General features: G+C 41.9%; 1 protein-coding gene and 1 long non-coding RNA gene across 15 annotated transcripts; one reads left to right on the forward strand and one right to left on the reverse strand.

The window, feature by feature from the left end:
* Positions 1 to 3,536: 3,536 nt before the first annotated feature.
* On the reverse strand, positions 3,537 to 23,383 carry LOC100912031 (uncharacterized). 5 transcript variants are annotated; one of them, XR_005499309.2, is made up of 5 exons: positions 23,276 to 23,383; positions 22,713 to 22,917; positions 21,954 to 22,424; positions 14,592 to 14,837; positions 3,537 to 14,493 (listed from the first exon to the last, which is right to left on the reverse strand). It is a non-coding gene; the product is annotated as an uncharacterized LOC100912031 (long non-coding RNA). The 5 variants fall into 5 exon arrangements; XR_010063106.1 differs by having other exon boundaries at positions 14,592 to 22,424; positions 23,276 to 23,369; XR_010063105.1 differs by having other exon boundaries at positions 14,592 to 22,917; positions 23,276 to 23,379.
* A 230-nt stretch (positions 23,384 to 23,613) lies between these two features.
* Positions 23,614 to 118,255, forward strand: Rab30 (RAB30, member RAS oncogene family). Of its 10 annotated transcripts, none has more exon segments than NM_001399387.1 (6): positions 23,614 to 23,750; positions 85,192 to 85,374; positions 96,517 to 96,617; positions 99,891 to 99,974; positions 105,031 to 105,214; positions 109,343 to 118,255. In NM_001399387.1, coding segments are annotated over 4 exon segments (612 nt in total). In that variant the 5' UTR covers positions 23,614 to 23,750; positions 85,192 to 85,374; positions 96,517 to 96,524; the 3' UTR covers positions 109,594 to 118,255.
* Positions 118,256 to 125,760: the final 7,505 nt, after the last annotated feature.

Below are 125,760 nucleotides of genomic sequence, written 5' to 3' on the forward strand. Positions count from 1 at the left end.
GGAGTGAAGCATTCGAATTTTGGTCATCCGTCTTGAGTTTCATTTGTTCTAGGCATCTAGGGCAATTCAAGCATTTGGGCTAATAGCCACTTATCAATGAGTGCATACCATGTGTGTTCCTCTGTGATTGGGTTACCTCACTCAGGATGATATTTTCCAGATCCATCCATTTGCCTATGAATTTCATAAAGTCATTGTTTTTGATAGCTGAGTAATATCCCATTGTGTAGATGTACCACATTTTCTGTATCCATTCCTTTGTTGAAGGGCATCTGGGTTCTTTCCAGCTTCTGGCTATTATAAATAAGGCTGTTATGAACATTGTGGAGCATATGTCTTTTTTATATGTTGGGGCATCTTTTGGGTATATGCCTAAGAGAGGTATAGCTGGGTCTTCAGGTAGTTCAATGTCCAATTTTCTGAGGAACCCAACTTGGACAGTCTTTAAGGCAAGATCTGATTATCAATGAAGAACCAGAGTCCCTACTAGTAGTAAGAGGACAATAGGCATTTGTCTTGATGCATTAAGTTCCACGAATGAAACCTCAATATTCCTTATAAGATCTTTTCTCCCTGAGTAGCCTGGCCATATCCTGAGGGAAAAGAGCACATGTAGCAGTAGTCCACCTGCACTAAATGGGCTTCTTTTGATGGGCTGGCTTGAAATGGGTGGTTATGGACCATTAAAGGTGGCTTGACTTTGAGACTGAGTAAGTAGTGCGTGAAATAATGAGAGCTGCATGGGAAGAGGAGTGGGAAGGTGGCATCCAGATACATTATGTTTTTCTCCAACTTGTCTACTATTTTTATTACCATTACTCTATGTATTAAAGCAAATTTTACATTAGAGTAAGACCAAATTATAAGGGGGCAGAGGACAGAAGTTATAAAAGAGAAAGGTGTACTTGGAGTGAAGTTGTAGAGATGGAAGGCTATGGCACTTTCCTGGAAGAAGCACTACAGGCCAGACACTTACAGGATCTTAGTGAATCTCAAATAGCTGTACATGAGAGATGTACATGTGACGTGAGCATTCCTGGCTGCTCTTCCAACACCTCCAGCTCTATGGGACCTATTGTCTTCTTCTGACATCTCAGGAACACACACACACACACACACACACACACACACACACACAGAGAGAGAGAGAGAGAGAGAGAGAGAGAGAGAGAGAGAGAGAGAGGATACATGACACATGCAGGCAAACCAACCATACATTTAGACATAAACGTTTAGACATAGTATAAACAAAAGAGATACTATACAAACAGTGGCCTTTCTTGTGATTCCCATGCTACGAACCAAAATGCCTCATTCCTAGAGTGGGGTATTTCTGTTCTCAAAAGTTCTACAGGAATAGCATTATCATTGAGAATAACTACAAATGCCCCAGAAAAGGAGGACCATGATCAGTTTGGCATTATGCCTCCCTGCCCATTCCTGGGGGCTTGGATTTTATTGCCTGTAGGATTATCCTTTGGTGATATAATCTATTAATAGCAATGCCTAGCATTTATCGATCACATAATAGGCATTGTACTGAAGCCTTTCTATTCTATTCATTTAATCTTCCAAGATCTGACAGAAAAATGGATTATTTCAGCTTCACAGGTAAAGGAGAGGTTGTATGTGTCTAAAATAACTGCCAATATGTGAGGCAAATACTTTAAAATTCATTTTCTACCTTTTTTTTTTTTGCCTTACCTTCTTTGCTTAAGATGTGAAAATACAATCCCCAAAGAAACTCAATTATTTGGGAATAGAAAAAAGGTTGCACAGCTCTCCCATACTCCTAAAGTCACAAGACATTGTACTTGGCCTGATGTCTACAATAGAACAGAGCTTTGTCATAAACAAGACTTTAAAAATCAATTTTAAAAAATGATGTCTGTATGAGTTTGTGCATTGGGTGACTCTGGAGACAGATCCCTTTCAGCTGCAGTGACAGGCAGCTGTGAGCTGTCTGATGAGAGGGCTGGGACCTGAATTCAGGTCCTCTGCAAAGCAGTAAGCACTCTTAATTGCTCTCTCTCCAGCTGTCTAAAACATACTTTTATGTGGGAGAAAGTATTGACTTTCATATGAAAATCAGAAAAAGCTTAGCATTGGCTCCTGCTCTATGGTTGACTATGCATTTATCTGGTATCAGCCTTAAAGAACTTTAGCTTCGTCAAGTATGTAAGGGTAATGATACAAACTCTTTCTCAGTGAGGCTGTCCTAAGGATCAAATCTGGATAGAAAAAAACCTGTCTTCAAATGCTCTTTTGCAAAGGGGTAGACAACTCTCAACTGCCTGACATAACAGACAACTCCCCCACCTCACTGATTTCACCCAAGAGTTAATATCTGTAGCTTAATGTGTCCCGGTAGTCTCAACACTAGGAAGTTGGAAACAGGAGCATTTGAGTTTTAATCCAAGTGGGTTACACCACGAGAAACTATCTAAGAAAAAAAAAAGGCACAGGACAGTGCAGAGCATGCTGGAGTTAAGCAGAGGAGACAGGATACACTCAAGGGTTCTGTTGAATTCCATGACAGAAGGAGGTGTGAGTATGGAGCAGAGGCTGGTCCATGCCTGAGCCAGGCCTGGAGGTGCTACTGATCACTGCTACTACCATGCTAGTGATAGAACCAGTAATGTGGCTGGGGCTGGTCTACCTGCAAGAGAAGCTCGTCTTTCTGTGTGGTCAGGTTGAAAAGGAAACTGTTTTGACTAACTAGTCAGCCTCTGCTCACTGGTGGTGTAACCACACAATGTTTGCTTGGCTGCCACTCAGTCTCAGCAACAAGAGGCAGAGTGAAGAGAAAGAGCTTTATTAGCAACGAAACTGCCTGCTGGAGAGGGTATGCTCCCTCCTTCCAGCAATTATCCTTGACTTTAGGGAGATTCTTTATGTGTATTCCTGACAGGTGGGATCTTTTAAAAAGAAACTGTTTCTAGGTTGTGGGCTGTGTACTTCTAATCTAATTCACAGAAGGTGGAGAGAGGTGCTGTCTACTGGATCTAAAGGAGACATAAATGATCAAAGTTTCGGTGCTCATTAAAGTGACTTGTATTTGGCTTTTGCTGTGGTGAGGATTTCTAGCAAGTGCCCCTGCAGGTGTGATTTCCTATAACTTGAAACTAGGCTGTGTTCAGGAAGGGGTTTCTGTATTCCTAGTTAACTTTAGTGTACAGTTAATCTATAAAAAGACAGACTTCACTGAGTAGCTAATCCTTAAGAGACAGAGTAGGCATGAGGTGGAGCGACACCTGAGAACTGAGTCAGTGTGGGGGGTGACGAGCACCTGCAATATATTGAAGATTAAATGGATGCTTTCAAAAGTTTGGCTCAGGGGTTGGGGATTTTAGCTCAGTGGTAGAGTGCTTGCCTAGCAAGCGCAAGGCCCTGGGTTCAGTTCCCAGCTCCGGGGGGAAAAAAAGTTTGGCTCAGCATCTTTGTACCTGGAGCAAGGCTTTAGTTTTTATCATGTTATACTCCCCAGTGAGCCAGTGAGCTAGTTATAGTACCAATTATTTTCATTACACACACACACACACACACACACACACACACACACACACACACACACACACACACACAGCAAACCATATGCCAAAAGGTTGCTACTTTCCCAGAGTTGCATGTGTAGTAAATAGCAGAATGAACGTTAAATCTAGTATTTCTTTGAAATTACTGACCAATCCAGGTTTTTCTATTTTAAGCTCAGTCACATTTCTTTTGATTTCCTCATAAATCTTACTATGCCCTTATTATTTGCCAGTAATAAAAGAATCTGAACCAGTGTTTGCTAAGGATGTTATTCCTACTATATAACTGCAGGTCCTGTGACTTGGACAACTGATTTCTAAGTGGAGTGTACAAGATAAGGCAGTAAGGTATGGTACGAGGGTAACTTCTACTTATGTCTCCTATTTAAGTACTAACCAACAAATTTTCCACTCATTTGGATTGAGGTTGGCATACTCTGTAGGAGCTTTGCTTTTCTGCTCTTTTGCAGTGCTGGGCAGTTGAACTTAGAACCTTATGCATGCTAGGCACGCACTCTGCCTTGAGCTACATTGCCAGTGTCCTTTCACAAACTAACTTTTTTATTTTGAGATGGCCATGCTAAGTTGCCACACTGGTCTGAAGCTTTTTTTAGCCTCCTGCCTCAGCCTCCCAAATAGCTGGGGTTACAGACCTAATTGACGATCTCACTGAAGTCCTCACTCAATTCCAGGCATCCTTGAACTCACAGTGAGCCTCTTCTTGTTGGGTGCATGGTACACACACCTATTCCAACTTTATTCTACCTATTTAAAATGTTTTTGCCTACATTTTATAACATGTTACCTACAAAAGTACCTATAATTTGAGATGAGATGTATCTTACACATATTGTGGGTATATGTTAAAATTAATTTGACATTATTGATTTAAATACTGTCTACCTTTTACCAGCTAAGTGTCTAGTATATGAATGCAGTGTTATTCAGGAATAGTAACCACGAACAGTAAGAGTCCCATGCTAACCTGGTGGTGGTGGTGGTGGTGCAAACCTTTAATCCCAGGCCTTGGGAAGTAGAGCCATGCTGATCTCTAATTCGATGAGACCAGCCTGATCTACAGTGTGAGTTTCAGGAAAGTCCCCAAGGATACATAACGAAACCCTATCTTGAAGCTTCCCCTACCAAAAAAATTAAAATTGTGAGACTCTATATCAATATCAGGTTTAGTTCTTAAGCCCGAGGAAGTAGAGGTGATTTTGATGCAGATATATACATATCTCATGACTTCCACTATTTTACCTCAAATAAACAACATAATTTGATCTCTTTGGAGACATTTTCTTGGTCTGGAATTAGAGAATTTGCTGCAATTATACTAATGCTGGATCTACAAACTGTTCTGTGAGAAGTCCTAGAAAGAACTCCCTCTGATCTTTTCCTTTACTGTTGGGCAGACCCAGTGAGATGGTTCTGGGGGGTAAAGGCACTTCTCCCTAACCCTAACAACCTGAGTTTGACTACTGGGCCAAACTGCATAGTGGAAGAACAAAACTGATTCCTGCACATTTTCTTCTAACCTCCACATATGTGCAGTGGAACCCCCCCCCCCCCACCACCACCAAAAAGCCATAAAACCACCACCAGCACAAGAACAAAACAATCCAAAACAAATGTAACTTTAAAAAGTTTTAAACCGGAGTTGGGGATTAAAGTTTTAAACCACATAATGGGACTTCCCACCCAAAGTCTACTGTGAGCACTGATTCCTGGGCTGAGATCCCCATCACTCTACCTGTAGGGTTCACGTTTTCTGCCCTGTGCACCTAAAAGTGCAGCATAAAACTGCAACAATATATCTGAAAGCATTTTCTTTTTTTGTTTGTTTGTTTTTCCAGAGCTGAGGACCGAACCCAGGGCCTTGTGCTTGCTAGGCAAGCGCTCTACCACTGAGCTAAATCCCCGACCCCCTGAAAGCAATTTCTTGACTGTGTCTGCCTGCCTGCTAAATAACAAGCTCTGCTGGAGATAAGCCTGCTTAATTCATAGACTTTGGGAGTGGAGAGATGGCTCAGTGGTTAAGAGCACTAACTGCTCTTCCAGAGGTCCTGAGTTCAATTCCCAACAACCACATGGTGGCTCACAACCATCTGTAATGAGATCTGATGCCCTCTTCTGGTGTGTCTGAAGACAACAATATATATCTTAAGAAAAATCCATAGACTGTAGTACAGACTGACCTTAGCTATGTTACTAAGTCTCTCTTAGGCTACTATGCCATCTGAAAAACACTTCCTAACCAAATGACAGGCCCTGAAATAAAGTACATAGTTCATTTTTAGGTGCTCAGTAGAGGTTATTTTCATAATTTTTCTTACCTAAAACACTACATCCCGCTTTGGATGTTTGTTCAGTAAAAGAATGATTTACTTTTTAAAGCTGTAAGATTCTCTTGCCAAATATGACTTTCCATTGAATAAAGTCTGTTTACTGTGTCAGATACCCTACTTAGCAAGTTCTACTCATTTTTCTTTAATATTCACAACCATATGAGGGACTGATAAAAGGTCAATTTCAGCCAGGCACATGTGGGGTATACTATAATCTTAGCACAAACATAGGAAGATCATTCCAAATCTAAAGCCAGTTTGTTCTACGGTTTATTCATGTCAGCCAGCTATCTAGCAAGATCTGCCTCAAAAAATAAAAATTTGAATGTCACACATAAGAAAACTGAGTTCTAGTAATTATGTACAATCGAATGCTAAAACAACTAGAACCCAGGACTTTCTGACTCTGGAACTCACAAACTTGTTGCCTGCAGATTAAGGGTTTAAATAATCAAGTTTCATCCCCGCTTAGAGCTGGCCTTGTGGTTCTTATTGGCCAGCCCCAAATAAGCCTTATACATTTGAAATCAGAGCAAACACTGCCTAGGGCGTTTACAAATACCTCCTAGAGACTCTAGCATTACCTCCCCCAAAAGGCTGTGCCCTCTAGAAAGCAATGTGCACAGCAGTGCCAGGAATGAGATCCTTTGAAGTATACAGCCTTGAAATCATCCTGCCCAGGCACTGGCCCATCTGCCTTCTCTGAGTCAGCTGGCCGGCAAGAGGGCCAGAGGCTCAGATGTAATCAGTTCCTAAACTGGTCTGACTACACCACCTCTGCCTTCCTTAGCCTGCCATATCCTTCCAATCTGATCTTACCACAAGGATTCTTCTGAGATGGAAGGCATCAAGTCTCAAAGGGCACACTGATTCCCCTGAGTGCTTCCCAGACAACAGAAGTGACAGCCACACTTACTTTACAAATGATGATGACAATTCTGAATGTTTCAAGGATAATACTGAGGTTGATTATAGACTCTGGAGTCAAATCAGCCAGGGGTCAAAGTCCCACCTTTGCATTATTGTTGTGCAAATTGAATAACTTTACATTTTAGTTTTCTTATTATCAAGTTGGGGGTGACAATATTAAGCCTCTTACTGAGCTGTTTAGAACGATCAAGTGAGAAAAACAAATAGGAAATGCATTAAAGGCCCTTGGGACAGTGACTTTAGCCACAGTAAGCATTGTTTTGCTGTGCTGTGCAGCCCAGAGCGTGTGAATGAGATCCTAGCATTCTCCACATACAGGTGGTGTGAAAATTAAAAAGGTCCTGGCACATATCAAGTGCTTAGAGCTTGAGTCCCTTTGGTCAGCAGACTCCCTGTTCCATACTTTATGAACAGTAAACAAATTGGATTCTTCCACCATAGATGTACTTGAGCTACAGTCTTGTTCTCATAGGCAAATGCTTCTCCAGCTTCAGTAAGCAGATAGCTGCTCTGGTTAAACTGCAGTAAGTATTCCGTGGCAAGGGGAGGGAGGTTGTAGCTGGTCTTCGCTATTTTGTGGGTTCTTTTCCCCATCCTTTATACCCTTCAGTTTCACCCCTTAACAGTAGATAGGAGAGAAACATGGAGAGAGGAGAAAGGTGAGGAGGAGGAAGAAAGATGAAGAGAGGTGTGTGTGGGAGGAGACGTGAATTTAACTTTTGTTTCCTCTTTGACCAAGGCTACTAACAACTGAAACCAACCTCCCTAAATGACCAACAACCACTAACCCTGTCTCTTGGGGCTCTTGCATTTATGTATCTTCTCTAAAGTTCCCAGAATTCCTAATGTCACACCATTGCAGAAATTATCTGCAACCGGCAAAACCTAGATCTGCTTGTGCTAAATCATGAGGCAAATCATGGACAGTAGCTGCAAACAGTCTGAAGCAGCCCCACATCCCTAACCTAGGATTAAAACAAAAGCACGTTTTTCCTTTTTTTTTTTTCAAAGAAACCAAAAGTTCCAGAATCTCCAAAAATGTTACTACAGGACGGCCAAACGGGTCATGAGAAAGCATGCACCTCGTAGTACCACTCACTGTTTTCTTTTAATCAGATTAATCCTCACAACTTAATGGGGCATGCCATATTCAAAGTAGAGTATTTGCTTTACCTGCCATTTTTATCCACTATAAAGCAAGATAATTGTTTTTTTGTCACCATTGTTCATCCAAATAAAATGTCAGAGGGGCAGATCTAAAGGATTCCAACTGGATTTCAGAAGGTAGAAAACAAGAGTGATCACTTATTACAAAGCCCAAAATATGCTGTCTATGTGTGGGCAGTCTTCATTTCTTTATCTGTAAAACTGTATACTTCAAAGGTACATGATATCTTGTCTCCAACAAAACAGAGATGTTTAGGAGATCATGAGGGTGGATCTTAAGTGGAAGAATAGAATATTTGACATGATATAAAATACATGAAATATGAAAACAGAAGGGGGAACTATTTTAGGAGTATCAGCCTGAGGGGGAATAGGGAGAATGGAGGTGGGCAAGATAGAGGGATAAAATAGAATGAGGGATAATCACACACACACACACACACACACACACACACACACACACACACACACACACACACGTGCAGAAATGCTGATAGTGAAATCCATTAGTTTGTACGCATAAATTTCTTTAAAAAATATCTAGAACCCTAGAAAATCCTGACTTTTTCAACACTATGTAGTGGCACCACACTGTCTTTGTCCTTAAAGTGGAGGTCAGTAGAAATAAATATTCTGAACTGGTCTAGTGACTGAGCTGGGTCTGGTGGCACAGGCCAGTAATCTTAGCCTCTCAAGAGTCTTAAGCAGTAGGGCTACAAGTTCAAGATCTGTCTGAGGAAATTTCTGACCTATGACCAACTGAGTGAAGAACTGTCTAAAGATAAAAAGTGGAGAGAGTATCTACCTCGCCTTGTTTCCACCTCTAGTACAGGACAAGACATTTAAGAGATTTATAGTATGTTTGTTTTTTAAAGTTATGTTGTTTCTAATATAATGCAGGGTTCTTTTGTGAAATCTGTTTATCTCAATGAGTGAAGGTATGTACCATGTACCCTGGGGCAAAACAGTCTTTAATCCCAGCACTCACTGAGGCAAAGGCAGGTGGATTCCTTAAACTTAAGGCCAACTTGGGTTTGAGAGAGCTGCCTATCTTAAAACAGTAACAACACAAAAGTATTCCATGTATAAAGTATCTAACACATGGTAAGCTTCAAATGTTACTTTCATTTATCATGTCACATGCATCCTCCCATAACAAGTCATAAATGAGCCTTTGCTGTGAGAATATGTTATCCCGGATAGGAAAGAATGCATGGTATCATTTCTCCATGTTTGTACACCCATGGCAAACTATAAAAATCCTTAAATAATGTGGGCTAAAGGCCCAACATTTGGCACATAAAAGGTACTAAATTTGTCAGGTAGTAGTGGTACGAATGTTTAATTCTAGCACTTGAGAGGGAGGAGGAGAGATCTCTCTAAATTCAAGGCCAGCCTGGTCTACCGAGCTAGTTCCAGGACAGCCAAAGCTACACAAAGAAACCTGTCTGAATAAAAAAAAAAAAATCAGAAAAACAGAACCTTTAGACATAAGAATATAAAAAGAATGTCAGTAGCTGTAGATCCAACAGAACTCAGATTATGGAAACGTGACTGAGAGTCAGTTGAGCTGCCTCTACTAACTTCAAGTTAGATCTGTTATTTAGATCCAATCACATGTAATTTAAAGAGATTATGTTAGAATTTCATTGATTTTTATCTCTAGTTAAATTTAGAAGACAAGCCAGTCTTGGCGGCACATACCTACAACAGCACATTTGGGAACAGAGACAGAAGAATCATGAGTTTGAAACCAATATAAGTGAGACCTTGCATCAAAAGCAAACCAAATTGGACCTTTTCAAGACATTTTAAAAGAGGCAGGAAAATTAACCAACACAAAAAAAGAAGTTACCGGCAGTTAAGAATATGGCTGTGTAAAGATTTAGAGGCTACTCTTCTTCAGGACTTATCTCTTTCATTCCTCTGAGAATCTGGTTTTACTCAAAACATCACACACACACACACACACACACACACACACAGAGAGAGAGAGAGAGAGAGAGAGAGAGAGAGAGAGAGAGAGAGAGCGAGCTATGCCATGGCCAGACACTATTTTCTTTCCAAATTCTGATTTCCATTCTGTATCTAATGGTTAAATTATAACCCAATAAATATATCCTTTGCCTTTCACAGATCTTACTTCCCCCTTACACCCAGAAGCTTAAATTAGGAGTTAACAATGGGTAGCAAAAATATGCTGTTCTCTTTCCTTATCTGTATGCTACAGAAGTCATTGTCTTAACTCCAAAAGACATGAGGAATGTTGGGCATGGTGACACATGCCTTTAATCCAGTCAGGAGGCAGGTCAATCACTGAGTTTGAGGTCAATCTGGTCTACATAGTGTTATCTAGATTACTAGGGACAGAGGGCTGAAGTACTGTGGTCTGGAGGTACTGTCATGGTGAATTTGCTAAAGATTACTGACCTGATGGGATTGGGTATGGGGATGTGCCACATAATACTGTACAGAAAGATGCTTGATGTTCTTAAGCAGCCCCCCCCACCCCCCGGAGCTGGGAACCGAACCCAGGGCCTTGTGCTTGCTCTACCACTGAGCTAAATCACCAACCCTTAAGCAGTTTCCTTAAAATACACCTTATGGAAAATACACAGAGAACAGAATAGCAATGAGAACCTGATGTTAAAAAGTTAAGACATGTTTCAGGATGGTCAAACACAAATGGTGATGCTTCAGGCTGAAAATGAACAAAGTCTGGCAAAAACCAAATCCAACACACACACACACACACCACAAACCAAACCAAACCAAACCACCAATCAAGAAAACCAAAAAACCAAAAAGGTGCAGTGGAAGCCATGGGAACTATTAGTGGGAATGGACAATTGGCAAATATGATCATTGATCCAATGTCTAATAGTTGATAGGAAACTGGTATAATTGAATGTTATGTTAAAAAATACAAATAAAGGATCATTCAAATATGGCTTTCTGGAAAATGACTTTAAACCACAAAAGTTTTGGGGTGACATGAGACTTCTGTGTGATGAAGCTGCTCTGGACCTTGAGTGTGGTGGCACTTTTATGACTTGTTTTTATGAAAATTTATAGGACCATGTAGCAAGAGGGTGAAACTGAATGTCAATTTAAAAAAAATAAGATTTTAAAAGAAACAGAAAAAGGAGCTCTATAGACTGTCCTCCATTTGCTCAGGATAGCCAGCGTGGCATTGCTGTGTAACTTTGCAGTGGTAGAGATTTCATCCCTGATGGGAGCGCTTACTGGGAAGATGTCTTTAGAAATTCATTTTACTTCTCTGGAAGCAGGATATCTATCTATTCCACCCAAGGTTAAAGCTGGCACCAACAAGGGAATGGAAATGGACAAATTAGTAGGAAGGCCTAGGATAGATGAGAATGAAGATCAATGCTAAAAATTTAAGATAGGGTACAAGTGCCCAAGGAGGCAAAATGAAAACCAGACTGAGTAAGGAAAAAGTGATGGGCTTCAATTGATATTTACTCCCAGAATCCTCCATGGAAGCTTACCTTGAGCTTATTATCTCCAGCCTCCTATTCATAGCACTGTCTTGCCACTTGACTTATCTAATATTTACCATTTATACATAGCTTAGGCCAGCATGTATTTGGATTGATATTGAATTATCATAGTATAAAATTAATACTTCCATTAGAATGACAGGATAGTACTTATACAACTTTTGGTTTGCAGATCTATTTCTGTTAAACTCTTTGTAAGATTGCTAGGCTCTCATGGAAACTGTTTATCTTGGTGTCTCAAGAATATCTACCTTTGAATTATCTGACACCTAGTGGATATCCGATGAATATTTCCTGAAGAAACAAACATCTTGAGTATAGAAGGGAATGTGAAATGGTCTAATTTTTAAAAGAACTGTACAACTTATTAGTATTTTTTTTTGTCTTTTAAAAAAAGTTTCCTATAGCCTAAGCTGTAGCTTACTCTGAGCTCACTATGTAGGCGAGGAATACTTGAACTTCTGATCTTCCTGTCTTATTTCTTGAGTGCTGCAGGCAAATACAGGGCTTCATGCAAACACTATCAACTGAGCTGCAGCCCTGACTCAGTAGTTTATTTCACAAATATGTCAACAAATAAGAGGGCAGAGCTTTTAATTATGTAGAATTTGATCACAGAGCCCATTACTTACATGTTGTTTTAATGTTAAAATGTGTAAATGCAGATCCCTTAATATCCTTTCATGAATTGCTACAGCTATAATTAAGCAAGTAGATCTTTGTAAGTTAAAAGCCAGTCAATATATGTAGCCATCTGAAGACTAAAATTAGTGCCTTGTATATACAAACATGGCATGATTATACTACTCTCCCAGATCTCATTAAAATTTGAAATTGTGTATTAGGAGGTTAAGAGCCCATTCCAGCACTTACCTTGGAACTCACAGCCACCCAGAGAATCTACGTCTTTTGTTGGCACACACACACAACCTAGGCACTTTAGATTGAGTCTAAAAATATATTAAACTGAGGGCAGGTCTGTCTTTCATCCATTCACTTTGGAGATATTTTGTAGGCACATCTTTACAAGATACACTTAACTATGTTTTTAGGTCATGGCACTCAATGAATTATGACACAAACCTTAACATATATTGAGCATACGTGCAGCACATTCATGCAGATGCACATGGAGGCAAGAGGGTGTCAGATCTCCTGCAACTTTTGCAAAATTTGTGAGACATCAAATTTAGGTACTGGGACTTCTATAAGAGCAAGGTCTCTTAAGTGATCTGCCATCTTTCCCATCCCTAAGAGATTTTACTTCTAAATACATGGGCCGTTCTATGTGTCCCTGTTGTAAACTAGTCTATTACATCCAATGCTAGGTCAAATTTTGAAGGACTAAGCAATCCACCAGTTGTATATTTAACAAGATATTCATTTACCAACTATGCTACAACTACTGTGTACATGCGAAGCAGAAGAAAAGGCCCAATTCATGTAACACCGTCTGGCTGCTAGCTGTAGCTTGCTGGTGTGTGAACAAGTCTTTTGCTGCAGGAAAGAGGAGTTAGAAAGTAGATGATTTTGTACTTAGCTTTTGGAGAGAGGGCATTATAAATCTTGAAGATTTTCCTACCTCTATTGGTTGACTACCATTTTCTAGTCAAGTGATAAAAGGGTACATTCATTCCTAATTATCTTAAAAAATTGGCTGAGGGAGGTGGCTGTGAGCGCTCAGTGGGCAGAGGCAGGCCAGAACATGAGGTCAGCCTGGCTACAGAGCAGATTCTTTGACAGACCAAAATTAGTGCCTTGTATATACAAACATGGCATGATTATACTATGGGGTTACAGAAATCCCGTCTTAAAAACACAACTGGTTGAGTTTATATAGGCCAGGCTGTCCTGGAAACTCTACACCAAGCTGACCTTGAATATCCTCCTACCTTCATGTCCCCAGTGCCAGGACTTAAAAGCACGTACCACCACACCCAGTTATTTATTTTTTTAAACAAAAACAGAAGCCAGAAGCTGGTTAGAGAAGCCAGCAATCGCAGCTTTTGGAAGGCAACCAGAGTTCTAAATTACAGGCTAATCCAATCCATCTCAAGACCTGGTGGTGGTGAGTGCGGGAAAATAGGACCAGGAAGACGGAGTGGATGTAGCTCTCAAGGAATTGGTGATGCCTACTGGTTAACTGTGAATGTTGTTCTATCATCCGGCTGAAGTTTGGGTCCCAACAACTAAGTTGGGTACCTCATAGTTACTTAGTTAACTAGGTACAGGGAGATCTGGCACCTCTGGCCTCCTCTGACATCAGCACTCACCTATACCTACAACCCACAGAAAGTAACCCCTTAAATAATACTAGCACTCAGGAGGCAAAAGCAGATGGATTGCCAAATTTGGGGCCAACCTAGTCTATAAGGTAAAACCCTGTCTTAAAAAGACAGTATTAGGGTTGGGGATTTAGCTCAGTGGTAGAGCGCTTGCCTAGCAAGTGCAAGGCCCTGGGTTCGGTCCCCAGCTCCAAAGGAAAAGAAAAAGACAGCATTGTTTTTAAAACTGTGATAGATCTGCTGTACTTCAGTAACACATGGCCCAGGCATATTAACTGTTCTGGAAGGGAAAGCCCTTTATCCTATATGCTTAGGATCAACGAGGCAGTATTTAGCTCCTGGAACTTAGCAGTGGTCTATGTGTGTATTGTAACAAGTCCAGGTCCCGCTAGGTTGACATTAGGAATCACTGAGCTCAGTACCTGTTACTAAGGACCACTCACAGTTAAGTAGTATCAGTACTGATAGGGTCAGATTCTGATCTAAGGTTCCTATGCGGAGCAGAGGGCCTTGGGAATCATTCTTCACTTATACTATTGTGTTTGTTCAAAGAGAATTTTTTGTCTACATTGCTTTTCATTCTGGACAAGTATGTGAAAATCTCTCTGTATGTGTATAAGGATTAAGAACTGTTGAATTGTGAGCTATGAACTCCAAAAATCTTGGTATTATTTTTCGCGGAGAGTGGAGTTCATCAACGGTTACACTGTAAAGACAAAATAGAGATAATTACTATAGCATAAATATATACATTTAAGGCCTTAAAAATGTATGCAATTCTAAGCTAGGAATGGTGGTACATACCTTTAATCCCAGCATCCAGGATGTTTTCTGAGATATGATCTTGGAATGCCCAAGCCAGTTCTTAACTCAAACTTCCCAAGTCCTGGTATGTTTAATGAAATCATGCACAGATGGTGTGCTTTAAACAGAACTTTTGTCACCAGGTCTGTATGACAATGGTTGCTGCACTTCTTTGGGATATGTGCAGAAAACATACTCAAAAATGTAATTTTTCTTTTTGCTTTTTCTTGATCCAAGTAGCGGTTCCTGTGCAGTGGATTTAAGGTTAAACAAACCTGTTATATTTTCAGCTCCTTTCCTTGTTAAAGGACACTGTCAGGCGCCCTTGTTCTTAAGGTTTACATTGTGTTAGTGTATAATGTATATGTGAGTTTAGGCTGGCAGACATAAGGTCAGAGAACAACTTTACAGAGGTTTTCCTTGTAAGGTGGGTTCTGGGGGTTGAAACAAGTCAGGTTTACCTGCTAAGTTACCTGGACTTGTGCTAAAATTTCAAAACTGGTACCTCCTATAGCAAGCAATGAAAATGATAGCTAAACATGAACTGTCACTATTTGTTCTCTGTTGAGATTATAACCGTATAATGCTGATATTCTTATATTAGAAACCACCTCTTCAGTGTCTACTTATTGAGCAGCGTAATCCCAGGTATTGCTTCCATGAAGCTCCTTGAATTTACTATTCTCCAACACTGTACTTGTGTTACTAAGCCCTCACTAAACATATACCAGATGTACTAGACATAGCCAGGCCCACATTTTCAGTACACCTGTACTGGAGCTGTGAGAAACAAATGGATGATTCTAAAATGGATGTTTCACCATTGAAGAAAGATTTCTTTTTTTTTTTTTTTTTGGAGCTGGGGACCGAACCCAGGGCCTTGCGCTTCCTAGGTAAGCGCTCTACCACTGAGCTAAATCCCCAGCCCCGAAGAAAGATTTCTTAAATTCATGTATTCTTTTTTTTTTTTTTTCCCGGAGCTGGGGACCGAATCAGGGCCTTGCGCTTGCTAGGCAAGCGCTCTACCACTGAACTAAATCCCCAACCCCCACCTCTTTTTTTAAAAAAGATTTTGTTTGAGACAGGGTTTTGCTGTATAGTCTTAGCTTTCATGGAACTTGCTCTGTAGACCAGGTTGGTCTCAAACTCAGATCCATCTAAAGGTGTGTGCACCACCATCCAGCTCAATAATTTTTTTACAACGTGCACTTATGTCTGTGCATTGTGTGCTTGATACCCAGAGGCCAAAAGAATTAGATCGCCTGAAAAAGGACTGATAGCCCATAGTGAGCCACCTCTCCAGCCCCTTAAATTTATTTCATATGTATTTTGAATTAAACGGGACGAGGTCCATGTTTTCAATGTTGAGATAAGGTTTATATTGTACAGGCTGGTATCTATCCTACTCCCCTAGCCTCCTCTGTGCTAGGTACCACTAAATTTGCCTTAATTGGCCTTAGGTACAGTAATGAGAATAGTTAATAGAATTAAGGTCCCCCCTGCTCCCAACAGACTTTCTCTGTGTAGTCCTGGCTGTCCTAGAACTTAGTCAGTAGATCAGGATAGCCTGGAACTCAGAGATCCACCTGCCTGACACTAAACCCTAACAAGTGCTGGGATTAAAGGCACGGATCACCACCACCCAGCTTAGAATTAAGTTTTTAAGCATAGAATTATCAATGAACATAAGGTATTCCAGGCTTATAGACAGCACCCCAAAACTAGGTATAAGTTAATTCTTTACTTTTAGTGACTTTTATTAAAATCTGAATGTAATCTGGGAAGAGGAAAGGATGATCAAAATGAATTAAAAAAATCTCAAAGAAAAATATTACAATTTGGTAAATTTCAGTGTGTGCTTTGTGTTTTTCTATTTGTACTTTTTATAATAAAGAAAAAAATCTGGGCTGGAGAGATAGCTTAGCGGTTACGGTTAAGAGTTCAATTCCTAGCAAACATCTGTGGGTTCACAGCCATCTGTAATAGGATCCAGTGCCTTCTGATGTGTCTGTCCACAGCAACAGTGTACTCACAAACATAAAATAAATAAATTTTTTTAAAAATAAAGAAAAATGCTTAATGTAAACAAATTACAGTATTAGCAGTAAATGTCTTGAAGTACATTTTCTTATAACATTCCTGCAGGCACTTTGAAATATGTCTGCTGGACACTACTTGATAACCTAGAGTTTAAAAAAAAATGTAGTTCTCTGTAACAATTAAAAATTTAAGATTTATTACTCTCTTCCTTTTTTTTTTTCTTTTTTTTCCGGAGCTGGGGACCAAACCCAGGGCCTTGCGCTCACTAGGCAAGCGCTCTACCGCTGAGCTAAATCCCCAACCCCTATTACTCTCTTCCTTAATTAACCCACTGTACTTTATACACTTAAAGAAAGGGGAGGGGGGATCCATGATACTGAAACAGGGTATGTCATGACTTGGAGGGGCACAGGTATCATTGTATCTCCAGGCCCTTAAGCTCAGTACACAATTGTTATTGAATAAAAAATTTACAATTGGTTCAAACTGTGGTTCAAATATTGACACTATTAAGTATATTATAGAGCAGTTTCTTATTCAATACCTTTGTTTTAATAACACATTAATAATCCCCAATTTACAATTTCCCTAAAGTAATTATATTATTTACCCACTGAATCTAAACAACACTTACTTACATGGTTGGACAATATGCTTCACTGAGTATCTAATGCTCTAGTATCTGTCTTGGAATTGTAACAAGGATGAGACACACTGGGAACTAGGCTTACAATTAAGAGTTAGGACTGGGGGTTCGGGATTTATCTCAGTGGTAGAGCGCTTGCCTAGCGAGCGCAAGGCCCTGGGTTCGGTCCCCAGCTCCGAAAAAAAGAAAAAAGGAAAAAAAAAAGTTAGGACTGGACATATCACTCAGTGGCAAAACAAGCATTTGTAAACACAAAGCCATAGGGTCAATATAGGTGTCTAGTAGGGGCAGGGGACTCAAGTGAATTAGGACCATCTATATGGAGAAATCTGACTTTGGTGGTAAATTATTCATGTTGGTGTTTTCGGTTATTTTGTACGACAGGATCTCATTATGTAGTTCCTGTTGGCCTTGAATTCAAGAGATCTGTCTGCCTGTCTCCGAACTTAGTAATGTGCTAAGATCATTTTAAAATTCAGGACTGATTCAGACCTCACTCCTCTAAACTGACATCATAGTCAGTGCAGGAATGGAGGGTCTAGACACTAACAGTCTTCTTTGCACTTTGGATTGTGGAGTTCCCATATACCTGTCAGTCTTTAAGCAGGCCATCCAACCCGTCTGACTTTAGGGATCTGCATATCACATCTCCCAAATGGGTAGTTATTACTCAGATGCTCTCATTATTTCCATCTTTAATGGGAAGTTTTCTGGTTAACTGTAAATTGTATATGCAGAGATTTTATATATTATATAGGGTATTACTAAATATAGTATTGATGACAGTTAAAACTGAAAGAACATGGATTTATAATACAGAAAGTCAACTTTTAATGCTTAAAAGTGGTAACTTTTAGTTTAGTGGATCTTAGTGCATAAAGTTGTTTTTCCCTCAGATTCTGTCCTAAGATCATACACAATACTGCCGTTGGGAATATTAAGTACTTTTCTTCATATACTTCCTTAATTCTTTGGACAATTCAATGAAGTAGGCAAATAATTTTTATACCAGTAAAAGCCCAGAATTAATATGCCAACATCATATGAAAGTGAGACTCATCCTTCTATTGCTAAAGCCTACACTAGATGACAAAACCAACTTTCTGCTGATCTATTGTGACCATAGGTATCTACTTACCTACCATGATGTATAGTAGCTGAAATGGCTTGACAAATACTTTAGTTTTACATCAATCAAACAGTCTTATTTGCACTTTGGATTTTGGAGTTCCCATACACTTGTTATTCCTTAAGCCGGCCATCTGACCCATCTGACTTTAGGGATCTGCGTATCACATCTCCCAAATGGATGGGACATACATATTCTATCATGCATGATAGAATTACTTCCCATGTCAAATACTTTTTAAGCCACTTCTGTCACAGTACTGAAGTATCTATCCTCTAAAAATTTACTTACCTCAGCCATGACAGGCTATAAGAAACTCATTTTTTTGTCAGCATGGTGGTACATGCCTGTAACCCTGGCCCTAGGGAGGCAGAGGCAGTAGGATCTCTGTGGGTTCAAAGCCAGCCTGGTCTACACAGTGAGTTCTAGAGCAGCCAGGTAAGGCTATGTAGAAAAACCCTGTCTCAAAGAAACACCAACTTATTTCTACTTAACTTGAAACTTATTCTGGAACACCTCACAGTTATTAGTTACCTAATTAGCTTAGTAGAAAAGAAAGGGTGGCGAGGTGTATCTCTGTCAGTTTCAGGCCAGCTTGGTTTTCACAGATAGCCCCAGGATAGCCAGAGCTATAAAGAAAATCTGTCTCTGGAAAAAAAAGGTGGTGGTGGTGGGGAAGGTATGTGTGTATGTTCGGGGCAAGTGAACCTTGATTTCTAGTTTTTCATTCTATGGTACTCTTACTGTCTTTGCTGTTATTCCCCCCCCCCCCCCACTTATCTTTCTAGTTATCTCTCTAGAGAAAACAGGTAAGTAATGAGATAACTCCAGGCAATGTAAAGTTGTAATTTTTAACTGTTAGAATTGGATTGATGACATGTACAGAGGGCTAACATCGCCTTCAGTTGCTTCTCTCCTTTTGCATCTTTCATATCTACACAATCACAGATTGTCAGTAACAGAGACCAGTCACATTCACTGAACATTTAATACTCTCTCCAATAATGGTTTTAAAGATCCCATTTGGGTTTGATGTGCATTAATGAAGTGTAAATACCATACTTTAGGATGACATTACTCAGTAGGTAAGGTTCATGGTCACTGCTTACAACATTTTTTTTTTTTTGAGTAGTGTCATATAAAATGCACAAAACACAAGTTTGGTTATATGGGCAGCGAAGACTTGAAAATGGCAATTATGAAAAGAAAAAGAATTCAATGAAAAAATTTCCTGGTTTGACAGGAATTCCCCACACAGTCTAGGCTGGGCTCCAAGTCACAGTTTTCCCTCTTTCTACCTCCAGTGCTGGGTTTTAGAAAGAAACCCAAACCACTGAGTATTATGCAAGAAAATTACTGCAAAAGTATTTCAGAGATCCTTTTCTTTGCCTTTTTGGCTGGGTTTCCCCAGTAAGTTTAAATGTCCTCAGATTGCTTTAGGGCGTGATCACTGTACACGACTTAGGACTAGACTTTACTTTCTAAGAGGGGATTAAGAAACTAAAGTCTGGGGGCTGGGGATTTAGCTCAGTGGTAGAGCGCTTACCTAGGAAGCGCAAGGCCCTGGGTTCGGTCCCCAGCTCCGAAAAAAAAAGAACCAAAAAAGAAACTAAAGTCTGAGGATATATCCTCTTGTGAGAGGACAGAGTTGGTTCACTTGTTGCTTTTCAAAAGATCAAGTTCAGTTACCAACACCCACATGGTGGCTCAAAACCACCTATAACTCTAGTTCCACGGCAATCTGACACTCTCTTCTGATGGCAAAATACTCAAGTATATAAATATTTAAAAGTAAATATTTAAATAAGTAGGTTGTTGCTTCTAACACTTAAAATAAACCTTTTAATTCTACCTGCCCCTACCAAGATTTATCTTTTAGAGATTCAAACCGCTTATCTTCATTTGATACCTGCTTTGCTCTATTCCATTCATTCATTCCTTAAACCCTGAAATCTGGTGACTCTTCACTATATTGTTAACTCAGAGTTTACATGAAACATAACAAAATTTAGTCTTCATGGGGAAACAATGCTAGCTTGGAAAAAAATGCTCAGGAGTCATCTCTAAAGCAAAGATAAAGTCAAGTTTTAGAAAGACACAAACATAAACACTGGACATGGAACAGACTCAGGGACTAAAATTCAATTAAGGCATACCTAATGCCCAGCATGATAATCACACAGAAAAAGAAAGCAATCAATTTAAGTATGCGTCACCCTTAAAGAATTCTCAACTGTGACAGTGTTATATCATGTAACTGCCAGTAATCTATGCTACACAATAATCTGTTGCTAGTAAAGGTCACTTATTACATACAAGGAACATACTATTTACTTGCAGTATTGCAACTATAATTGAAGGACTCTAAGACATTACCCACAGTAAGCTTTATATAGTACCACTTTAGAAGAACATCATTCTAAATTATTTTCTTATACTTACAAGAACGGTTTTGCATAGTTTTTTTTTTTTTTTGTATAACTGTGTTGATAGCTCAAACTCTGAGCAAACTAAAACCCATTGGATTGCACTCTTTATATAGGTGAAGTGTATAAGTGAATTTCATTTCAATAAAGCTGTGTATAAAAAAATACAAATCAGAAGATTCCAGTTTATAGCAAATTCTTGCAGACAGCATCATCAAAAATTCTCAAAGACCTATGAATGTATACCCACTTACCAAACTGGTTGCAGATGAGCATTTCTGCATATCTGAATTTCTGGAAATGGTTATATTTATTAACACATATAGTTTATCAGCATATATTCTTGCAAAGACATGTTTTCTAGTGCCCCTTTAATTATCCAAGCCTGTTAAAATCTGAGAAATGTGATCTTAAGATAAGGAAAGCTTGCTTTTCTAGGTAGTCATTAATTTAAATCTGATGTCATTTAGATTTCAAATTTTGAGAGACATTTGTTCCATTTACCTTACTTAAACCATGTAGGAAATCCAGCAGCAAAAATCTATGTGAAAGAATATCTAAAATATGAAAAATTTTAGTTCTCTTATTAGGTAAAATGAAGATTTACTCCAAGGGAAAAAGATAAAAAACCCCCAAACCGTACTTGCTAAATGATGTGCCTATCTGTATCAATGTAAGGAAATGGGGAGTGGCATTTACCATAATCAAAGAGGTCTGAAAGATACATTTTTTTTCCTGGTAAAATGTTTTCCCATAAGTTTCTAAAGAATATGGAATTTTTTTCCTATGAAAGTTAAGACTTAATTTGTAGTGTTTATAAAAGACACTGATATTTTTTCCACACATTTTGGTTGACTATCCATTATATAGAAGGCTAGAATACTTCAAATACATGACAAATTTATAGAACCCATCACATTATATCGGCCCCATTTTTCACACTATTTTCATCCAACCTGTTATTTTCTTTCAATACATCAGTCTTCCACATAACTCAAGCTAAGGTTATTACTCATATAAATATCTTATTAAAACAAAGACTCATTAGTCTGAACCATTTCTACATTTCAATCAAAGGGCAGAAGAGAAACGGTAAATACTGTTTCCTTTTTGGTACTTACCATCATTACAGGTAGAAGAATCGTCATATTTCTGAGGTTTTTAGGTTGCTGAAGTCACAAGAATGGCTTTTGCCACTTCTGGGGCTGCTTCTCACAACATAAGCCAAGTCTTTGAAAACTGCCTATTAACTACCATCATCTCCATATATCTTTGAGGGTTCCTATTGTGTTTTGGCAATTTTAAAAGCAGCCTGCCTAGCTTTTTGAAAGGAAGATCTACATGTCAGCTGAATTTTATTAACTTCTAACAAAGGCACAGTGTGTATTTTCACTGATACAAACAAACCAGTGCCAGGGATCCAATCCAGGGTCTTGACCGTGCTGTGTGAATCCTCACCACCAAGCTATGCATCTCCTTCGAAAAGCTCAGGAGGGAAAAATAAAATACACAAATTATGCATATCAGCATTTTTAACTTCTCAGAGACCCTCAGCAGGTCTTCTAGTATCTTTCTCTAGTGAACCTCAGAACCTGAAAAACAAACACACAGTACTGTTTTAGTTACTGGGGAAAAGGTGTAATTTGAGATGCAGAGCAAATAGGCTCCAAAGTCCTTTAAGTAATCTGAATGCATTTTCATTGGTGGGTAAGGGAAGGGGTTGATGAACGTGTTAACTAACATTACTTGCATGAAGATGTCACAACGAAACACATTATTTTGCACAATTAATATAGAGGTAACAAAAAAGTTTTCCATGGTTATCAACTTTGAATACAAGCATTAGTTCATTCAGCATCAGTCCGAGTAAGATTGCTTACTTGTAGTCCCTTTTCAATGTCGTTTACATTCGCTGGTGGGGTAAGAAAGATTAAGTGCTAACTTCTTCTGGTAGATACTTCCTTTGTCATTATCAGGGCAAAGCTATAATCCTTCGTGATCATGTTATCTACCAAAGATTGCTCTGAGGTCCTTTGCAATCCAGGACGTAACGAAAATTCAGTGGTTGGGGCAGGGGTCAGACACCTGAGGAAAGACCACGGGGAATGGAGAAAAATGACAAGTCAAAAAAAAAAAAATTAACCTAGGCTCCACTTTCACGGTGCGAGCTGGCTTTTCGTCCTACAGGGGCGAAGCCCGCCGTCCCGAGTTCCCACACCACAACAAAGACACCTTTTGCCCAGATAGTGCCCAAGAAGTCTAAGGGGGTCCTACACGCTCAGAGGTAAAACGACGCCCTGTGTCCCCGGGTAGCGAGGCCTTGTGCAATCCCTGCGATGCCATTTCTGGCACGACAGCCCTGCCGGTCCCCAGTGTAGCCTCCGTCTAGTCCTAGCCGATGCGCGAGGCTATAAGTTCTATATCCTCGCCTCACCATTCTCACCATGCCACCTCTCAGCTCCACGAGCCCCACGAAGCCTTGGCCCGCCGCAGCTCCAGGGCTCCAATATGGCGGCCGGCCCGGTCCCTTTCTAGGCGCTCTGACCAGAGCATCCTGGGTATTGTAGTTCCAGCTGTAACCTCTGCGTCTCTCCCGGACTTCAAAGGACTACAAATCCCAGAGTGCACAGTTCTGGAGCATGGCTATTGGGGCCGCTCGGACAGAGGGATGATGTCATTGCAAAACCCTACTGCATTCATTGTGCTACGGTCTATCCACCCCCCGCTCCCCCCCGCTGCTGCTGCTGGGCTCGCTATTGCCGCTCGCTCCAGCTGAGCCCTGAGTAGCAGCAGGACCAGGGCAGGGACTGACTCCAGTCCTTGGACTTAGGACACCGCAGCACCTTCTCTTGCGTGCGTGACTCATTCGTATATCATTTCTGTTTATGCCTGGGGTGGGGAGAAAAATCCCAAACCAGGTGAGTTGAAGTGATTTATTTCAAATCGTTCTCCCAAGTTATTCCTCCAGCTTAGTTCTCAAGGCTTTCTTTTGAGAAGATGGGGCCGGGAATGGGGGTATGAATTCGGTAGGTTCGCACTAGCGCTGCTAAGAGCTAAATCGCTCTGTGCAATTTGGGTCACTGCAAAGAACAACTCCTGCAACCTGCCCCCGCTAGAGCACTGGTGCTTGCCAATTTCCTCGCCTCAACTCCCTTAACCTTTTTGAGGCTGTTGAGAGGGGGCTGGGCTGGGAAGGATGTTGGGAAGTGCACTTGGAAAACACGAGGAGGGCAAAGGTGGGGAGCTGCAGTACTGTCATTCCACGGCCCCACTGCTGAGGTTTGAGTGGGAAAGGGTGATATGTGGGGAGAAATGGAGACAGTGATTTAATGTGGCCGTACTTCTTGGGAACATTTGTGTCGCTTGGACTAGCACACACTATTTTTAAGATGAGCATGTTTCTCTTGAGTCGCTTAAGTTTCGTGGGGCTTTATTTTATGTGTGCATGTCTGTGTCGTTTGTCTCGCCTTTTTCTGCTGATTTGAGGTGACAGTGTCCTTTAATGGTGCACTCCGTGCCAGTCAGAAATATTTCACGTGTCTAGGGAAGGTTCTCTTCGGCTGCTAGAAGCTGCATTTTTGTTAAGCGTTTTTATTTTTTGTGTTCTCCCGACTGCGGGATTCGGGATGGTTTGGAAGTGGAATTTGTGCTTGTATGAGTGTTTTAAATTACATCGCAATAGGATCTTGCCATTGACAATGGTACTGTAACAAGCTGCTGTTCCCGAGGCTTGTCTCCACTCCGAAATAACGGTTTGCAGACTGCAGACGGAATCGATTAGGGAACCTGGGTACTATTTTTTTTTAACACTTTAGGGAAAGGAAAAGTTGGATGTGGTATCACCCTTTATTGGGCTTTACTGAAAGGTATCCAAGAACAGTGAACCTGACCAGGGAAACCAGGGAGCATGGTAGTGTGTTATTCGAATTTTGTTTTTCAACGAGCTGGCACATTTAATAAAGCAGGCACCATTCTGGCTCGTATGATGCTGGCTCTCCTCATAAGAGTTACAGGGATGAACACTGCAATAAATATGCTCCTTTGAGATAAACAGCTGGTTGGCTCCAGAACAGATGGGGCCAGTCTTAGCTGAGAGATGTACAACCTTGGAAATGAATGGACTTTGGGTCAACCACACCCCCTTTAGGAATGTCAAAAGAAGGAGAAATGCCAGAGTATTTGCTCAACTCCAAAAGGCTAAAGCTTTTTCACAGCCTCTGCCAGCGCTGGAGGAAAAGTCATTACTGTCTGCCTTTAGCTTCTGTGAACCAATTTTATTCATTTTTAATTTAGATGCCCAGGTCTCCAAAGTTGGGGCTGCCGGGTGACACGTTGTTAAATGCTTGATGTTTCAGAATGCAAAGGACAGTCCATCCTATGGGCTTTGTGAGTGGAGGGATTTATCGGGGTGCAGTGAGTAGTGGTTAGATGTGGGAAAGGATCAGCACACTGGATTTGCTTCTTCCCACACTTTTGTGATGACACTCTGCCCTTCTTTTCTGTGCCTTTCCTTCTCTCCCTACCCCATTCACATCTCTCCAGATTCCATTTTCTTCCTTGTCCATTTGTAGTAAATACTGCTTTTTCTCTCTGAGGATTTCCCCTGTGTCAGGAGAGGATCACGTCTCCTTTCCTAAGTCACTTTCCAAGCTCTGTACACCACCCTCCACGCCTTCATCCTCCCCTCCTGGAAGGAACGCTGGAGTTAGAGGATGCAGTTCATGTGTGGCTCTTTATTCAGAGGCCTCTTTGAAGAGGCATTTTTTCCCCCCTGGAGTCTGTGCTTGGCAGGGTGACTCCGGCGAGCCTGATCCCAGGGCTGGGACTGTGCTTTCCATGGCAAACATAACCTGGGCCCAGGAGCATAGGGACAATGAAATGCGGCCCTGGAACCCTGGCGTCTTCCTTTCCACAGCACTGCTAAGTCCCCGAGGTTTAGCCAAAATGTCTTAGTGCTTTACACAAGATGCTCCCATTGTTCCCAAAGTAGTCTTAAGTAGCTTCTGCTTCGTTCAGGACTTGCGTTTCTTATCCCCATGCCAGGGAGCGGTGGCAAAACAGTGTACCCTGTTAGTGAGATGCTGAGTGGCTGTACAGGCACTACTGCCTGTTGGTGTTTTGGAAGGCAGTTGGACTTCCTGCCATTTTGTCTTCTTTGTGGAAGAAAGAAGTTTGTTGTTCTACGTTGCTCTCCCCAGGACCTGGGTGTGGTGGCAGCTGTATCTCTTCTTTACTTAACCTGGAATTTAAAGGCCATTGCCCATTTGAAGTCTGCCAGTGTGACAGTGATGAGACTTCTTTTGTACCACCTTGCTGTCCTAACCCCCCCTTTCCTGCAATACTCCCTCGCTCCCCGGGGGGGTTTTCAGTGAGGAAGAGGAATGAGATGAAGGTCAGATTAGCTGTCCTTATGACTTTTAAGAGCTGCAAGTTTCTTTCCGCCTCAGTTTGCACATCTTCAAAGGGACACCAACCCTTGCTTCTTGGTTTCCTTGTTTTTTTTTTTTTTTTTTTTTTTTTTTTGCTATAATCCTCCATGTCCAGAAACTTCTTCTAACAGCAAGTGTCAGTTGAGCTGGTACTGTGTGATAAGAACTGTGGTGCATCCAGGAAGAGAAACGTTACCCCTGCATTGAAGTACTCCAAGTGTCATGTATGCTTCTTCCCAGGAGTTTGCAAGATGGGATGAAAGTACTCACTCTGACTCTGTTCCCTTTTCTGGTGTAACCAGGGAAGGTTTCTTGTAGGAAGTGGCGTTTGAAGGGACTTGAGTGGTCAGACTTAATTTGAAGTGGCAATGGGAGTTGCTTTGAGTACAGCAGTTAGGCTTTGTAGGCAGAGGCACATTCAGCATACAAAGAGCGGTGAGTAGGGAGCGGGAGCTGGAAGAGCGGGGAGAGCCGGGAGCCTGGGCAATTTTGAATGACAAGGTGATTTTGGTCTTCATCCTCAGGGTAGTGGCAACTTGGGAAGTACTTTAATTAGCTAGATGAAGATCACATGTGGAATTACATTACCCCCACCCCAACCCCCACGGTTAGGGAGAAGGCTCCGTGGGTAAGCACACTTGCCTTGTAAGCCTGAGGACCTGAGTTCAGTTCCTAGAACCCATGGTGGAAGGAGAAGATTGACTCCTAAGAGTTGTCCTCTGACTTCCATATGTGCTGATGTATAGGACACACACACACACACACACCCCAATAATAAATGACAGATATTTTTTAAAAGCTAGAGGCGAAATTGGGAGGTGTTTGGCCAAGTTGAGTTGGTGGAGACATAGTAGCAGGTCATTTCTGGAGTTTTGGCAACAGGTGATGACACTTGACTCTTGGAGGAGACTGGAGAGAGGCTAGGTCTAAAAATTATAATTGTGTAAGTGTATTATTGATTGATTAGATGTGAGAATAGGAAGAAAAAGTAGACTATGGCTTGTGTATTTCCTTTTTAAGCTATCCAGATGACTTTTACAGAGAAAGAGACAGCTGACAGGGCACCCGAGTTTGTTCAAGAAGAGGTGGGGTAGGACTCTGGGTTATGCTGAATTTGAGGCCTCTGGAACCATCTAGGTCATATGGTTGTGTAGGCTGTGGCATGGTAGTCTAAGGAAGAGAGATATAATGAGGCTAGGATAGGGTACTGGTTATTTGTCGATGTATAATATTGGGAATGGCATATTCATTTTCAGGGTTTAGTTTTCTCATCTATAAAATGGGTTTATCCCATGACAGTAAACCAATATCAGATGTAGGTGCATCATGCTAGGAATGCAGCATCTTTCAAGACATTTCTCTGAAGGGAGAGAGACACGTGAACAAATGGAGGGGTGAATAGCAGTTCTAGAACAGCACAGCCCCTCAGGAGGCATTCATTCTTGGAGGGTGGGAATTTAAGGATGTGGCCCACAGCTTTCAGCTCTAGAAATGAAGACAAGGAACAGACTCAGGGAGGGACTTTGTGTGTTTAACTGATGGACTAACCTAGATCACTAAGGAGACCCTTCCTTCCTTCCTTCCTTCCTTCCTTCCTTCCTTCCTTCCTTCCTTCCTTCCTTCATTCCTCCCTCCCTCCCTCCCTCCCTCCCTCCCTCCCTCCCTCCCTCCCTTCCTTCCTTCCTTCCTTCCTTCCTTCCAAGATTTATTATGTACATAGTGTTCTGCCTGCATGTCTGCCTGCTCACCAGAAGAGGGCGCCAGATCTCATTCTAGATGGTTGTGAGCCACCATGCGGTTGCTAGGAATTGAACTCAGGGTCCCTGGAAGAGTAGTCAGTATTCTCAACCTCTGAGCCATCTCTCCAGTCCCTCTAAGGATACTTTCCAAATAAAGAAAATTTTCAACATATCGAAAGATGTAATTTGTAATAATGAAATGTCAAGTGTAAATGCTACTACCAGATCATTTTCTGAGACCTATATAGTTTTTGAGGTGTTTTGCGGATAGGTTTTAGGGAAATTGAGAAGGATTTCACTTCTGGTTTCTTTTAGGGCCCAACTTCCTAAATTCAAGTTAGTTTCTCAAAAATGATTCTAATGGCCCATAATATCCCCTCAATCAATGGGCTTTTGCATTTACAGATAAACAATGTCACACCAGATAAATACAACTGGGTGAACTATTTACAGTATTTTTCTGTAGTAAAGAAAGAATTTTTCTGTAGTATGAAAAATTCTCTAATCATCTTTCCTCCCCCCTTATTTTCTTGCACAGGAAGGGTTAAAAGTCAACAGTCTACAATGTTATCATTACTTAGGATATCATTGCTATATTTTCTTGGCTGTAGTGAAAAATGTGGCCAGTCTTTAAATGAACGTTTCAAGTAAAGGGGAATTTTGTGTGACCCACAGACAACTTATTCTCAGGTTCATTCCCATAGGAATCTAACCTTTGAAAACTAGAAGCCTCAACATTAGCCTATCATAAAGGTTCTTGGGATTTTATTTTTCTTCCAATGCTGTGAACCAAACCTGTAACATAAGGGTCCTTTGAAGGTGTACCAGGAAGACAGGACCCATGAGATCACGTGTTAATTTGTATGTGTTTTTGTGTTATAATTCGTTTGTGTAATCCTGCATTTTCTCTTATCCTTGTCCATGCTCCTGACACATACCTTAACTTCTTTAAACCTGTTTGGTAGTAGGATCGTTGTGGAGATTAAATGAGAATATATTTTCAGATTTATTTGTATATGTATAAGTGTGTATAGTCTCTCTGTGTGTGTTTAGTGCCCTCAGAGGCCAGCAAGGGATATCAGGGGATCATTACAGATGATTGTGAACCACCAGGTGGGTACAGGGAACTGAACCTGGGTCTTCTGTAAGAATAGCAATATTCTTTTTTTTTTTTTAAAAAAGATTTATTTAGGGGCTGGGGATTTAGCTCAGTGGTAGAGCGCTTACCTAGGAAGCGCAAGGCCCTGGGTTCAGTCCCCAGCTCCAAAAAAAAGAACCAAAAAAAAAAAAGATTTATTTATTTACTATATATAAATACACTGTAGCTGTCTTCACATACACTAGAAGAGGGCTTCAGACCTCATTACAGATGGTTGTGAGACACCATGTGGTTGCTAGGATTTGAACTTAGGACCTCTGGAAGAGCAGTCGGTGCTCTTAACCTCTGGAGATGTCTCCAGCCTGAGTAGCAATACACTTAACCACCAAGCCCTCTCTCTAGGCCTGAGAATATATTTTAAGCACCGGGCACTAAGACTGATGTATAACTGGTGTTCATGGTGGTTTTAATTTTTTTTTAAGATTTTTTTTATTTGTATGAATGTTTGACAGTATGTATGTACCACATGTACCTGGTGTATGCAAAGGTTGGGAAAGAATGTCAAGTCCCCAAAACTGAAGTTACTGATGGTTATGTGGGTGCTGGGAACTGAATTCAGGATCCCTACAATGGCAAAAGTGTTCTTAACTACTGAGCCCTCTGCTCAGCCCCATGGCAGCTATTTTAAATATTACCTTTATTGATAACTTTCAAAGTTTTATTTATTGGGTGATGTCTATTTAGTACTCACAGTGACAAAGGAGAAATGCGGTAACGAGCCTAGCTAGAATTTACATTGTCAGTGCTGAGTTGCTGGAGTAGAAACTGACGTTTGCCAGATATGTTTAACTTGCATCTAATCATGAGGAAATGATTAAACACATCCCAGTTGTGGAATGCGCTATACACAGGAGCTGGCTTGTGATCTTCACAACATCATGAATGATTCATGGAATAGAATGAAGGGTAAACATTAAAGAAGGTTAAAGAGATAAGACAATATAAGTGGCCTGTAATCTTTGATTGAAGCCCTAAAAACAAAAGAAAACAAAACTTATTGTGAGGATGTTTGGGGAAATTTGAATGGGAGCAGGACATTAGGTGGCCATTAAGATCCTTCTTGAAGCTCATGGGTGAGGTCTGAGTTCAAGGTCAGCCTGGTCTACAAGAGCTCCAGATAGCCAGGGCTAAACAGAGAAATCCTGTCTGGAAAACCAAAACCAAATAGCAAGCAAACAAACAAAAATAAATCCTTACTGGTGGTCCTTTGTTTAGTCCAGTGTGTGCTGCTCTTAAATGTTGTTTTTAAGAGTGTCACAGCAGAACAAAAAGGCATGTTTGTGAGGCACTTCTTGATTGATTAATGTAGGAGGGTCCAGCCCACTGTGGGTGGCATCATCCCTAGGCAAGTGGTTCTGGCAGGTATAAGAAAGGTACCTGAAACTGAGCCTGGAAGCCGGCAAGCTGCCCTCCTCCTTTCTTCAGCTTCACATCCTAACTGTATGTTTTCTGCCTCAGTTCCTACCTTGGCTTTCTTCTCCTAAGTTGGGTTTAGTCAGCGTCTTATCACAGCAATGGAAACCTAACTAGGACATGTGTGTAAAATAGCTCTGACAAATTTGCATGTGCATAAGCACATAAATATGTGCTGTCTGTGAGGTGCTGGCACCTCTGACTAAACTAGTTCATAGCATTCGTTCCTGTGATTCCAACGGCGTTTTTAGGAATCTCATAAAGTCTTCTTTTTGGTCAACCAGAACTTATGTGCATAAGTTAAACACAAGGTCCTGCACTGGGTGTTCTGATAGATCTTTCCTTACACCCCACTTTATTCTGTGAGACTCCAATCTTTTAGTAAGGTCTTCAAAGGGAGAAACACTAGGAAGGTATATACTGAATGCGCTCTCTTTCTTTCAGTCCTATGGAGATTAAATATGTTTAAATTACATTGCTTGATTGTGTGTGTGTGTGTGTGTGTGTGTGTGTGTGTGTGTGTGTGTGTGAAGTCCAGAGGTTAAGACATGTCTGATGTAATCCCTCTCCTCCTTATTTTGATGCTAGGTGTCAATAAATTTGAAGCTTATCTAGGTTGTCTGGCAGATGAGTTCCAAGGATCCTCTTGTTTCCCCTCATTAGTGCTAAGATTCCTAAATGTGCCTCTGAGTGTGGCTTTCAAGTCATTGTTTGTCTGTTTGTTTGTTTATTTTAAGACAGGTTCTTTGTGTAGCTCTGGCTGTCATGGAGTTGCTCTGTAGACCAGCCTAGCCTGCCCCTGCCTCCTGAGTGCTGGGATTAAAGGTGTTGTGGCTAGCATGTCGGGCTAGGCTCAGCTTTTTAAAAACATGTGTACTTGGGGCTAGAGAGCTGGCTCAGTGCCTGAGAGCACTGACTGCTCTTCTAAAGGTCCTGAGTTCAATTCCCAGCAACCACATGGTGGCTCACAACCATCTGTAATGGAATCGGATGCCCTCTTCTGGTGTGTCCAAAGATAGCTACAGTGTACTCATAAAATCTCTCTCTATATCTATTATATATATGGATGTCAGGGATTTGAACTCATGTCCTCAGGCTTCTAAAGCAAGCACCTTACCAGCTTAACCATGTCCTTTAATAACCCTTTCTTTAAAAAAAAAAAAAAAAGACGCTTGATCCCAAATCTAGTCAGGTAATTCATACAAGATAATTGTGTCTTTTAGTTGTTTATTTTTAGTATAGGGTAATATCTGTCTTCTCACCTTGGTGTTAAGATCTTTGAATGTCTTAAGTCTGTTGTTCTGTAGACTGAAATTAGAATTTTCTGATCATTTTCTTATTATTAAACTTGGGTTAAGGATTTTGATTGGAATTTTCAGCTTCACCCTGGCCCCTCGCATCTTAGGGAGGGATGTGTAGGCTCAGTTTGTCAGATCCCTGGTGATGTGAGGTCTGAGCCAGTGGTTAAAGTGGAAAGTCAGGCCTTCTCGTGGGAAGGGCATCATATTGAAATGAGGTTTCTCAACAGCTTTCATCTAATATTTTCTAAATCCCTTCATCCTACATTTATCGTATGACCAGTTAGCTTCTGGCTCCTCCTTGCCACTTCAAACACCTACTGCTATCCTCGGAATGTTTGACCTCCAATGTATTATACTCATTATCTGGCTTCTTCCCTTTGTGCTTTCTGATATTCAAATTGTCTCAGCAGTAACCTACGAGGCCTACCTTATAGTTATTCTTAAAAGCGTGTGATAAAGTAGGCAGGATGCTCATGAAAATAAGGACATTAAGTCTGAGGAACCACAAGTAACGCACAGTGTGGTTAGTCACATAGCCACTTAACAGGAGAGACCAGTTGCGAATACGGTACTAACTCCGGAACGCTTCCTGCTACTCCACACGTTATCCTGGTTGTCTGGAAACAGAGCGTCACTTGTCGAAACCAAATTAAAGGATAGGGAGCAATCCTTGCAGCATCTTGCTGATAGAAAACGATTGGAAGTGTGCAGCAGCAGGGGACTGGATACGTTTACACAAGGGAAAATCTTTAAAGCTACAAACAAGAGTCCGGGTATTCCCCGAGGATATATATAGAGTAAGGATAGAATAAGTGTGAAGTATATTTTGTGAGGGATAATGATATTTTGAATTTGCACAAAGAAACCTGGAAGGCATGACAACATACTATGGTTTCTGGTAGAAAGTAGATAGTGGACAATGTGTGGATTATGGGTTGCGTATGTGTATACATATGTATTGATATTTTGATATACATATATACTGTTTGTGACAGGTTCTTACTCTGTAGTGCAGGTTAGTCTGGAACTCATTTTGAAGCCCAGAGTTGCTTCAGACTTAAAGCAGTTCTTACGTGTAGCATTCTGAGTGCTGGGATTCTATAGGTTGGAGCTACCATAACAAGTATAGAGTATTGACTTAGAGTAGCTCTATTCATGTGTGGTTAACATGTATCACATAAGTTGCCCCTTTAAAATATACAATTTAAGGTGTTGATCAAGTTGTATAGTCAACTTTAGGACTTTTTGCTCGCCACAATCAAGTTTAAGATTTTTTTAAGTCACCACCAAAAGAAACTTCATGCCCCTTAGCAGATATTCGCTATTTTCCTTCCCTACCTGCCCAGCTCAGGGCAACCTCTATTAAACTGTCTATCTGGATAAGTTTTCCTATTTCAGTCATTTACTATGCCTGGGATAATATCCTGTGTGGTCTTGTGTGAATGACTTCTTTCATTAACATAATATTCTCAAAGTACACCCATCATGCACTCAGTATCAGTGCTGCATAACTTGTTACTATCAAATAATATTCCATTTTTTGACCATTCTGCATTTTATGGGTCCATTTATCATATTATGCATAATTCAAGTTGCTTATATGTTTTGACCATTTCAATATTTTATATTTTTGCGTGGATATATGTTTTGGTAATTATTGTTCAGGATAAGGGATAGAGATGGGTCAATGGTTAGGAATACCCGCTGCTCTTCCAGGGACTCTGGGTTTGATTCCCAGCACCTACAAGGAGGCTCCCAACTGTCTGCAACTGCTGTGCCAGGAAGTCTGACACTATCCTCACGTCTCTTTGGAGACCAGTGAAGTGTGTGGTGCATATGCACACAAACCACTCATAGACATAAAATAAAGTAAGAAGCTATTTAAAAAGAGTTCCAGTTTTTTTCTACCTCTATGCCAATATCGTTAAACAATCATTATATCTATTCTAGTGAGTATATAGCATATTGATTTTTTTTAACTGTGTCAATACATACAGCTTTCTAAAACTAAAATTAAAAAACAGGGAAAGAGACTAGAGGGATGGCTCAGCAGTTAAGGGACTGTCCTTCCAAAGGGGCCTGGGTCAACTCCCAGTACTCACATGGTGACTCATCAACTGTGTAACTCTAGTTCCAGGGGATCTGAAGCTCTCTTCCGGCTTCTGTGGGTGCCAGGCATGCATGCAGTGTACACACTTACATGCAAGCAAGACACTTGTCCTTAAAAATTTTTTTAAAAAGATGAGAGAGAGAGAGAGAGAGACAGAGACAGAGACAGAGACAGAGACAGAGAGAGAGACAGAGAGAGAATAGGAACTCAGAAGAAGAGCTTCAGCCAGCTAGTTGAAGGGTCAGGGTGTGACAGATGGTTCAAGGCAGAGAGGCAGGGGAGTTCCCAGGTTTCCCCTTTGAGCTGCGTATCCAAATGTACACAGAGTTTCCTGTTAGGCTTCTTAGTGCCCCCTGGCTTTCCTTCCACTAGCACAATCACATGCATTGCCCAGAGTGTAGAGGCTTCCTTCCGGTGTTAAGGGCTGCCCTCAGGATGCCTTCTGTCCGGTCTAAAGGGTTGCTGCCCTCAGGATGCCTTAGAGTTTAGTAGAAAGATCACTAGAGACAGACAGAATGATCACTTGAACTAGACTTTTAGTGTCTATCTGTCCTTCCACCTCCTTTAATTTAGAAGTGTTCCAGTCTTTTCCATTCCAACTTATTTTTATCCTAGATAGGATTCTGTGGACCATGAGGTTGTTTTGTGAGCTTCCTCTGCACAGGGTTAGGATGTTAGATGGGGCTACTTTAACCGTGGTGGCTGGTGTGGGAAGCAGAGGCCTTTATGAGAAACCTCAATATGGGAAATTACCTATGACTTTCCATTTATATTTTGGTATCTTTAAGCTTTATGCCATTGGATAAGTCCCATTTTCTCCAGAGTTCTCATTGTCTGTAGCAGGGGATGCTTGCCTTAGCATCTCCTCACAGATAGGTACTCATTAGTTGTAAGGGGGTGAGGGGGAGGCAAGCAAAACTTTAATGTCAAGAAAGATGGCAGAAGTTACTTTTCCTACGTGACCAAAATTAATATCAATGATGAAGCAAATAGACTTCTGAGAAAAACACTTTGTAGAATCCCTCCCTCAAATATATAACAGGAATGTAACCACGAGGCTAGGGAGATGGCTCAGTAGGTAAGAGGTCTTGCTGGGCAAGCACTGGGATCTGAATTTAGAGCTTCAGCATCCACTTAAAAGTGGGGTGTGGTCAAGGATTGGTGTCATCCCAAGCAGTGGAGGGGCAGAGACAAGTGGATCTTTGGGCCTTGATGGCCTGCTAGCAAAGCAGAACCAGGCTTCGGGTTCTCTGAAAGACCAGTCTCGCAAAATAAGATGAGTTGTGCCTGCTTCCAAATTAGAGGAGGCTGAAGGACAAATATAGACTAATGCAACACACGATCCTGGACTCGTTCTTGGATCAAAGACATTTTTCTCTTTGTCTGCTGATGTAATTTATATTGCCATAATGAATGCTCTTTGGACAGTGGGTAAAAAATAAGGGTTGAAACATGATTAGCTTTAGGGTCAATATTAATTTCCTGATTTTGATAATCATTGTGAAAACAGGAGGGACTATTCCTGACTTTTAAGGAAATACTGCATATTTAGAGATAAGGCGGTTTCTATAGTCGAGAAAATGAAGGGAAGGTGGGGTATGGCATTATTAACATTTGAATCATTTGGGTAAAGGCACACACCTTTAATCCCATCACTCTGGAGGTATAGACTGGAGAATCTCTGTGAGTTTAAGGAAATAAATTCTTAGTAACTGACTTGAAATTTTTTAGGTAAGACTGAAAAAAATTTGAGGTAAAAGAAGACAGTTGGAGGGGAGGTACCACTCCTTAGAGTAGAATATGGTTATAAGGATTAAACCCCACTCTGATCTCAGGATGTGCCTGACCTGGTTGATCCTGGTTGATGCCTGACTGGACATCCTCCAGTGAGCAAGGCAAGTGGACATGATATGGGAGTTGAAATGACTTGCGTTTAGGACTGGGGAGATGGGTCAGCAGTTAAGAAAGAGAAGGATTCACACACACACACACACACACACACACACACACACACACACACATCGTTTCTGTATATACATAAAATAATAATAATAAACATTTAAATAATTTTACCTATGGTATATGGTGACAGTATTGCTTTGAATCAAAACTGGGACTCATCCAGGAATGTTGGTGTACACCTTTAATTTTAGCACTCTGGAGGCAGAGGCAGCCTGGGCTTTGTGAGTTTGAGGCCAGCATGTTCAGCGTATCAAGGTTCAGGCTAGTTAGGGCTATAGAGGAAGACCCAGTGTAAAATTCATTTATTAAAAATAGTTAAATAGGCTGGGTGGTGGTGACACACACCTTTAATCCCAGCACTCTGGAACTCTGGAGGCAGATCTCTGTGAGTTCAAGGGAAGCCTGATTATATATCCATATATATATATACACGTATATATATATATATGTATATATATATATATGGAGGGAGGGATGGAGGGAGGGAGTGATGGGAGAGTGGGGGGAGAGGGGAGAGGGAAAGGGGAGGGGAAGAGGGGAGATGGGAGGGGAGAAGAGAGAGGGAGAGAGGGGAGAGGAGAGAAGAGAGGAGAGGGAAAAGGAGAGAGAAGAGAGGGGAGAGAGGAGAGGAGAGGGGGAGAGGGGAGGAGAGGAGAGGAGAGGACAGGAGAGAGAGAGAGAGAGAGAGAGAGAGAGAGAGAGAGAGAGAGAGAGAGAGAGTGAGTTAGTTAATTCCAGGACAGTCAGGGCTATACAGAGAAACCCTGTCTCAAAAATCAATCAAACAAACAGAAAAATTGGGACTCATGGTCCGACAGAAATGTCTCCCTTATTTGTAAGTCCATTGACTTGAAAAGCTGTATAAAGTACACACACCAAATCACTCGGCCACTGTAGGAAGAAATCATCCTAATCCACTGTTTGTTTTTTGTGGATCTCTGATTGTCTCAGAAAGATTGTGTGACCACCTTTGCTATTTGGGGAACTTTTGGGCCAGTACTAGCACATGTTTCTTCTTTTTCTCATTCCCACCCTCACACAGGTTCTTGATTTTGTCTTAGAGAGCAATTTTAATTAGCCATGCCAAGTTTTAATTGTTTTTGGCAGACAAGAGAAAGTTGAATAAGCTTTTCTGGTCAAGATTCAATAATTTTGCTTTCTAAGAGTTAATTTTTGGAGCCGGGCAGTGGTGATGCACGCCTTTAATTCCGGCACTTAGGAGGCAGAGGCAGGTGAATCTCTAAGAGTTAACTTTGGGAAGAATGACACTAGTCTGGAAAATTCAGGTTAACCTCAGAAGAAATTGTGAGTGGGCTAGGGAACTAAGCTTTGGAGAAAGACTGAAAGCAATATGTCTATCTGAAATAATTATTTCTGTCTTGTCTTTTCTTCAAGTCTCTCTATATGAGTGACTCAGTTTTGCTGAGATGACTGAGGGTAGGGGCACTTGCTGTCTACTTGCCATCCATCCCTGGGACCAACGTGGTAGAAAGAGAGACCCTACTCCTGCAGATGACCTACTCTCTAAATGTGCACCATGGCTTATGTGTTTGCACTCCTCTCCCATGCTCACATACACATACACATACATGCCATACAAACAAGTAAGTATATTTAATAAATGCATGTGATGACTTTAAAACAGACTTAGTTCATGCACCAAAATGAAACAAGGACTCTCAAATAATCCTGATTAAAAGTATTTATGATGGGGTGGAGAGATGGCTCACTGGTTAAGAGTTCTGGAGGACCTTGGTTCGAGTCTCAGCACCCACATGGTAACTCACAGCCATCTGTCACTGCCGTTTCAGAGTCTCTGATGTCCATTGTAGTCTCTGCAGGCACCAGCCATGCTCACAGTGTACAAATAAAGATAGAGGTAAGACCCCCAGACATATAAAATAAAAGTTAAAATGAGAAAATTTAAAAAATAAGAGATTTTTTTGGACAGGCTAGGTGCTAAGACAATCTTTAGTGTAGTTCTTAAGTGCTTCTCTTTGAGGTGAGGAAGTCTCCATCTCCTGAAGCTGCAGGTTTTGTTTTTGAGACGGGGTCTCATGATGTAGCTAGCCTTTCTTGGCTTGCCTGGAACTTATGTAGAGCAGGCTAGCCTTGAACTTATAGAGCTTCACCTGCCTCTGCCTCCACCATGCCTGGATGGATTATTTCTGCAGGACTTAATTCTCTTTTGAATGTTACCTACAAAAAGTTTGTCTACTCTTTGCTTTTAGAGTTATGGCTAAGACATGGTTGTATATACAATAAACAGTATTTATTATGACTTTATAATGTTGAACACATTAAAAATTTTTATGCTATTCTAGCCCCTGTGCTGACTAGATAAATTATGTCATTTAATTATGACAAAAATCTAAAGAGGATGCTTGATGTCAGTAGACTTATTTGACAGTCTTGATTTCTGCTACTAGATCTGTTTCGAACTAGTCAAAGGATTGGTGATACGTATTGTTAAGGTGATACATTTTAGATTGGTTGTACCTTCCTATGATTAAAACCAACCAACCCATCAAGCAACAAACAGATAACACTCCTTGTCTTAGTACAGTTGACCTGATTTAACAAACTGACTGAAGCTGGGGAATTTATAAACAATAAAAATAAATTTCTTTAATGTGATCCTTTAAAAAACGTTATCGTTGTGCCAAGTGACGATGCAATGTCTTTAATCCCAGCACTTGGGAGGCAGAGGCAGGCAGGCAGATCTGTGAATCTGAGTCTAGCCTGGTCTACAGATGAAGTTTCAGGATTGCCAGGCTGCATAGAGAAAACCTACCTGAAAAATATTATTTTTATTACTTGCTTTTTAAGATAGGGTCCTGCTATATAGCTCAAGTTGGCCCAGAACTAACTATGGAGCCTAAGTTGGTCATGAACTTGTGCCATTCCTTCTGACACAGCCACTGAAGTGCTGGGCTTACATATGTGTGTCACTGCACCTGGTGACACAGATTTATTTCTAAGGCACTGCAGGTTGGGAGGTTAAGGTAAATTACCGGCAGGATCTGCTGGGGGCAGGCATCTGCTGGGGGCTGCTTTCTGCCCCCAGGATGATGTGTATTTCTGTGCCTTCCTATGCCAGGTGGGGTGAACTTGCCCTTCAGGTACTTCTGAAAAGATTTATTTATTCTTATTTTTAAAATTATTTATGTGCATGCATGCTTGTTGTGAGTCCTGTTGGCCCAAGGATAGATACCAGGAGACATTGTTAGATCCCGTGGAACTGGACTTACATGTGATTGCGAGTTGCCTAGAGTGGGTATTAAAGCCTGAACTCAGGTCCTCTTGCAAGTACAATTAAGTGCTCTTAATTACTGAGCCATCTCTCCAGCCCCTTTATGTACATTCTAGGTCACTAATGCACTTATGAGAGCACTAGGCTTCATGGTTGAATCAGTCATTAACACTTTTAACACTGTCTGCAGTTTCAATGTAAACTGCAGTTTCAATGTAAAATTTGGAGGGGACATAACCATTCAGACTGTAGGACTACGATTCACTGTGTAGTGGAAAGTGACCATTGAGACGAGGAGGGACTGGTGAGGGCACATGGATTAGAGATGCCCTCCTCCCTCTATGTATTAGTCACTTTCTGTTATGGTGCTAGAACACTGTAACCGAGGTAACTGTAGAAGAAAGAGTTCATGTTGGCTTAGGGTTCCAGAGGTCCAGACTCCCAGGGGCAGGGACAGCATATCAGAAGGTAGCAGGCGTGGCAGCTGAACAAATGCTGAGGGCACACATCCTCTACTGCAAGCATGTGGCAGAGAGAGATCCCGCATGGGGCTTTAACCTTATAGCCCACCCCCAGTGATGCATTCCTGCCCACAAGACCACACACCCTAAACCTCTCCCAAAAGTACCTCCAACTGGGGGACCTAGTGTTCAAATATCTGAGCCCGCAGGGGGGCATTTCTCATTCAAATCATTGTGTCCCATGACAGAGCAAGTCTGGCTAGGTAAAATAGAGGCTGGGTGGTTTGTGTGACACAGGGCAGTTGGAAGGGCAACTCAGAGGAAGGGAACAGCGAGCAGGGTTGTTAGAGTTGACGTTGAAGAGCACCTTAATTAAGTTCTAATTCTACCAAGGAAGCGGTCTCCATTATGACTTTATAATCATAGGTAACCTTGCCACCTTTCAGGTCGGCAGAGAGTTAAAAGCAAAGTCTAAACCAGGTTTGTGATGTTGTGCTACGTTGGACAGGGACTCACTCATGATTCATCCAGTAAACGTTTGTTTAGCACATAGTGCTGATACTTTGCTAGGCTCTTTATGTATGTTGGCAGATTTAATAGCCCCAAACAACTTGGGAGCTATTAATAGCCCAGTTAACAGATGCAGAAATTATGACTCAGATGAAGTAACTTTGCTGGAGGTCACATGACTGGCAGGTGGCAGGAACAAGATAATACCTGGATCCCATGTATCCAGTAAACCACGTGGCCTCTCTCTGGGCTAAGCGTGGGTTGATGGCTGCCTTTGAACTCAGTCACAATGGCAGGTGACTGCCATCACTTGTGATCTTCTTGCTACTGTTGAGGGTACCTTGGATGAGTTTTCTGACACCTTTGAGACTCAGTTTCCACATCAATGAACAGATGATCCGTATTAGATTAGATTGTTTCTAGTTTTTCTTGGTCTTACTGACCACTTTTTGCCATATGGTAAAGGTTACTATGGTTTGAATGTTGATGTACCATCACCTATAATTCATCCACCAAACATTAATATCTGCTATACTACCAGCTACTGTAGATATAGCAATTGAGATTGGTAGGACCTTGCCCATAGGCAGTTTGAGTCTAGCAGAAGAGACCCTTTGGTCATAGGACCAACATTGGTGTACACAAAGTACCTAGTACCTGGGAACACGGAGGATGGGCACCAGACTCTTTTTTGAATAGGAGGATGTTTTGAAGAAATGACCCTGCAGACCAGGAGGATGACCTGGGAGACCATAGATCTCACCCTTCTTGTTCTCATAGTACATATTTAATAAGCTTTGGGAAACTCTGAGCTCCCTTTTATCTTGTGTTAAGTCTACTTGAATTTGGTAGTTGAATGTAAGTATTGGGGTTGCAGAGATGGGTAAGAGAACTCAGGGTGGAGACAGGCAGCGCCCAGCAGCTTCAGGTTCAACGAGAGACCCTGTCTCAGAAAGATAAGGTGGCAGGTGAGAGAGGACAGCTGTCACTTTCCCTTGGGAGGCATGTGTAGGGTAGACCTGAAGATACACGTGCACACATGCCACACAGATACAAAGGGTAGGTGTCTACAAAGTGCTTCTCTTGTATTGGAGAAGGCTTATAAAATTGGAGAGAGATCTGGTAGTTAAATAATTCTAAAAGGATTTAGGAAGCATGGAGCAGATTGGTACAGGCCCAAAGGGCTCAGAGTTACTTGAGATGTTCACAACTAACGTCACAGTTGGTTGTGTTTCCTAGGAGTTAATGAGATGGCCCAGATCCTGGGTGGAGTGCATGATCCTGTCCTACTGAGGACTGGTGAAGTGCTAAGAGTTACTGAATGTTGGAATTCTGATGTGGAAGGAGTAATGTGGAAACTGGAGAATAGCCAGTTTCTAACATTTACTAAGTAGCTACTAAGCTACTAAAAACCTACTTACTTAAATTTTAAAGAGCTTTATTTTTATTTTTTGTGTATGAGTGCTTTGTCTGAATATATGCTAGTATACCCCATGTATGACCTGTGCCCAGAGAGGCCAGAAGAGGGCTCTGATCCTCTGGGACTGGAGTTCCAGATAGTTATAAGCTCCGTGGGAAAGCTGAAAAGGGACCTCAGGTCCTCTGAAAGAGCAGCATGTGTTCTTAATTGCTGTGTGTGTGTGTGTGTGTGTGTGTGTGTAAGTTCATGTAAGCAAGTTTGTACTAGAGCCAAACTTGGGATTGGAGTTACAGGCTGTTGTGAGCTGCCTGATGCGGGGAACTGAACCTGGGTCAAGAGCGAGTGCTCTTTAAACACTGAACCGGGGTTGGGGATTTAGCTCAGTGGTAGAGCACTTGCCTAGCAAACGCAAGGCCCTGGGTTCGGTCCCCAGCTCCGGAAAAAAAGAAAAAACAAACAAACAAAAAAACCAAATAAACACTGAACCATCTCTCAGCCCCCGGGCTATACTCCTCCTTCACATTTTATTTTATTTTCCCCAAAGTTCTGTAAAGCACATGCCTTTTCCTCCCCCTTTCCAGGTACAGAACCAGGGCCTGATAAAGGGCATAGCTGACAAGAGACACATTGGTAGCTCAGGGCCAAAGTTTGTTCAAATCTTTGTTCTTTTACTTTGTGCTTCCTCAGGGACTTAAACTTTGTGTTTCTCAAGGAAGTGAGCCAAAGCATGATCTCCCCCCCACCCACCCCATCCCCACCCCTTCCCCCCACCCCCGGCTCCTGGAGCCTAAGAGAGCAGTGATTATTATGTGGTATCAGTTCTTGAAGTTGGGATGAACTGAAGGGCTTGCTCCTCCTGTTTTCTGTGTTACCTTCTGAAGTGGCAGGTCATTAGCTCCCATGGGTCAATGCTCTCACTAAATCATTAATAGCTTTTATTTTTTTTCTCCCAGTTAGTATTTGCTAGTTAGTGTCTTAGAATTGGTTCCTTAAAATCATCTGAGAGAATGCTGAGGCCAGATAGGTATAATGATTTGATCCTGACTCTTTAAGAGTAATTTCCATGTATTCTCCATATTTTATCTTTTAGTCCCTGAGAGACCTTGTCTCCTTGTCCTCAGAGACCTTGAACAAGGTTCTGCCTGAACCACACAGAGGTGTCAGGACTTCCAGTCCTTGGATCCTTCTTGCCTCTCAGGATCCTTGGTGGGGCCTACAATCTGGTTAGGGAACGTTTTCCCAGCAGGCTTTGGAGGCAAGCCACACTTCTATCATAGGCCTTTTAAACCATCTAGAAAGTTCTGACATGCACCTTTATGAGACACTGAAAACCAACTGCCAACGTTCGGGAGGTTGGAGCCAAAACTTGGCTCAAGTCATTAATTCTAGGGCTGTGGGCATCAACCTGTCTGTGCCTGCTTTCCTAGCTGATGACAACCCCAGCTTCGTTTGGTTGTTCTGGAAGTCAGAAAAGTCACCATGTAGTGTCAAAGGGCTTAATAACAAGCTTGCAGAATGTATTCTGCCGTGTTATAGTACTTTTTTGTTGCAGACCAAATTTGTCTCCTTGAGAGACTGTTCTGGGGCCTGCCTCACATGCTCCCTTTATCAGCACTGACCCAAGTGCTGTCATTGGCCGGAATGACTTTTCTGGCATCACTCTCCAGTTTATTTGTAACCTTCTCGTTAATGGGCATATACATGCTGCCAAGCTCTGGTGACTCTTTACAAACAGTGCTTGGGCTTTACACTCACACCCCGGACTGTTTACCTCAGCCTCATGACTCAAATTCTCGGAGTTGCGTCTGGATGCCTTTCCTGGTAAGTTCTGGGACAGCAGCGGAGGCTTCTTATCATCAGTGAGCTTTACCATGCTTGCCGGAATTCTGGATGACAGCTCCTGAGGGGACTAAAAGGAGGAAATGCCAAGGCAGGGCTGTTACAACTTCACGCACATGCCTAAAATAAAGAGGATGGGGAAAGGGGCAGCTTGCAATGGTGAGCTTAAAGCTAGGAGGCCCTGGAAACACGAAAGGGCCTTTGTGTGTCAGCGTCATCTTCAGTTGGAATTGTCACCTTTTTCCGAGGAAATGCTTAGGTGTCTCCAAGACATTTGGGGATTGTTGTGTATTTCTGTCTCCTTGGCATTTCAGATGCTTGCTATGTATCTTGTCTGACTGTTAGAATGCTCAACGCTGTAAGTGAAAGAAAACTAACTCTTACTTGAGCAAAGAGGGAACCCCTCCCCCACCCCCACCCCCAAGAAAGGACACTGAGGTATTATATATCTGTCAGAAGAATTGGCTGAAACTAGGATGTGTTAGAGAAGTTAATTGTGAAACCGAGTTGCTCTGATTAGTCTGCCTTCAAAGATCCAGGAGGCCAGGCTCCTTTCTTGTGTCCTTTCCAAATTCTGAGCTTTCCCCTCTGATTGTGAAGTTGGAGAAGATCCCCGTGGAAAGTTTTGATGAGCAAGGGGTGGAAATGTTATCTTTCTCGTGTTCTCGTTCCACTAACTACAGTCAGTGTGTCTCTGACTAAAGAGTGCTAAAAATATGTCTTAGAAGGAGGAAAATGGGTTGGCTGGGCAACTAAACTACACTGGACTCTCCAAACTGTCAAGATTCTGTTCCTTGTCTTTTTTTCTCTATTGTGTGGCAAGAGTCACAGCCATCGAGTTCCCCTCTATATTTCTAGTTTTGCAGAAACTTGAGTGCAATATAAGTAATATTCCAGTTCCTTTCAATCTCACTATTGTTATAAGCAAAGGACTGACCTTTACTCTGATTGTGTCTTGGTAGAATATCTCAAAAAGTAATGATTCGTCTAGTTTGGATCATGTGACCACACTTAGCCAATCACTGGCTACTAGACAGTCAAAGTGATTTAGCATGAATATACCTAGTGGGGGCCTTATGTTCTTAGAGAAGAGAGAACCATTATAACTGGAAGTCAAGTAAGACAACAGCCAACCAGGAATGAGGTCCAGCTTCTTCCTTTATTTCTACTCTTATAAAAATGTCAGTACAATGTTATAGTTGCCTTTTCAACCTCCCTTACCAAAGCACACAATAAGTTTACTTCTCTGAGTGTACAGAAATTATGATTTCCAACATGCACTCCTATTTCATATGGACCTGAGAAGGAAAGACAGAATCAGGTTTGAATGCGGGGTGGCATCTAAGCCTATGATGTCTTCATCGTCGTGGAGATGTCATCTGTTGTGGAGTATATCCTAATTTCCAAGCAGATGGTATTTATCCTACAGCAGAGCTCTGTACCTCCATCCTTTGGGCCGTTGCTCATTCATTTACCCCACTCATCTACCTATTTACAAAACATTCGTGCGCCAGAGAACGGTGTATTAACTATGCTCGGCTGCCTCCCTCCCTTTACCGTTTCCTCTTTTAAGATGTTTTCTTTAACGTTTATGTGTCTGGGTGTTTTTCCTGCATGTTTGTGTGTGCATCACATATGTATGTGCCTGTGGAGGCCAGAAGATGGTGTCAGATGCCCCGGAACTGGAGTTGATGGTGGCGTTGGGAATGATATCTGGGTCCTCTGGAAGAGCAGCCAGTGTCTCTAGCACCTATGTTTCTCCTCATTTTAGCCTTACAGCAGTGTTAGTGCCCCTCTCTCTCTCTCTCTCTCTCTCTCTCTCTCTCTCTCTCTCTCTCTCTCTCAACTGAGCCAGGTCAGTTATGAAGACAAAGCTTCATGTAGTTGCAGTGGCCCCACCTTAGCCTGGGACTAAGCATTTAACATGGACCTTTAGGATGAGAACATCTGAAGCCCAGCATTCACTTATCTCCTCTCCCATTTTCACCTCGCTATTGTGAAGCGTCAGCTATGTGTCAGGCATCTGTTGGACACTAAGGACTCCAGACGGAACAAGTTGGGGTCCTTATGCCCCAGAGACAGTCGTGGGGTAGTTAAGGTTGCAATTGTAGAGAGACCGTTCTGAAAACAAGCGAGCTGGGGAAGGTTACAGTTCCTACTATTTGTCTACAGAGCACTTGGTCCTCCAAAGCAGGGGAAGGGCCAGTTTTGAGTGGAAGAGTGAGAATGGCTGTATGATGTTTATTGTTAAAATTATTGTGCTTTATTAGACAAGAGGCGGTAGTCTCCTTTGAGTGTCAATATGGACGTATTTCCATAGATACCTGATAACAATCACTAAGTTGGTTGTAGTGTTCTCCAAAGCCTTTGTGAATCCTCCTACTGAACTCCATGCTCAAGAGACACATGTACCTCCCTTCCTTGTACAAACATTAATGAATCTTTTATAGAGACAAAGTGCAGGAATAGTCAGATTTATCTTATAATGGAAGTAGTCTCCATTTGAAGAAAAAGCATTAATTAATTCCTTTAAAAGGATTCCTTCTGAGGGTTGGTTAAGTATTTTGCCAAACGGGCTTGAGGCAAGTTTATGTACCTAGTTCCCATATAAGGGCCATGCTTGGCTGTGTGCAGATGGATGATGTGAGCTCTGGGAGGCAGAGGCAAGAGGATCCACCGGCTTTCTGGCCTGCCGCTCTAGCTTAATTGATGTGGTCCAGAGTCTGTGAGCGACCCTGTCCTACTTAGGGTTTCTGTTGCTGTGATGAAACACCCCAACCAAAGGCAAATTGGAGAGGAAAGGGTTTGTTTGGTTTATGTGTCCACATCATAGTCCATCATTGAAGGAATTCAAGGCAGGAACTCAAACAGGGCAGGAATCTGAAGGCAGGGCTGATGCAGGGGCCATGGGAGAGTTCTTTTTACTGGTTTGCTCCCTCTGCATTTCTTAATTTGTTTTCTTATAGAATCCAAGACCTCCATTTCAGGGATAGCGTCTCCCATATCAGTCACTAAGAAAATACTGTGGGGGAGGTGCTGGGGGTGAGAAGGGGCTTCCCCTTCTCTTAGGAGAAGGGAGGGGGAAAGGGGGATGGATCTGCAGGAGAGGGTCCTGGGAGGAGAGGGGCTGATAATGGGATGTAACGTGAATAAACAAACAAATAAATAAAATACTATATAGGCTTGTCTTATGGTTGTCATGGAGGCATTTTCATAATTGAGGTTCCCTCCTCTCAGATGACTTTAGTTTGTGTCACAAAACTACGCAGCACAGACTCTGTCTCAAAAGTAAAATAGCAAACCAAGTGAGGAAGACGCCCAATAGCAACGTCTGGCACACACGTATACAAATATATACATAAACCCGTGTGTACACAAGCATGAACGTGAACACACACATGCTTTAACAGAGTGATCTTTTTTCTGGTCCCAATGAATTCTGTAGATCACAGGCTCCAGCAGGCAGAAAGTCGAAGCAGCCAAGAAGGGCCACGTGTAGAACTCGTGTGTGCTGTGTCTCAGCCGTGGGGAATGCACTTTGGAGAACATGTGGGCGAGGCTATTTGGGATGAGATCAGGGATCAGTGATAATGGCTCACAAAGCCAGAGCTCCAGGGCTCAAACAGTCGAGGGATCCTTAGCCCTCAAGCAAGGATGTCGATGAGGTTGGACCCATTTTAGAAAAACCACAAAGGAAATAAAAAGACTCTGGTGATAAATATGTTTGGTGGAGGGTCAGAGAGAGGCCCACAGGGAGGGCCGGAGTCTGATCTTTCTGTTCTGGCTGTTGGAACATGCTTGTCTAATGAGTCAGAAACAAAACCAAGTTTCTATTATTCTCTCTTTAGGCTTATGAAGAGACCGGATAGGAACACTGAGACAGGCAGGAATTTGTCTTCAATTCATTCAGTCAGCTTGTCCAGAGCAGGTACCTAGCAGTGGTGGTGGTGAGGGGAGAGATGGCAGGGCTAAGGCATTGAATCTACCTTGCCTTTGGGCACAGGGGCACTTGAGGGAGAAGAGACATCTCTGGTCCTCTGGGAGAGGAATTCCTTGAGGAATTTCTTATTTTTAAAACATTTGTAATTTAAGTGTGTATGCACTACACACATGCCTGGTGCTTGCAGAAGCCAGAACACCTTGGCTCTCCTGAAACTGGAGTTACAGATGGTTTAGAGCCACCATGTGGGTGTTGAGAATTGAACCCCCAGTCCTCTGGAGGAGCAGTCAGTACTTTGAACCATGAAGTAGCCTCTCCAGTCACACAAGGAACCATGTGTGTGCATGTGTGTTTCTAGATCAACTTTGTGATTACTTAATAGCAATTTGACCAAGGAAAGAGAACCTTGACTTGAGGGGAGGGGCACCCCTACCCTTTTTGGAACTTGTAAGTTTACAAGTAGAGGAGGAGCAAGAGAAAGAGAGTAAACTAATTTTTTGAACTCAGCAAAAATTTTATGCTGTGAGGTGATTTATCAGTGCACAGAGGAGGCGCATTAAAAGAATAATTGCGGGCCATTTATTCTGGAAAACTGTGTGTAGTTCGAGTTGGGGCAGGGAGCTTTATTTCCTCTTTTACCTTGTTCGCACTTCCATTAGTGTTAATAGGATCATATATCCTGGGCTTTCCTTGGCTCGCTGCCCTGACATAAATGGTGGAATTCCTTGTTTTGGTATTCTATATTCTTAACATCAACAGGGGGAAATAGAAACAGAATGTCGTGAGCTGAGTTATTTTGTGTGCTTTAGAGGATTCATTCACTGTGGTCCATGACTGTTTGGATGATCTGTCCAGATGATCTGTGTCCTTGGGAGCTTTATAATTTGCCCGAGGTGGGTTGTTCCTGGGATGCTTTTGTACATTTTTTTTTTTTAAATTTAAGCAGAACAACGTGATTCTTGATCCTGGTTAGCTGGCTCCTTAGTGTTGTCTGTTATCAATAGCTCAGAGGGTTTGTTCTTCTCATTTTCCCTGCAGGCATTTATCAGGAAATCTTTTGGTACACATTGACCCAGCTTTCTGGGAGAGGAATTTAATTCTTGAGGTTGTTGCCTCAGAGACCATTTAGCCAATTAAACACACAGCAGCTGAATGTCTGTTGTGTCTTCTGTCTTGTCCCGACTCCGTGTAGAAGGTCTGAATCAGATTGGGATGTAGGGAAACCTGGTAGAATAGGTATTAAGGAGAACACTTAGGTGACTGAATCCAGGGCTTAGCTTCTGTAAAAAGCCAGAAGTTAAATATAATGGTCATTGGGGACCACATATGGTGTCCGATGTGTATGGTAGCATTAGAATTTCCAGCAGCTGTAAGCTGTCATTCCAAGCTAGGTGTGCCGGTTTAGGCTCCTGGCTCACCAGCTAGGTATTAAGGAGAACACTTAGGTGACTGAATCCAGGGCTTAGCTTCTGTGAAAAGCCAGAAGTTAAATATAATGGTCATTGGGGACCACATATGGTGTCCGATGTGTATGGTAGCATTAGAATTTCCAGCAGCTGTAAGCTGTCATTCCAAGCTAGGTGTGCCGGTTTAGGCTCCTGGCTCACCAGCTACAGTTTGAGCCCCAATCTAACAGATTTCTCTCCTCTTACCATGAGTGAGAAGAATATCCTTGCCTTTCTTGTAACCCAGTGTCACAGAGTTATTGCCTGACAGAGTGGGTTTGGTGACATATCATAAAGCCACCTGTGCTGAGGTACTTTGCAGACACCTCCTGAGAGAATGACTCCTACTTGGTAAAGCAGTTTGTGTCGACCCCAGGTCCAGGTACTCTATTTGGGGTTGAGGATGGAAATCAAGTATAACAAATCTGAGCTGTGGGTCAGTATGGCTGCTATCGGATGTAGGTAAGAAGACACAGTGGAAAGGGGCCTATACGGAAGAGTAAGGAGTGTTGATGCCCCGACAGCACTCCTGCCCGCATCCACTCCTTTACCTTCCTCCCGAACCTTAGGTTTGAGAAGCCACTTCTCCACCCAAAGGAATGGGACAGATGCTTGGCTTCCCCTGCAGCTGCTGCTTTTTCTTTGGGGGCACGTCTCATCTATGTGTAGTAGATCATGAGGCTAAAGGAACTAAGATGAAAAAAAGGTTCAGAAAGCCTTCCTCCTGCCCCAGAATTGTTCACTTGACGGTTGCTTCTTAGCACTAGTTCATTTGAGCAGCAACATTGAGACATGCAAACATGCAGGCGAGATCATCTTCTAATAGTGTAAACATTGATGGAATTTGGGGACCACCACTAAACTGTCTCCCTTCACGTAACAGATAAAGAGCAGGGGGCTGGGATGCTGTATACCTCATTTTGTAAAGCTCCGGGGCGAGAATCGTATACAATTAATAACTGTAGACTTATCTAAAGTTCACTGTGGCTTGCAGAGTAATACACATTATCTATTTAGATTCTAACAGTAGCTCAGTGTGATCGCTGTGGTTCCCAATCCTGTATTGTAGCTGAGGAAGTTAAATCTGGAGAGATTAAGTAAAAATTGCCAAAGATATTTTACTTGGTTAGTGGGGAGTCGGGATTCGGGCTCAGCCCACGTGATGTCTGTGCTTAGAACCATTTACTCAAGCTGGGCTAAGTGCTTGTGTAGACTCTGCTTCACCCTCTCTGTTAGTTTGTGGGACCTTGTGGGCAAGGACTATGTCCTCTTCATCAGTATTTTCTCATTCTGGCTGTCAGTGTACAGTTTACCTAGTCATATGTAGATAAGTCGGCCACCAAGTCTATATTTCTTTCAATGATTGATACTCCTCATGACAAGGAAATAAGAACTCGGGGGCTAAGCTAGACCCATATCCAAGTCTTCTGGTGTGTAGTCTTTTCATGAGACAGAAAGGTGAGTGTGTAGACATGGGCCAGAGAAGCTGTTGACTGCCGTGGTCTTTACCTTGTTCCTGATACTTACTTGAGTATTTATTTATTTATTTATTTATTTTTGTAAAAGTTTTAATGATTTATTTATTTATTTTTTTACATTTTATTTTTTTTTTTATTAACTTGAGTATTTCTTATATACATTTCGAGTGTTATTCCCTTTCCCGGTATCCGGGCAAACATCCCCCTCCCCCCTCCCCTTCCTTATGGGTGTTTCCCTCCCAACCCTTCCCCCATTGCCGCCCTCCCCCCACCAGTCTAGTTCACTGGGGGTTCAGTCTTAGCAGGACCCAGGGCTTCCCCTTCCACTGGTGCTCTTACTAGGATATTCATTGCTACCTATGAGGTCAGAGTCCAGGGTCAGTCCATGTATAGTCTTTAGGTAGTGGCTTAGTCCCTGGAAGCTCTGGTTGCTTGGCATTGTTGTACATATGGGGTCTCGAGCCCCTTCAAGCTCTTCCAGTTCTTTCTCTGATTCCTTCAACGGGGGTCCTATTCTCAGTTCAGTGGTTTGCTGCTGGCATTCGCCTCTGTATTTGCTGTATTCTGGCTGTGTCTCTCAGGAGCGATCTACATCCGGCTCCTGTTGGTCTGCACTTCTTTGCTTCATCCATCTTGTCTAATTGGGTGGCTGTATATGTATGGGCCACATGTGGGGCAGGCTCTGAATGGGTGTTCCTTCAGTCTCTGTTTTAATCTTTGCCTCTCTCTTCCCTGCCAAGGGTATTCTTGTTCCCCTTTTAAAGAAGGAGTGAAGCATTCACATTTTGATCATCTGTCTTGAGTTTCATTTGTTCTAGGGATCTAGGGTAATTCAAGCATTTGGGCTAATAGCCACTTATCAATGAGTGCATACCATGCATGTCTTTCTGTGATTGGGTTAGCTCACTCAGGATGATGTTTTCCAGTTCCAACCATTTGCCTACGAATTTCATAAAGTCGTTGTTTTTGATAGCTGAGTAATATTCCATTGTGTAGATGTACCACATTTTCTGTATCCATTCCTCTGTTGAAGGGCATCTGGGTTCTTTCCAGCTTCTGGCTATTATAAATAAGGCTGCAATGAACATAGTGGAGCACGTGTCTTTTTTATATGTTGGGGCATCTTTTGGGTATATGCCCAAGAGAGGTATAGCTGGATCCTCAGGCAGTTCAATGTCCAATTTTCTGAGGATCCTCCAGACTGATTTCCAGAATGGTTGTACCAGTCTGCAATCCCACCAACAATGGAGGAGTGTTCCTCTTTCTCCTCATCCTCGCCAGCATCTGCTGTCACCTGAGTTTTTGATCTTAGCCATTCTCACTGGTGTGAGGTGAAATCTCAGGGTTGTTTTGATTTGCATTTCCCTTATGACTAAAGATGTTGAACATTTCTTTAGGTGTTTCTCAGCCATTCGGCATTCCTCAGCTGTGAATTCTTTGTTTAGCTCTGAACCCCATTTTTTAATAGGGTTATTTGTCTCCCTGCGGTCTAACTTCTTGAGTTCTTTGTATATTTTGGATATAAGGCCTCTATCTGTTGTAGGATTGGTAAAGATCTTTTCCCAATCTGTTGGTTGCCGATTTGTCCTAACCACAGTGTCCTTTACCTTACAGAAGCTTTGCAGTTTTATGAGATCCCATTTGTCGATTCTTGATCTTAGAGCATAAGCCATTGGTGTTTTGTTCAGGAAATTTTTTCCAGTGCCCATGTGTTCCAGATGCTTCCCTAGTTTTTCTTCTATTAGTTTGAGTGTGTCAGGTTTGATGTGGAGGTCCTTGATCCACTTGGACTTAAGCTTTGTACAGGGTGATAAGCATGGATCGATCTGCATTCTTCTACATGTTGACCTCCAGTTGAACCAGCACCATTTGCTGAAAATGCTATCCTTTTTCCATTTGATGGTTTTGGCTCCTTTGTCAAAAATCAAGTGACCATAGGTATGTGGGTTCATTTCTGGGTCTTCAATTCTATTCCATTGGTCTATCTGTCTGTCTCTGTACCAATCCATGCAGTTTCTATCACTATTGCTCTGTAATACTGCTTGAGTTCAGGGATAGTGATTCCCCCTGAAGTCCTTTTATTGTTGAGGATAGCTTTAGCTATCCTGGGTTTTTTGTTATTCCAGATGAATTTGCAAATTGTTCTGTCTAACTCTTTGAAGAATTGGATTGGTATTTTGATGGGGATTGCATTGAATCTGTAGATCGCTTTTGGTAAAATGGCCATTTTTACTATATTAATCCTGCCAATCCATGAGCATGGGAGATCTTTCCATCTTCTGAGGTCTTCTTCAATTTCCTTCTTCATTGTCTTGAAGTTCTTATTGTACAGATCTTTTACTTGCTTTGTTAAAGTCACACCGAGGTACTTTATATTATTTGGGTCTATTATGAAGGGTGTCGTTTCCCTAATTTCTTTCTCGGCTTGTTTCTCTTTTGTATAAAGGAAGGCAACTGATTTATTTGAGTTAATTTTATACCCAGCCACTTTGCTGAAGTTGTTTATCAGTTTTAGTAGTTCTCTGGTGGAACTTTTGGGATCACTTAAATATACTATCATATCATCTGCAAATAGTGATATTTTGACCTCTTCTTTTCCGATCTGTATCCACTTGACCTCCTTTTGTTGTCTGATTGCTCTGGCTAGAACTTCAAGAACTATATTGAATAAGTAGGGAGAGAGTGGGCAGCCTTGTCTAGTCCCTGATTTTAGTGGGATTATTTCAAGTTTCTCTCCATTTAGTTTAATGTTAGCAACTGGTTTGCTGTATATGGCTTTTACTATGTTCAGGTATGGGCCTTGAATTCCTATTCTTTCCAGGACTTTTATCATGAAGGGGTGTTGAATTTTGTCAAATGCTTTCTCAGCGTCTAATGAAATGATCATGTGGTTTTGTTCTTTCAGTTTGTTTATATAATGGATCACGTTGATGGTTTTCCCTATATTAAACCATCCCTGCATGCCTGGGATGAAGCCTACTTGGTCATGGTGGATGATTGTTTTGATGTGCTCTTGGATTCGGTTTGCCAGAATTTTGTTGAGTATTTTTGCGTCGATATTCATAAGGGAAATTGGTCTGAAGTTCTCTTTCTTTGTTGTGTCTTTGTGTGGTTTAGGTATAAGAGTAATTGTGGCTTCGTAGAAGGTATTCGGTAGTGATCCATCTGTTTCAATTTTGTGGAATAGTTTGGATAATAATGGTATGAGGTCTTCTATGAAGGTTTGATAGAATTCTGCACTAAACCCGTCTGGACCTGGGCTCTTTTTGGTTGGGAGACCTTTAATGACTGCTTCTATTTCCTTAGGAGTTATGGGGTTGTTTAACTGGTTTATCTGTTCCTGATTTAACTTCGGTACCTGGTATCTGTCTAGGAAATTGTCCATTTCCTGAAGATTTTCAAGTTTTGTTGAATATAGGTTTTTATAGTAAGATCTGATGATTTTTTGAATTTCCTCTGAATCTGTAGTTATGTCTCCCTTTTCATTTCTGATTTTGTTAATTTGGACGCACTCTCTGTGTCCTCTCATTAGTCTGGCTAAGGGTTTATCTATCTTGTTGATTTTCTCAAAGAACCAACTTTTGGTTCTGTTGATTCTTTCTATGGTCCTTTTTGTTTCTACTTGGTTGATTTCCGCTCTGAGTTTGATTATTTCCTGCCTTCTACTCCTCCTGGGTGTATTTGCTTCTTTTTGTTCTAGAGCTTTTAGGTGTGCTGTCAAGCTGCTGACATATGCTCTTTCCTGTTTCTTTCTGCAGGCACTCAGCACTATGAGTTTTCCTCTTAGCACAGCTTTCATTGTGTCCCATAAGTTTGGGTATGTTGTACCTTCATTTTCATTAAATTCTAAAAAGTTTTTAATTTCTTTCTTTATTTCTTCCTTGACCAGGTTATCATTGAGTAGAGCATTGTTCAATTTCCACGTATATGTGGGCATTCTTCCCTTATTGTTATTGAAGACCAGTTTTAGGCCGTGGTGGTCCGATAGCACGCATGGGATTATTTCTATCTTTGTGTACCTGTTGAGGCCCGTTTTTTGACCAATTATATGGTCAATTTTGGAGAAAGTACCATGAGGAGCTGAGAAGAAGGTATATCCTTTTGCTTTAGGATAGAATGTTCTATAAATATCCGTTAAGTCCATTTGGCTCATGACTTCTCTTAGTCTGTCTACATCTCTGTTTAATTTCTGTTTCCATGATCTGTCCATTGATGAGAGTGGGGTGTTGAAATCTCTCACTATTATTGTGTGAGGTGCAATGTGTGTTTTGAGCTTTAGTAAGGTTTCTTTTACGTATGTAGGTGCCCTTGTATTTGGGGCATAGACATTTAGGATTGAGAGTTCATCTTGGTGGATTTTTCCTTTGATGAATATGAAGTGTCCTTCCTTATCTTTTTTGATGACTTTTAGTTGAAAATTGATTTTATTTGATATTAGAATGGCTACTCCAGCTTGCTTCTTCTGACCATTTGCTTGGAAAATTGTTTTCCAGCCTTTCACTCCGAGGTAATGTCTGTCTTTGTCTCTGAGGTGTGTTTCCTGTAGGCAGCAGAATGCAGGGTCCTCGTTGCGTATCCAGTTTGTTAATCTATGTCTTTTTATTGGGGAGTTGAGGCCATTGATGTTGAGAGATATTAAGGAATAGTGATTATTGCTTCCCGTTATATTCATATTTGGATGTGAGGTTATGTTTGTGTGCTTTCATTGTCTTTGTTTTGTTGCCAAGACGATTAGTTTCTTGCTTCTTCTAGGGTATAGCTTGCCTCCTTATGTTGGGCTTTACCATTTATTATCCTTTGTAGTGCTGGATTTGTAGAAAGATATTGTGTAAATTTGGTTTTGTCATGGAATATGTTGGTTTCTCCATTTATGTTAATTGAGAGTTTTGCAGAATACAGTAACCTGGGCTGGCATTTGTGTTCTCTTAGGGTCTGTATGACATCAGTCCAGGATCTTCTGGCCTTCATAGTTTCTGGCGAGAAGTCTGGTGTGATTCTGATAGGTCTGCCTTTATATGTTACTTGACCTTTTTCCCTTACTGCTTTTAATATTCTTTCTTTATTTTGTGTGTTTGGTGTTTTGACTATTATGTGACGGGAGGTGTTTCTTTTCTGGTCCAATCTATTTGGAGTTCTGTAGGCTTCTTGTATGCCTATGGGTATCTCTTTTTTTAGGTTAGGGAAGTTTTCTTCTATGATTTTGTTGAAGATATTTACTGGTCCTTTGAGCTGCGAGTCTTCACTCTCTTCTATACCTATTATCCTTAGGTTTGATCTTCTCATTGAGTCCTGGATTTCCTGTATGTTTTGGACCAGTAGCTTTTTCCGCTTTACATTATTTTTGACAGTTGAGTCAATGATTTCTATGGAATCTTCTGCTCCTGAGATTCTCTCTTCCATCTCTTGTATTCTGTTGGTGAAGCTTGTATCTACAGCTCCTTGTCTCTTCTTTTGGTTTTCTATATCCAGGGTTGTTTCCATGTGTTCTTTCTTGATTGCTTCTATTTCCATTTTTAATTCCTTCAACTGTTTGATTGTGTTTTCCTGGAATTCTTTCAGGGATTTTTGCGATTCTTTCAGGGATTTTTGCGATTCCTTTCTGTAGGCTTCTACTTGTTTATTAATGTTTTCCTGTGTTTCCCTAAGGGAGTTCTTCACGTCTTTCTTGAAGTCCTCCAGCATCATGATCAAATATGATTTTGAACTAGATCTTGCTTTTCTGGTGTGTTTGGATATTCCATGTTTGCTTTGGTGGGAGAATTGGGCTCCGATGGTGCCATGTAGTCTTGGTTTCTGTTGCTTGTGTTCCTGCGCTTGCCTCTCGCCATCAGATCATCTCTAGTGTTACTTTGTTCTGCTATTTCTGACAGTGGCTAGACTGTCCTATAAGCCTGTGTGTCAGGAGTGCTGTAGACCTGTTTTCCTCTCTTTCAGTCAGTTATGGGGACAGAGTGTTCTGCTTTCGGGCGTGTAGTTTTTCCTCTCTACAGGTCTTCAGCTGTTCCTGTGGGCCTGTGTCTTGAGTTCACCAGGCAGCTTTCTTGCAGCAGAAAAGTTGGTCTTACCTGTGGTCCCGAGGCTCAAGTTCGCTCGTGGGGTGCTGCCCACGGGCTCTCTGCAGCAGCAGCAACCAGGAAGATATGCGCTGCCCCTTCCGGGAGCTTCAGTGCACCAGGGTTCCAGATGGCCTTTGGTGTTTTCCTCTGTCGTCCAAGATGTGTGTGCAGAGAGCAGTCTCTTTTGGTTTCCCAGGCTTGTCTGCCTCTCTGAAGGTTTAGCTCTCCCTCCCACGGGATTTGGGTGCAGAGAACTGTTTATCCGGTCTGTTTCCTTCAGGGTCCGGCGGGGTCCTGCCGCTCCTGGGTCCTCCCCTACGGGAGCCCAGAGGCCTTATACAGTTTCCTCTTGGGCCAGGGATGTGGGCATGGGTGGGCAGTGTTGGTGGTCTCTTCCGCTCTGCAGCCTCAGGAGTGCCCACCTGACCAGGTGGTGAGGTCTCTTTCCCATGGGGTCTGGGAGCAGAGAGCTGCTGCGGGCCGGGATCCTCGGGTGTATTTATTTTTTAAAATGTTTCTTTTTTAAATTTTTTTTATTTAATATTTATTTATTATGTATACATCGTACAGCTTTCTGCCTGCATGTATTCCTGCAGGCCAGAAGAGGGCATCAGATCTGATTATAGATGGTTATGAGCCTCCATGTGGTTGCTGGGAATTGAACTCAAGACCTCTGGAAGAGCAGGCAGTGCTCTTAACCTCTGAGCCATCTCTCCAGCCTTACTTGTGTATTTATTTTGATAAGATCTCACGCCATGAACTAGGCTGATCTCAAACTTGCTGACTTCCTGCCTGAGCGTCTGCAGTGTGAGGATGGCAAGCCCGCCCTGCTCTGCCCCATGCTTTCTGAACACTTAAAAGAGAGTGTGCACAGTAGCTCTACAGAGCATCAAATGTTCCTTGAAGGTGTGACAGCCTGGCCGGTGCCTCTGAACCTAAGGAAGTTTGTGTGGGCAGCTGGGAGGTTCTCTGTGGGTGTGTGGAGGAGGATTTACTTTCTGCATAGCCATTTAAAAGGTGTGATTTCAGACTATATTCTGAGGCATCCTGGGGTTTGTGGGCCAGAGAACTAAGGAATTCTGCAAGAAAAATCAGACATGGCTTTTACCCCATGTCAAATAAGTCCTAAAACAAATACCCTTGCAATATAATTGATTTAGTTCTGACAGATGGGTGTAACCAGCTCATTAAATGCACAGGATTTTGCAATGCCTTCCTTTCTCCTACTTATATAATTTGAATGCTTTTTGTGATGGGTTGAATATGCTTGGTGCCAAGTCCGGCATGGCCTTGATGATATGGTTCCTGCCCCTGGGACAGGGCCAGCAGGCGTGGGCCTACATGAGTGCCCACGGCTGCGGTGGGCTTTAGGCTGGTTTAGTAATGTACATATTTTTAGGTTCCTCAGAGGAATGCCCTCCTTGTTAATGTTAATGACTCCATGATAATCAGACACTGCGTGAGTCTGGGAGGCAAAGGTGTGGCTAATGTCTCAGCAAAATGGTAAATACTGGGACCTTCTGAACAGTTCTTAAGGCTGTGGAAAAAGAACTCTAAAAACATGAGTTCGAAAAAATATAATTTCTCAACTATGAAAAAATATAAGGATGCAATATGGATTATATAAGGAGCTTTACAGATCTAAAGGAACAGAAGCAGCTACATTGAGTCAGCTTGTCTTAAAGATAAAGACAGGCAGATACAAAGGCAGGCAGATTCCTGAGTTCAAGGTCAGCCTGGGACACAGCTGTCCAGGCCCGGGTGTGGTCGATATGGTAATTTCAGGACATGGTCCCACCCAGGTAATTTACTGGCTGTGTTTAACAGAGGCTGGCAGATCTCAGACTTCTTTTGCAATGTTAACACAAAACGTGTGCTTGCTCTCTCCTAAGAATCGGGGGAGGGGGGGCTGGGTCATGAGATGCTGATTCTTAAGAGTAATGGAAAGGGAACCTGAAATAAATAACTGATTTGTAAAAAACAAAAACAAACAAACAAACAAACAAACAAAAACATGAGCTTTTGGTCTGCATGGGATGAGCTAGCAAAAGAGTGATAGCAGTTCTTTTGAATTTTCCTCAAGCAAGAGCTGAGCTTTCTGGATATCTCTGGAGAGCGAAAACAGTTCTTCAAGAAAATTTTCTAACAGGATTTCTGATTTTAGTTGGAAAATCTATGGAGAACAAGAACAGCTTAAGACTTCTGAGTTGGTTGGAAGATCCAAGAATTTTTTTATAGCAGCTTTGGGTCAGAAAACCCATGAGCTATCGGAGAACTTTTTAGAATTTTTACTAGCAGAGAGCTGTATCAACAGAAATTTTAGAACAGCAAGAAAAAGCTGTCTAGAGCAGAGCAGAGTAGAACACGGGGGGGGGGGGGGGGGGAGGGGGCAAAAGCAATCTGGAAAGCCATCTCAGCAGTACCTAGGCCACCAACTTGGACCCATAATTTAACTCTGAGTCATTTGTTTTTGCTGCTCCCAAACACCGCTCTCTTAGGAACCCCTGTCCAAACTGAGGCTGGTCCTTGGCAGCTTGACCCATGGGCAAATGGCACTGTTAGGAGGTATGGCCTTGTGTGTCACTGTGTAGGAGGGCTTTGAGGGCTCCTAGTGCTCAAGCTACATCCAGTGTGGAGAGACCTTTCTCTTGGCTGCCTGTGAAAGAGTCTCCTGCTGCCGCCTTTGGATCAAGATATAGAATTCTCCAGCACCATGTCTGCCTGGATGTGGCCATGCTTCCTGACGCGATAATAATGGACTCAACTCTAAAACTGTAAGAGTTACCTTGGTTATGGTGTCTCTTCACAGCAATAAAACCCTAACACTTTACTCACCTGACAATGGTAATGCATATTTTCATGTACTAAAATATATAAATGGTAACATATAACTAAAACCTTTTTACTTGTTCTTTGAGAATTTCTTACAATGTGTTTTGTCCATGTCTATCCCCACTTCCTCATCCACCCAACTCTGTGTGTCTTTTTAACAAAATTTAACAAGACTAATTTGTGATACTCAGGTATTCTTGAACGTGTGGCCTCCTACTGGAACGTGGTTGTCGTACCAGTGGTTACACTCTTAGAAAAAGTTGACTCTTTTTCTTAGTGTTCTGTTGTGAAGAGACACCGTGGCCGTGGCAACTTTTATGAAAGAGAGCATTTAATTGGGGCTTGTTTACATTTAGAGGTTTAGTCCACTGTCATCATGGCAGGAAGCATGGTGGAACACAGGCAGACACTGTGCAGGAAGAAGCATTTGAGAGTTTACATCTGCATCCAAGGCAGGCAGCAGGAAGGGAGAGATCTTGGGCTTTCCTCGAACTTTCGACACCTCCTTTCCCCATGAAGCTCCCCTCTGGTGACACACTTCCTCCAACAACGTCACACTCCTAGTCCCTGTCAAGTAGTGCCACTCCCTAATGATGAACTATTCGAATATTTGAGCCTATTGGGACCATTTCTGTTTAAACCACCACACACTCTCTCTCTGCCAGAAGCTAAAAATTGCCAGTAGCACCTTTGTGCCCAGCTCGTCTCTCGATGCTAGGATTTGGTCTGGCTTGGGTTTGTACATGTTTTCTGCATGCTATTGCAACTGCTGTGAGTTCACATGTGCAGTTACCTTGTTAGTAGCTGCTTGTAGTCATCCACTTTGTCTTAGTCAGGCTTTCTATTGCTGCAACGAAACACCGTGACCAAAGAGTACGTTGGGAGGAAAGGGTTTATTCAGCTTACACTTCCATAATGCTGTTTATCATGAAGGAAGTCAGAGCAGGAACTCAAACAAGGCAGGATCCTGGAGACAGGTGCTGATGCAGAAGCCAATGGAGGGGTGTTGCTTACTGACTCGCTTCACATGACAGTCTCAGCCAGCTTGCTTTTTTATAGAACCAGAGGCTGGCACCACCCACAATGGGCTGGGCCCTCCCCTGTTCATCACTAAATGAGAGAATGCCCCACAGCTGGATCTCATGGAGGCATTTCTTCTACTGACGCTCCTTCCTCCCTGATGACTCTAGCTTGTGTCAAGTGGGTGGGTGCAGTATATGTCCCATTGAGGACTGAACATACTGCACTACCACCCCCCACCCCCACCCCATTGGCCAGTTGCAGGTCTATGTGTTAATCTTCATCTAACCCAAAGACTTAAAATAGATTTACAGATACTGTTCTAAAAATAATCACCTATCCAGATTACTTTTTTTTTTTTTTTTTATGTGAAGGACGATATAGCCTTTGTTTGCTTTTCCTTGATAAGCAGAGGTTCTCTATATGGCCAAGGTCCGTGGATTTGACTTCACAGCTCTCTGTCCTTCAGACTTAGGCCCCTGGTTTTGTTCATAATTATTTCATATCACTTAAGGATAATACACATTAAATAAAGGGAACTTTATTAAGCTGTTGGAGGAGGGGCAGATTTATATTCCATTGCAAGACTCTCTAGGGACTTCAAGGGCAGAGCTGGCGCACGGAACACTGATCATTTGGAGGCATTTTGAGAAATCTCTCAAAATGTGTGAACATTTCTTTTTAAATACAGAATAGCTTGATGATCTGCCCATGTTTATTCTCACATCTCATCCACCCGTACATGATTTTTTTGACTATATGAGTAAGAAAACCTCCCTCATTGATTGTTTTGTATTATCACCTATTATACCTTTAAGCATTCCTTAATTATTAATTAATCTTCTGTATAACTGTTTTGATTGGGTCTGGTGAGTTGGCTTAGCAGTTAAGTGTATTTGTTGCTCTTGCAGAGGACCCAGGTTCAATCCCAGCACCACATAGCAACTCACTACTGTCTCCAGTCTCAGGAGATCTGATCCCATGCCTTTGCCTGACCTCCTTGGGCACCAGGCATGCATGAGGTGTACAGACCTGTATACATAAAATAATAAAACTACTGTTTACCATCTGCTTGTCTCTCAATCTATTCATCCATCCATCCTCTTACTATAACTGTGAGTGTTCCCTTTGCTCTTCAGCAGCAATAGTAGCTGTTTTCAGTAATAAAGGAAGGGGTAAGAGCTGGTAGGAAAGGGTTTTGGTCTGTTCCTGCCTGCTGTGCACTGCCTTTGGAAGTAAAGGCTCAGTGTCCCCATGGAGAGAGCTGTGTACTTCTTTATCTGTCTGACTTTGTATATGTATGTGGTACATGGGCATGTGTATATGTGGTATAATCGAGTTGTGTGTATGTGTACATACTCATGTGAACACACGTCCATCATGTACACACGTCTATTTGCCACTGTGTGTGTGTGTGTGTGTGTGTGTGTGTGTGTGTGTGTGTGAGTTAGAGAACAACCGTTGGTACTGAGCCTTCCCTTTCACCTTTCTGAGACAGGGTCTCTTGTGCATTGCTGTAATGCCAAGATAGCTGAGCTTCTCCACCTTCTGTCCTACCCTAGGAACACTAGGATTACAGATGTATGATACTGTGTTTGGCTTGACATGGGTTCTTGGAATCTGAACTAAGGTTTTCATATTTGTGTGGCAAAGAAGTCACCCACTGGGCCATCTCTGTACCTCTGGTCTATTTGTTTATTTGCTTGTTTATTGAGATAGGGTTTTACTGTGTAGCCTTGAGCTGGCTTGGAACTCTGTGTAGACCAGACTGGCCTAGAAATTCATAGAGATCTGCCTGCCTCTGCCTCCTGATTGCTAGAATTGAAGGTATGCAGCACCATGCCCAGCAGCTCAGTGGCATTTGTCCAGTGACATGAAGGTTGCCACCGTTTACCCAGTTCAAGCCAGAGACCTATGAGTCTGTATCCACAGCGTTCTCATACACTCCACCAGCAAGCGTTTACAGTCCCACATACCTGCAAATATAAAATCCATCTCTACTGCCCTCACTGTGGCCCAGACTCCAATCTTTTCTCTCCTTGTTCCAACTCTTGCCCCTTTTGTGTAGTCTTTCCCCCACACAGCACCAGAACTTTTAAATATTCCTTTAAAATAAGTCCTTAATTTTTTTCACTACATCTATTGTGTGTGTGTGTGTCTTTACAGATGTATGTGTTTGTGCGTGCACCATTGTGGATGGGGTCAAATCTGTGTTGTCTAGGGGTAGGAGTCAGGTTGTCAGGCTTAGTGGTGAGTGCACTAACCTGCTGAGCCATCTCACCCGCCCTAATGTTTTCTTTAATTTATTTTTGAGATCAGCATACACAGTAATGATTTTATAATGGCATGATCATCAGGGTTCCCTGCCCCCAACCTGGAGTCTAGGGATGCTTGTTTTTGCAAAGCCAGTGCTTTCCTGAATGAGCTCGTAGGCTCGGTATTATCTCTTTAGAACAGGGCTTGAGTTGTCTTTTCCCCCATTACATTTGCCTTTTGTTTTCATTGCCCTTAGAAATCAACCAAACTGTTTGTTGTGGTTCCCAAGGCCCTGCCTCCTCTGAGCCACCCATCTTCCTGTTGCAGACTAGCTCAGTCTCTTCTCATTCCCTCAGCCTCGTCCTGCTGTTAGTCCTGGCACTGCCTCTTCATTGCCCACACTCCTCCAACCCCAACTTCCTAAGAGGCTCACCCCGACTCTTTCAGGCCTCAGCTGGAATCCTCCTTTGTCAGAGAGGCTCGCCTGCATTCTCACCTCAGAGCCAGAATGAAAGGGTGTTCTCAGGTCATCTCAAAAACACAACGAACTAGGCGTGGTAGTGCTTGTCTGTAATCCCAGCATGCAGGAAACTGAGGCCAGAAGGTCCTGAGTTCAAGGCAAGTTTGAATTATATAACGGACCGAGTGTGGTAGGGCACTCCTATAATCCAGTTCTTGGGAGGTAGAGACAGGAGAATCATGAGTTCAAGGCCATTGTCAGTTACATAACAAGTACTTGGCCAGCATAGTCTCATAATACTCTGTTGTAAATAAAACACCCCCTCCCCAAAGGTGGGGAACCCAAAATCAAAAAACCAAAAACTGAAAAACAAAACAAACCCCCAAAACTGGAGACAAACAACAAAAACCAATCAAATAATCAAACTAAAAAACAAACAAACAAACACCAACAAATCATATTTGAATATGAGCTTTAACCCTTCCTGTGTGGCTTTAGACAAATTATATTACCTCTCTGAGCTTCATTACTGTCTCTGCCCAATAGCAATCCTGTCTGCCTCATAGACTATTCTCCAGGTTAAGACACAACTACCTGGCATATGTGTGCTTAGTCTGCCTCAGGACCACCATGAAGCCTCATTGTTTGTGCATGGGAGCGTTCTTTCAAGTTGCAGCCTGCTTCATGAAACTGGGTGTTGTGCCTGTGTGTGCGTGCCCATACATGAGGATGTCACATCACTGTAATAGGACCTTCTCAAGACACACTTGCCTGGCTTGGAAGACAGTTCTAACTCACCGTGTGAGGGGTTGGACTGGGCGGGGCTCAGTATGACCACCTAGGAGTATCAAGCACAGAGCTTTCCTTGGGGCACAGAACACAGTCCCTGAGAGCAGTGTGAGCCAACCTGGCAACACGTAGCTCCTGTCTTGTCAAGATGGATTGGGATGCTCTGTCTAGACAGTCCCTTCCTTTGGGAAATCACAGTTGCTCTAGGTAGAGGCACATGGTCTCCTGTTAAGAATACGAAATGAGCCCGTGTGTGGTTGGGTGGGGGCTGCTGTAAGGTTGTGTGTATTGATGAGGTAGTGTACAGGAAGGAGCTGCCTGTCTCTCACACACGGGGGTCTCTGGCTAACGGGGGCAGCTTCCTCTTCCACACATTCAGAATCAACAGAGCCCACATCTTGAGAAAGAAGAGGCTTAGTGATCAGACTTCCCAGGGCCAGGGCCTATGATTCCGCTGCAGAGTACCAGGGGGCACTGAAGGTAAGCTTAGAATATATTGGGAAAAAGCAAGCAATCTCTGTGAGATTTGCGTGCTTGGCATGATGGCCTAAGCTGTTTCCTTCTGTAGACTGCAGGAGTCTTTAAGGTGGGAATTAGAGAGCCTAGGGTTACAATCCTGATGCCAGTTAACATCAAAGCCATGGTTTGTTCTCCGTAAAATGGGGATAAAAGTGACTCCTCTTCTATCTAATTGTTCTGCCGATTATGATGGAATGTCATCAAAAAGCTTAGCTTAGTGCCAGGCACACAGCCAGAGTGCAGCTAGTGAGCGTTCTCTTCTCCCTCCTGTTTTTATTGGGGGAGGCAGTCCAGGGTGTTTAGTTTGACTTTTCCCACCCCAGTGCTGAGGATTAAACGCACGGCCTCTCAGGCACTATGATTTTGTTTTGTTTTGAGACAGGCTTCACTCCGTGGCTCTGAGTGGTCTGGAGTCAGGCTCGCAGCAGTCTTCCTTCCCCAGCTTTCCAGTGTTGAGACTACAGGTGTGAGCCAACATTCAGGCTTCAGTTTGTAGTCATTCTCTCTGTCTCCTGGGACTCACGTTGTAAAGGCTGGCCTCAAATTCACCTGGAAGCCCTGCTTTCTTGCCTCTCCCCAGATGCTAGGATTACAGGCGTTTGTCACCATGCCTGGGTTGTGTGGTGTTAAGGATCCAACCCAGGGTTTCAGGCATCCTAGGGTAGGCAGTCCATGAAGCAGGCTGCATCCCTAGCCCGGCGTTTGTATTCGTGATGCGCTTTACTATACTAAACTTTGGTCTTGGTGCCCTGAAGAAGTTACCCAGCCTCTCCGAGTTGGCTGTTTTTTCCCCATCACAGTTCCCGTCCCCATCGAGATGGGGGCAAGCTTGAGATCAGCATCGCTGCCGCCGGCGGCGGCGGCGGTGGCAGCGGCTTCCACTCTGCTTCTCAAGTTTGTGAAATCTGGTCCCTTCCCTTTAAGCTTGTTAAGATTCTCCACTAGCTTTGTATGCAGCTGTGGGCAGGCAGGCGGGCAGGCAGCTTTGGCAGAAGGAAAGAGGAGCCTTTAAAAGAGAAGAAAGAGGACTGTTTCATAATCCGTTGGCACGGATTTGCTGCAGCCACACCCTGTGCTCTGCAGGGTCCTGGGTCCTGTTGCTGTCAGCATGGGCCTTGCTCTAACCTAAATAATCCCAGAAAGCAGCTGCTGTAAAAGGCAGTACTGAATGCAGAATGGATTTTTTTTTCCCCCTCTGCACTCCGGGAGGAGGAAGCTGGCTCAGGGATTCTTAGCTGCAGAGGGAGGGGCATTCCGACTTGGACTGCAGTCCTGCCTTGCAGCCAGGGGTTTTCTGGTTTTCATTAAAATTCTTGGGCTGTCTTTCGAGATTGCTCCATTGGATATGACTGTGCTGTAGCTGTGCTTGCTGCCCTCTCAGATTCACCCCCATCACATACCAGTGGCCCCTGAGGAGGCGGAGAGAAGAAAAGGTGGGAGACAGCCTGGCAGAGGGGTTTTTGCTCAGGGGTCTGTGGAGGGAAACCCTTTAACTGTAAAGCTTGAATTTGCTGGGTCCCAAATACACACAAGACAGCAGACATGGCCAAGCTGGGGATGGATGGGTTGCAGCTGGCTCTTGAGGGCAAACCGAGGTCCTTTAAAGGGATCAGTTTGACCTGGTATTTCTTTGAAGGTGTCAATACCTGTGCTCAAAGGAGTCTGGGTCAGGGTTTGGGCCAGTTCTCTGAGGGTGCCAGGCCTTTTTAAATGTTAGTTTCTGGGTGCTGAGGGCATCTCCTTTGGGAGTGAACCCGGTACCTGGGAAGTTGGGTGACGTGATTCTGCGGTTAACTTGCTCAGTGACCTTGTTCCCGTTATGGTCCCAGCCTGGACTTGGAAGTGTGCTTTTGAGGATTAAAGGAGACAAATTATGTAAAGCTCTTGGCAAATCCTATATTCTCAACCACCGGTAGACGTTATTATAAACCGGGCTAGATTGGACCTGTCACTCCGGCTCTGCAGGCTGTATCCCAGTTCTGTCATCCGAAGCATTTGTGTGGCTTCCCTCCCAGCTCTATGACATTTATGAATTTGAGGTAAATGAATTCCCTGGGGCAAGCTGGAAGTCTTCTTCCTGGAAAAATGTATGAAGCCGTATTATTGGGTTTCCCAGGGAGAAGTTTAAGATGTCAGATGTTGATCACTAGGTAACTTAGTGGAAGGAAAGGATTTTTCGTTAATCATTCTTGATGGAAGCTTTTAAGAAAGCCATCTTAATTCATATTGGGAATAAATATCCCCGTGATACCCCCAAAAGAGCATCCCTGAGGGGCTCAACTGCCTTCTCGTAAACTCCATTTCTAGGCTTTCTCATTGTAACTTTATCTGTAAACCCCGTGTTTTAGCTTTGGTGGATGGCTCAGGAGAAAACCAAGATAACCTGAAACATAACACAAACTAAGGAGTGCTTTTAAGCTCTAAGATTAAAATGAAAATGATGGAAATCTCTGACTCCCTAGGAACAGCGTTTGTCCCCTCCCCTCCAGAAATGGTGACTGTCCTGACTTTGTGTTATTATTCCCTTTTCTTGGTGGTTTAACCAGACATGTTTGTACTACCTAAAATATGCTGTTTTTATGTTTTGTTTTTTGTTGTTTTTGTTTTGTTTTAATAGAAGCAAGCACAAACCTAATGGGTGTAAACCCCAGGTCAGTCTGGTTTAGCCCCTGGGGATTATGGAAGGTTCCAAGGAGAAAGTAGGAAACATGGAGAATAAGTGTGATGGATATCAGGTTGTGCATGCTCGGGTATCCAAGGGTTATAACGTGGTCACAGAGGACCGCTCTGTCATTTCTAGTTTCCTTGGCCTTCCTCCAGCTCTTAGGAAGTAGCTTAGAGTTAAACTCCTATAGTTAAAGTGAGTGCCATCCCTAAACCCAAACAGGCACTGAGGAGGAGGTGCACCACTACCTTTCCAGTTGAGCAGAAAGCAGCTCTGCTCCCCACCCCAACACCTACTCTCGCATTCTTTGTCAGGTTAAGGGAAGTGTACAGTAGTTCCCAGTGGCTGTTCTGATCTCACAGTGGACCCCTAAAACCAATCAAGCATCAGGCTTAGATTTACTGGCGACAAGGAGGAAGAGGACAGGTTGAGCAGAAGTAGATTTAGAATGTGGGACACTGTGTTGGAAAACTGGCTTGGCTTCTGAAAGAAGTTAATGACGTTTAAAAAACAAAGAGTGATGACTTAAGAATTCTAACCAGAGTTGGACTCAGTAGTGTATACCGATAGCTCCAGGCACTTGGGGGGCGAGGCAGAAAGAGTCCTTAAGCTGAGGAGGTCTGTGGTGGTACAGTACAGTGAGAGCCCATCTAAAAGAAAAAACATAACTGACAGGAGTATGTGAGTCTTGCTTTGGTTTGGGATAGAGTGTGAATTCATTTGCTGGGACTGCTGTAGCAAAATGCCACAGGCTTAAAAGCAAGACCTTTTCTCTCAGTTCTGAAGGTAGGGAGAGCAGTGTGACGGTGCTTGGATGTTAGTTTCTTCCAAAGCCTTTTTTTTTTTTTTTTTTGCTATCTCCTTCTAGAATGGCCCTGTTTCTGTGTCCTAGTTGCCTCTTCTGAAAAGATACCATCAGATTGCAGCCACTGTAACTTCCTTACTTCTTTAAAAGCTCCAACCCCAATTATAGCTATATTCTGAAGGTTGACCCCAATTATAGCTATATTCTGAAGGTTTGGGAGTAGACTAGTGCTTCAGTATGAGTTTGGGGGATTGGAACACAGTACAGCTCATAACATATAATTCTATTGTTTAAAATTTTTTATTAGATATATTTCTTTACTTACATTTCAAAGGTTATTCCCTTTCCCAGTTTCCTGTCCATAAGCCCCTCCCCTCTGCTTCCCCCGTACGGGTATTCCCCCCATATATCCCCCTTCCGCCCACCCATATTCCCCTGCACTGGAGGTCCAACCTTGGCAGGACCAAGGGCTTCCCCTCCCACTGGTGCCCCAACAAGGCTATTCTCTGCTACCTATGCAGTTGGAGCCCTGGATCAGTCCATGTATAGTCTTTCAGTAGTGGTTTAGTCCCTGGAGGCTCTGGTTGGTTGGCATTGTTATTCTTATGGGGTCTCAAGCCCCTTCAACTCTTTCAATACTTCCTCTAATTCCCCACAAGGGGGTCCTGTTCTCAGTTCAGTCGTTTGTTGCTAGCATTGACCTCTGGATTGGACATGCTCTGGTTGTGTCTCTCAGGAGAGATCTATATCCGGTCCTTTTCAGCATGCATTTTTTAGCCTCATCAATCTTATCTAGTTTTGGTGGCTGTGTATATATGGGCCACATGTGGGGCAGAAGGCATTTGAAAAAGATTTTGGGGGCATTTTATCACGGATTGTTAGGTGATAAATATGAGTTTCTGGTATTTTTAGAAGTGATAATAGTATTTTGAAGGAGAGGTGATATAAAAGTGGACTTTGAGATACGTCGAGATCAAGTTCTGTGACATGGAATTAAAGAATGTTTAAGCAAAGGTAAATGGGATTAAATTAGTACGCCAAATTCTTGACAATTGCTGAGTAATTGGTTTAAGAGGGGTCTCCTTTTGTATTTGAAATTCAGTAATTGTACATATAAAACCATGACACAAGAAAGGTTCTCCTACCAGCGGGAGTGACCATCTTCAACATACCTATCCCATGAATGCTTTCCCACCTGGTTGGCTGGCTTCTGTGTGGTAGTCATGCTGGGGCCTCCTGCCCCGGAGACCTGTTTCTTGTCTATCACTTGATAAAGGACATCCTCTGGGAGCATCTTTTAAGAAAGTGAATGGAGTATGAGTTCCTATAATCCCTTGTGCTTGGAAGTGCCTTTAGACTTGATTTATCTTTCGCCTAGCACATCATTTCTCCAGTTGCTGTGATAAAATACCCAACAGAGGTAACTTAAGGTGGGAAGGATTTATTATTGCTTTCCATCAAGGGTAGAATTTCTCACTGCAGAGAAATCGTAGTGAAAGGAGCCTCAGGCAGCTGAGCACACCATGTCAGCGGTCAGAAAGCCGAGAAAAACAGATGCTGGCATTCTGTTAGCTTTCTTTTTCTTTTTTCGGAGCTGGGGACCGAACCCAGGGCCTTGAGCTTGCTAGGCAAGCGCTCTACCACTGAGCTAAATCCCCAACCCCGTTAGCTTTCTTTTTATTCCATCTGGAATCACAGCTCACTAGATGGTGTTGTCCACATTCAGGGTGGGTCTTTTGTCTTCTGTTAAACCTTTCTGGAAACACCCTTATAGACAGAAGTGTGTTTCCATGGTGATTCTAAACACAGTCGCTTGACAGTGAGGATGAACAGTCACACCTAGACACTGCAGTCTGTGTTGGAAGTCGCTTTCTTTTGCCTCTTAAAGGGACTGCTCCATCATCATCTTGCTGTTGGGGAGAAGGAAGTCAGAAGGCTTCTGGCTTCTCATTGTTTGGAGTCTATTTGCCTTTCCCTTGAATGACAACAGCTTATGGAAGGAATCTTTCCTGAAATTTCATAAAATCTTTACAGTGGTTGGTGAACTGATCATTTCAACATGACAATCAGAATCCTTTCATTCTTTGACATTTTGTTGAATTACATTGTTCGGACATTTCTTTCATTTTTCTCTTCTCCCTTTGGTAGTTTATTTTATTCAACTCCAGGCCCATTGGACCAGCCGACCAGAATTTCATAGCTTCCCTCTTCTATCTTCTGCATCTTCCTTTTGATTTTGTTTTATGCATTTCATCCTGTTCATTTTCTAAACCTTTCATTGAGTTTAAAAACTTTCTGTGATGCTTCTGATACTTTCTTTTTAGAAATATTTTAAAGATTTATTTATTTATTTTATGTATGTGAGTACACTGTAGCTGTCTTCAAACACACCAGAAGTGGGCATCGGATCCCATTACAGATGGTTGTGAGACACCATGTGGTTGCTGGGAATTGAACTCAGGACCTCTGGAAGAGCAATCAGTGCCCTTAACCACTGAGCCATCTCTCCAGCCCTTCTGATACTTTCTAAGGACTTTTTTTATTCTCACAATATTTTCTCTTAAACTGTCCTGTTTATTTCGTGGTTGCAGAACTTGTGATTTTCCAATGACACCACCCCTGCCCCCTTGGGTTATGGCTTCTTCCTTTAAATACCCTTTCTCCCAGCCTCTCCGAGTCGAACTGCCCCTGCATGGGACTATGTACAGTTTAATACAATATATAGAAGGTGATCTATCTTCCTGAGCTTCTTATTGGAGAAGGTAACATTTACAAAGTCATTAGAGCCAAGGAATTAATATTTATGGAGCACTTGCTATGTGCCAGGTACCATGGTGGTGTTTTACCAAAGCACTGTACTAAACTCTCACAGGAGGCCTTGGGGTAGGTAATACTGTTTCTACCTTCTAGTGACTTGCTCAGGACTCTCCTGCTAGTACGAGGGACAGAGTTGAAAGTCCAGCCCCAATCCATTTGAAATTACTGCTAGGCCATGTCTCCTGTTAATGGCGATTTCCTAAATTGCCCTTCCTTCTATTCTGATGCTTGAATAAGAGAGTAGTTTTAAGATTTTGATATGGGGGGCCTGGGGATTTAGCTCAGTGGTAGAGCGCTTACCTAGGAAGCGCAAGGCCCTGGGTTCGGTCCCCAGCTCCGAAAAAAAGAACCAAAAAAAAAAAAAAAAGATTTTGATATGGGGCTAGAAAGATGGCTCCATAATTAAGAGTCCTGACTGCTCTTGTGGGGATCCAGGTTCAATTCCAAGCACACACATGGCAGTCTGTCATTCCAAGGTCCGACACCCTCACACAGACATGTATAAGTAAAACACCAACACACACACAATTAAATAAATTGTTAAAACAAAGATCTGGTATGATCAAGAGCTAAAGGTGTGTGGTTCATATGACCTGGTCTTACGAAGTTCCAGAGGAGAGGCCAGGAGGACTCTGGGGGAGATGACTTGTCGCTGGCCTGAAAGCAGGCATAGCCAGGGACAGGCAGTGGTAAGCTAGAGAACGATGCAGCTAGGCAGAGTGGCCTTATGCTGCCATGTGGCAAGTGGGTCAACTATGGAAAGGGCCGCCTATGGAACGCCACTTTGTAGAACGTGAGGCCACTTGCAATCTAAGACAGCAAAGAAAATTCCAAACTATCATGTGTTTTTGTTTCCACCTCAGCCTTGTTGATGTACGCTGTCATTTAAAGGTCTTTCTGATGCTTTTTTAGCACTGGAGAGAGTTAATTCCTCAGTTTTTCTACTGACATTGAAATGAGATTTTTCTGTTTTGTCATCTCTCAGCCACATGCTGAACGTAAAGTGGCCACAACTTCTGAGGGTCCCACAGTTAGTTGAACTCCTGACATATTGCAAACATCAATGACATTTGAAAACAAATTCTGTCACAGAAGCCTGGAATGAAGAACAGAGCCTGCTCACAGAGATGCAAGACGGGGGATGGATGGATGTTTTCCTTGGCTCGCTCAGACTTGCTTAAGATTCCTCCTGCTTTGTTGGGGATGTCTTTAGAGACTGAGCTCGGGATCTTCCCTGAGAACCCGCTGTGTGTACAGGGGTGGGGCCGATGGTGCGGCTGCCCGAGAATGCACGGGGATGGGAGCAGATCCCGCTCTTCTGTATACTAAACCTCGAGGACAGCCCTGACTTTCAAGGTTTACTACAAGGCCTTTGCAGTTTGTAGCTCTATCTCTCCTTCCCACTCTTGCTAAATCTACTCTGAAGCAGAAAATTCTTAATACCAAATAAGCACGCCCCAGTATTTCTCAACCAAGAATAAGTCAACCCCTGGGAGCTCCTAAGAACTTTTCTAATTTTATCTCTCTTCAACTTTCCAAAGTGAATTCCTTTCTTAATTAAAAACTTGTTGATACCATAACCCTGGTCACCCCCAGCTGTACCTTTCTATGGCTCACTTCTGATATAAATTTCCCAGGTGCACACAGGTTTGGCTTGGCTCTCTCCTCATTCTGCTCATCTCCCACTCTTTCACCAGAGCTTCCCTTGTTTCTATTACCCAGTAGCCTTCATGCAAATAGAAGGCCACTCTTTAGGTATGTTTGTATTTAATTTGTTTTGTGCTCTCTCTCTCTCTCTCTCTCTCTCTCTCTCTCTCTCTCTCTCTGTGTGTGTGTGTGTGTGTGTGTGTGTATGTGTATGTGTGTATGTGTGTGTGTGTGTGTGTGTGTGTGTGTGTGTGTGTAGATATGCACACATGTCTGTAGAGGTCTGAGGTTAACATCAGTGCCTTCCGCAATCATTTCCTTTTATTTATATGTACGTGTGTCTGCCTATATTACTTTATACGCACAACATGTGGGACAGTCACTTGTGAAGCCACCGTGTGGGCACTGGGAATCGAAGTGGGTCCTCTGCCAGAACAGGACGTGCTCTTTATTGCTCGGCCATCTTTCCAGCCCTTAGTTTGAGAGAGAGAGTCTCTTATTGGTCTGGAACTCACCGAGTCTGCAGGCCTGACCTCTGCTTCTCTCTGTTTCTCCACTGTTGAGGTTGTAAGCATGTGTCACCCTGGCTGGCTTATTATTTAGAGTCAGGCTCAGACCGATGTTTCCTGGCAAGCGTTCGATTGACAAATCACCTCCCCAGCCCTCTCAACAGCTTGGCCGAGACTGAATCACTGTGGTTTTGGCCAAGGTACTTTCTGGGCCTCATTCTGTGTCTCTGAGGATCTCAGAGTGAGTATCCTGAGCATCCCACTCCCTCCCTCTCCTGTAGGGACCTGGGAAATCTTTTTAAAATGTTAAGCTGGGGCTGAAGAGATGGCTCAGCCTTTAAAGAGTAGGGCTGCAGGCCGGGTAGTGGTAGTGAATCCTGGCCCTTGGGGGCAGGCAGAGGCAGGCAGATTTCTGTGAGTTTGAGGCCATTCTGATTTACGGAGCAAGTTCCGAGACAGCCAAGGCTGTCTTGAATCAAACAAACGAACAGACAATACTGGCTGTTCCTGCAGAGGACTGGAATTCAGTTCTCAGCACCCATATTAAGAGGCTCGCAGCCACCTGTAACTGCAGCTCCAGGGAATCGGATGCAGTTTTCTGTCCTCTGCAGGCACCTGTACACATGGACATGTACAGATAGGTCATTAGATTCCCCTGGAACTGGAATTACAAACCTATGTGAGCTGTCATGTAGGTGCTGTGAGCTGAACCTAGGTCCTCTGCAAGAACAACAAGTATTCTTAATTACTGAACCACCTCTTCTCTTCCCATTGCACTCAGAATGAAATCTCAAGTCCTTGCCCTGGCCTTCTGAAATAAATGTGACATGATCTGTCCCACAAGAGCCTCTCAGCCTCTGTTCCTTCATTATATCCTCAGCCCTAGTGTCCTGTTTTTTTTTTTTTTTTTTTTTTTTCTGACTTGCCAAGCTGACTCTCACCCTAGGGCCTTTGTAGTAGCTAAATTTCTAATTTTTGTGTGTTTTTTCGGTTCTTATTAAAAATTGCATCTTAAATGGTGCCATCTAACCTCTAACAACTCCTAAGAGTTCCTTTATCCTATTTTCATCCCACTTTAATGTGAGTACCTGTCGCTGTCTGGTGTTTTCTTGTTCATTTATGCGCATGCTTCTTTTCCCATGCCGTTCTTGTTTTATCCTTGTGCTCCTTAGGAACAGGGACCGTGCCTGCTCGTTCACTGCTATACCACCCCATTCCTGGGTCTGGGACTGAACTGACTATTTTAGGTGCTCAGTGCAAATGTATGGAATGACCACTCTTGTCATCTGCAAAATGGAGAGGCCAATGCTTAGGTCATGGAGTTGCAGGCAGTTTACTTTGTTCAGTTTGATGGTTCACATGAATTCAATGTCTGTGTCTTATACATCAACAATAAATAAATAGAAGGGCTAGGGAGATGGCTCATCAGTTACAAGGACTGTCTGCTTTCCGAGAGGACTCAGGTTCGATTCCACGCACCTACATGGTGGCTTACAACTATCTAGAACTTCTTCCAGGGGATCAAACAGCCCCTTCTGGCTTTTGTGGGGACCAAGCACACACATGGTATATAGACAAAACACATATAATAAAATAAGAGTTAAAAAAAATAAATAGAAATTATACTTTAAAATAATTGGGCTGTTGCATCAACCATGCTTAGTTCTCTCTCCTAGGCCGAGTCCTCTGCAGTATTTTAAGTAACCAGTACTTTGGGCAAGGTGAGACATTTTCCTAGTTAGTTAGGATTATTTTTCTGTCTTGAAGAAAGTCAAGTTTGTTATTGTCATTTGTTTTTATTTTCCCAAAGAAAGGTTTTATGTATTATACATAATATATACTACATACATATTATATATAACATAATATATTATATATACATTATATATCAGTATATTGCCTACGTGTACATCTGCATACTAGAAGAGGACATCAGACAATGGTCAGCTGCTGTGTGGGTGCTGGGAATTGAACTCATGACCTTCGGGATAACAGCGAGTGCACTTAACTGCTAATCCATCTGTCTAGGCCGTACCCCACACCTATCAAAGGTTTTAAAGAGTACAGTTCATTCACTAAGTGATCAGCAGCAGCTAGTTCTGAACTAGTTCCGTGTCACTTCTGGTCCCTCTCCCCAGTACAGAGAGACTGAATCATAATAAGGATTGGCTTTGTCCTAGGAAACTCACATTTTCTTCTCTCTTTGGTTTTTATGATCTTTGCCAATTACCTCTCTTTGGATCAAGGAGTTTAATATCCTTATTATGGTGTTTACCGTCTCTGTTTACTATTGGAGTGCCAGGTTATAAAGATACAAGTAGATCTCAGGGGCCTCAGTCCTAAGGCCTGGAGGAGAGAGCAGGTACTAAACTAAGAAATAGAAGAAAATGTCCATGCAGAACAGTGATTCTCAACCTTCCTAATGCTATGACTCTTTAAAAAGAGTTTCTCATGTTGGGGTGCCTTCCAACCATACAATTATTTCCTTGCTGTTTCATAACTGTAATTCTGCTACTGTTCTGGATCATAACGTAAATATCTTATATGCAGGAGACTGATATACAGCTCCTGTGAAAAGGCCATTCAATCCCCAAAGGGTTCAGGACCCACAGGTTGAGAACCACTGATGTAGACCATAGGAGGCACAAAAGAGGAAGTGGCTAACTCACAGGAGGGGACTTCAGAGGTACTTCTCTGCAGCCAACAACCAGAAGATGCTCTGGCAATTAAGTGTAGCCTGCCTCTTTCTCTCCCTCCCTCCTCCCTCCCTCCCTCCCTGCCTCCCTCCCTCCCTCCCCCCACTTCTTCCCACTCCCTCCCTTCTGTGTGTGTGTGTGTATATGTGTGTGTGTGTGTGTGTGTGAGAGAGAGAGAGAGAGAGAGAGAGAGAGAGAGAGAGAGAGAGCGAGAGCACTGCATTTCCTCCTACAAATGACTTTGAACCCTGAGGGAGATTTGCAAGTCACAGTGACAGGATCAGATTAGTTCATTAGCAGGTTGTGGTAGAGTCACATTGCATCTTGTACAGGGGTGGTTTCTAAAGGCGACATCATAGGCTACAAATGCCAAATTCAGTTTCTCCCTGACTAGAGGAGTTGCTCTGTTGGTGGCATCCTTCATCCCAGCCGGTCCCGGAAAACAGCTTCTCTCCATTGGAACAGAGGGCAGTGTTGTAGGGCATACAGTAGATGAATAGTAGGTTTCTGCTGTGGGCACCCATTGTTTGGAAGTACAAAAGGTTCACACTCCTGCGGAAATGGATCTCCTCTGTGGAGACTGCACTCAGAGTCCTCTCATTGCTCAGGCCACATTCATTTCAGGGCAGCAGACCCCTCGAATCACAAGGTACACACTGTGTGTTTGTGTGTGTGTGTGTGTGTGTGTGTGTGTGTGTGTGTGTGTGTGTGTAGGCATGCTTGTGCTTGCTTGCACACTTGCATGCATGCCCTCCTGTTTTTCTCTGTAGAAGAATTCTAAGGATGCAAGTTGCAAGTTAGGCCTGTGTATCCTCTGTGGTGTAGGCTGTAGGCTGCACAGAGCAGCACGGACTGCAGGCAGAGGCAGGTGGGGGAAGGCAGGAGGTGAAGTCTGCAGCTGCTGCTTGCAGAGGAGTTTGGCCTCAGTGAAGGTCAGAGCAGGGGAGGTTAAGTATCCAGCCAATTGGATCTGTTTCCTTCAAGCCTCTTCTGATCTGAGCGTTTACTATGTCCATCTTAACACTTTCAGAGTCTTATAAAATTCCATCTATTCTAGTTTTAGTTACAGTGCTTCTGCGATCCTGGCTTTTGGATATTGATGTCATCTGCAGTGTCAGAAACATTGCTCAATCTATCTGCTTTGTCACAGTGGCATACTTAGTGTCCTTTGTTTAAAACACAAGCATCATATGATACCTCATTATAGACCTTGAAACAATCACCAGGATGGTTTCATTTAGGACAAGTGTTAAGTTCTCTATTTTTTAAAAATTGAAAATAACCTTCTATAATAACTTTTAAAATTGGTATTGTTTTATTTTTACTTACGTGTGTGTCTCTGTGAGTGTATGCTATAAGTGTACCAGTGTTCTTAGAGGTCGGAAGGAGGTGTCAGATCTTTGGGAGCTGGAGTTACAGGCTGTTGTTAGCCATCTGATGTGGGCTGGGAACCAAGTCAAGTCCCAGTCAAGTCCTCAGTAAGAACAGCATGTCCTTTTTTTTTTTTAAAGATTTATTTATTTATTTATTATATATAAGTACACTGTAGCTGTCTTCAGATACACTAGAAGAGGGCATCGGATCTCTTTACAGATGGTTGTGAGCCACCATGTGGTTGCTGGGAATTGAACTCATGACCTCTGGAAGAGCAGTCGGGTGCTCTTAACTGCTGAGCCATCTCTCCAGCCCCAGCATGTCCTTTTTTTGAGACAGGATTTCTCTGTGTAGCTGTCCTGAAACTAGTTCTGTACTCCAGGCTGGCCTTGAACAGACATCCATTTGCCTCTACCTTCCCAGTGCTGGGATTAAACATGTGTGGCACCCTAGCCAGGCAAATAAATCTCTTTTGCTTTAATTTATCTTTTACTTTATTTATCTAGTTGAGTATTAGTGTTTTTTCTTGCATGTACATCTGCATACTGCATGTGTGCCTGGTGCCTGCAGAGGCCAGAAGAGGGCATTTGGTCTCCTGAAACACGAATTACAGATGGTTTGAGCCACGGTGGGACTGAACAGGGTCCTCTAAAAGAGCAGCAAATGCTCTTAACCACTAGTCCCCCAGTATGTGCTTATGTGCTTGCTCTCTCTCTCTCTCTCTCTCTCTCTCTCTCTCTCTCTCTCTCTCTCTCTCTCTTCCTTTCTTCCTTCCTTTCTTTCTTTTTGAGGCAGAGCGTCACTGTGTAGCCATGGCTGGCCTGGAGCTCTTTGTGTAAGGTACGTAGGCTGGTCTCAGACTTCATCAGCTTTGCCTTCCAGAGTGCTGGAACTAAAGGTATGTGCCACCAAAGAGGAAAAAGAGATGGAGGCACATGCCATATGCTGACAGCAGTTGCACTCCTATTGTCAATTATTTGCCTGTTTAATTAAGACTGGAAACACATGCTGTGTAGCTAGTGTTACAAAAGACGAACTTTAAAACATAACATGCCCAGCTTCCACATATGAACACCACATACACGTGCTCTGCTTTCAGGATTCCCGTGTTCATACACAGAGCTGTAATCCTAACAATGCAGCTCTGTGCACTCATTTTTTATTGCTCACGTTATTTCATATTTCTGCATCGTTTTCATAATTGGCATTTCTAATGGCGGCCCTGCATAACTCTGTGTGCGTTCTATGTGCGCCAACCCTGCTTGGGCATTTGTATTGCTTCCAGCTCTTTACTCTGTTAGCTAAGAGGCAATTCACATTTTGTTGTTGTTGTTGTTGTTGTTCAGTTAACATTTTCCATTTGTTCAGTTTTTCCCCTAGAATGCACTCCCAGTACTGAATTCCCTGTGTGAGAGGCATGTCTGCTATGGCCTTGGGTAGACCCTGTTCTGGAGAGCCATTTGAATGTGGATGGTTGTTAGCATGGTACCCACCCACCTGTGTTTCCTTTACCACCATTGAGCCCCTCGAGAGTTTAAGGATGTCCATCTTTCTGAATAAGTCCTGTTTATTCAACGTGCCATCTTTTGAAGAAAACATGGGAGGTATATAAGTGTATAAAGAAGAAAATAAGTTATTTCTAATCCTAATGTTACTGGGGAAATCAGGGTTCCCTTCTGGATTCTTAATATTGGTAATAAAACAATTTAGAAAAAAAAAACTCAAGAAAAGTTTCATTAGAGTTTGAGAGGAAAAAAATCCAACAAGGTTGGCAAGCTGGAGGGAGATGGAGAAGAGGAGGAGAGAGATTGACATCTGGGTCTGAGAAGGCCAGTTGTTCGGCTGTGGTGAGGTTGGTGAATGCCTACATACATGACAGAATAGGAAGGGGGACTTCAGGAAAAAGCAAGGAAAAAAACCCAGAGTGTCAGGGTAACACAGGAAGGCTTTGACCAGTATCCAAAAGTAGGAAGAACAGAAAGAGGTTAGTTACACCTTTTGAGTTAGAACTGAGGAGACAGCAGCCTCACGCACTGCACTATGGGAGACAGTCTAAGAGACTCTCAGAGGGAGGGTGCTCAGGGAAGGTCTCAGTAAGAGGAAAATTATCCCTCCCACCTCCTTAGCTTGTCATCAGATGAATCAGCTTTCCTATGGAGGGATCTCCTGGGAAAGTGATTGCGGAGCCTAGCTGGATTAACTCTTAATGAGACAATAGTGTGCAGTTTTCATCTCTGGAGAGGATCAGAATGTCATGGTTCTATCAAGGGCCAGAGGTAGCACTGGACTAAGCAGCCTTCTCTTAACGGACCTCACCAAAGCTCTGAAACCCTCACCTTGTCATATCATAATTTAAATCTTAAGTGGGGGAAGATGTGATAGTCCCCTTTTTAGAATTAACAGGGAAGTGGGAGGTGAGGTCCAAAATAAAGGGGAATTCTGCCTTCCACGGCCTCCAGGCCTGATAATTATTTCTCTTTAGCTATGTAACACCACCACCCTGAGGTAAAGATTTTAAAAATGTGCTTTTCCCTCAAGCGTATCTTTTATAATGCATTAGGTACTTGTCTTGGAGCTGCGCTATAATCCCTGGCAGAAGTAACTTAAAGATAAGGAAGGCTGGACTCTTCCTAGCTCAAGGATACAGTCTATCATAGCGGGGGACATCATGGCAGTGGGATCTTGAGACAGGGTCATATGGCATCTGCAGTCAGGAAGCAGAGAACCGTGAATGCGGGTGCTCAGCTCTTCTTTTCGTGTGGGGGAGTAGTTAAGGTGGGTCTTCCCACATCAAGTAAGTAACCTAGATACTCCCTGACAGACACGTCAGGAGGTGTTGCTTCTAGGTCCTGTCAGTATTAAGTATCACATGTGGTTCAGCTTTCAGCTCTCTGAAAGTGTATCTTCCTGAAGGACAGAAGTTTCACTTTTCCCTCCATCTTGACTGATACTGGAGTGAATTTTCTCATCAGTCTATCCTTCTGCATCTCTTGGAATCGTTCCTTGGGAGCATTCCTAGGAGCAGATGTGCAGGGTCAGAGAATGGGCCTTGTTAGGCTGTTTGATGAATATTGGAAATGCAGTATGGGAGAAAGCTGTACTCCTGGAGCCTCATTTTATGGCTGTCACCCCTGTATTCTCTAGGTTAAATGACGGTGGCCAATTATTTATTTATTTATTTATTTATTTATTTATTTATTTATTTATCTGAAAAGAGCTTTGGACATCTGCCTGTGTTCCCTAGACATCTTGTTCCCAGGTAAACTTCCCAGAATGTATTTATTTATTTTATTCAGGATTTTCTTTGGATTCCATCTCTCGGTGATCTTTACCTATCAACGATATCGTTCTCCTCATCCTTTAACTGTCTTGCAGCATCTTTGCTAAGCTTCTCGATTAACTAGACATCTTGAAGTCTAGAACTCCTGGAAAGGTCCTGCTGGCTTCAGCTGTTTCCTAGTAATGCTCATTGAATTCTAGCCTGAGAATCTCAGAGTTTAAGGGAAATGGACACTTACTTATGGATAACACTTAACAGTGTGCTGGATGACAGGGCTTTGTCTTTACAGAGGGCTGGGGGGATGAGGAGAAGGAAGATATCTCTTGCACATGTGTATTTTGCAGTTTCATCTGCGAAGATAAGGAATTCTTCAGCATTAGGATGGCCGTGCCGGGGAAGGGGAAGGGCACACTCCAGGATGAATGCCCAAAGGGCAGAGGCTATTTGGAGGAAAGAGACAAACCTTTATGGTGGTGCCTTGGGTTCTGTGGGGATTGGAGAGTCATATGTGGGTCAGACTCTGAGAGTCCTGTTACATTCACTCATGCAGTTTAAACTCAACCCGTCTGTAAGGCTGAGAATTAGTGAGCTCTTGGAGTAAAGCTACTTGGTGGACATGTAACAGTGAGCCAGGCTAGAAGTCCACTGTAGACTACAGCACAAGAAGCTGCTGGAGGCCTGAGCTACTGTGGTGGAGGAGGGACAAGGGTGGAGCAGAGGGGGTGTTCAAGATACATTTCTGGCAGAAAATCTGCAGGTGACATATGGCTTCTGGCAAACTGGTTTGTGTGTGTGTGTGTGTGTGTGTGTGTGTGTGTGTGTGTGTGTGTGTGTGTGTGTGGTGTGGGAGAATTTGTACCCTATCAGTTCCATAGCAGTTTGCCAGGATACACGAGAAAGCACTTAGCAATCTAGAAGTGCTCTACACATGGAAAGTCTTAATTGTATTTCTACTGTACTGGGGAGGTGGCTGGGTGGGTAAAAACAGTACTGGGGCACGCCTGACAACCTGACTCTGTTCCCTTGAACCTGTGTAAATAGCTGGATGTGGTTTACATCTGTACTTCCAGTTCTGTGGCAAGCCAGGAGGTGGAGATAGGAAATTCCCGGAAACTGTTAAACTAGTTAGCCTGAATATGTAGCACACAGCAGAAACAAGGGAAAAGCCTTGATTCAAAACAATGGAAGGCAAGAACGGGCTCCCGGAAACTGTCCTCTCAGCTGCATGTGTGCCGTAGCCCATGCACACTGGTGCTCTTCCCCCTGCCCCACTTTCTCTGTTTCTTTCTTACACACAATGATAGAGAAATTATGCATGTGGATATTGTATGATGAAGTGATGGGTTTCATCATGTCATCATGATGTTTTATTGGAATACTTAATTTGACTATATTCACCTCTTTCATCTTCTATTGTCTCCCCTCCCCCTCCCAGTAGTCCCTTTCTTCATCCCAAAGATTTCCCTTAACCTTTCATGCCATCGGTGTGTATGTATAAATGTGTATGTATGCATATGTGTGTGTGTATATGTGTGTGTGTGTGTGTGTGTGTGTGTGTGTGTGTGTGTGTAATGCAGGTTCTGCACATGGGAGAACACATGCAATATTTGTCTGAGTCTGACTTATTTTACTTAACTTGATCATCTCCCGCTCCCTTTGTTTTCCTGCAAATGTCATAGATTTTTATTCTTCTTTATGGCTGGCTAAAACTCATGCATTGTGCATGCATTATAGTTTCCGTATTCGTTGCAGCTATAAAAATGTATTGACATTCCCCAGGGGACTGTTCTGTGAGTGAAGTGGGCCAGTGTGTAAAGTGTCTAAGTTCTTGGGAGACATGGGCTTTATCCTCATCCATTTGTCTCCCAGACCACGGAGGCACCACTTCTTTAAAGCTGCTCCTGCTTCCAGGGGAAAGTGAATCCTCATAGCTGAGAGAAGGGTGCTGTTTGTCATGGCAGTCTCCAGCAGGGAGGAGCTGTGTCTGTGGTAGATCTCTGGTCTCTGGGATGAAGGAACACCAGGGAAGTGCTTGGATCCATTCTGGATAATAGCCCTGACTTATGGGTGCAGGGCCAGGCTGCATTGTAGGGTTAGCTGTGTGGGGGATGGGGTGAGTATTCATGGTGAGGGTGAGGTAGGAGACAGAAGAGGTTGATAATGAGCCCTTCCTGTCCAGCCAGGCTTGGGAAGGCTTCAGCAGGTCTTGTTAGACCTTGGCCTCCCTTCAGAGAACAAACTCGAGGACTGCAGGGCAAACCCCAGACTTGGTGGTGGTGTTGCTTTTGTGGATGGTGGACAACGAGGGAACTTGCCTCTGTGAATGTCAAAACAGCATGTTGGGACCAGAAGGACCTTTTTTAAATCTGTTCTGCAGACCGAGGCTTCTGCCTTAGAGAGGATTAATGAGCAGGAAGGCTGTTTTCTCTTCCCCAGGAAACATAATGTCAGGATTTGCAGGTGCTGCAGGCCTCTGTGAGGCACCTGCCTCCAGCTATGAAATGGATGGGTTCTGCTTGAGTTAGCCATGAGGGGGCTGTTTTCTAAGCAGCACTACTGCCCCACTTACCACCTCTTGGTAAGACATCCTCCAGCCTGTCACAGAGCAGGCGAAAGGGCACTGAGAGGCAAGTCAGGGCTTTGCTTGTTTTAATGATTGTCAAATGCAATTTTGTGAATTATTTTTAATCTTTCATACATGTTTGATTTCAAATCTACTTCCCATTTCCCAAGAAATAAGTATAAAGTACAGTATGGGAAGAAGGTATTTTGTCTTGATTTTAAAAAATATGGTGTGGAGATATTAGGTTTGCTTTATTTTCATTTTTATTTTATTTTATTTTTATTTTTATTTATTTATTTAATATATATGAGTACACTGTAGCTGTGTTCAGACACACCAGAAGAGGGCATCAGATCTCATTACAGATGGTTGTGAGCCACCATGTGGTTGCTGGGATTCGAACTCAGGACTTCTGGAAGAGCAGTCAGTGCTCTTAACCACTGAGCCATCTCTCCAGCCCCTATTTTCATTTTTATTAGACTTAAAATAAATTGTTTTTCTGAGACAGGGTTTCTCTGTGTGGCCCTGGCTTTACTGGAACTCACTCTGTAGACCAGGCTGGCCTCAAACAGATCTGCCTGTCTGTTCCTCCTGAGTGCTGGGATTAAGAGTGTGTGTCACCACTGATGGCTAGTTTTTTTTTTTTTAAAGCCTAGTACCTCCATATAAACCATGCTGGCCTCAAAGTTGAGATTAAATATGAGAGATTATTTCAAATTGTTTATTCTTCTGTCTTCAACTCTTAAATCCTGGGATTACAGCTGTGTCTATCACCCTAGGTTTTCTTAGGTGTGTGCAGGGCAAGCGCTCTGTCTCCCATACTCAGAGGTCTGCTTTGGAACTCTCCTAGCCCTACTTTAAGTCCCATGGCATGGTACTTACCATGGGGCTTGCTTGGTAGGGCCTTATATTCTGAGAGCTTGTTTGTCCTCACAACCCCTTTGGTTTATGGTCAGGGGACTATTGTAAGATCACTTAGGTGCAGCATGGCCTGAGTCACTCCTTGGTTACCAATGACTGTCTCTAGAAAGTGGAGAGAATGACCAGCTCCTCCTGCTTCCTCATGAAGATGTCCTCCACAGTGTAGCAAGATTAATTCCTAAACTGTGCGAATGTGTGAGAGCTTTGCTTTTATTCATGTCAAAAACGTGGTTTGACCCTCACTTTGCCTTTCATATAGTAGACACTCACTTGTGAGAGATGTTAGTCTTTTTTTTTTTTTTTTTTTTTTCCGGAGCTGGGGACCGAACCCAGGGCCTTGCTAGGGCCTTGCTCCTGCTAGGCAAGCGCTCTACCACTGAGCTAAATCCCCAACCCCGAGAGATGTTAGTCTTAAAGACCTGGAATCTTTTAGACACTGCTATACTTCAGCTTGGTTTAACAGAGACAGCTGTGATGTACCCCATGAGCTGGAAAGAGCAGCCCAGCGGTGTCCCAGCAGTCACCTGAAGGGGTAAAGCAGGGCAGACAAAGAAAGATGGAGGTGCATATGTTTGTGGTGGGCATGCATGTAGCATGGGTGTGTTTATTTTCTCACATCCATGTTTGCACATGTAGAGGTTAGAGACACATGGGCACGAACAACCAACTTTTTCCTTTGAGATAGAGTCTCTCACTGTACTAGAAGCTAGTCTGATGGCAGTAAGCCCCAGAATACTCCTGTCTCTCCCATACCGTGCTGGGGTTTCAGGCACAAGTGGCAGGTCTGGCTTTTTACACGTGTTGGTTTATGAACACATGTGTTGGTATATGAACTTAGGTCTTCAAGCTTGCACAAGAGCATTCTGACCAAACCACTTCTCATGTTTTGTTATACGTTTGCATATGTATACGTGTGCACGCCATGGCATGTATGTGGATACCAGAGAACAACTTGTGGAGTTTGTTCTCTTCTACCATGTGGGCCCTAGAGATCATCAGGCATGGTGAAAAGCTAGGCCGTCTTGCCAGTTCTGCCTCACTTTTGGTCAAAGTGTATTGAGTATTTCCAGCTGACTGTCTCCCTAGCTAGGATGATCTTGAACTTCTCACATTCCTGCTTCTACCTCTTATGTGTTGTGATCACAAGTTTTATGTAGTGTTGGGGACTATATTAGTCTAGGTTTTATGAAGGAACAATACTATATGGGTCTCAGTGCTATTGGAAGCTAAAATAGGGTGTTGGATCTCCTAGAACTAGAGCTATAGATAGTTGTGAGACACTATGTGGGTGCTAGGATTTGAACTAGAGTCCTTTATAAGAGCCTGTAGCCTCTGTCTGTCTATCTATCTATCTATCTATCTATCTATCTATCTATCTATCTATCTATCTATCCATCCACACACACACACACACACACACACACACACACACACGCACACACAAAGGGGACTTGCTAGATTGGTTTATAGGATGTGGTCTAGGTAATCCAACAATGGCTGACCCCATTAGGCAGAATCTGGTAGTTGCTTAATCCATTAGCTGGATGTCTCAGCTGTGCCCATCAGGCATGGAAGTCCTGGAGGGTTCCCAGAGAGTCATTGCTCTTCAGGGATGCTGGAGTCTGAAGAAGTAGGTTCTAAAGAGTGAGAGCAAGTGGGCAAAAAGCGAAGATTCTTTCATGTCCTTGTAGGTTGGCTGCCCCCAGAAGATGCTGTCCACATTTAGAGTAGGTCTTCCTGCTTCCAATCATATGATCGAGAAAAGCCTTCACAGGATTGCCCAACGGCTTGTATTCTAGTTGACTCCCGACACTGTCAAGTTCATAGCCAAGATTACCCGTGACAGACTGAACCCAGGCCTTCCTGAGTACTAGGTAAGCACTTCACCAACTGAGCTGCAGCCCGAGCCTCAAAGCATATTTTTTTAAAAAAGTAATTATTTTATTTATTTACAATTCAAATGTTGTCCCCAGCCCCTTTTCCCAGAGTTCTTCACTTATCTCCCTTCCCCTTTAAAACAGATATTTTAAAGAATCATCTCTCAATGAACTAGGACAACAGTCTCACTTTCCTTGTGTTTTGGAGACTACAGAAAAGAAGATATAATTTGGGAGTTGGAGGTTATATTTTTGTCTAGAGAAAGCTAACTCTCACATCTGTCCAAGGCCAACCACTATTGTTTATTTGATAACATTCCAAAAATGTTGTATAGAATATACAGATGTAGAACTATAGCTACCATCACCCTTTCATATGCTATTCTCCATTTTTGTTTGTTTGTTTTGTTTTGTCTTTTGTTTTTTTGAGACAGGGTTGTCTGTGCCCTGGCTATCCTGGAACTCGAATTGCAGACCAGGTTGGCTTTGAACTCACAGATATCTGCCTGCCTCTGCCTCCCAAGTGCTGGGACTCACTCACTCACAGTGATGAAGCTGTGCATCATCACTGACCGGCTAGTCTCCATTTTTCGCCTTACTTTAAGCAAGTTTGCAGATAGATGTGTGTAGCAGGCTATGTGGTTCATTAGTGTTCTGTTGCTGTGCTTTATGTGACCATTTCTGTGCAAACAGACTTTCAGTTTTCATATAACTACCACCAGAAATGGAATATTTTTGTAATGAATACCTTTCTACGTGTGCCATTGTTTGTGGATATGAGCACACAGGTGTGATAGATCCCTGAAAGTACGTATGGTTCATTTAATGGCATAACCATATGGTTCAGGATCTTCCAATCTTTCTTTTTCACTTACTGTTTTTGTCATTCAGGAATTTGAAAATGTACTTCCCCTAAAAACAGATTCAATTTAATTTAATTTGTACTTGTGTCTGTGACTAGGTATGCACATGTGTGTGCAGGTGCCCATGGAGACCAGAAGGCGGCCACGGACCCCCTGAAAGTGGAGTTACTGGTGGCTTAGAGCCACCTGACTAGTGAGTAGGGAACCAAACTTGGCTCTGACAGAGCAGCAACTGCTCTTGACCATTGAGTCGTCTCATGAGCCCCTAAACCCTGCTTACTTGTGTTAGTTTTCATTTTCACAGCTTTGCTAGTTAGTGATTGAGTCTTTCTAATTATAAGATCTTATGCATATATAAAATGGTTTAATTATTTGGATCGAAACCTTGAATCCATCTAGAATTTGAAGAATGCGACAATCTGAATTTCATTTCTTTCTTTTAAGATTTGTTTATTTTATGCACGTGAAAACACTGTCACTCTCTTCAGACACACCAGAAGAGGACAGCCGATCCCATTACAGATGGTTGTGAGCCACCATGTGGTTGCTGGGAATTGAACTCATGACCTTTGGAAAGGTAGTCAGTGCTCTTAACCACTGAGCCATCTCTTCAGCCTCCTGAATTTTATTTCTTTCCAGAAATGTCTAGAGTTTGTTTGTTTCTATTCTTTTGATACATGCTATGAGTGCATAGTCTTGGTTGGCCTAGAACTTCGCATGTAGGCCAGCTTGAAACTATCTGCCTGGCTAGTTCCCAGAAGGCTGGGAATGGTGCACTACCACACACAGCTAAGAATTGGGTTGAATTTAGGTGTCCTTTTTACTCATTAGCTGTATGATTTTAAGATATGTTATGATTTTAAAAATATGTTTATGTGTGTATGTGTATATGTATGTGTGTGTATGTGTGTGTATGTATGTGTATGTGTGTGTATGTGTGTGAATGTGTGTGTATGTGTGTGTGTATGTGTGTGTGTGAGTGTGTGTGTGTGAGTGTGTGTATGTGTGTATATGTGTGTGTTTACCTGAAGGTGTGTGCAGGTGGCTGAATAGGCCAGAACTGGATTAGATCCCCTGGAGCTAGAGGAGAGTGTGTGTACTTTGTCTTCTATGTCCCCACATCCCAGACCCTGCCACTCCAGTAGGAAGTAATCTTAACCACTGAGCCACCTCTCAGCTCTATCATATTTAACCAGTTAACTTCTTGGAGCTTTTCTTTATCTGCATGTTGGATATGGTACTAGCAATGGGCTGTTGAGAAGATTAAGTAAGATTCTATATGGAAAAAGTTTAGCCCCATTCCCAACATGGTGTGTTAAGATCATGATTTAAATACTCAGAAACCTGGGAAAACATATTTTGGCATAACGAAGTCCTACAGGGCTAAAGTAGTTACCTTGTGACTCATCAGTGTGACTTAGGGCGAGTCACTCTGTTATCTAACCCGTTTCCTCACCTGATGAAGTTAACAGAGGTTCCTATTAGATCACATGTTCAAATATCTTGTATCCTGTAAAGGGCTACGTAACAGAATGTTGGAACTCATGTCCTGATACACGGGGAGTGAGCAGCCCAGCACAGGTGGCTGTCTGACATATGGCTGAGGAGAATAATTAACTTGCAATAATACAAAATTAGCATTCGATGTCAAGCAAGTAAGATTGCAGCTCTGATGATGGGAATGGTTAGTGACTGCATCTTTCTAATTAAGCAGTAATGAGCTCCCTGGGCCAGAACCTTGTTAGAGTGAAGATGGATCAAAGGCCTTCAGTGTAATGTGTACTCGTTGAACACAGTCACAGGTTAAGCAAAGAGGAGGGAGTTGTTGAAGCATAGTCCTTGTCCTTGAGGGCAGCAGGGTGACTGACCTGTACAGTGAAGCCTCTCAGCAGACACATTGGAGAGACTGGGGCTCTCCAACATCCTCACTGCTCAAGGCCTAACCAAGGAGAGAGGGTCTCACCATCCCGGTTGCCAGTTTGATCTGTGCCAGAATCTCATCCTGATTCCCAAGAACTCCAGCTTGGCTATATTGTCTGGACGTTCTGCTCATCACCCTTGCCGTCGTGCTAGACAGTACTCTTGGGTCTGCCAGAGAGCTCTTGCTTATCGTGCCTTACCCATCTCCTCTGTGGTACCTGGGTGGGAGTGCTGTACCTTCTGGCCTGTTTCTAGGGTGCCCCAGCCATTTGCATTTTCAGGTAGTAAATAATATAAAGTCACATTTGGGTTTTAGATAAACAGCGTTTTTAGTGTAAGTATGCCCATGTAACATTTGGTCCACCCTTATATTCCATTTCTATCACCGCATACACAAGTTTATGCACGTCTCTCATAGCATATTTGTCAGGAGGCACAATAGTAAAATATATTATTATTGGAAATTTAAGGGCTGTCCTGGCTCTGCCACATTTTCAGATCTGGCTGCTCTCCCGGGGCAGTCCTGATTCCAAGTGGTATAAAACAGCGTTGACCACCCTAAGGTTTTATGGCACCTCAGGGGCCGGGGATATTAAAGGCTTATGTGAGGGAAGAATTCCCAGCTTATGTCATGTTTGGTAGATCTAGGGTTAAACAGTACTGACTGCTTACTGTGGTTTTTTTGTTTTTTGTTTTTTGTTTTTAAATCCTGTTAGTTTTCTGAGTAGTAAAAATTCCTGGGTTACAGCAATGACTATTTCTCAGTGGTATCACTGTGAGACCACCTCACACACAGACTCTCACCTTGAGTGTTCGTAGTACTGAAGGAGTGTTGAGTGTCTCTGGTGGCCATTTCCATCTGCAGACCATGAGTTCCGATAGAACTTAATAGCAGCAACAAAGACCTTTCTAAAATGTGGTGATACTATTGGTTTTTTCATCCACAATTCGACCATAAAACAAATACATAGACATAAGCCTATGCAAACTAAAAGATTAGAAAAGTATATATAAAAGTGTGAACTAATTGTACCCAGAAGGAAGAGATTGTAGGTAATTTCCTTTCTCTTTTTGTCTGTAGTGTCTGCACTTATTAGAAGAGTTAATTCAAATACACTTAAAGGGATACTTTCCCATATTTTATCTATTACCCAGCAATCAATGATGGGGACTTAGAGGCTTTTGTATCATTTCAATTTTATAGATTCTTTCGACTTTATTACCTGGATGAGACGTGCTTTTTTGAAAATGGGATTGGTGTTTATAAACCAGCTTCTTGCATGACTTGCATGACTCGTGACTGAGGCGAGGCCCTAGGGAGGGAAAAAGACCTGAGACACAGCTTTCTTTCCTTTTCCTTTCTATCTCCTGCTTTCTTTTCTCCCTCCCTCCCTCCTTCCTTCCCTCCCTCCCTTTCTTCCCTCCCTTCCTCTTTCCTCTTTTCTTCCTCCATTTTACCCTCTTCCTTGAGACAGAAGCTTATTTAGTAGCTCATGCTAGCCCTAAACTATGTAGGCCAGGATGGCTCTTGACAACTTCCTTCCTCAGCTTACCAGTGCTGGGTTATAGGTGTAATTCACATTCTTCCCTTCCCCTCCCTTCTCCTTCTTTCCCTCCCTCCTCTCTTTGTCTCTCTCCCTCCCTCCATCCTTCCTCCGCCCTTGTAGTTGTTTTGAGACAGAATACCACTGTCTAACTAACCAGGCTGACTTTGAGCTCTTCGTGTGCCTCCTGCCTCAGCACTCCAGGTGTGGGGCTACAGGTGTGATCGGCCATGGTGGCCCTAGGAACACAATTTTTGAGCAAAGACAAATCCTCTCAATATTTCTGTGGACAGAACTGGAGTTTAGAACATAGAGGAGGGGACATGGCTTTTGAGCTTATCTATTTTACTGAACCCCAAAGGGCGAGGGGAAAATGTATAGAGAGGCAACAGTGACCATGTGTGGGTGGGCAGCAGTGACCACTCATGGCTGGGCACCATGAGCATAGGGCTTTAAAGGATCCTTAAAAAAAAGGTATATGTTGCCAAATCTGTTACTTAGGATGGTTTTTTTTTTTAAGCTTTTAAAAACTTACTCAATTTCTTTTCCCATATCTTTAAATAGCCCCTTCCTCTTTTTTCCTTATGTATTTTCTTTTCCTTTTTGAATCTGAGACATATCCATTTGTTTAGGACTATTGAGGTAATTACAGTATTTGGGATTCCACATGCTCATCTCAGCAGTGTTCCTATTTATTCCTCATCCCCCTATGCCCGGTCCTTAGTGGTGAATGGCGAATGAGTTATGGGAGTGGTATTTGAGGGGATCCAAGTCTAACTCCTGAAGAGAATGTGCTGGCAGAGGGAGCCAGAGCGAACAGCAGGGCATGGCCTGGAATTAGTGTGCAGACTCATGTGGGGGGTTGATACTTTAGCAGCAAGGGTTTTCTAGACCACTGTGTTCAAAGGACATGGGAACCATTCACCTGAACTTCAGACAGGCATAGTCACTGTTGATCACAAGGGTAGAGGTAGCGGTACTCTGTTTTGGGTGAAAATGGCTCTTAGGTGATGAGTATCTACATCATAGTGTTGCTGTGTGGATCCTGTGAATAAATACATGGGGAAGGCCCAGGATACATTAAGCCTCAGGTATCAGCTATTACTACTGCTGTTAGCGGAATGGAGAATTCCTATAGTACGACTGCTTAGTAGCATATCTTGCAACAAATTTGCTCTGTAGACAAGGTGTGATTGTTATTGTCACTCTAGGGCTGGGTTGATCTGCTTCTGAGGTTTCCCCTCCTGGGATACAGTCTCATGAGTGATTGGCAATGCCTGGGCTGCTTACATGATGGGCCAAATAAAATGGACTTTGTAATGTTTTTTTTTTTTCTCTTAGAAATGGAAGTCAACCTGGAGCGCACAGTCCTGTCTTTACCACCCAAAGTGTGTAGTTGTACAGAGACCCAACTTGTTTGCCTCAGAGTTTCATTTAGCAAAATGTTTAGGGTTGGATTGTATGTAGCTCAGTGGTAGAATGTATAATTAGCATGTTTAAGACTCTAATTCAAATATGATTATATAAGATAAAAACATTCAATACAGACTGGAGAGATGGCTTAGTGGTTAAGAGCACTAACTGCTCTTCCAGAGGTCCTGAGTTCAAATCCTAGCAACCACATGGTGGCTCACAACCATCTGTAATGAGATCTGATGCCCTCTTCTGGTATGTCTGAAGAGAGCGACAGTATGCTTACATAGAATAAATAAATAAGTCTTTAAAAAAATTCAGGGGGTTGGGGATTTAGCTCAGTGGTTAGAGCGCTTGCCTAGGACGCGCAAGGCCCTGGGTTCGGTCCCCAGCTCCGAAAAAAAAAGAACCAAAAAAAAAAAAATTCAGTAAAGCATTAAAGTTAGTTTCTTATGGAAAGAGTATCTTTTTTTAAAAAAAGATTTATTTATTTTATGTGAGTACACTGTCCCCTCTCTTTAGACACACCAGAAGAGGGCATCAGGTCCCATTACAGATGGTTGTGAGCCACCATGTGGTTGCTGGGAAATGAACTCAGGACCTCTGGAAGAGCAGTCAGTGTTCTTAACCACTGAGCCATCTTTCCAGCTCACTAGAAAGAGTATCTTGACCTTTGATTTGTAGTTTGGTCCAGGTGGTAATCATGTGAGCCAAGGTCGATGGTGACTGGGCCTTTCTTTAATATCATAAGGGTATAATTTGGGCATTCATAGCCTTCCTTTAGGAGCCCAGATTTTCAGGTCTCTGTATTTGTGTGTGAGTGTGTGTGCCCTAGAGTGGCCTATATATATGATTTCTTGCTTTGTTTCCTTGATATCTGGCAAAAATTAGAGTAAGTGTGTCAAACCATCTATGCACAGGCAGCAGATGGAGTCCACTTCCATATTCCAGTTTCTGACTTACGAAGGTGGTGACGCCTGCTCCATATAGCTGCAGGTCCCTCTGCTGTCTTGTGCTCAGAGCTGAGGTTTCATTTCACTGGTTTAGTTTTGAGATAGTTTCTGTATGTAGCCTTGGCTTGCTAAGCTGGAATTCACAGTGTAGACCAGGTTGACCTTGAATTTGTAACAGTTGTCCTGCCTTTGCTTCCCAACCTCTGAGATTACCATGTGCTACCTGCTTTGGGTTTTAACAGCAAAGTTTTAACTGGCATACCATCTCCCTAAGATTTGCTGGGGCTTAGCATTGATTCTACTTTAGGTAGTATGTGTGACCTGAGTTGTCACAAGCCACAGAACAGACACACCACCACCATCGCCGCCGCCGCTGCTGCCAACACCACTGCCGCCGCCGCCGCCGCCGCCTCCACCACCACCACCACCGCCGCCGCCGCCGCCGCCGCCGCCGCCGCCGCCGCCGCCGCCGCCGCCGCCGCCACCACCACCACCACCACCTCCAAGCCTGACTTCTGAAACATAACTCAGGGCTTTTGTGAAAGTTCCAACGTCAATGCCTTTCCTTCTGGTCACTGTGAATCCTGCTGGTTGGCTGCTGTGATTTTCTGAAAGGAGCCTGTGAAATAGAAGTAGCTGGACCTGGGGACAGACCAATGAGCCAGGTCTGTCTGTTCAATGTGAATTCCTGTGTTGAAAATGTACAGAAACTGCCCAAATTCATGCTATCTTCAAGAGGGAAGTGCTTTCTGGTAGGCTTTGCTTTTTCTGTATGTTGTTGAATAAATCTATCTCATATATATATATATATATATATATATATATATATGATTTCTGGAACAGTCCTTTGTGTTCATCTCAGATGTGATAAATCCTATTTTCTATAAAAAAAATCGAAGACTGTCTTAGGGTTTCATTGCATTAAAGAGACACCATGACAAGGCAACTTTTATAAAGGACATTATATCTGAACACCTGAAACTGGCTTACAGTTTCAGAGGTTCAGTCCATTATCATCATGGCAGGAAGAATGGGAGCATCCAGGCAAACATGGTGCTGGAGGAGAGCTCTACATCTTGATCCAAGGCATCGAGAAGGAGAGACTGTCTTCTGCAGGTAGCTAGGAGGAGGCTCCTTTCCTCGCTGGGTAGAGCTTGAGCATCGGAGCCTCAAAGCCCACCCCCACAATGATCCCCTCCAACAAGGCCACACCTATTCCAACAAGGCCACACCTATTCCAACAAGGCCACACCTCCTAATAGTGCTACTTCCCGTGGGCTAAGTATTCAAACCACAACAAAGACTCACGTAAGAAGTGCGAAGTGCCTAGCCTTCATTTTTCAGTTCATCCCGTTCTTCTTCTTCTTTTTTTTTTAAAGAAATACAAATCAAAGAAATTTATTAGTATTGACAAAAATACATAATACAAAAAACAAAACACAACACAACAGAAACGGAACTGGAAACCCACACCAGCTGGCCACATGCCTAATAGTGGCATCACACAGCGCTTAATTCATCAGGACCCATCCCATTCTTCTGGAGCTCTTCCCGTGCCCCAGGCCTGGTGAAAGTCGCCATTGGGCAACTGAGCTAAGGTTGAACTGGACTCGCAGCTCCTCTAGTAATGAACTATAGGAGCTCAGTACTTCCTTATTTATGATTTAGAAACTTAATTTATAAAAAAATTAAAACTAAGGGTACATTAAATCTGCTGTTCTATGGACCATCAAAAAATGACATTCTTAAGTGGTTTTAGAGAAAAAAGTATTAAAAAAGAAGTAATGCATCTGTCTTAAAAATTCATATTAGTACATGTCTCACCAGGGACACTAGATGAAGGAGATAAAGGAATAATATTTTAAAGTACTGACAATGTAATTATCAGGTTTCAGTTGAATATAATTCATGATATTTTTCTTACTTAACTTTTCTTGTGCCTTCATATCTTTATCTGCCAAGTTAAAAATGTCAACAGTGTGTGCTTCATAGGACTGTTGTGTGGTTAAATAGTTAGTGTTGTGAGATGGTGGGAATGAGGGAGAGCATGGTGACGAAGATGTTTGTCACAGGACCAGCCAGACACAGTGTGTGCACATTGGGAGTTTTTGCTGAGAGCTGTGGAGGACTATAGGCAAATACACATAGTTAATATAAAAAATTACATATGGAACTGCCTAAGAGGAAGAAGGCATTATGGAAATAGAAATCGGAGGGGCCCAGGCCTCTCTCTGGCCAGAGAAACCTACCAAAGGATGTGATGCCTCAGTTGAGCTCTAAAGCAGAAGTGAGAGTGAGCTGGGTTGGGGGAGGTAGCAGGAGGATATGGCTCTTATTCCAGGCAGAAGGCTTGAGGAGAAAAGCAGACCTGGCTGTGGTGTTTGGAAGCTGGGGGAAAGCAGTGCACCTTGTGGGGGTTGTGAGGAGGTGGTGAGACATGATTAGCAATAGAGACAGAAAGCAGACGATGGGGAACCCGAGAATGATCTTAAGGAGTTGGCTTTACGAAGACCAAGAACTGTCCCGAGACCTCTGATTTTGTTAGCCATTCCAATCCCATGATACCATGGTATGTCTTCATATTGTTAGTAGGGAATACAGTCATTTAGCCCAAAGGCACAGACTGAGGAAATGCAGCTGTCAGGATTTGAACCTTGGTCTCTTTGGTTCTTACAGTTAGAATTCTTTTGATCATTGATGACTTTTAAACCTGAAGTCTGGCTGTGTATGATTTGGGGCTAACCTTTCTATCTTTCAACTTCAGTTTTCTCAGATTACATTAATACTATTAGTATTAGCTTCATGGAAAATGAGAAAATGTACATAAGAGGCCAACTGTAGTGCAAGTTGTAGATCTCATATTCTTGCACAGAGAGGTGCACTTCCTTCACAGTTCCAGTGACATGAGACAGACTCCTGTGAGCAGCTGCCTACGTGCTTACTTGGTTGTCAGCCGTCTTTCAAAGACTGTAGAAGTACGTACACAAATCACCCTACATGACAGGTCCAGTTCATTGCCTTCTCTACCTGCAGTCCTGTTGTCACTGAGGCTTAGGTCTCCTCACTCACTCACTTTCCTAGAACCCTTCTCTCCAGGACTCACTGGTTGTTGTTCTCCCTCCAGAGTATATCCAGCTTGTTCTGCCTAGGACACAATAATGTTCAGCTCTTAGCTAGAATTATTCTTGAACTTGTCTGTCTGTTGTTTGAGATACAATTTCCTTATGTAGCTGTTTGGCTTCAAAGTCGACGTTGCTCCTGCCTCAGCCTCCTGACTGATGAGATTGTTACTTTGTAGTTGTTATTTAAGCTCTCTCGTGTTGGTTTTAGGGGCAGATGTTTCTAGGTGATAGATAAATGGTAAAGGAACCAGTCAGGTTATTCTTTTTTCTCATTAGAATGGGGCTTGGTGAGCACCAAGCTCTATGGGAGGCATTTTGTTTTGTTCTGTCTGTTTTTAATCTTGACAAGCATCCTCTAAGTTTCATAATGGTAGCATTTTTCTTAGCACAACTGGAGAAGCAAATGTCTACATCTAAGCACTATGCCCTTTAATTGCTTCTTTCAGTCTACAGAGTAGACATTTACTAAGTGTGACTCTGTTCTAGGGCTAGGAAATAGAGGTGAGAGCCATTGTCCCTTTCCTTAAGGATAAGGCAGACATTTGAACAAGTAAATGTGCATAGCAAGCAAAGTGCTGGGATGGAGGAATGGTGGAAACGTGTCAGTTTCTAGTTATCACGATTTGAAGACCAGTGAAAGATTCAGTGACAATGAGAGGCTTGCACTGGACTTTCAGTAGGAAGACATCCCAAGTTGAGGAGAGGATATAGCTCATGGCCATTAGAAGTCAGGTGCCATCAGAGGCCATTTAGCACCAGCATGGCTGGTAGCAGGTAGCTAGAAAAGGGGTAGTGGGAGGAGGGCAAGATGATTGCCCAGTAGTAGGATCCCCAAGAACAGAACTTGTATGAGACCGAAGGGCCTTTTATGATTGTCTCCCTTTTCCTGGTTTCCCAGTGGCTATCATTTTCTTCCCCAAGAGGAACACAAAGCCTATTAACTGTCTTAATCTCTGAAAGGCTCTTGTCTCTCCCTACTTGTCTGCACTCTTAGTTATTTAGCCTGGCTATTGACTTTCCACACAAAAGGAAAAACACACGTTATCACTTGAAAACCCGTGACCTGACTGCTTGGAGGAGCGAAGGTTACCAGGTGAAAGGACACTGGGTATCATTTGCTTTCTGTAGCACGAGATAGCTGGGGAGAATGAAGTCCATCTGCCAGCAAACACCTATGTTCCTCTTTCGCTGGCTACGTCACCAGAGAGGAGCCTTAAATTGCCCTGCAAATGAGTTAGCCCTCTTGTTCCTGTGGCGCAGGGGCTGGTGCAGCCTGAGTTCTGGGGAAGCTTGGGCTCTTACTGTTGTCTGTGTTTGCTTGCAGCTGTGTAAATGAGTATGGAAGATTATGATTTCCTGTTCAAAATTGTTTTAATCGGCAACGCTGGAGTGGGAAAGACGTGCCTAGTCCGACGATTCACTCAGGTAAGGGGATCTGGAATCCAGGGTTGGGTTTGTTTGTCTCATCTGTTTTATAGTGACCATCTTCTAGGTGGGTGACTGGACTCAGTGCCAACCTCTAGCTATAGGCTCCTTTTTCTTCTTTCTTTCTTTCTTCCCTTCTTTCTTTCTTTCTTTTCTTTCCTTTTTTTGAGACAGGGTTCCTCTGCGTAACCCTGGCTGTCCTGGAACTCACTCTGGAGACCAGACTGACCTTGAAACTCAGAGGTCTGTCAGCCTCTGCCTCCCAAATGCTAGGATTAAAGGCTGCACTACCACCATGCAGTAGACTGCGAGTTGTTAAGGCACCCTTTGAAAGCTCCATTGAGTTTTATAGCCCAAGGTTTTCTAAATTGCCTAAGGGAGAATGGAACTGAGGTCTTTTCCCACATCTCCTCTTGCTTCCTCTTACAAGAGGGTCAGGTGGTTTTGTTTTCAGTGTGCAGTATCAAAAATAGATTTGGGTAAAAAATAGATCAGTAGTTCACAATCATCTCAAGGTGGAAACACATTAAGTTGTGTATTAAACTGAGTCCAAATATTCATTTTTAAAAAGTCCCAATGCAGATTAAACCTCAAGTTTCCTGCCTGTGTCTGTTCTCATCCAAAAAACAGAGTGAATTCTCTTGGTTCTCTGCTTATCTAAGTCTCTTAAGTAGGACTAAGCTGAAGGAAGTGAAGAGTGGAACTGAATGTACACGTCCCCTCTCAGGGTGGCCTCTTGAAAAATCACTGGCCACAATTATGTAGTGGTTTTTATACAGAAAGTAGTGAAAAATCACCCTGAAGTTGATTTTGTTTCTCACTGAAACTCAATGATGCCCTTTCCTGGATCATCATGCATATAGCATGATCTTGTTGACAGGCACCTTGGGGACATACAGATGAGCTCTTTTAAGGCTTAAGATGACTTGGGGCCATGGAAAGAGCAGAGGCTCAAGGTCTTTTACCCAGGTGCTAGTTAGTCCTGACTCTGCTGCCCCCAGCCCTTGCCAGCCCTCCCCACTGCACCAGTCTGTGGAAAACTGAATGACAGATTGGGCAACACAAACATAGGGTTTACAGTTGCTGGGACTGTCAGTTTTTCCCATGCGGAGTAACTGTAGACAAGTGCCTGAATTTTCACCAAGTTTTGGTCTGATGAAATTGAAAATCTAAAGTTCACCAGTGTCAGGAATTCAATCAGCTATCACAGGGAGATACTGGAGACTCCAGCTGCTTTTCCATCCGCTATCCTTGGCAGTCAGTCTTAACTGCTTCTGTAAGGAGGACTTGCCTACATATTTTACAAGGAGAAAGGTTTTGTTTTTAGTGTGTAATTAGTGTTTGCTTGATTGTTTCTTTTCACTGAGAGGTCACTTAGAGATTATCAGTCCAGTCCTCTCATACAGATCCAGAGGGACCCAGTGACATGCTTATGATCTTGAAGCATGTAGCAAAAGCCAAGACCCTCATCTCCTGCTTCTTGACCTAGTAATCTCTCCATAGTTTTATAACCTCTGGGGCTGCACTCCTTAAATTCCTGAGATAAACCCTGCCATGAAGGATGAAAGGGTTCTGTTTTGTTTTGTTTTTTGCTTTTGATCAGTATTTTACCCACAAGCATGTTTTCTTCTTATTTTTCTTTTCTGCCTACTTTTTATCTCTCTATCCCTTCAATTCTCCCTGAAGTTCACATTTCACAGGACAGGGCTGGCTATGTTTTTGTTATGTCGAAAGCAGTTAATGTGAACTGAATTCATCTGGTTTTGAGACATGGAGGTTTGGGGAGCAAAGTGGGGAGGGGGACACTGGGAAGGATTTAAAAAAAATATTTTGGCATTTGTGAGCCTGCAAACAGCTGGAGCTATAAACCTGAAGCTTGGCAGACTTCTGCTTGAACCATGCCAAAACAGAGAATTGATTCAGTATTTGTAAACAGAGTTATGAATGTTTATATTTACATCCTTTGCAGATTTGCAACGAAGCTTTTGCTTTTGGTTTGAATCTCAGTGTACTGAGTTCAAACTTTAATTAAGGGACTCTCTTGTTAGGGAATGGATTTAATTAAAGATGCCCCAGTCTTAGCTGAAGAACTAATAAAGTCCCTTTTACTTTATTCCTGGAATTCTGCAATCTGAAAAGGGAAGAGACTAGGTAAAGATGTTTTACTAGGTAAAGATGTTTTTCTCGGTAGAAGTCCTTGCAACCCCAACCCTCTCCCTAAGCTTATAGAAGGCATGAGACAGTAAACTGCATTTTTGCTAATGTCCCTATTCTCTTGAAACTGTTATGCTTCCAGTTTAAGGTAGAGCAATTTTCTTTTATTTCATGCTTAAAACAACCACAGCCTCAATGATTGTGAGGCCTAGAGCGGGAGAGTGGTCTGTCTGGGCTCACCTGCCGCCTCCTGTTCTGATGCTGCTGCTTCTACTCACTTCTCGGTGCCACACATCTGGACTGTGTGTGATTGTCTGTGTGTGAGTGTCTGTCTGCAGTGTGTGTGATTGTGTGTGTGTGTGTTTGTGTGTATCTGTCTGGATTTATAAGTGTTCCCATCTGGACTGTGTATAATTGTGTGTGTGTGTGTGTGTGTGTGTGTCTAGACTGTGTCAATTGTGTGTTTGAGTCCAATTGTGTAGTATGTATATGTGTGTGACTGTCTGGATTGTATAATTGTAAGTGTTCCCATCTGGACTGTGTATAATTGTGTGTGTGTGTATGTGTGTGTGTGTGTGTGTGTCTGGACTGTGTTAATTGTGTGTTTGAGTCCAATTGTGTAGTATGTATATGTGTGTATATCTGGACTGTGTGTGATTGTGTGTGTGTCTGTGTTTGTGCTATAGTGTACCTCAGGCTGGTGACCATCCTGAGGGCCCAGGAAACCCCAGAAGCTTTGTGTCTTTCTCTTCTCATTCTGTAGCAGAAGTCCTCCACACTTCATTTTCCTGTTTGTTTTTAACCAGTCTTACCTTTCTTCCCCAGCCTGACAATACTGACGTCGTTCTAGTGACTCATTCCCCCCCAGTCTTATTCATTTGTCTGAGTTTTCTGTTTTGAAGCCAGCATGGCTCACTGCCCCTTCCAGACTTTCTCTCCTCATGTTTGGCCGTTCCTTTCTGTGTTTGCTTCTGTCAGCCTTTCTCTCCAGTTCCCTCCCTGTTCTCTGGAAACAGTGAGTCCTAACAATTACCTCAGTCAAAGCTGATTGGGGAGTGAGGAGAGTCCACATAATTGGAAGATGTGCTTAAATGTTACTTGCCATTATTTCTTCCTTAGGGTCTTTTCCCCCCAGGTCAAGGAGCCACAATTGGAGTTGATTTTATGATTAAGACAGTGGAGATTAATGGTGAGAAAGTGAAGGTAAGAAGCTAACTAATAACAGTAACGCTTTGATGGATTCTCTAAGAGTTTAGGGGAAGTAGTACAGGCATGTTTTCATAACATTTATTAAATTGCTTCATTCAAACCCACATTGAAAACAATGTACTGGGGCGGAACTCGGCTGGCAGAATACTTGCCTAGCATGCAAGAAGGTCTGGATCAAACCATCATCACCACAGGGAGCTAAGGTGCAGCACTGCTTACCTATGATCTGGACTAGGGTCAGGTGGACTAATAGGAGGCTCAGGTCACCCTTAACTTAGCACGTTGGAGGCCAGCCCAGCTTACCTGAGAACCTATCTTAAAAGAAAAGAGAGGGCTCAGGTCACCCTTAACTTAGCACGTTGGAGGCCAGCCCAGCTTACCTGAGAACCTATCTTAAAAGAAAAGAGAGGGCTGGAGAGATGGCTCAGTGGTTAAGAGCACTGGCTGCTTTTCCAGAGGTCCTGAGTTCAAATCCTAGCAACCACATGGTGGCTCACAACCATCTGTAATAGGATCTGCGCCCTCTTCTGGTGTATCTGAAGACAGCAACAGTGTACTCATAAATATGAAATAAATAAATATAAAAAAAATGAGAAAGAAATTATATAAAATCAATGTAGGGATGGTATACGAAGATGGTGAGAAAAATTTTCCCGTCATACTAGAAGTGATGTGAAAACAAAGTAGGAATTTCTTTTTGAATTTCAAAGTTGGGCCAAAAAATTTCTATTCTAACTAAAAGGCCTATTTGGGAAAGCCTTCTGATCCTCACATTTTACGGAAGGTAGTGTGGGTAATTCAGCCACATGAATTTCTTATTAAAATTATCCTGTCTCCCACTATACCTTTATCTTAGAACTCCCTATGTCTAAGAAAGGACCTTTGAACACTACTTTGTATTCCACTTGGTGGCTTCTAGATGGCAGGACAAACAAGGGCTGACATGTGGCTCCTCCTGTCCAGATGAGAGACAGGAACCTTCTTTTTCTCTTTTTGTCTTGACTCTTTAAAATGGTTCCCTACCATAGAGATGTCTATGCTAAGTACAATGGTGAAGAGAAGCTGGGATACTGGAAGATATAAGCAGGCTCTAAAATCTACATAAATACCAACTAGAAGGTCAGAAAATCTATCTGAAATGAAGAGGAAGGGCTAGGGTCTGGGGCTAGAAGACAGGGGACTGGAGACAGGAGCAGGCTGAAGAGATATTGACAGGAAGAACCTTTTATAGTTTTATTCTAGAGGAGGCAGTTGCCAACCTAAGGAATCAAGAAAGGATAACTACATTTTCATGAGTTCCTCTCCTAGACATGAATTTCCATTTGCATATGTCCTTGTGAGTTCATTTGTTTGACCTGAAATGTTGGTGCCGACTATGTACTTGGCTTGCACCAAGAACAAGGGAAAATAAGGAATGGTCCCATGGTTACACAACAGGCTCTTCTCCACTCATGACTTTCAAGCTTAGGCCGTCCATTTATTTCATTTTCAAAAACAATGGCTTCATTTTTAAATATTTATTTTTATTAATTTGGGTCCCTCTGTATATGTATGTGTTTGTACATGAGCATGGCATGCATGTAAAGGTCAAAGAACAAGCTGTAAGGGTTCTTTCTTTCCATCATGTGGTATCTGGGGATCAGACTTGGCCCTTCCCAATGAGGCATTTTGTTAGTCCTGACCTCATTTTTAAGTGCTTATTACATGACTGAAATTCCATCTTTTTTGGCATTGGACTCCACCACAAGACCACAGGCTCTCCAAGAGCAGGGGTTCTTTCTTACTCATCTTTATATTCACAGCTTAATTGCTGCCATTAATACCTCTTTAGACTTCTAACAGCTCATAAGAAATGAGTTGGCTAGTCAAGTTCAAGCTGCCTGTGATTTATTTCTAACCCAACATGTTGAATGATATATAAAAACAGAAAAGGAAACTATGCACAAGAAAAAAAAAAAGCATGTTGCCTGTGGGTCTCCAGCCTTACCCATTGGCTTTTCAGTCTATCACAAATTAATGAGTAACAAAGAAAAATGTAAAATCAGCCTATTTTTTAAACTACAGGGTTTTCTTTTGTTCCTATTTATTTATTTACTTTATGCATGAGTACTCTATCTGCATGTACACCTGCATGCCAAAGAAGGTATCGGATCCCATTATAGATGGTTGTGAGCCACAGTGTCATTCCAGTGCTCTTAACTGCTGAGCCATCTCTCCAACCCCAGCCTATTGTTTTTTTTTTCTTAACTTTAGACTGATTATAATGGGAGAGGTTTTTGTTTGTTTGTTTGTTTGTTTGTTTGTTTGTTTTGAGATAGGGTTTCTTTGTGTACCCTTTGTTCTCCTGGAACTATGTTGACCAGGCTGGCCTTGAACTCACTGAGATCTGCCTGCCTCTGCCTCCCCAGTGCTGTGATTAAAGGTTTATTCTTTTGATGATTTGTCTGTCCATCTTGTGTTACGGTTGATGCTTACTGCAGAGCTCCTTGGTAGGTGAAGGAAGCCTCACTGGCCTTTGGAACTTACTGATACCTAGCTCTAATAGCATTTGGTCTGAGACCTTTCAAACTCTACTCATCTAAGAAGAGGTAATCAGTTTGTCCTTTGTGATTCCACAGTCCTATATTACATTACATCTTGTTAACCATCATTCAACTGTGCCCACTACATACTATGTAAGGAAGGAAACAGGTAGGAAGTAAAAGAGACAACCTTAGTCCTCTGAGAATTCTGTCCATGAGAGAAGACAGCATGGCAAACTAATGACAAGACATTGCTGTGATAGTGAGGCGAGAGCAGTGCAGTAAGAAGGCAGGTGAGCAGTGTAGTAACCCTGTGCTATAGGTGAGAGTGGCAAGGGAATTCATGGCTGCAGTGTTGAGGACCCATTGACAGAGGATAGACGACCATTTGTAGACACTCTGTTGTTCTGGTTCCTCTTTGAGTGGACATTGTTAATTAGTTGTAGATTTTAGTTCTTTGAAGACCCTGATGTCTCAGATCAAGGGTTGTGTTTTATTTATCTTCTATCTTGTACTTACAAAGGATCAAAAGAGACAAATGGATTATACAGAAAGATGATGAAATTAATTTGAGCAATAGATGATGGAATATAAGCATCCTTAATAACCAATTCTCAGGCTAGACACAGGCAGCCCTCTATGAGAAGGTGACATATATCTTGGCAAGGCCATACAATCACTACATTTGAAAATATTTTGATACTTAAAGCAGATGTTCCGAGATGTTCCAGTCCTGACTGACAGCATCTAAATCCAATCAAAAGAGTTGTGGAGGCTGAATGGGGCTTTAAAACAATAGTCTGCTATTCTAAGGCACGTCTTGGCAGAAGGGAACCATGGCCCTACTTTGAGGCAGAGAAGAGAAATAGCTTTTGTTCCAGTACAAAATGTCATGTGTATGTTTGGATTTAGCACACACAGACTTTATATTATCAAAGAGCTCCTGCAACTTCAAATCAAAGGAGAACGTGTGTGCTCGCTCCCAATGTAGGCTACTGGTCACTACTCAGTGTCTTCAGCTAAACTCTATGGGGTTAGAGTGACACCAAGTGACTGCTAGATGTAGATGTCCATTAAAATGAGCTTGCAATGGCAAAACCACCAGGGTATGCCAGACTGAGTTCTGATCTGCGAACAGAAGATGTGGAGTCTGGGGTCCAGCTTTGTGGGTAGCTGGGTAGAAGAAACAATTTTTATTAAACTTCCCTACCTCACTCACTGGGAAGGGGTAAAGAATAATTGAGACCATCAGTTAAAAACAAACATTTGTTTTTTGTCCTGGGCGCACTGTTTGTGGTAAGCAAAACAGGTAACTTTGTTATAAAGCATTAAATCAAGTAGGCCAGACAGGCATTAACCAATTATTTCAAATATGTGATTAAGATATGCCACTGATTAAGATATGCCGTGGGAGAAATAATACAAAGTACTGCCAGGAAGACTGGGGACAGATGTGTGTGGGGGCGGGGTGGGGGTGGGGAGAGGTTCTAGAAGCCCTTAACCTGAGTAGTATGGAGGTTAGTTTACCTGTGACCGCTGGAGTTTACGCTTAGGAGGGAAGCTCTTGGTGATATTCTTATCTCCCCAAACTCTCGACTCGATATTTACAGTTGTGTCTAGAGAAGGGGCCTCTCCTTTGTTGTGTGATCTGTGCAGAGAGGTTGAGAGAGATTTGGGAAGGATTTTTCCTTCTTTCTTAGTTAAAACAAATTTGCTAGGTTTAGAAATAATAGATGACTTATTAAACCCCATTAAGATCTATCTATCTATCTATCTATCTATCTATCTATCTATCTATCTATCTATCATCTATCTAAACAAGTAGAGTCCAAACAGATTGAGGGACCTAAAGTCACAGAGCCTAGTTGTGTGGGAGAGGGGCATGACCTTAGTAATGCTACCCTTTCTATTTTCATTAACAGTAATAATGTCGGTATAGTCACTAGAATTTTAAACTGGAAAAGTTGGAAGTTAAGGAGGTTGTATTTTTGTTCTCTTGGTTGCTGACTGAAATGCCAGTGACCACTACTTGCTGTCTATTGCAATACATGTGTTCCCAGCTTATGGGCAAGAACACAGAGTCCATAGTGAATGTAGAATTGTCTGAGACACTGATCAAGTTAATAGATTAGTTTGCTGATGAGGGAAGGGTAGTATAAAAATATTTACCTTATTGGGTTATTGTGAAGACTGAATTATTATATATAAAATGAATAGAATAGAGCTTGGAACATGATAATGTATAATAGAATTTGGGTTTTTTTCCTCCAGAATAAAGAAAGAATTCTTAAACAAGAAAGGAAGCAAGTAAACAAACCATCAAACAAAAACAGGAAAGATAATAAACACTTTTCCCAAACTAGAACACTTGATAGCACTTGATAGCAACTTGATAGCAAAACATACTTTTCAGGCCAGAAAACAACCATGAAATTGTTTGTGTGATGTTCTCATTTCTGAGCTCTAGCAAGGCTGTGCTCTTTTTGTGTGTGTTTTTCCAAGCTGATCCCTGTCTTATGCCTCTGCAGTTACAGATCTGGGACACAGCAGGTCAAGAGAGATTTCGCTCCATCACCCAAAGTTACTACCGAAGCGCCAATGCCTTGATCCTTACCTATGACATCACCTGTGAGGAATCCTTCCGCTGCCTGCCCGAGTGGTTGCGGGAGATAGAACAGTATGCTAGCAATAAGGTCATCACTGTGTTAGTGGGTAAGTAAGGGCGAATGAGGAAGGACATTGGTTCAAGTGCATCGGAAAATTTATGATCATTTAATGCTAATGTGTTGGTGCCTTCCAAGAATATCGCATATTGTTACCTGAGTTATGTAGTCAACATTCAGTTATAGAACTGAGAACATGAAATTAGTTCTACCCCATAGTGATCATTTAGAAAATAAACAAAAATATTGCTGATTTTCCTATCAGTGTAGGTGAAATAGTTATAAGATGGTGCTGCTGGTGTAAAAGTAAAAGAAATCTTTCATGTTGGTGAGGAAATCCTATTGAAGCAGTTTTTATTTTTTAAACTTACTTTGGTAAATTTTTTCTTTTAATTTATGCTAACTTCAGACATCCCTCCTGTGTTTCAGAAATCCATTAAGGGAAATGCTGCAGTTTGTTTCATCCTGTAGGAGGAAGGAGGCTATTTAATGTGGGAGAAACCCAGAAAATAACCCTTGATTTTCTATGGTGACAAATGCACTCATTAAAAGTGGAATCACAGGGGCCTGGGGATGACTGAGTTGGTAAAGTGTTTGCTGCACAAGCATGAGTACCCAAGTTAGATACTTGGTTCCCAAGGAAAACCTAGGTGTGGTAGCCCTTGCTTATAATCTCACAGAAGGCTGAATAGGTGGACCCCTGAGCATGGGTAGCCAGCCTAGTGTAATCATGGAGTCCTAGGCCTTCCTAAGAGACTGTTACAAAAACTCCAAAACACAACCAAGGTGGAATGCATCTGAAGAACAAGTTTGACCTTTGGTCTTCAAGTGCATGTTTGTGTATACACACATGTGTACACACACACACACATGTACACACACATACATGCATTTGATTGCTATAAAATGAATCATATAATTATAAACTGTTCTAGTAATGATAGAAAAGGAGCATCAACTACCTACTTGTTAAAATATTTTCTTACTCGGAAGGAATTTTGCTGTATAGTCTCATGACTTGAATTTTAGAAATATTGAAAACTACAGAAAGCATCATTAATCATTAGCATAATTACAAATTATGGCTAACAGTAAGCTGAACAAACATTTTATTATTTTTTTCTTTTACTGAAACTTGATTTTTTTCACATACTATATCTTGATTATAGTTTTTCCTCCCTTTACTCTTCCCAGTTTCTCCCTATCTCCACTCCTATCTGAATGGACATACCATTTCTGTCTCCTCAGTAAAATAAACAGGCTTCTACAGAATAATAAAAGAAAATGAGATAAAATAAAAACTAACACTTTGGAGTATGACAAGATAAGCAGAAGAAAAAGAGTCCAAGAGGAGGCACAAGAATCAGAAATCCATTCTTCTGCACACTCAGAAATCCTATAAGGGGGCTAAATTTTAGATGAGCAAATTCATGCTGAGATAATTCTGGGTCAGACATCAGAACGTAAGGTCGAATCCCCACACTGTGTAGTAGTCCTCTCTACTTTTCTCCAGGCTGCTGGGGAAGGACCTGCCTCTTTAGAGCTGGCACTCAGGCCCAGTCCTGAAAACCCTCATGCCAACGATGGACTTTGGCCATGGAATATTTGAAAGCTCCTCACTCTGGACTGCCCTTTTATTTCACAGAAAACCCTCAAGAAGCTGGGTCAAAGCATTCCTGGTGGGCGTTCTAAATAAGGCAGGCAGAGGAAGACTTGAAGAGAGATAAGAAGGATTAGGTCCTCATCACAGACCTCCTGGAAACAGGGTCTTAGTCTGTGCTCTGGCCGCCCTGGAGCTTACTATGTAGACCAGGCTGGCCTTGAACTCACAGATCTGCCAGGGTCAGGATTAAAAGTGTGCATCACCTTGACTGGCCTTTTAGTCTCTTTTTGTTCAGTAGATTCCAGTAGATTTGTAATGAGTTGGTTTCCTAGGCTCTTTCAAAACTAACCATTAAAATTCATTTGTTTAGGGTTTTTTGTTATTGTTTTTGAGACAGGATTTCCCTGTGTAACAGAGCCCTGGTTGTCTTGGACTCATATTGTAGACTAGACTGGCATTGAACTCACAGATATCCACCTGACTCTGCCTCTTGAGTGCTGGGATTAAAGGAATGTGCCACCACACCCAACTCATTTTTTTTATTTATTTATTTATTTATTTATTTATATTTATTTATTTATATTTATTTATTTATTTATTTATTTATTTATTTATTTTAAAGTCTCTCCCCTAAACTTTCCTTTTTTTTTTAAATTTATTTATTTAATGTATGTGAGTACACTGTAGCTGTGTTCAGACACACCAGAAGAGGGCATCAGATCTCATTACAGATGGTTGTGAGCCACCATGTGATTGCTGGGATTTGAATCCAGGTCCTCTGGAAGAGCGGTCAGTGCTCTTAACTGCTGAGCCATCTCTCCAGCCCCATTTTTATTTTTAATATGCTGAGGACTTCTGAATTCAAATGTTCAATCAGTGTGTTTTAATCCTGTGCAATCATTATTGCCCAAGTTCCTATTATTCATCATTGACATGGGAAGCTTCTTCAAATGAGCTCCCAAATCCTTTGGAATTAATCCAGGCGACTTTGAGACAATTTTTCCATTCTCTGATATGACAAATATTCATGTATATCATTTAATGCCCCACATCTACAACTGATGATGTTGTCAAGAGGTGATATTTCTTTTTAATGTTGAGATATAATTAGAAACCCCAGCCTTAGTGTTGGAGTCATCTTTACTTGTAGGCCACCATTTCTAACCTTTAGTATTGAAAGCCCATATGTATTCATGCACATGGTAAATTGTATTGCTTTATTAGGTTCAGACTTACAGTACCATCTTAAGCTACACGTGGCACCCTGTTCACTTAGACAGACTCAGGACAGTTCACCTGACTTGATGGGGCATCAGGCCCCATAGTCTACTTGGCAGGCTTGGACGACCCAGGTATCAAGAAACAAAGTTCACTGTGACCAATACAAGAGATTTCCTGGCCTAGATGCCTCTGTGTCCCACAGGACAGCTCCATGATCATAACGGACAAAATTTTTCCAATGCTGAATCTGCAGTCAAGAATTTCCAGTGTTATGACTGTCTACTAAGGTATTTATAACTCATACACAGAGTAATTTATGAACTGGATCGTTTAAACAGTGTTACCAGATAGCATAGTTGATTTTTGTCAGCCTACCTGGAAAAAGGAGTAGAAAACTTTAAAAAGATAAAATATACCCTGAGTTAATCATACAGATACTTAGATTTATATTTTAAAACTTTAAAAATTTTATCTTAATATCTTAATATCATTGATCTCATACCTGTATTTCATCTTTCTCATGTCTAAAATCCCAGTTCCAAGTGGTACCAACATAGTGACTTGCTTTATCCCTTAATACACACATAGCAGACTCATAATCCCAACACCACCTCTGCCATTGACAATATGATCACTGAATGAGTTCAAGACTTTGTCCTTAAACTTTCTTTTGTCCTTAGTATGCACAGCTAAGGATGCACGGATAAATCATGTTTTAAATTCAATTGAAATCATTGTTATGTACTTAAACCACCATATGACAAACATGTTTAATATTTTCAGGTTACTTTAAAATTTTAATTTTGTATTAATTACAGAATTGTATTGTTTAATTATGTTAAATGAGATTCTTAAGTCATATGAAAGCAGAATATGATCAGAGAGGTCTGGTTTCCACCCCTGTGCTCTCTACTTTTCTCTTTCTGGGCGACCACTGCCTTTTAAATTACAATCTTGTTTTATTATTTTCTTAAAATGTAAGCAAAATGGAATTTCCCTATAGTTCTTATGTAGACAGTTGCAGACTATACTTTTTTCTACTTCCTTTGCTTATTATATTCTCAATTCATGGCTCTGTAGAATAGTCTCCACTGCTTTTACCTTTACTGAGTCGGATACTTGTGTGCATGGATTGCAATTTATGCAAGTAATTTGGCTTGTTTCCAGTCTTTGCCATTACTAATGGTACTTGAACATGACGCTGAAATGAACAATCCTGCAATTGTGGTCATATTTACTGTGCTTTACTTGCTCTTCTGTTTGATCAACTTCAGGTCTGGAATTGAATCGTGATGCTTCCTGGCCGAAACAAAGTCAAGTGACGATTCTTTCTTTGATTTACCATTGTTACAGGCAACAAGATTGACCTGGCTGAAAGGAGAGAGGTCTCCCAACAGAGAGCAGAAGAGTTCTCAGAGGCTCAGGACATGTATTACTTGGAGACTTCAGCCAAGGAGTCTGACAATGTGGAGAAACTCTTCCTTGACTTAGCATGTCGACTCATCAGTGAAGCCAGACAGAACACACTGGTGAACAATGTATCGTCACCCTTACCTGGAGAGGGGAAAAGCATCAGCTATTTGACTTGTTGTAATTTCAACTAAAGGCTGAGGCAAAGAGAATCAAAGGGAATCAGTAGTTGCCTTGGTGGGCCGAATGTTGCTAGGGAATCTGGCAATGACTATGGCTCCCGCTCTTGGACCTTCTGACTCCTGTAGGCTCCAGAGCTTACCAAGCATGCAGGCCAAGGGCCTTGACTGCAGGCCAGCATTAGCAGAACACATAATGGTTTCACCCTTTTGCAGTCTGGCGTTGGAGCAAGGAGAGAATTGCACTAAGCGCTCCATGATCTGCAGAGCATGTTGCTTTTGTTTTGAAAAAAGCAAGTAAAATGCATTCCTGAACACAGAGCAGGGGTCGTGTACTGTAGGAATCCTTCTGTGTGTCAGTGGGCGCATGAGGGGCTGTTCTCCAGGCTTCAGTGGTAATCTGGTGCCCATGGATTTCTTGTCTACCAGGTAAACCAAAACTGGAAAGGCCAAGTACTGTCTCTGTAGTACTTACTGATGACCCCATGGAGATTTTGAAAAGTGTTATTTCTTTTGTTCACAAGCACTTTCAAAACCTTTGGGATATAAAAATGGGAACTCTTCTCATGACCAACAGTAGAAATTATTGTTTAATAATATATACAAGCTCCATGACTCTTTTTGGTGCTAATGATTATGCTATTTCACAGACCAAACGTTTTGGTACATTGATACCCTTAGATGTATTACCTAAAAATAAAAAGAGAATGGGGGAAATCCATGAGTCAGCAGTCTTTTTCAGTCTCATTACCACCTTTTCTGGGATGGGTTTGGATATGAGAAGCCCCTTTTCTTTCATATTCTTGAAATTTATTAACTTTCTTCTATTCTTCCACACTTTTCCTGCCCTTCAGGTCAATCAAAGTTTTAAAAATGGGGAAAATATAAACGACAACATTCTAGTAAAGAATATTAGTTGTAAGACACGTTGAGTAGCATGAGAAAACAGAGCAGATATGACCAAAATACTGTGGACTATGGACTGGCTGCAGAGCAGGCTTCCAGACAGCGCAGCTCTCTTTAACAGGCCACGCCTTTTCCTTTCTGGAACTATCCTTGGATAGACCAAGGTTTAGGATTTTGTAGACATTTTTAGTATAATAAGTGAGAATAGCAACAGATTAAAAGTCTCACAGACCATTTTTATATCTTCAATAAACTTAGGAAAGTGCAGCTCAGGAAGCAGGCTGAGCTGTCCTTTCTTGTCTTATGTCAATGTTGATCTCAGATTCATGACCATACATTTCTCTTTATCTTTTCTTGCCCTTAGTCTCCCCTTAGAGCTTTCCTTTCCCCACTCCTTCTTTTTCTCTTTCCTTCCCATACTGGTATGCATGTGTTACTGGACATCTCCAGCTCAGATGGAGGCATAGATGCCTTTACTTAGCCAATTTTACCACAGGACTCAAACTGGAAGACATGTTGCTAAGTGAGTTCCTGTTTCTTCAGTGCCATGTTTTGATACTTTCCAATTTGTTCAGTGTCATAGATGCAAATTACGAAAGGAAGTCTGTGTGCTCTTGGTGTTGTCAGGTGTTGCTGTAGCCTGCTGTACAGCATAACTGAGCATGAATCACTGAATGAGGATATGGTGTGGAATTCCACTGTTGGTATTGATGTTACAATCTTGGACCTGGCATGTCACTCTTGGAAAGCTACTGAATTACAAACCAATGAGTCAACACGGCAGGACATTGATAACACATTTCTAGCATTTCTAGCAGATTCCATAATGTCCAATCTTTTTTACATGTGACTGCATGTATTATTACCAGTCATTGGTATTGTGATTGGCTCATTATGCTTTTCTTGATTCTATAGGAAAGAAAAAGACTTCCTAAAAGTTTGAACTATCTTTCTTTTATACAGGAAGGAGACAAAACATCACTTTAATGAAAATAAAAATCATTTATAATTAACCTTTGCTTAATAGCCAGCAACCAAAGGCATCAGAAGATAAACTAATCAAGGTTACAAAAAAAATGTATCTTTCTACTGTGAATGTCCCTAAATTTAGATTTATTACTTTTCTTTATGGCAAAATTCTGATCTCCTCAGCATAAGATGACTCAGCCTTGTCTCACAGCAGTGTGTTAAAAATAACGTTGCTTTGTGAACTTTAAGGGCTTTGTTAGATTGGACTAATTTAGCTCCAGAATAACAGCTTTTGGGGTCACATTTATGTTATTATTCTCATTCCTTTGGGCTTATAGCGCCCCCATCTGCCTCTTCCAGTTTAGAAGCTGCTCAGAAAGCTCTGCTCCAGGTCCATCTTGCCCTGGGTCTCTGAGGAAGTCATACTCACCAATCCTTGGCCCATTAGTGTGGACACTTGAGAAGCGAGAAGCTGGCCCCTTACATGCCACCGTTCTGTAAATTTAAGATTAGGCCTTTTGACTATTTGTTCAGTGATGTATCTCAAGTTTGAGAAGTCCTTGACAATATTTTAGGTGCAATAAATATCAGTTGAATAAATGATTCAGTGCCAAGAGTTTTGTTTGTTTGTTATTTTTAAGTGAAAGTCCTTGAAGTGGTTCTTGAGAAAGAATCATTTCCATCTAGGGCAGAACATAAATATTATTTTGCCTAATAATCTTATTGCCAGGGCAATATTTGCTCAGATAAGCCTCCTTTACATAAAATTATTTATTGGTGAAAAACCTCCAAGATTTAGTTTCCTGTAATGTTGTTCAACTGGTCCTGACAAGGCCATCTCTCCTCCCATTTATAATATGACATTTTTTTCTTTCTTTCAATAAAATTATTAAATATGTGGCCACCTTGTGTAGTTTCCAATGAAAATACATGTTCAGGTTATAGAGTCATGCTTGGAAAAGATCTATGGAATCATAGTTTTCTGATATGGCCAATCATAGACTGTTTCCTCAAAGAACTTTGTGGTTTCTCCTTTTCCTACACAGAGCTGTTTTCCTTTGTATTCTTTCATTAGGTCTGTTGGGTTATATTAATATTTAATTATATAGAGCCAATCATCATTTGTATAGATTTCAAAGGTTACATCATTGGCTTTTTCTGGCTTTCATTCCCTCTCCCCACCCATAGTTTAGTCATTTTTTATGTCAACATCTTTCCCTAAGTGGAAAGACAATAACTAAAAATGAAACTGAAATGTATTAGCATTATACTATGTCAGGTTTTGATTTTGAAATTATTAAGAAACCACTGATCAAAACAAGATGTTTGGACTAATATGATTCAAAGCAGTGAGGCTCTATGGAGGGAGGAAGGAGGCAGATTTCTTCCTCTTCTCTTCATCAAAGTGTGCCTAGAAGGACCCTAGTGTTAGATCAGGGATTTGCCAGTCTACTCTTTGAGCTATCCCACAATATCAACTTCACTTAGACTAATTCTGAAAAACAGCAGTTACAAATCGCTTTGAACTTCATTTTTATCCCCATGTATCATACCAGTGGCCTTAAAGACAAGGACAGTTCTAAGTCTTAGTCCTCCAGCATGCTGTGCATCTCATGACCATATTTACTATTAGGGATCACAGTCTTAACTTCGGAAAGCAGTTGTAGGTGTGGACTTCTTTTCTTAAAGAATGTTTAACAGCAATGGATTACTTTCTTCCTTCAACCATGGTCTTGACAGGTGTGTTTGAAATCTTGTTCTCTGACAAGATATATTCCACATAAGCAGTTATTGTTAAACATTAAATAAAGTAGATCTTCTTTGGGATTTTTGTCCCTGTGGCACGAGTTTATCTCTGTGTGAAAGGCTAGGTGACTTTCTTTCCCTTACACTGTACAACCTCGGAATATTGGCTTATGATAGTGTCCCTCCAGGTCCGTCATAATTGTTGAGTGATATCGATGCTACTTCATCTCCTTCCTAAGTCACAGGATGTTCATGTTATAATTCCTCTGGGGAGACACTCTTTTCTTTACTCTTTGTCTTTTTTTTAAATCAGACCTCAGTCTGTAGCTCCAGAAATCAGGCTGGCATAGAAATCACAATGTAGTTCAGGCTGGCTTTGAACTCATGGTAATTCTCTTACTTTAGTCTTTCTATGATTAATGAGCCACCATGGTTAACTCTTTGAAACTGAAAACAAATGGAAGGATAACTAGCTTGGTAAGTGAATTTACACAAGATAGTTGAAGATTATTCGGAGGACTTTTGTTTGACATGGCATAGAGAGGAATATAAAAAAGACCCGACAGGGGGTTGGGGATTTAGCTCAGTGGTAGAGCGCTTGCCTAGCGAGCGCAAGGCCCTGGGTTCGGTCCCCAGCTCCGAAAAAAAGAAAAAAGAAAAAAAGAAAAAAAAAAAAGACCCGACAATTCAAAGAGAGAATGAAGCCTATCACACTCAAGCCATAGAGACACAGATTAGGCTGTGTTGGAGAGAATTTCACGAAAAATTGGAGCCCTCTATAGCAGCTGCCTTTCTGTCAAGCAAACTGAGCAAAGAAGATGTGGTGAGGACCTAGTGTTGATAGGATTGGCCCAGATGTTCTATTAACTCAGAATCCTAAACTGCAGTACATCTTCTTATGCTCAATTAAATATAAGTTGACCAACAGTTAACGATATTTTTTAAAGGGCATTATATTCTGTCACAGCCTTCTGTCACAGGAAAAGGTTGGGACACATGTCCTTACACCGAGACGCTGATCTGCCATTATGCCCTAAACTAAAAACTTTTGTTAGTCCCTGTTGAAATCAAACTGGCTTCCAGGTTAAAAATGGAAGAAGTATCATTTAGGCAGAGGTTATATGAAATCATGGAAATTATTCATCTCATTTGGCCTAATAAACAATGCAGTCTTTTCAGAATGTTAGAAGTGGTTTAGCACAGGAAAACCCTCCATTAGCGAATCCCCAGTAGTTCAGTGTTCATGAGAGGACAGGAGGGTCACAGACAGAAAGGCCTCCTTAAGATTTGCCTTTGGAAGTCTCAAATGACATTTGTTGTTTCCCCAATTTTGGAGAAAGTGAGTTTAAAAGATGAAGGCCAATTCGCTTCATATACAAAGTAAAGTGCATGCACAAAGTACAAAACAGGTCTTTAACTTGAAAATAAAAAAACAATATTTGCTCATTAAAATTTATGAGCCAAATGATTCCAGTTATAAAACTGCTTGCACCCTTTCCAGTCTGATGGTGGCTCTTATTTAGTTTTTAGAAAAGGAAAGCATTGCTCTTGAATTGATATGGGGTGAAACACTTGAATTTCGTGAGACTTTCTCTGACTCCCTTGGGTAAGAAATCAGAATATAAAGGCAAGTTCTGCTTTGACCACATCAAGTGTATGAGGTAAAATTCTTTCCCCACTGATTTAAAGAAGAATGGCAGATGCTGAGCCGTATTCGGATGAAATTCTTGGTCAGTGGTGACTGATACCTCAGACAATGATATAGAGAGGTATAAAGGTCGGGCACTGGTTGGCTGTGGGCAGCCCTACAATATAAAAGTTACTTGGGGGTTTAGGCAAAGTTTGAACAGGAGTTTTTTTCATCTGTGAGATGGACCTGTTAGGAATGAGATAAACTGAAAATATGTTGCTTGGCAAATAGGAAGGACTCAAATATTAGGGTTTTTGTTTGTTTGTTTGTTTGTTTGTTTTTGTTTTCTCTCTTCCTAGTGAAGAATAGACTTTGGAAGTTGGAGCAGTGACATATGACTTAAGTCTTAGGTACTTAGGAAACTGACGTGGGAAATAAGACAACATAGGGAGACTCCATCTTAAGACTTTAAGAAATGATTTGGGTCAGTCTGTTATAAAGAATTCCATTTCTCTGAGGGTTGCTTTAAAGGAAGCATCTGGTTTGATTTGCTCTTAGATGTCAGTCACCCATTTCTTTCCATACATCTTGAGAGACATTTTGTCTCCATAGACGATTCCAGGGTTGTAAACTCCTTATTATCAGGAAACTTTCTCTTAGAACTGAAATACCTCACAGTGCAATACAAACCTCTTATTGATTTCATTCTCCATGGGAAGAAAATGGCTTGGTTGTTATCTGTAAGGGGTCACATGTGCTGTCCATTATTGCCCATTGTCTATTTGAAAACTTAAGTCATAAAAGTGTGTTAAGGTGTTTATCCTTATCCTCTTGGTGAACATCAGGACAGTCATTGATTAACTCTTAATTTCTTAATTGGGATCAGATTTAGATAATCCTACTGTTGATTTGTTCTTAATTACCCATGCATTTCTCCCTTTATTAATAATGTACAATGGATATCCAAGTAAGACTAATTCTGGTTCTGTGGCTCTTCTCCATCTATAGGTAGAAATGATATCATAAATCCCAGTTATGTGATCTGCTTTTAGAATTTAATTCCATATACAACATTATTGGATGAATGTATTACTAATACTCTAAATGTTTTTATCTCCCTTTCTATGTGTGTGCTACAAGTTTGAAATAAAAATTAGGGTACTACCTAATAGAGCAAAAATTCATATGCACATAAGAAAAGAATCTCGTTAGAATAATTCACTAGTTGATGAATGGCACTTAGCTTTTGTTTAAGATTACACAGTTATGCCTGTGTTAAGTAATAATAATAAACTTGATAAAGCCCTCTGAAAAACAGCTGCTAAGCATACTGCTTCTGGAATGTAGTCATTAGGAGTAAATATTCTCATGTTCTATACAATTACAGAATGTTAGTGGAAGTTTATTGTAGACTATTTGACAATGAATGTCCATTGATTTACTAAATGAATTTTTTAAAGTAATTTTATCCTTTTTAGGGCTGATGGGGACTTTCAGGTCCCTGACATAAAATGTTTTAAATGATTGGAATGCTGGCTTCTACCTTTACTCATTGGAGTGGCATTAGACATGCCAGATGTTAGCACTCCTTTGATGGTAAATGAGATACACAAATCTTTCTCAAGTAGTGCATGAGCAAAGTCGCTGTTTTCAGAAAAGAAAAAAAAATTCTGCTAAAAATGTCAACTAATAAAGAACTAAGACAAGAATTGAAGAAAGTGTGCCCTGTATGTTACTGCACACACTGTAAAGCATGACTTTCAGCATAAGGATGACATACGATGCAAAATAGTTCATTCTGGAAATCTCCTCAGCTAATTCAAATATTTGTAGAAGCTGCTTTGTGGAGACTTAGAAAATCCCTTATTTTCTTTTCTCTCCATTAAAACACTAATATTTTATACAGTTTCAGCAAACAAGTTTGTCAGTAGATTTTATGAACTCAGTTCCTTGTATATGGCTACTGGCTTTATGCATAGGATCTCAGTAAACTACACACACATATATATCACTATATAAATCCTAATCATCTACTTTAATAGCTCTTGGTTTTAAATGTGATATGCAGATATAACCATACCATATATATCTTGTGTCCATGTATTGGGTTTACTTAACAAAAAGGCCGTTATACATATAAGCCATTGGTAACCTGCATATAATTAGTTCAAAACATTGTGTAGAAAGATGATTTATAAAAAATTTAGTCCAGTTTCAAAAGGGGGACAAAGAATGAGGAACTCAAAATGAAAACATTTTTAAGTAAAATTGTATCTTTAAAATTTTCAGATAATCACACACAGTAATTTGCCCCTCTGAAGTATAAAATTCAGTGTTTTTAGTATACTCAATATACTGTACATTGTCACTACTGTCTAACTTGGGAATATGTCATTCCTCAAAGGCTCTGTATCCATCAGCAGCCAAACCTCCTCCTTCCCCAGCATCTGGGAACAATCCATCTGCTCTCTGTCTATGGATTTGCCTTTCATATAAATATTAGACAATGTGTGGCCTCTTGTGCCTGGCTTCTGTTAAGGTTTTCAAGACTCATCTGTGTGGTAGCATGAATCAGTATTTTTTTTATGGCTAAGTAATATTCTAGAGTGTGTGTGTGTGTGTGTGTGTGTGTGAGAGAGAGAGAGAGAGAGAGAGAGAGAGAGAGAGAGAGAGAGAGAGAGAGAGAGCTGAGAGAGAGAGATTTTATTTGTGAATTAATCAAATTTTGGACATTTACATTGTTTCTACTTTCTGGCTAGTAAAAGTAATGCTGCTAGAACATTTATGTAATTTTTGTATGTAGTCATGGTTTATTTCACATCTGCAAAAACAGATTAACAAATCAAGTAATTTGTATTTATTTAAATAGAATCTTTTAAAGTCCTGCTTGGAGAATAAAACTTATGATCTTGATTAAAGTGTTCAGTCGGACTCTAGAATAATGCCTGTCAGGTATGTCTGTAAGGATATTTTTGTGAGGATGTCATTTTGATATGGTTATCAGTTTCATGAGGGCTCCTTCAGTCCTTGAAATTAGACTGTCATCATTGAGAATTTTAAAGTGCTCTGCATTTCTTTAAAGACAGCTATCAGTCATACTGGAGAGGGCACTCATTAAATTTTGTAGGATCGTTCAGTCAATGAGGGAACATTTTAAAGGTATGGTTTCTTGCATTTTAACTATCTCAACATTTGCATATTCCTTCTTGGAGAAAAGATCATCCAAGCCTACTGACTGTTGTAGTTTAAGTTTTTATTATTAAGAAGTAATTCATAATGAGAGCAAAAGTGTCAAGAATGTATTCTGTGTGCAAAGAATGAATGTATTTAACAAAATCTTTTTATTTGTAATGATTTTTTTTAAATTGACTGGAAATTGATTTCCCATGTACTTGTACATAAATAAACATTTCCTGTTGCCCCCAATTGGAGATTATATACCATGTCGATATGTCAAAACTGAATCATCTCAGGTACACTGGAATGTGCCCTGCCTGGAGGGCTCTAGATCTTTTGGGTTTGAGTGTTAATTTCTGTAGCTGGCAGACCTTTGACAAAACATTGAACATTTTCTATGTTTTTTCTCCTTTATGATAGAGCCGAAATTAGATCACTGTTAAATTTTCCTTAGGTTAGAACACTAAGATTGCCCTGTTCAATTCAGATGCAAAAATCATCTATGTTAATTACTGATGATTACTGAGAAAGTTACTTTATCCTATGATGCATTAGATGGTAACCAGAAGTATAAACTGTATTCCTGTCTCGTGTGACATTAGAGTTATATTTTTCAACCTTTAATTTTTTTCAACTTCAAAATATGGGTATCTCTTTAAGTTTAGCTTAAGTGTAGCCAAACACATCACATAGTTCTGAAGAGATATCACTTAAGATGTTATCCTACACAGTTCAAAATGGGAGTACTTATTATTAGTGAGGCATCCATCCATTTGTTTGCATGCTCACCATTTATGGAGGCCTGACACTTATGCTATGGTGTGCTTACAGATAGGAACCTAGCATGACTGCTGCCCTCAAGCATCTGAAAGAGTCAGATGCAGATACTTACACCCAACCAGTGGTCAGAAGCCGGGGACTCCCATATACCTGTTGAATTAGGAAAAATCTGGAAGAAGCTGAGGAGGAGGAGGGCAACCCCATAGGAAGACCAGCAGTCTCAACTAACCTGGACCCCTGAGATCTCTCAGACACTGAGCTACCAACCAGGCAGCATACTCCAGATGATGTGAGGCCCCCAACACATAAACGGCAGAGGACTGCTGGGTCTGGCCTCAGTGAGAAAAGATGCACCTAACCCTCGAGAGACTTGAGGCCCAGAGAGTGGGGGGGTCTGATGGGGTGAGGGTGGGCTAGCAACATCCTCTTGGAGACAGGAAGGAGGAGGTATGGGAAGAGGAACAGTCAGAGGGTGCACTAGGAAAGGGATAATGAATAGACTGTTTTAAAAAAAAAAGACTAAAGATTAATAATAATGAAAAAGAAAATAAGGCAAACAGGAATGTACCTTTCTAAGTCACCCTGCCCCTCACCACTTCTACAGCAAGAGTCAAGTTCACTCCACCTCCAATACTTGTCTCTTATCTTGTCTTATAATATTTGTATGACATATGCATGACTTGGATTGAATGCAACAGGCAGATTGCTTTAGGAGTACCCAACACTCATCTGCTCCACTCTAAAGAAAAAACAAAGCAATAGGTAATAGCTGCATAAGAAGAGTAATCAGCTGAATAGAAGCTGGAACCTTGTAAGATTCAGGATCTTGGGGCAACAGTACAGTAAGAGAAAATATGCAGGCATCTACTGACCCTCTAGGGGGTTAAGGGAGGGGAGAAAAGGCCACCAGCAAGGCTGCTTGTAATATAGGAAAGCTTTGCAACCTTTGTAGGCCTGTGTAACTAGATATGCCTGACATGTATTTAATAGCCTTGCATTGGGAACAGATTACATATCATTCCCCAGCAAACCTACTGCTGTACTGAGGAGCCATCTTAAAAAGGAATATCAGAGATCCCTGTATATACAACTTTTGAGATGTTACAAATATTCTATGGCCTTGAAAACAAAACTCAGCCCAACAGAGTGACTTTGACAAAAACCACTGAGCATTCTATATTGTGATGATACAAAGTCAGGGAAATGGGAGTATCCAGACAAGAGAGATCCTGCCCAGCATTTCATCAGAAGCAGGCACATCTCTGTGTTCAAAGCCAGCCTGGTTTACTGAGAGAGGTCCAGGACAACCAATGCTACACAGAGAGTCCCTGTCTCAGAGGCAGAGAGGCAGAGAGGCAGAGGAGAGGCAGTGGCAGAGGGAGAGGTGCAGAGGGGCAGAGAGGCAGAGGCAGAGGGAGAGGGGCAGAGGCAGAGGCAGAGGCAGAGGCAGAGAGGGAGAGAGGAGATGATCCTCTCTGACTTCTTGTCTTGCCAAATGACGACAATCTCCCCAGCCTTTATAAAAGTCCCAGTCAGTATTGGCGCTTAACCTCCAGAACTGTGAGCTAAATAAACATCTCTATAAAGAAAAAAGAAAAGGGCAGCAAGACCAATACACTTGCCCTCTGAATCGAGAAACACAAGAAACTCTAGATCCACACCTATGACTATGAATCACCTGTGCCAGTCTAATCACTTCTTACAGTGTGGTACATGGGTGTCTTTCAGTGTGGTACATGGATGTCTGTAACAAGGAGAGGGGAGTTTTGCTTCTATGGAGACCCGCTACTCACAAGGCCATTCTGAGGTAGCTGGAAATAAGTCCTAGCTCTGGGCTGTGCCCTGTCCTGGGCTACATGGTCTAACTAGGTCCAAGGAGAAACATTCCTTGGGAGTGGCTGTGACATACTCAGCTTGCATATAGAAGTACTTCAGCTCAAAGATTCTTAGGGAGAAAAAACCTAGACAGTGGCTCATGTCCTGGCTCATGACAGGGCAGGGCCAAGGATACAGCTCCTGACACCTCTACAGTAGCAGCAAAGAACACCACAGTTCCTGCTGCTTTACACTGTCTCCTCTTCCAGCCTTGTATCATCTATGACCATGGACTGATTGCAGGCCTGGGTGTGACACAACTACTTTGGGCCCCACTTCTCCTGGTGCAGGTAGTGTCAAAGACCCTTAGAAATGGAGCCAACATCAACAATGCCAAAGGCAGCCACTACCACCTGGTGTACTTCGATTTTAGATGACCTCACTTTACTCTGCCTGACTTCAGGTGTGTTTGTGGCCCACAGAGCCCACACAGTGTACATTATGTTCACACTCACTAACCACACCTACAGAGACTCCAGGGATGGGTTAGAGAGATGGCTCAGCAGTTAAGAGTGGTTGCTGCTCACTGCATGCTGCCCTCTGAGAGGACCCGAGGATAGACTTTTATTTCCAGCACCCACACCAGGAAGCTCACAATTATAACTCTAGCTCCAGGGGATCCAGTGTCTCTGGGCTCCCTGGCACCTGCACTCATGTGCACATACCACAGACACACATACACACCTACACAATAAAAAGAGATCTTAAAGAAGTCAAACTCTTATCTTATACTGTGAAATATTTAAGGCCAGTGTTATCATTTTGCCAGGACTTGAAAAAGACTCTACACTTGATCTTAGGCAGTAAGTGGAGAAATGATAACAAGGACACATGAAAGCAAACTTTAGATTGACATCCAAAATGAACACAGATGCAAAAATGCACAAGAAAATACTAGTAAATCAAATTCAACAGCACATTTAAAAGATATACATGACCAAACTGGTTCCATTGTAGGGATGCAAAGATGGTCCAATATACATAAAAATGAATAAATACACTATATAAAGAGAATGAAGGAAAAAATAATACCATACTCTCAGTAGATGAATAAAAAGAACAAAATTCAACTTTATTTTCTGGTAAAATCCTTGGCATATAAGGCTTATTCCTCAATATGCACACAACCTTCAGGGCCAATATAAAAGAGAAAGGTGGGGTGGTGTTTATTTTTACACCTGTCCTAGTATGCTTTTTATTGCTGTAATAAACATTCTGACCAAACAAACAAAAAAATTTGGGGAGGAAAGGGTTGGTTTCAGCTTAGTTGTAGTGCATCACTAAGGAAGGTCGGTTCAGGAACTCAAGGTAGAGACTTATAGGATGACAGAAGGATCAGCCCTGGAAACTTCAGGCCCCTGGAATATTGTTCTTCAGTTAAAGGAACACAGGTAAAATGTAACTATATTGAATGTCATCGTTAAGAGTCTGTAAGTTATTGGGGCTGACAAAATCGAATTATGACTGTTATTATACAATGACACTAGCTCTGATGTTGATATGACACTCTAAGTTTTGTTCTGTAGTCCCTTCTTTTACAGGGTTGAGGAGTACTCCTCAGTAGTTGAGGATAGTCTTGGAACACACATGGGAGGTGTTTGCCAACATTTCTGCTCTGACTTTACCCATGTTATAGTTTTTAACTGTTCTGTTGACTGCTATTACTACAGATTATATGTTGGCAATTTCATGATTCTAATATTATTTAGTTCTAAGTAGCAGAGACTGTTCATCAGATACAGCTAGTCAGAGGAAAACCTGACCCTCAATCATAGCTTTCCATCAAGGGTCTTCAGAAAGTTATATCTCAGACATTGTTTTTTCTATTAGCAAAATGAGATGCCTTGCAAACTTGCAAACCTTGCAAATCTTAAAAAAAACCCTCATTCATAAATATATCAATATTGATCAGTATGAAAGAGGTATAAATTTAGCTTATCCTCCAAATATCCAGGTTTAAATCATTGTGCATTTCATGTGTGCAATGCAATGTTCCAAATAAGGATTTGATAAATTGGAAAACTATCATTAAAAAACTTAGAGAATAATTATTATATTAGAGTTAATTATTTCTGGTAACTGGCAGACAATACTCAATATAAATGATCTGTACACCTCTAAATGGATCCAGTCTCAAGATGAAACCTGGATCTATATCTACAATAACAATCACATGGTGTGCTCTGGGCCAGGTGCTCACAACTAAATATTTCAAGAACTGTAGCCTTCAGGAACTGAAATTTGTTTTGTTTCAGGAAACCATGTTAATAATAGAAGACATTGTCAATTTTCACACCTATGGTATATTTCATTTTTCAGAGACTAGTTGTATTTTCTTATCTAGATAAAAATAAGCAAGAGAAAATCTTTCTTACTTTGATCTATAGCTTAAGAAACTATACAACTTATTGATGCTCATTTAAAATTCATTTCAACTCATCTTAGTTTGGATTTCATTGATGTGAGGAGATATGCCCACAGCAACTCATAAAAACAAAACAAAACAAAACATTTAATTGGGGCTGGCTTACAGTTTCAGAGGTTTAGTTCATTATCATCGTGGTGGGAAGCATGGCCGCTTGCAGGCAGACATGGTACTGGAGTATCATGTATAGATCTCCGTTCTAGATCTTGATCTGCAGGCAGAAAGGAAGAGACTGGGAGACCGGGTGTAGCTTGAGCATATATAACCTCAAAGTCCACCTCCCCATTACACTTCTTCCAACAAGAACACACTTACCCCACAAGGTCACACCTAATAGTACTACTTCCTGCAGGCAAGCCTTCAAACGCACGAGTCTATGGGAACATACCTATGGAAGCCACAAGCCTTTAAAGCAATCTTCGGAGAGGGAAAAAGCACTGCGTTTTAGGCAAAGACAGAGATGAAGATAGCATTCTAGGCAAAGGCTTTCAATCAGAGTATCTAACTAATACTTAAAAAAAAAATAATTTCGGGGTTGGGGATTTAGCTCAGTGGTAGAGCGCTTGCCTAGGAAGCGCAAGGCCCTGGATTCGGTCCCCAGCTCCGAAAAAAAGAACCAAAAAAACCAAAAAAAAAAAAACAAAAAAACAAAACCAAAAACAAAACCTCTTTGAACCTCAAGCTTCCTTTCTTTCCCTTGGATCTCTCAGGTTATGTGTGTACTTGAGTGCAGGTGGCTTCAGAAACTGGAAGTGTCAGATTCCCTGGACTGGAGTTACAGGTGGTTATGAGTTGCCCAATATATGTGTTTATGTGTTGGGTTTTCTCCAAGAGCAGTAGTTGCTTGTAAACTGCTGAGGCATTTCTAAAGTATCTTAACTAAGCAATTTAACCATATTATCACAGAGCAGGGCAACTTGATATGGTGTCCCCTGATGAGATAATATAAACATACAACATAAAACCAAGAAACACTTCTGTGTGAAGTCTGAATCTAATCAAATCTTTAGAGCTGATTTACAGTAAATACTGGGACTAGAGGGATAAGAATAGTATAGAGAATCGATCATACAAATCCAATGTAGGTCACATTTCAAAAGTAATTTCATAAAAGACAGTGTTACGGAAAATCAGAGCTAAGGCATTGGAAGGACATCAAAGAGACAACCAAATACTAGCACTCTAAGCTCATCTACGACAGAATGTAATAGATTTGGGTTGTTTGGTTATATTCACTAGGCCTAGTTCATTAAACAATGGGTTGTGAATCCATTCAGGGTTGTACAATTTAGTGTTGGGAGTTAAAAAAAAACTGATAGCACCAAAAAGTTTCTGGGGAAAAAAACTCAGCAATGTATAAGAAATCCAAGGTGTTTCTCACAGTGCTTGCCTGTGTTTGTGACTTCAAGGCAGCTTTGGCTTTGAACATATACCATGCACTTTGAGCTGTGCATGTTATGACATGCAATGCTAACAAATATGGTTATGCATGAACTATGTTTTCATTGCTCATAAACAATTTTCTTATAGTTTAATTATAGAAAACAAAGACATACTTTTCTATGATCCTTAAATATGTAAATATCAAATTAATGTATATTTAGATTGCAATGTAAAATGTTTGAATCTGTTGAAACTTGGGTTTCTGACTTTCAAAAAATATTTGTTTGTTGTGCATCTTTGTGGTGTAGCACATGCATGTATGTAGTTGCTAAGGCTAGAAGAGGGCTGAATGGTTACAGGAACTGCAGGAAACCTGGCTTGTTATGTGGGTGATGAGATCTGAATTCTAATCCTCATAACTGTAGAGCAAGTGATATTAGCCACGGGTATGTCTCTACAGTGCCTTGACTTCCACAAAAGACTGTTAAATGAATTTTAGCTTTGAATTTGTATAGAATTTCCAACTATCTCTGAAATGATCCTGAAAATATTTGTCAGTTTATATTTATGTATTTATGAAAAGCAGCGTTCTCATCATTAACGATTCTAAGATCAGAATATTAATTAATTGTGAAAAACACTGAAAATGCTCTTAGTACTTTAGCACCAAAATATTCAGTTGGGTCTTAATTTTAATGTAAAAGACATACATTTGTACCACTGCACTTCCTATATAGTATTGACATGCTGGTGTCTGTCTTAGCTAACAGAGTAAAACATTTTAGGATTAATTACCTTTTAGCTAGCCTTGTGCAACAACTTGAGCCAGCAGTTGTGTGCCCCTGCACAGCCTCCCCTTTTCCGAGACAGGGTTTCTCTGTCTGGCTGTGGCTATCCTGGAACTTGCTCTGTAAAACCAGGATGTCTTTGAACTCAGAGATCCACCTGTCTTTGCCTCCTGAATGCTGGGATTAAAGGCTTATGCCATCACCTGCCTCCCTGCTCCCACTGGCTGAGCAGTTACGTTCTTGTTTTAGCTAATAATTAAAGACATTTTAGTTTATGTGGAAGCCCATGACCAATGCTCCTGAGGACTGTAGAGGACAGGAAGCTGCTTCTGCTGTAGCATCAATGACTGCAGACTTACCTGAGAAAGAGGAACATAGAAGGCTTTGGAGACAAACACTCCACCTATTCACCCCCCCACCCCCTAAATAATAACAGCTTAGACAGGAAACCATGGAAGAGATCTCTTAAAAATTGTAATAAAGATGCTGAAGTGGAGCTCTCC

Source organism: Rattus norvegicus, chromosome 1, assembly GCF_036323735.1.
Source record: "Rattus norvegicus strain BN/NHsdMcwi chromosome 1, GRCr8, whole genome shotgun sequence".
Classification (NCBI taxonomy): Eukaryota; Metazoa; Chordata; class Mammalia; order Rodentia; family Muridae; genus Rattus; species Rattus norvegicus.

Coding starts and splice junctions, on each gene's coding strand:
- Rab30 (XM_063262746.1), top strand. CDS start 96,525: ATGAGTATGGAAGATTATGATTTCCTGTTCAAAATTGTTTTAATCGGC. Junction 96,618..99,890: donor TAGTCCGACGATTCACTCAG/GTAAGGGGATCT, acceptor TTTCTTCCTTAG/GGTCTTTTCCCCCCAGGTCA. Junction 99,975..105,030: donor TTAATGGTGAGAAAGTGAAG/GTAAGAAGCTAA, acceptor ATGCCTCTGCAG/TTACAGATCTGGGACACAGC.